This window comes from Camponotus floridanus, unplaced genomic scaffold (assembly GCF_003227725.1).
Source record: "Camponotus floridanus strain SB8 unplaced genomic scaffold, Cflo_v7.5 scaffold35, whole genome shotgun sequence".
NCBI lineage: Eukaryota > Metazoa > Arthropoda > Insecta > Hymenoptera > Formicidae > Camponotus > Camponotus floridanus.
The window spans coordinates 875826-977490 of NW_020229492.1; the positions used below are offsets into that span (position 1 = coordinate 875826).

General features: G+C 33.7%; 10 protein-coding genes across 15 annotated transcripts; 4 read left to right on the plus strand and 6 right to left on the minus strand.

Moving 5' to 3' along the window:
- Positions 1–10056: 10056 nt before the first annotated feature.
- LOC105257181 (U3 small nucleolar RNA-associated protein 14 homolog C) lies at positions 10057–13585 on the plus strand. Its single transcript, XM_011267638.3, has 6 exons — positions 10057–10274; positions 10363–10561; positions 10846–11160; positions 11266–11517; positions 11629–12612; positions 12822–13585. Exons 1-6 carry the CDS (start codon positions 10168–10170, stop codon positions 13416–13418), a joined length of 2454 nt encoding a protein of 817 aa, XP_011265940.2. The 5' UTR covers positions 10057–10167; the 3' UTR covers positions 13419–13585.
- A 1187-nt stretch (positions 13586–14772) lies between these two features.
- Positions 14773–27661, plus strand: LOC105257180 (S-adenosylmethionine decarboxylase proenzyme). The gene is made up of 6 exons (XM_011267637.3): positions 14773–15259; positions 17337–17423; positions 24557–24683; positions 25930–26032; positions 26508–26791; positions 27308–27661. Exons 1-6 carry the CDS (start codon positions 15129–15131, stop codon positions 27611–27613), a joined length of 1038 nt encoding a protein of 345 aa, XP_011265939.1. The 5' UTR covers positions 14773–15128; the 3' UTR covers positions 27614–27661.
- LOC112638680 (exocyst complex component 5-like) lies at positions 27614–30378 on the plus strand (the record flags this gene model as incomplete). The annotated part of the gene is made up of 1 exon (XM_025410796.1): positions 27614–30378. A coding segment is annotated over one exon (738 nt), but the record flags the coding sequence as incomplete, so codon positions are not given.
- Positions 30379–31246: 868 nt separating this feature from the next.
- On the minus strand, positions 31247–33020 carry LOC105257179. The gene is made up of 2 exons (XM_011267636.2): positions 32001–33020; positions 31247–31558 (listed from the first exon to the last, which is right to left on the minus strand). Exons 1-2 carry the CDS (start codon positions 32347–32349, stop codon positions 31377–31379), a joined length of 531 nt encoding a protein of 176 aa, XP_011265938.1. The 5' UTR covers positions 32350–33020; the 3' UTR covers positions 31247–31376.
- A 103-nt stretch (positions 33021–33123) lies between these two features.
- Positions 33124–35972, minus strand: LOC105257178 (probable actin-related protein 2/3 complex subunit 2). Its single transcript, XM_011267635.3, has 7 exons — positions 35758–35972; positions 35289–35382; positions 35079–35178; positions 34793–34994; positions 34490–34710; positions 33934–34135; positions 33124–33649 (listed from the first exon to the last, which is right to left on the minus strand). Exons 1-7 carry the CDS (start codon positions 35829–35831, stop codon positions 33622–33624), a joined length of 921 nt encoding a protein of 306 aa, XP_011265937.1. The 5' UTR covers positions 35832–35972; the 3' UTR covers positions 33124–33621.
- A 1861-nt stretch (positions 35973–37833) lies between these two features.
- Positions 37834–81800, plus strand: LOC105257177 (acetylcholinesterase). 3 transcript variants are annotated; one of them, XM_011267632.3, is made up of 11 exons: positions 37834–38051; positions 39142–39219; positions 51733–52556; positions 62762–62901; positions 68511–68914; positions 69538–69768; positions 70478–70769; positions 71402–72037; positions 72378–72539; positions 73004–73179; positions 78546–81800. In XM_011267632.3, exons 5-11 carry the CDS (start codon positions 68524–68526, stop codon positions 78692–78694), a joined length of 2037 nt encoding a protein of 678 aa, XP_011265934.2. In that variant the 5' UTR covers positions 37834–38051; positions 39142–39219; positions 51733–52556; positions 62762–62901; positions 68511–68523; the 3' UTR covers positions 78695–81800. The 3 variants fall into 3 exon arrangements, with proteins under 3 accessions (XP_011265934.2, XP_011265935.2, XP_011265936.2); XM_011267633.3 differs by lacking the exon at positions 37834–38051 and adding an exon at positions 38411–38473; XM_011267634.3 differs by lacking the exons at positions 37834–38051; positions 39142–39219; positions 51733–52556; positions 62762–62901 and adding an exon at positions 62916–63667.
- Positions 40466–43089, minus strand: LOC105257175. Its single transcript, XM_011267627.3, has 6 exons — positions 43004–43089; positions 42622–42695; positions 41932–42079; positions 41373–41567; positions 41022–41130; positions 40466–40853 (listed from the first exon to the last, which is right to left on the minus strand). The coding sequence occupies exons 2-6, from the start codon at positions 42689–42691 to the stop codon at positions 40644–40646; spliced, it is 732 nt and encodes a 243-aa protein (XP_011265929.1). The 5' UTR covers positions 42692–42695; positions 43004–43089; the 3' UTR covers positions 40466–40643.
- On the minus strand, positions 44837–50090 carry LOC105257176. 2 transcript variants are annotated; one of them, XM_011267628.3, is made up of 6 exons: positions 49738–50090; positions 48306–48419; positions 48073–48217; positions 47516–47704; positions 46376–46484; positions 44837–45283 (listed from the first exon to the last, which is right to left on the minus strand). In XM_011267628.3, exons 1-6 carry the CDS (start codon positions 49805–49807, stop codon positions 45086–45088), a joined length of 825 nt encoding a protein of 274 aa, XP_011265930.1. In that variant the 5' UTR covers positions 49808–50090; the 3' UTR covers positions 44837–45085. The 2 variants fall into 2 exon arrangements, with proteins under 2 accessions (XP_011265930.1, XP_011265933.1); XM_011267631.3 differs by lacking the exon at positions 48306–48419.
- Positions 81801–87155: 5355 nt separating the features above from the next.
- LOC105257174 (RCC1 and BTB domain-containing protein 1) lies at positions 87156–92294 on the minus strand. Its single transcript, XM_020029340.2, has 12 exons — positions 92023–92294; positions 91239–91513; positions 90960–91162; positions 90490–90663; positions 90159–90420; positions 89952–90079; positions 89607–89873; positions 88523–88647; positions 88329–88426; positions 88130–88260; positions 87964–88053; positions 87156–87892 (listed from the first exon to the last, which is right to left on the minus strand). The coding sequence occupies exons 2-12, from the start codon at positions 91324–91326 to the stop codon at positions 87797–87799; spliced, it is 1662 nt and encodes a 553-aa protein (XP_019884899.1). The 5' UTR covers positions 91327–91513; positions 92023–92294; the 3' UTR covers positions 87156–87796.
- A 4042-nt stretch (positions 92295–96336) lies between these two features.
- On the minus strand, positions 96337–98135 carry LOC112638695 (28S ribosomal protein S5, mitochondrial-like). 3 transcript variants are annotated; one of them, XM_025410820.1, is made up of 6 exons: positions 98115–98135; positions 97682–97848; positions 97453–97565; positions 97021–97360; positions 96647–96868; positions 96337–96571 (listed from the first exon to the last, which is right to left on the minus strand). In XM_025410820.1, the coding sequence occupies exons 4-6, from the start codon at positions 97247–97249 to the stop codon at positions 96504–96506; spliced, it is 519 nt and encodes a 172-aa protein (XP_025266605.1). In that variant the 5' UTR covers positions 97250–97360; positions 97453–97565; positions 97682–97848; positions 98115–98135; the 3' UTR covers positions 96337–96503. The 3 variants fall into 3 exon arrangements, with proteins under 3 accessions (XP_025266605.1, XP_025266606.1, XP_025266604.1); XM_025410821.1 differs by lacking the exon at positions 98115–98135 and having other exon boundaries at positions 97453–97520; positions 97682–97984; XM_025410819.1 differs by lacking the exon at positions 98115–98135 and having other exon boundaries at positions 97682–97984.
- Positions 98136–101665: the final 3530 nt, after the last annotated feature.

A 101665-nucleotide genomic window follows, 5' to 3' on the forward strand; every position in this document is an offset into this window, starting at 1 on the left:
TTGTATCTCTCTTAGTCTGACTCCTATTCTTCGACCTGTCCGGCATGGGTGACTCCTACCAGTACTACACCTAATATTCTTATAGTCCGGTTTTTATTCTTAAAATCATCTTAAAGTTTGAAAATGTTAATGGCCATTTCGTTGGCTAAATCTTAAGATACAATTTAATTTATATTTTAATCATATTTAAGATGATCTTAAATTATAAAAACTATAATGACTACATGAATATTTTTAGTCGATGTTACCCGCCCGGCAGTAGTTCTCAGATCATTAGAGTGCACAAACCTCTCACCCGGCAAAAGCCTTCGGTAAGGTGGAGATACTTGAGGAGGAATTTTTATTATTTTATTTTTTTAATTTATTACAAAGTTTATTACAAATTTATTACAAAATTTATTACAAATTTTTGTTTACAAATATACAAATGTATACAAAATTTACAAAATTTATTACAATGTTACAAATATGTGTGCATACATATAATGATACATAAGTTAATATAAAATATATAATTTAAAGCTAAAATAGTTCATTACATGAGATTACACGAAAATATCGAAAATATCCGTAAAATACAGAATTTATTAAAAATTTTCATATAATTTAGACAAGACTAATTAGCGATTATTAATTATATGATATTTATTATTAATAATCGATGTAATAATAGAGTTTTATAAGATTTATATAATGTAAACAATCGCGATTCAAAGAGTCATTAATAAATTATCAATGGTCTTTTAAATTGTAGGAAAAAATTGTTGCACAACAAACATATTTTGTACAATTTATACTATTTGTGCAATTTTGTACTATTAAAGACTATTTAAAGAATATTTAAAACGCGAAAAGAGATAGACAAAGCTTAGATGTAAATCAATGATTAAATTATAAGATAAATCACTACTTAAAATTCGCGAAAAAACGCGATAAATAAATAAATCGATGATATTCGGGACATTCAATTGCGGTATGTATAATTTTTATAATATTGAAACATAGACACGCGCGCGATATATGTAATATGTAATGTTTGCAAATATAAATTCAAGGTCCGATTTATTCGTGATTAACACGCGATTTTATACGAATGTCGCGATTGAGAATAATATATATATATATATATATATATATTATATATAATATATTGTATCTCGTACATGATAGCTAAATAATATAAAATGGGGATCATGAGTTTTAAAAAAATTGAAAAACCGCGTTATCGCCAAAGTTTCGATGTAAGTTAACGATTAAATTATAAGATTATAAATTGCGACTTAAAATTCGCAAGAAAACGCGACGAATAAATAAATTAATGATATTCGGAATATTCGATTGCAATACATATAATTTTTATAATAACTGAAGAATACCCGCAATAGACACGCGCGCGAGATAATTACTATAACTGTAATTACTATACACAAGACTAAAATACATTTCGCGCATCATTAAAGACTATTAAAGAAAATATTCAAAAACGCGAAAAAAGAAGAACTTCGATATAAACCGACGATTAAATTATAAGATAAATTGCTATTTAAAATTCGAAAAAACGCGATGAATAAATAAATCGATAATAAATATTTGGAATATTTAATTTCGATATGATAATATATAATTTTTCTAATATAATAATTAATATCCGGTTAATATTCGACAAAAAGGAGAGCGATCTTAAAGATGGAGAATAATTAACATCTTGTTTTTATATCAGATTTCGCAAGAACGATCTGCGAAGAAAAGTTAAATGACCCATTGAACGTCAGGGATTCCACTGTAGGAGAGAACGAATCCTGGATCTTCCAGACTACTCCCGACAATGATTTCAGTAATAAATCAACGACAATTACCCTCATTGGCATTTAATTCACGATTAAAATTTATGTCAGAAAATATGTTCTATCATTATTAAAAAATATATCTCTTTATTGAAAACTAAATGGATATAATGATTTTTATGTAAATATGATTACGAACGATTATATTTATAAATAATGAAATACATGCATCATTGGAACTTGTGTTAAATGTGCGAATACGTATAATAATTTTGGGGTACCAACTGTTCGCGCGCGCGAGACGAATCAAACCCTATAACAGCAAGATTTAAAAAATTTCAATTCGAATAATTTGTAAGATAAAATAAATCAAATAATTTCAAATAGTTAAATCTATGTACTACTTTTTTATTATTTTTAGTAGCATTTAAATTAATTTGCCGATATCTTACTGTTATCAAGGTACCCATTCGATTTGTCTCATAATTTTTGAGTACTCGCACATTTTATGTTACATTCATATATATAATTTCGTACGTAACATATGTAATATTAAGAAAAATTATAAAAATTTTTTGGATATGTTAATTTGTGCATGTATTTTATTATACATACATATATAGATATATATAAATTAATGTTCTCTAAAATGGTGGGCTGTCCAACATCTGCAAATAGTTTCTTAAAAGAAACTAAAAATTAATTAATATCCCCAATACCTAGAAATAATTTTTCAAAAAAGACAAATTATATTAATTAATAAAATATATTCGTTCGTAATCATTTTTATCAAAAAAGTCAATAAAATCTAATTGCAATTTGAAATTACTTGAAAAATAAAAATTTATATACAATAATTATATCCATATGTAATCTACTATTAAGATTTTTTAGTATTAAGACAATAATATGATTAGTAATAATGATAGCACATTTTTCAATGAAGAAAATATGTATTTTTTTCTTTTCTAAATGTATTATTTAAATTAATCCGGATTTAAAGAGGCGTATGGCGTTCGTCGTTGACGTTACTCCGAAATCATTGCTTTCAGGAATTGCCAGGAAAACCTGGGATTAATTACAATCCTACAATGAAAATTCCTAATTTTCAACAAGACATCGAACTAGACGTCGCAAATGAATCTTACAAGAATCGATAATAAATAATTCTCCAGGATGAAAATCGTTTCAACTCTTCACCGGTACGAGTCACGCAATTTTTACTAATGGTCACCTCACGAGAAGAACAGCGATAAGACTCCTTTATTAAAACGACAATCTCGTTTAATAAACGCGCAAAGAACGCGGGAAGAACAGTTTTTTCGCATTCTTAATTTATTAATATATTTTACGAATATTATCTGGTACACGAATAGTTCTGACATGAAATTTGTAAATGTATAAATCTGATTAAAAGGAAATTATTAAATTCAAAATTAATTCGCGATTCTATAATATCGAAGACGATTGTTAAATTTTGTTAAACTAATATTTAATCGTTAACTTAACATCAAATCTTCACACTTTTATATTCGACTTTTTTATTCGATATTTTTTTTATATTTAATTAGTAATATTTAGCAATATTACAGGGAGGTACAGTTATAAGATTTTTTAATTAAAACGGCAATCTCATCTAAGAGATTTATATACAAAACGCGAAAAAACCGCGGAAAAAATATGATATTTTCGTAATCGTAATTTATTAATTTACTTTACATTTAGTTCTATATAGAATTCGTAAATAGATCAAATGAATATATATCATTAAATTTATAATAAATGAAATGCGATTCTATAAAATAGAAGGTGTTCATTAAATTTTACTTAATCATTAATTTAACATCAAATTTTTGCATTTTATATTTTGCTCTTATATTTGATATTTTTTTATATTTAATATAAAAAAATTAGCAACATTTGTAAAATTTATAATCTAATATTTATAAAATTGAAATATATAAAATTATATGAATTTAAAATTTATATATAAAATTTCTCGAATTTATTAATGACTCTTTGATATAAAAACACAAACACAGTTAATTTTATGAATATTTTAAAAATATATACTATAGAAAAAAATATGTTTAATGAATTTCTGTTATATTATCATTATACGTATACTTTCGATAATTTTTCGTATAATTTACATAAGAATGCATTTCATATAATTTATAATCATAAATACAATTTAATATAATATAAATTACAGTCATAATTGTATTTCATATTCAATTATAATATCAATATTAAATCATAATTAAAATTAAAACAATTATAACTGCAGTACAATTTTAGTTATAAATTTGTTACAATTATTATAGTTACAAATTTATGATACTATCAATATCAAATAAATATATTCGATTTATTTAAATGTTTAAAAACATGAATAATTTGATATTAACAGCATTAACACTTGGATTTAATATTATGTAACTTTTATACATATATATATATATATATATATATATATATATAATATATATTTTTAATTTTAAAAATGAAATATAATATGTTAAACTATTTTTTAAATATTTAAAATTAGGCAATTTATTTAATTTTTTTGAAAATAATTTTGATAATTTAAATTTCATTTTTAAAATATTTTTAAAAATAAATTTAATTTAATTGTTTTATATAATTTTAATTTATCCCTAGAATTATTGGAATAATTGGAAGAATGTTTGTAATATTGAAAGAAATAATGACCTCAACAATCTTATGAACCCTAACAACCCTATCAATCCTATGATATCAACAACCCTATGAACAATCCCTAACAACCCTACTTCTTGATTAACTTATTACAACGAAACTTATTCGAGATTTAAGGAGTCTCTCTCTAATATATTTTAATCATTGCCCTAATTACATTCCCTAATCGTGTGCCCTAACCGCGTACCCTAACCGCGTACCCTAGCTGCGTGCTCTTCAGGCCAGTTAAACCTACCTTTTGTCCTGGCCATTATCTCGCTCGATCTCTAATCAGAGATCGAAAAAGGAGATAAACACTCCTTCTTTTGCCGGCTGATTACCAGCAAATGAGCGTAAATATTTCACGCTCATCGTAACAATTGTAAAATCGAACGATTGTTCGTTATATATTTGAATATAACTTTATTTTAACTAAAATAAAGCCAAATTACTATAAATTTTTATATATTATATTAGACTGCTAACACGACCATATCTCATGATAAAACAAGGATAACCGTTTATAACTGGGTAGAATTTATGTCGGGTATCACAGAATTTAACATAATTTCAACTGTTAGCAGTTTAGTATAATATATAGAGAATTCTTATAATATAAAAGTCTCTGTGCAGATTATCAATCAAAATTGATTGATATTATAATAATATATATAATTAGTAAATATTTATAGTAATATATAATTTATAATAAAATATAAAATTAAAGTGTGTATAACATTTATCATATTACAATTTATTTAATTAATGAATCATTTGGCTTTATCTTAAGTTAAAGTAAAGTTTAAAAATAATATCTACAAAATTTTCAATAATATCTTTTTCATAATATCTTTTCAATAATATCTTCAAAATTTTATCAAACAAATTTTACGATGGATGAGCTACGATGAATAAGAAATTAGAAGATAAGTACTCATTATAAGAATAAAGTAGCATTAAAAATTAATAAAATTGATAAAAATATTAATGTGTGTTCTTTATTTAATAAATTAGACAAAATCTTTATAAAAATAATCTTTTCTTGATTTTCTTTTTTTAATTAATATTTAAATATATTTTTGCAATAAATGCAAAGCATTTCGAAAGAATTTATAAAATATTTATTTAATTCAATCTATCTTAACTCATCCATTTTAAAGCAACGGATTTACCTACAATCTACAATCTACAATCTACATCTACATCTACATCTACAATCTCTACGAATCCGTTACTTTAAAGTAAAAAGTTTTTATTCACTCACCGGCACTGATGCGCAACAGCGGAGTTGTTATCGAAGCTCGTTGTCTGTAACATACAAATATAGAATTCATTTATAACAATGCTCAAAATCGATATTTCAAAAAAATATTATGCGGAATTTCATATCCAGTGTAAAATAATAAGCAGTTGTAAACATGTATGGAAAAATTTTATAAATTCTGAAACTATCTTTTAAATATACATATATAGAAACTTTAATATAATTTTTATAAAAATCTTTCTAATTTTTTTTAATTCATTTAAATAATAAAACCGTATTATTGTGTGTACGATTTTTAACAGTAGATATATAAATAATAAATATTCACCATCAGGTTGTTCCGCTGGTGCAGGATGCCTCTCCTAGGCCTGCTCCTCCTCTCAGATCATCAGGGTTGTTGCATCGATCTATAACATACACACAAAAGAAGATTCTAATGTAGTAGAGTTCAAAATAATTAATATTTCAAAAATTATTGTATACATTGAATTTTGTATTCGATGCATATAATAATAGTAGATTAATAAAATAATTCTATAAATTTTGAAGAACATTACTAATAATTCTTTTATAACTTTATAAAAGCTTACACCTTTACAAGATTATAGCTCTAATATAAAAATCTTTTTCTTTAATTCTTTCTTATTAAATATAAATAAAAAAATATAAATAAAAATATCAAATTAATTGTTGCGATCAATTATTTAATTGTTTAATTTAAATTATACTAAATATATTTAATATTTAATATATAATTACAAATAAATAAATTGCTTACCAGAAGGTTGCTGTGCCGGAGCCCGATGCCTTTCCTAGGCCTCCTCCTCCTCTCAGTCTTAAACGCGCGATACTTTTAGCGGCTCCCGCACTTACGTGCGATATTTTTATATCGCTACTTCCGCACTTTTACGCGCGATACTGAACGGCACTCCCGCACTATTCGATACGATTAAAAATTTTCTGTTTTGTCGCGCGATGTATATATTTAATATATATATACTTTAAACGGCACTCCCGGTTTCGGTACGAGCGAAAATCCAACGCGATGACGCGATGACGCGAAAAAGCTAAACGCGGTAACGAGACGCCGCCGTCCGCGACACGTTGACGGCACCGACGATGCGAAAGGGTACTTAGCTTCTTCTTCAGGCTCCTTGAGATTTATTCTAAATTAAAAAATTTTAAATAAACTTCAAGGCACCATCCAAGTACTAAGCCCTCCCACCGCGACAAGGTGTACCCCGTGGGAGGGTTATATTATATATAATATTTTATATATAATATATTTTGTGATATACTATATAAATTCTAATTCGCAAATAAACAATAAATAAAAATTGCTGTTTTCTCATAGCACTCATATTCACTCGCGAACAAACAATTAATTATATTTAGTCATATACTGTAGAAACGATCGCGAGACCTTTGCACGGCACTTCCGATCGCGAAATAATTACGAGAAATGCACATTAATATATTGTATAAGGGCTGAAGAAGTATGATTCGCTCTACAATAGTCATAGCGAATTATATTTCAATACTAATCGCGATCGCGTTTAGGAAAAGAATTCAATAATACGAAGCGTTTTGTATCACTACGTTGCCGTTGGAATGTGAATAATACAAGATCGTCTATGTATTTATAATTTTTGCCTCTTTTGTTTCAATTTTTATTTGGAATAACGAAGGATCGCGTTTCGATGGATGTATCATCGCCATATAGTTTCATGTTATTCATTAAGAGTGAATTAATTGTTAATTGTAATAATCGTAGCGAATTATATTTCGATATTAATCGCGATCGCACTGTTAGAAAAAGAATTCAATAATACGAAGTGTTCCGTATCACTACTTTACCACTGGAATGTCGCCGTGCGAATGATACAAGGTCTTCGTCTATGTAAACAATACAGCGCTACGTCATCAAGGCCGAACGTCGTGTTATTGACCTCGCTGCCGAAATATTTTACGCGTACTATGACGTACATATACGAAAATTGAATTTATATATAAGTATATTTTTAAAGTCACACACACATGTACACACAGATTAATTATTTATTAAATCGCGGAATAATTACGAGAAACGCACTTTAATTTCATTACAAATGTTGTTTTCATTGTTGAAATATATATGCAGTACATGTACATTAATACGAATTATAGAATCAAAAGTTTAATATAACTGAAAGTCATGATACAATAATCGTTTAATTAATAATTAATTTAAGAATATTATACGACGTATTTCGCACTACGATCTTTATTGCTCGAGTGTCGCCGTGTGAATGATACTAAGACCGTATGACTAGCGTGCTAATGTTTACATCGTTAAGGCCGAATACCGTGTTATTGTCCGTTCGTCATATCGAAGTATATTACATTATATTTTAACATTAAATTCTTGAATGTCGCCAGTAGATAAAATAAAAGACGTAATTAAAATCGACCACACTGGCAATTTTATTGATGGTAAAAAATCGCAACGTTTCGACCATAGATTTTGGTCCTTTTCGAGTGAAAGTAATTTAGTTAATTATTCTATCGTGAGAAATAAGGAAATCACTTTGTCAAGATTATCATGTCAACGATAGAATAATTAACTAAATTACTTTTACTCGAAAAGCACCAAAATCTATGGTCGAAACGTTGTGATTTTTTATCATCAATAAAATTGCCAGTATGGTCGATTTTAATTACGTCTTTTACATTATATTTTATTGTATTATATTATATTATATTTTATATTATAATATAATATAATATGAATATGTTAAAGTACGTAAAATATTTCGATAACGAACAGACAATAATACCTTGGCGTAAACAATGTATATTTATATTATATTATATTATATTATATTATATTATATCATATTATATTATATTTTACATATTTTAATACAGCAAATAATTGTTCGATATTGATCGCGATCGCGTCTAGAAAAGGATTTAACGGAGCGTCTTGTACCACTACTTTACTCTTTGAGTGCGTCGCGCGAATAATAATAGAGCCGAACAAATTGGTCTGAAAGACCGTTATTATTATTTTTTTACTGAAACGTTTTTCAAGACTATGGCGTATAAACATTAGCGCGCTATTGCTTACGCCGCCAAGATCGATGTTATTGTTTGTTCGTCATCGAAATATTTTACGTATTTTAACATATGTATACATATATACATGAAATATATTAAAGTATATAGAAGTATTTTAGATTGTATAGATTTTGTAATTATATGATTATATTTATTAAAAGATTGATGTATCATGGAGTCTTTCATTATATTAATTATTTAGATCCACGACTCAATTGTTTTATTGCGCGTTCTCACAATTCGAATTATATTTCAATAATTAAAAAATAAAGCGATAAAACGTTGCAGACATTGTATTCGATCTCTATAAATATTTATAAATATTAAAGAAATAATTTCTGCTCGTAAAAATGGATTTCATATGGAAATTATAATTTATTATTTTAGATTTCTGCAATATTAATCACGATCGAGTTGGAAAAAGAATTTGATAATATATGAAGCGTTTCCCACATTACTACTTTATTATTCGAATGTTACCGTGCGAATGATAACAAAGCCGTGACATGTATAGCTCGCTTGCTATATGTCAAGGCCAAACATGATATTATTAATAATTCTCTGCCGAAATATTTTATGTATTACATATACACGCGGAATTTTAAATTATAAATTTTAATTTTAAATTTTAAATTATAGAAGTATATTTTATTTTAAATCAATTAATTATAAACGATTGATGTATCATGGAACCTTTTGTTATGCTAATGATTTGAATTGCGAATGATTCGATTGTTTTATCGCGCTTTTCCAAACTCAAATCTGTAATAATAATATTTAGTTTTATAATATTTAGTTTTGCATTTTAAAAGACTGAGAGCAAACTAAATAAATAAATAAATAAATGATATTGAGAAAAAGAAAAAGAAGATTCATAAATAAATAAATATATAATATAAGTATATAATATAAATATATAATATAAATAATAGTATGAAAAGAAAGAACATACTAATATTTTATATAATAAATTATTATTAATTAAATTATTTATATTTTTATTTACATTATTTATATTATCAGGGACATATATGTTACCCTCTGAGAACATTCGTGGACATTGGTTTGGTAGTTCATGTCCACGTTTTTAATGTCCATAGAGGGAGCATCGCTTCCAGGAATCAACCTAAAAGCGCGCCATGACATCTCTCATATCTCTGGCACGTGTATCGATGCGATCTAAATTTTTCGTACTTTATGCCTCACAGCTCGGCCATAACTTAACCTAATAAGCAGAATTTGATGGAAGATGTATGGTAAGCACGTGGTTAGTTGAACGTTTTCGGCAAAGCTTGATTAGTAAAAAAAATTTGTGCGAAGATGAGTGACACCGAAATCAATCAGATTTTAGACGTCAACGATGATGACGTTTCCCAACATCATTCGAAACTTATCGAAACTGTGAGACAGCTCGATATACGTCGAAAGTAAGGACTAATGAGAGTGCAATTAAACGGGCCTTAAAATTCTGATTAAATTTGTGGTATTGACGTTTTTATCTTTTTCTTTTTACAGAGAGAAGGCGGAAAAAATCGAACCTATTATACAAGCGATAGAAAACTCTTTACCAAGAAGTGGAGTGATAGATAAGAATGTAAAAAAATTGATGGGAAGTCAAAAAAAAGATCAAAACATAAATAAATTGCACAAGAAAAGAAGAAAGAGAAAAGAGAGTGTGTTTCCTAAAGTATTGGAGAAACTATCCGCTGAAAGAGTTAGTTGACTTACGGAATCCTTTAATAAATTATCTTGTTTAAAAATAATTTAATTTCTCGTTAAAATTAATTTTATCTTGGTCTTGGTGACAATCTGAAATAATTAAATTACAATCGAGTAAAACTGCCTCTGGATTATAATATATTGTTATTTTAAAGTATTTTTTTAATAATATAAAAATTTGAAGTATATAATACTAATTTTCTTGAATTTTGACTATAAAAATATAATTATAAATAATACGAAAGCAAAACAAAAATTATAAAAATCTAAAATTTGCAGGTAAAAAGGACAGTTGGATACGATAATGTCAAAAAGGATTTGAACAAATGGAATGCCGTAGTTGCTAGGAATAGAACAGCGGATCGGCTGTTTTTCCCATTAAAACGAACAGAAGAAGTGAAAGATGCTTCAAAAATTCCTCAATTTTTGAGAGGATTCAAAACAAAATCTGAACTAATGAAAAAATTTGAGGAAGTAGATCCATCGTTACTATATCCTCCTGCCGAGGAAGAAAAAAAAGATAATGAATACAAAATGACAACAGAAGAAATGATAATAAGGAGGATGGAAGCTGCCAAGTTCAGAGCACAGCAGGTAGATACATAATATAAATAATATGCATTTTTTAGAAGATTAGTAATAAAAGATAAAAAAAAAGATACTGATGAGATATTGATTCTGATTTCTTTATATTTTTAGTCGTACCAAGAGGCAAAGGCGCGTCGACAGCGTAAAATAAAAAGCAAGAAATTTCATCGCATTCAAAAAAAAGATAAGATTAAGCAACAACTGAAGGAGTTTGAGAAATTGCAAAATACTGATCCAGAAGAAGCTTTGGCAAAGTTAGAACAGTTAGATAAGACTCGCGCAGAAGAGAGAATGTCGTTAAGACACAAGAACACAGGCCAATGGGCTAAGAATCAACAGATCAGAGCCAAATATAACAAAGAAGTAAGCATTATTAAAAAATTAAAATAAATTAATATAATAATATAAATATAATAAAAAATTAAAATAAATTAATATAATAATATTAATGTAATAATATATTCTTTTTTTTAGACTCGACAGGTACTTGCTAATCAATTGGCCATTAGCAAAGAATTGACACAAAAATTAAAGAGAATAGATAGTGATGAGGAGGAGGAAGAAAAGGAAGATGCAAATGAGATATTATTAAAAAATGACAATGAAAACAATGTGAAAACTGAGAATGAAGTTGATGACTTTATCAAGGAGTATCGAAGATTCTGGGATGAGAAGCATCAAAAAAAAGAAGAGGACAAAGAAGAAAAAAATATCGAAACTTCGAATGAAGTTACATCGGAAAAGAAAGAGGTGACATTATGTAATAATAAAGTACATCACAAAATAATAAATGTAGAGAAAAGTAATGATAATTTACAAGAAAATGCAAATGATGTGGAAAGCAAAAATACAAACGATGCGGAGAGCGAAAATCTATGCAACGCTATAGGTGCTACATCTGAATGGCAGATTGAAGAATGTAAAACAGAAGAAACAGAAAGTAAATTATGTAATAAGAAATACAGATCACAAGACATAAATGAAATCTTTGATTCCATGGAAGAAAAACTGAAACATAAAGTAGACTTAAGGTTGCAAAACGTAAAGAACAAATTTAAAATAAAGAATAACGTGGAAAAACAAAAGGAAGAGGAGAAAGAGAAACAGAACGAAGATGATTTATCGAAGCTCGAATTTAAAAATACCAAACAGAAACCTATCTTGGATTGTCCACTGGAGGAAACGACTTCTAGGGAAAACGCGCAGACGGATAAAGATTTAACGAGTTTGAAAACAGCGAGTGCAGAACAGGAACCGACTAATAATAGCCATGCAGTGGAAATAGACCCAACAAAATATTTAAATATGAAATCAAGATATTTAAGGACACAGATACCAGATATAGTTACAGGCGAAGAGGAGAATTGTGATCAAGAAGAGGAAATGCACAAAATAATGAGCGAGGCATTCGCGGACGACAATGTTGTCGAGGAATTTAGGAAGGAACAGGAGGAAGAGGTAAATAAAAATTTTTTAAAATTTATTCACGTAAAAATTCACATAAAAATGTTTATGTTATTTGCCACATAATGATATTGATTTTTCCTTCTTGGTAAAATCAATATTATTGTTTGCAATGGATCATAGATGTCAAATAAAATTGTATGTTTCTTTGAAAAATTGACAGAAGCTGTTTTAGCAATCTAACATTTGTAAAATGATTTTAGATAGAAAAGTCGCAGCCAAAGAGCATCGATCTGAGCTTGCCGGGATGGGGGAATTGGACGGGACCAAACATCAAGAAGAGTAAAATACGTCGTAAAAAGAAACGATTTATATTGAACATGCCTAAAGAAGCGCCGCGCAGACCCGAAAACCAGGGCAAAGTCATTATATTCGAGAACGATGATAAAAAATTGAAGAAACACCGCGTTAGCGAACTACCGTATCCATTCACCAGAATCAAGGACTACGAAGCGAACATCAGAGCTCCCATCAGTCGGACTTTCGTCCCGATGAATGCTCATTTGCAGATAATACAGCCGACAGTCAACACCAAGCTTGGGCAAGTGATTGAACCTATGGATGAGGATGTGCTGGTGAAGAAACCGTCATTGAAGAAATCACTAAAACGACGTATCGATAAAAAAACTACCACAAGGAATGTTAAAAGACATAAACCAAGTAAAGACACAAACCAAGTAAAAGATACAAACCGAGTAAAAGACACAAACCAAGTAAAAAACACAAACCAAGTAAAAAACACAAACCAAGTAAAAGATACAAATCAAGTAAAAGACACAAATCAAGAAACTGCACAATAAGATTAAATGTACTATTGTACATTTCATTAATTTATAGATAAAATTTGTATCTCCTATCTTATCAATTAATGAATCATTATTGATAACATAATATTTAACATTTGTTGATCATAAATTGACAGCATATGTGCAATTTATTCAATAAATTTTTAATCACCATATTCAAATTATTGTAAAAATTTTGTTGTTTCTCTCTCTCTTTCTTTGTGCCTCTCTCTCTTTCTTTTAAATAAAGATAATGCAATCTCTATACAATGCAAACAATTGGCACAAATTTCTTAGAAGCAACAAATTTGATAATAACATAAATCTTGCCATTTTGAAAATACATAGAAAAGTAGAGATAATCAATAACTTGTACACATTTCTTTCTTAATAATTTCTTAATAATTTTTAAAATGGCTTGACTTTATTTTTAAAAGAAGAATATAAGACAAATATTTTCTAAATTAACGAGAAGAAATTAAATTTGTATTTCCTTTTAATTGCAATAATCAAAGCGATTAAGAAATTTTTATAAGGATCTATTTTTTTTATAAAATAGATAAATATCATTATTGATTCGCTTACGTATTTTGTTTTATATTTTATTTATAAAAAACCTCATTTTTTATTTTATTTATTTACATTTTATTTATTGATTATATCTGACAATTTAATAAGAAAGTTACATTTTCTTAAGAATTTGTTGTATAATTGAAACAAAAAAATTCTCATTTTCTAAATGACTACATTTTAATTACGAACACGTGATATATCACTGACTATATAACCTACTAAATGTTTGATTTCATTGATACGAATTGATATGAATGAAAAAATTAAATATAAATCAAAATTTATTACTATCTGTTATCATTAGTCGAAATGATGAATCGCGCAACAGAAAAGCGTTTCTGTAAATATTATTAATTTATATTCTCTTCAAAAATTCATATCAATTATTAACAATATTTTATTGAATGTAAATCAATTAAAATTACACAGTTACAATTGTGTATTTTAATAATTTTATTCTTGCGAAATTTTCTCTCTTCAAAAGTATGTAATTCTAAAGCAACAATCGGAATCAGGTTGGCTCCGGAAGAATTTACGAAGGATTCATCCCGCGTCGCGCTCGTCCAATGAAAACCGCGAATTTCAGGCGACGACATTTTCGGCCCTAGGAAACGAGCTCTCCCATTGGCTCCGGACGTCACGTTCGAACGCCGGGCGCGGTGCGAGCTCTCCGTTACTCGCGGCCACGGTCGATCGCGCGCGCATGCGCGAGCGTCGGGCGCGGTTCGGCGCGGCGCCGCGCGCGGCGCGGGAGCGCGCGCAGAAGCGCGCGAACCGTGCAGCGCGGCGGTTGGTTGGTGACGGCGGCGGCGCAGCGGCGTGCTTTGGCAGCACCGGCGACCATCCCGTCCGTCAATCAGTCAATCAGTGTGTGCCTCTGGTGTGTGGTCAGTGTGTCAAGTCAGTCTACGAGCGCGCGTCACCGGGAGTAGAGTGCTTTTTTTGGTGGGTGTCCGCTCCGCGTATAATTTCATTCGAGCGGGTCGATCCGTGGGACCCATAGAAACGAGTGCGAGAGACACGGAAGGAGATCGCGAGGAGAAACAAGTGGGAGGGAGAAAGAGGGAGAATAATTGCGTGCCGATCCGCAATTTCGGGCACCGAGCGACGACGACGACGACAACGACGTCGACGACGACGACGACGACGAGGATGGCGGACACCAAGGACGACTGCGCCGACAACGTGCAGTTCTTCGAGGGCGTCGAGAAGCTCCTCGAGATCTGGTTCACCAGCTCCAAGGGCCTCAAGCAGCACCAGGGTGATCTCCGACAGATACCGCGGTAAGTACGCCGCCCGCCGGCGTCTCGCTCGTTCTCCTTCATCTCCTCCTCCTCCTCCTCCTCCTCCTTCTTCTGTTGCTGTGCTCTTCCTCCTTCTCCCCGCGAGAACGATGACAGTCGACGCCGGTCTCGGCCAGGATGAACGATGACGAGTCGCGCCGGCGTCGACGCCTGGCAGCTACCTGGTAAGCTAGGTTGGATCGTTCACGTCGTCCCGGTCGATGTCGCGTGTATACGCACTTTTTGATCCTGAATATGAGAATGACCCAGCCACCAGCGTCGTACTTGACAAGAGCAACCCCATACAGCACAGAACATTGCAGCAATATTGCAGGAATGTCGCAACAATATTACAACGTTACTGCAATATTGCTGCAATGTTCTGTGCTGTATGGGAACCGAGAAGTCTTCTATGACAGATGATGTGTAAAGCGATGTAAGGGGGTGGCAAATTTTTGAGAACCTTATACTCGCGTTTGCAAAGATCGCGAGAGATCCTGGGTCAGATCGCTGGAGAAGAAGAATCTTTCTCGGGTGTCAAAGATAGAGTTATCGCGTTGTCAAAATTTAAAAATAATTGGCGCATATATATTGTAATATTTCTTCTTTCTGTCCTGTTCTAACGTCATTTCCCGTCATCGGTAGCCAATTGTCTCATTAATAAGTATTGCAATGTTGCTGCAATATTGCTGCAATGTAACAACAATGGTCTATACTGCATGGGTATCGTCCCAGGATAGTTGAAGCCATACAGCACAGAATTACATTGCAGCAATATTGCGGTAATATTGCTGCAATATTACAACAATAATAATAATATTGCTGCAATGTTCTGTGCTGTATGGGTCTTGGACGATGAAAGAAATGTATGCGTCAAGAGAGCACTCTTGAAAACGTTTGACCGTGAAAGATGTATTCGAATGATGAGAGAGAGAGAGAGATGTAGAGTAATTAAAGTAATCGATAATGCGCGTGGATGACGAGGAATTGCTCAACTTCACATGTGGCGGTCACGTTGGCGACGTATTACGTAACCGCGGATTGATAGCGACGTAACCGATTCACGGGGCCGATTATTGTCGCGGTTGTTTACGTGCGACGTCGAGGGTGTCATTGAACCTCGCAAGGTGCGCCTTAGACGAGTAGGCCGGCAATGCCGACCACCGTCGTTTATTTCTGCATATCGCGGCGAGACAATAAATTTAGAAGCCCACCGTCGTCGTCGCCGGCTGATGAGAGGAGGAGAGCGCGAAATTCCGACGAGATTTTCGACGTTGTCGGGAGATCAGGTCGACGACGAGGTTCCCTTGATGTCGTCGCTTGAATGGCTCGCTGAGAAGAAAAAATGAATTATTTCAGTTTAGAGAGTCAAGGTCTTGCAAGTCAGATAAACAAACGTCGTGGAATATCCGATTTAGCGAGAATTCGGTTATAAATTAAATAGTAAAATAAAAAATCAAGCTTTGTGTATCTATTTTTTCTCCCCTATAAATTTTTTTGTATATTTATGATTATGCGAATCTCTCTTCAAAGATATATTTGAGGGAATTATAATAACGAAATTCGTAATAAGGGTTTCATTTATACAAAGATCGATCTAATTTACTTCTGGTAATATTAGTATTTTATTATTATTAAATATTAGTGAATATATTATTATTAAATATTATTAAATATATTATTATCAAATATCAATATTTTATTATTATTAAATATATTCTTTTATATATAACATTATTTTATTATTACTAAATATTATGAGTAATATTTTAAAAGTATTAGTATTAAATATTATGTAATATTAGAGTAGTATTTTATTAAATATTTGTCGAGTCATCAAATAAATCCAGTGTTTGCATCAACTTTTATCAATTTTTCGATACCATATATAGAGCACAGCTATTTATAAAAATAAATAAATTCCTCCAATTTATCGGAGAGAGAGATTGCGTATCTCTCTAATGTAATTTTTAAATAATTTTAAGAAATTCACGTGCGTGCAACAATGATAAGTCTAATCGTTTAAATAAACTTTACAATCCTATCCGGCTGATCGAGCTTCTTTTTCTGTTTTTAGACAAAAATGGGAATCATTGTTGAAGATGGTCCGTTGCGAGATCATCAGTTTCTGTCGCAGCGATCAAGTAGACGCTTATGTTCTCAGGTAAGTCCTTTTGTCTAAAAAGTTGACGAAATTCTTGTTCAGGTAATAAATTCGCTGCCGGATCCTCGTAAAGGAACCCATGAGAATCATTAGGGAATTTTTTTAAGGCCTGATTTTCGAGTCATAAATAACTCCGAGTGTTGTAAATAAAAATTATAACTCTCCTAATTTTATTCTAAATAAATAAATAATAAATATCATTTTCCTCGAAACTCCAGGGGATCATTGATAAGCAAGTGTTCTTACCCTAATCTAATCTCGAATGTGTATAGATCTTATCAAAGTTTCAACTGTATATCCAATATGAAATAACGACGGAGAATCCTTGGTAGAATAGCACTAATTAAGAAGGCTTCGAATTAATAATCCCCCTTTATTTTTTTTATTTATACACAGGAAGATAGATACGCGATTGTGTCTGACAATTAAGTTTTTCTTTGAAAAGGATATAAATTCTTCTCGATATAAATTCTTCCTTGAAGTCTTCTTCCTTGAAATGGAATATTCTTGAGAGTTTAACGTTCTTGCGTTTATTTACATACTTATTTCAGCGATGTTTTTTTCTAAAATCGATATATGCTCGTCGAAAATTACTTGAAAAGTTCGATAAAACTCGGCTTATATCACTTAAAATCCGTCACGTTTGTTCGTTTTATTAAATTTCTTATCATTTTTATTTTTCCGAATATTTTAACAAAAGAGGAACGTGTCAAAGTGCATTTTTATAAAATATTTTCGTGTTATTAATAATTAAAATAAAAATAAGACGTTTTCGGCAAGAAGAGAAAGTATGAATCATAATTTTATCTAAATCATAATTGAAGATAAATGAGTTTCATTTTATTCGTTTAAAACAAGATACCTGCATCAATATCGGGAGAAATTTTTCTTAAAAAAAAAATCCGTTAATAATTTTTCACTCTTGTGAAAAATCGTCGTCTGACAGGAAAGTTTCCGAAAGGAAATCACATTTTCGACGCTAGCAAAATTCAAGAAGCAAGAAATCTATTTGCGAATTTAATTCCGCGCTCGTTTGAATCTTATTGACTTTAATTTTTTTAGTAAATGTGATGTGCCTTGAATCGAAAGTTTACTCCTACTTTCAATCTCAATTTTTTCGTTTATATAACTTTGGGGAATTAATTTAATTTATTATATTAAATTATATTAATTTAAATTATATTAATTTAATTTAATTTAATTTATATAAAAATTGAGCTCTTTCTCTCCTGCTTTGAACCTTAAATAGCTGATAAACAGTTTCATTTAGAAGCTTAAAAGAAACTTTTGAAAATTATAAATTGAATAGTTTCAAAAGATTCTGACTGTGCTTAAAGTATATCATAATGAATATTAAATAAAAAATTTCAAAAAAGTAGGAGATAAGAATTCGCTCGGGGCTCTTTATTGAGACTCTGTTCGTTTAAAACAAGATACCTGCATCAATATCGGGAGAAATTTTTTTTAAAAAAAAATCCGTTAATAATTTTTCACTCTTGTGAAAAATCGTCGTCTGACATTTCCGAAAGGAAATCATATTTTCGACGCTAGCGAAATTCAAGAAGCTTTAATTTAGAGTTATCGACATCGAGATAGTCGGGCAATAAAATTTCGCTTTTCTGGTCGAAAAATGCGTCATTAGTCTAATGATGATACGCGAAATTTTCATTGGACCAACGACGGGGGATACACTGAGGAAAAAATTATCTTGAAATAAACAAATTTTAGTTAACTCAAGAAAGCTATTTATTTGGCGGGTATTAATCACGTATTTACTTGTATTCAAAACGTCTGTTTGCTTAAGTTAAGTATTTATTTACATATGTTTAAAAAAATATATATGCTTAAAAAAATATAATTTTCAATTAAATATCTTTATATTTTAATTTTACAAAATATTTATCAAAATGCATTTTTTATTCTCAAAAATTTTAAATTTTCTAAAAAAATAATATATTTAATTTAACAAATTATAGTATATATTTTACGAAGATAGTATTTAAATATAAAAAATATATAAATGAAAATAATGTACTTAATATAACATGCATATTTAATTAAAATTAAATGCTTTTGCTTAAATGAAATAAACAATTCCTTCCATTTAGAGGAAAAGTTTCAAGAAAGCAAATTTATTTGATTCAAACAAATTTTTCCCTCAGTGTATCGTCGAGGCACCTAGGGGTAGGAAGCGCGGGTGTGTTGGGGGTGCAACGGCGCAATTTTTCGTGACGCGCGAGGCAGGTCGAGAGCGGGTTGGCGCTTCGCGGGGCGTTCCGAGGAGGAGGGGGAGGGAGAGCGGGGGGAGAGACGCTCCGAGACTCACCCTCCGCGCGCTGTATAATCGATATATCGAATTGTTTTGATGGAGAAGAGAGATGCACCGTCCGGCCCGGCCGGCCGCGACGCCACGGGGTGGAACGGGGGGTGGGACGGGATGGGGTGCGACGTGCCCCGGTTCCAGAATATTCGAGGGTGCGCGGGTCGACCCAGTGCCGCTCTCCTCTCTGCTCCTGTCGCGATATCTACCCCGAGGAATAAATATAGTCAAGGTGACACTTTCGCGCGGATCAACCCTCGTGGCGCGGGTCCTCCGCCTCGAATCGCGCTCCCCGAGTCCATCGTTTCCTTCTCTTCTCGCTCGAAAAATTGTAATAGGAGTACTAGAGTTTATTTGGAATACGAATATACAGGGTGTCGGGGCAATCTCTTCCCCCGAAAAAGACCTCTTGCGGCTTATCTCGACAGCTTTTCGAAACGATATAATAATTTTTTTTTTTTTTTATCGAGTACTTTTCGAGTCGGGAGGCTTGAAATAATCTCTTAATTTTTACATAAACCATAAAATATCTAGCAAAATATTCTTTTTGCGATTATTTTATCTAAATACTTTTATCTAAATACTTTATGTACAAAAAAAATATGTAATTTGTAATTGACAATTACATTTTTTTTTTTTTTTTTTTCGAAACAATCATGTGTTTTTTTTACATCAATTGATTCCTTATTATTTTGTACATAAAAGTATTAAGATAATCGAAAAATGAATATTTTACTAGATATTTTATGGTTTATGTGAAAGTTAAGAAATTATTTCAAGCCTCTTACCTCGAAAAGTACTCGATGAAAATATACTTTATCATAGTGTTTTAAAAATCTCTTGAGCTGCAAGAGTTTTTTTTTTGGGAATAAATTGCTCTGACATCCTGTATATACATAGCAAAAAATAAACTAGCGTCAAGATTAGTTTATTTTGCTATGAATAGACTAGTGTCTCCTATCAAAATCAGTCAAGATTGATAAGAAAAACGTGATGTGAAAAAAATCTTGATAGTAAAAAGGGCACTGTGATAAAATGATGTAGTAAAACGAAGAGAAAGCAGAGAATATATTTGAAAGAAATAAATGAAACGAAAATATTAGGTTCTTTTCTTTTCTTTGAGTTTTCAATAGCACATCACATTCTTTCAAGAAAGAGAAAAATGTGATGTGCTATTGAATGCTTTTAAGTTATCTTTTTTTAATTTTCATCGGCTTCTTTTGACTTTTTGTAGAAATTTTTTTGAAATTCCTTCGAAACTTTCACCTTATATTATCTTTCATTATTTATGCAATAAAAGGAATAATTAATAATTAAACGTTATTAATGAAAAACGAAAAAGCTCTAATATACATTAAATATAAAAATTTTATATTGAATAAGATTTTATATATTAAGAATATATTTTATATTAAATATAACATATAATATATAAGATTTATAAGATAACATATAATTAAGAATATAACAGAATTTTATTTTCTATTAAATATAACACATAAGACTTTAATATATTAAATATAAAAATTCGAGTAGAAAGTGTGCTAATAAAAGCCAAGCGCAATAAATAGGCACAACTAAATTATGTAGAAATCTTCTCTTCTTATAAAGATTATATATCTTGACCTTTAGTTCTCATTTTTATCGACTTATTTGTCTTTGATAAATTTTAATTTATCAATAAATCTCCATCAATGGATATAAGCCTATAAGTTTCTATTAATAAATTTTAATTTACCATTAAATCTCTATTGATGGAGAATATAAGTTTCTATTTGAAGATTGTAAATTTCCAGAAGACCATTAACAAAAGACTGTAAATCTTCTGTCGGGTCTAACCGTTAAGATTTCAAAGACGAAAGTCGTTGACAATGAGAATTGAAATTCAAGCCATATGTTTTTGTTATTCTTTGAATTTGTTGAAAATGATCCAAAGAAAGAACTAAGAGACATTCATTGTAGTTAAAGATTTCTACTTGATTCAGTTACACTAATTTAAGTTGCGCTTTCTTAACTTGAATTTTTATGAAAAAATTAATTTGTTATTTAATTTAATATCGATATATCTATCAAATTTTCCGAGATAATTTAATTGCGAGAATTTTCATCAATTTAAACATTCGTTATATACTTTTTCTTTCATTCCGAGAAAAGTTGTTGAATTTTTTTTTTTAATTTATCTTTATCTCTCTGAAAAAATTCAGATTATTATCTTACATAAAACTTGAAGGAAAAACAGAAACATTTCGCATTCATATAATCACCGATCGTAAATCAATATATGTACTTATCATGTTTTACAATTGCAATATTAAAACTCATGATTCTTGGAGTTAAATGGAGGCAATATCGCGCATTACAAATTATAATGGGAACGAGGTCGAGAAGAATACGAAACTCGCTATGATTACTATCGTTAATTCTTTATCGACGTTTATTATCATTGTTTTATCTTTACACCGATTTTTATTGTCACTATTTCTAATCGTATAAGTGACGCTAATATCATATTCTAACATTTCTTTATCTTTGTATTACCAAGAAGGATTGTTGAAGATTTCCTGTTAAATTTTTTTAAAAATTGATAAATGAATACACTATCTTTGACAAGGGACGTAGGGTCTATTAGATCTCAGTCATCATAATTTTTTATGTAGACGCAAATGAAACTTTACTTACCTTATAATAAATAAAAAATAATATAATAAATAATAATAATAATAATAAAATAATATAATAATAAATAAATGATATAATAATAAAATAATATAATAATAATAATAAATAATATAATAATAAAATAATATAATAATAAATAATATAATAATAAATAAATAATAACATGTTCTGTATCCTATGAAATCCAACAAACCCCCTGTCCCTCATGTTACTCGTCGTGTAATTTTTTTTACGTCCCCTGTCGAAGATACATTCAAATAATAATAAACATTACTCGCACGTCTGAATCCTTTCAACCTTTGGTTTTTCCTCCATTCCTGGAATTTCTTCGTATCAATCCAATATACATACTACTATACAATTACGTTTGGTGTCCGTCTATCGTGTACATTCTTATTAAGACACTCGTAAGACAAGTTAAGATTTGCGGTACCGCTCTCGTTGTCTTTACCGAGAATCTTAGGGTCAACGTCTATCGCCGATAACCTTTGACGATCTATTTTTAAAACAATTTTTACGACGCTTCTTTCCGGCTTTCACTTGATCGCGAACAAATAAAAATTACAAATCGGAGCAAATATTGCAAATAAATATTCACCTACATCCAGGAGTTTAAAATTTGAAATAAATCGCTTGGAAAATTCGCGATATTAAAAAAAATAAAGAAAAAAAAGAACGATTAAAAAAAAACACTCTTTTACACTCTAATGATGCTAAATGTATAAATAGCACAAATGAAATAACATAGCTTAGATAGATTGCATAAATAAACTGATTGACAGATAATTAATTAATTTTATAAGTGAAAAAAAAACGTTTATAAATTAACATTTTAAATTTATCTCAAATGATTCTCGTTCGATCTATTTATTGAAAATTATAATAATATATATATATATATATATATATATATATATATATATATATAATCATAGAGATAAGTGGAATATCGCTTCTATTTTTCGCGGATCGGTGTAATTAATTCCAAACTGGAATAAACTATCGCGGATAAAGCAGATTTTTTTATCGTCCCTCGATTCGCGATAGCGTAATCAAGACGAACGCAATTATATCTCTGAATGAATGAATGAATTATCGCACGATAATATGTCGACAGCGATACTGACGTGGCTCTGACGTAATGGCAGGGATTCAGATTCACGTGTATCCACGATATTTCCACGAGTTGTCTTCAACATTCTAATAGTAAAGCAGAGATCCAAAAATAGCAACGGCAACGACAGCCAAGCAAATATCTTTTAATAACCTTCATTCTTTTTGATGACCTTCGTTTGATAGCCCATGCAATATTACTCCCGGATAATAAATAATTAATTATTGTAATTAGCGAAAATACAAAAGTAATTAAAATTAAAGAGAAACTAATTCATAGACTTGTTGAAGAGGAGCTTCCCTCTTCACTCTATTAAGTGTATGCGACTTTGCATAGTGTAACTCCAAGTATCGCGAACTCTGCTCCATCGCAACCACACAAGTCATTAGTGAAGGATGTTGGTTTATGATCCTGTAAAAATTGCGCTGTTAATTTACATACGTAAAATTTGGAATAGAAATTAAGCGAATTTTTAAATAAAATTGTCCAATCAAACAAGAGCTTTCGCCCTTAAAGAAAATCACCTCCCGAACCTTCTTTAATCCTAGAATAGTTTCTTTTCCTTTTGATTTCCTCTTCTTGACCGAAAAAAAAATTTTCCAAATTTATGCCTCAAATAAATATGGAATGACATTATTGCGTAGATTGTTAAAGGAATGCTGAAGATTAACAGAAGTCACGTACTTGAGAAAAATGGCTAATCGTGCAATTATTTAAAATCGTGCTGTTAATTTACGTACGTCAAATTTGGAATAAAAATTAAGCGAGTTTTTAAATAAAATTGTCCAGTCAAACAAGAGCTTTCGTCCTTAAAGAAAATCACCTCCCGAACCTTCTTTAATCCTAGAATAGTTTCTTTTCCTTTTGATTTCCTCTTCTTGACAGAAAATAAAATTTTCCAAATTTATGCCTCAAATATGGAATGACATTATTGCGTAGATTGTTAGAGGAATGCTGAAGATTAACAGAAGTCACATACTTGAGAAAAAATGTCTAATCGATTATTTATCTTATCCGCAGCGAGAGCAGCATGTTCGTATCCAAGCGCAGGCTCATCTTGAAGACCTGTGGTACCACGACGCCTCTGCAGTGTCTGGAGCCTCTCCTGGAGTTCGTCGAGGAGTACACAGGCTTCGACGATGTCGAGGTAAAGGATGCCCCTGAAAGCGAAGAATCGACGTAGATCTATCGGTTCTCTAAGCCACGAAATTATGAGGAGAGCTCAAAGAAAGGAGACGGATACCAGAGACACTTCGAAAAAGAATAGGATTTAATTTTTTCAATATTTCCGGGGACAAAAATTCTATCTATAACAGGCAAAAGCAAAGGGATTCATCCCTGAGGCCACGATGGTGTCTGTGAAAATTCGACACCAAACGCGCAGTAAAAGGGGATCAGCTCCTTCCTCTCCTCCTGTCAGGAGTGTGCTTAGCTATATAACTTGACCTAGTGCGCGCGGATAAGAAACGCGACATTATACGTGGTCCCTCCGCGAGACGCGTCTCTCTGCCGCCTCCTGGTTTATTGATCTCGCCTCTATCTCTCCTCGCGATATGCGCCTTTACTCGAAACGTGGTTTCCCCTCGCGCTATCTGTCGCTCGCACTGCGAATAAGCAGTCGGACGAGTAGAGATCTCTTTCTTCGTGGCTTCGTCGAGAATTTCGGGTTCCTCTCCCTCGGACGGCGATTTAAGGGGAGGCCTCCCTTCTAAAAAAAAAAAAAAAATTATCAATCTTCGGAAATTGTAGAATCGGAGAATGATCATTATAACGAGCAATATTTTGAATTCGTCCAGGAAAAAATTTCATTACATAGAAAAAAAAGAAGTGTCAAATCAAAACCTATATACTTAAACTAACGCGTTCATTGTTTCGTATATACGCAACAATTTCTAATCTTCTTCGAAGAATGTAATAATTTTAAATTTCAACAATATTATCATTTTATTTTAATATTGTAATTGTAACCTCAAGAATATATAATTATTTAATTCTACTTTAAGAAAATTATAATCTTTGATTTAAAAATGTTATTTTCTATCCAACATAGTTTCTTTTCCATTCAAGAAAATTAAATCTTAAGTCATAAGAATATATTTTTCTCGATTGAACTATATAAAATGGCTTCATTCGAGTTAGCAATTATTCAATCAATTATATTTTTCTTTAATTAATGCAGTATAATCTCATTTCAAGATTTCCATGTTAAAACTAAATATATTTTCAAAAGAAGAATGTCCCTCTTTCCGTATAGTCAAGTATAATGTATTTTTCAAGGAATAAGTAATTTTTTTTCATCTCGTTGCTTCTCGCTTTTGAATTTCGTTGACCACCTTCTTTCTTATTTTTTTATAAATATCATCGTTAATCGCATCCTTTCGCGTTTGTTGCAGAATGTTTTTTACTCCCGAAAGAATTACAAGAAGCCGGAGCTCCAGATATCTCCGCATCAGACGTTCGAGGAGGAAGTTGCTCTCTTGGATTCCCTCTTCCCTGGTAATCCTCGACTCGATTATATATGCGAGTTTTTAAATTTTCGTATATGTCATTTCGTTTGAATTCGAAATCGAAAACTTTGACAGATTTGAGACTCGAGAAATTTTAATTCTTGAATCTCATACTATAAAATAATATTCTCTTATTAATATTATTATAATAATAATATATAAATTATAATAATAATAATATATAAAAAATAATATATAATAATATTCTCTTATAGTAATATTTACTTAAAATAATATTCTCATTATTATTTTTTTTGTCAGGCATTTCCTTCAATTATTTCTAGAGAATCAGAGAAGAAAAAAAAGATAAAGATAAAAATAAAAATAAAAATGAGGATATACAAAGTTTTAAGTTCTCTCGAATTCTTGGACTCTCTTTTTATCTTATTTGACTATTGATAAGATGAGAATTTTTGGAAAAAATTTAAAAGCGTTCAATCATGTAGCTTCACCTCGTATTTTAGATGGTGAGGCTTATTGTATGGGCTCACCCGAGACGGACTGTTGGTATCTCTACACTCTTATCCGCGATAAGCCTCTGCAAGATCCGCCAGAGCCCGATCAGACCCTGGAGATACTCATGACCCAGCTGGATCCTGATGTAATGTCAATCTTTACTAGGGATGTTTGCTCGTCTGCTGACGAGGCGACAGTAAAGTCTGGGATCGATAAGCTCATTCCCAACATGATTATAGACGACTTCTTGTTCGAGCCATGCGGATACTCTATGAACGGCGTGTCTAAGAATGTAAGTCGAGCTTGAAAATAAATATAAATAAGGAAAAAAATGCCTCTTATAAAATATATATAAATAATGTTTTATATATAGCATCATTCCTTCTCTCTTGCTGTTCTAATTAAAGCTTCTTCCTTGCATGACATCACAAACGAAAAGTTTTATTTATTATGTATATTAAAATAATTAAATATTAAAAAATATTGAATATTAAAATATTATGTATATTAAAATAAATTAGTTTTTCCTTCATGCTATTATTTGCATTTGATGGTACAAATGTAAGATCTTTTTTCAATGATTTTTTCATCATTTTTTATACATTAATAATTAATCGAGATTTATTTTGACTCATGATTTATAAATAACTTTTTGAAAGAATCTCCTATAAATTTGCCTCATATTCAATATCAAATTGCAGAAAATTCATACAATCTAATGGTTCTAATGTCGCGATAAGGGAGCTTTAATTATCAATATTCATTAGGATACGCCAAAATAATACTAATCTTTTCGATTTCTCTTCAGGGCAGCTACATGACGATCCACATCACGCCGGAGCCCGAGTTCTCCTACGTGTCATTCGAGTGCAACGTCTCGGAGACGTCGTACGACGAGATAATTCGTCGCGTGCTGAATACCTTCAAGCCCGGGAAATTCGTCGTGACCATCTTCGCCAACAAGCAATCCGCGGCGGCCAATTGTCCGCGTGACCTCGAGGAGCGATCCGACTATCTAAACCGTTCTGGCGATTGGTTGCGCACAGGCGTGCAATATTGTCGCTTCCCGAATTACGATTTGACTTGCGCCTTCTTCTCGCGCTTCCCGAGCTGAGGGTTCAAGGACGCTTCATTCGTCCCGCAACCCGGGACCAATGAAGCGCGCGAAATCTCCGTTCCTCTTCGCCTCGCACCTTGCGATCGTCGTGACAGCGATGTGAGCGCGACGATCCCGAGGAGCGAAGGCGAAGAGTATTCCCCTCCCTCGCAGACATCCGCTTCTCCGGATCGCAACGTCTCCAGTACGATTCCGAGAGGTGGAAGTAGCGCAGATGCAGTTCGATCGGCATCGTTGCCGCAGCTGATGACAACGGCAACGACGCTGACGACGACGACGACGACGACCAAGACTTCGCGATCCAAGGTTTACCGTAAAACGTCCCTCAGGAACCCGTCTCTCAACTGCGAGATCATCGGTGGCAGCGTTTTCGAGAAGAAGGGCGTCGTGCGATACGCAAGCGCCGCTGCCCAGGAGAAGAAACAGAAGAGGAGGAGCCTCGCGGAGAGAGAGACGGACGCGAGGAGCGAGAACAAGTGGAATCTCGAGGACATCCATATCACGTGCAATCCGCTGTCGACCCCGTACCCCTATTCCACGCCAGCGGCGACGACCACGACGACGACTACCACCACCGTTCCCAGCAAAACGACGACGGAGAGCGACGAGGAGCCCAAGAGCCGCAGTTGCGGCAGCTTCCTACCGATATTCGCCCTGATCCCGCACTCGGTCATCAGTTTCCAGTATCTCAGCCCGAAGATGAAGTTCTCGTGGTGGCGGAACAAGATCTCGTGAAGGCACGCGTAGACGCCCACCGTCGTCGCCGCCGACGTTGTGCGTCGCGACATCACTCCGACTCGTTTTATCAAGAGACACGCCTCTCTTACCTCGTAGCGAGCTCTCTTTCTCTTTCTCTCTCTCTCTCTATCTTTCTTTGCTTGTATCTCTCTATCTCTATTTCTATATCACTTCGGGCCAATCTTCAGCGATTAAAGAAATCCCGAGGAAGTTATCATCTCGTAAATCCATCTATAGACATTCGCGCGCGCGCGCATTAGTTGTAACTTTCCGAAGGTCCTACTGTCGAAAAAGCAAAAAAAAAAAAATACATGCCACAGTAATAATGCATGATAAATAATGCATTTTTAAAATGGATGGCGTTTTTTTTGAGACGGCTTTCGGATGAGTTTTCGTTCACAAACTGTCACGAAGTTCGGCTTCGTGATGCTAAATGTTTAAAATGTGAATTGCATAGTGTATATTAAGATCTAAATTATTCAGTTTTGGGTTTTAAAATTTGCCTTTCCACAAGAGCGCTGTAACATTTGTAACAATATTCCAAATCTTTCGAATTTTTCTCCCGCGGAAGAAGAAAATATACCGACTTTGTGTGTTTATTATATTTTTGTATGAAACGTTTTTTTGTTGGCGTGTCGTTACAGATCCTCTAGTCGATCGAAGTTCCTCTCTTATACGACGCGCTTTTAAGATATCATACATTTTCTGCTTCTAAATTGAAATTTCACTTGATATTCATTTAAATACATATTGAAATATACGACTCAAGTATTGTATCAGCGCTCACACGTTTCTTTTTTTTTTCTACGAGAGATATACAAATATTCCAAGATTTTAGAATATCTATATAAGTGGCGCAAAAAAATTCAAGAATTTAAAGATCGTAGAACCTAAGAATCCACAGTTCCTAGAATCTAACACCTAACGATCCAAAGACCTTAGAATCTAAGATCCTAGAATGTAAGGATTCAAAGATCTTAAAGCTTAAGAAGAAAACACTTCGACACATCGTAGAGTGTAAGGATCCAGGCTATTTCGCAGAATGCGAGATTCTGAAAATTAAATCGAGCATTCGGAGATTCTAGAATGTAAGGATTTGAACGAAAGGAAATATAAAATTTAAGAATTTAACAATATCTCGAATATAATATAAATTGGATTCTTCTTCGGCAAAAGTGTAAAAGGCGAACATTGCTATTAATCTTTTAATTTTCGGGACATGTACTCGAGAGCGTGGAAAAAAAATGAGGAGTTTTCAAATGTGAGATTAAAGTCCATAGAGAGACAAGGAAATTTTTCAATATCTTGATTATCAATCCTCGAATTAAATTCTCTATTAAGACAAAGGAATCTATCGAGGTACCATTGAGAGGTCAGATTTTGTTGTCTACTTTGTTAAGATCATTAATATCGCGTTATAGAAAATTATACGCGAGAAGAGAGCGATGATCAGTCTTGTCAATCTTCCTTGGATCATACTTAGAAACAGTATTACATCGGCGTATCCATCGAAATTGTCGCGGAATATAAGATCGATTTAACATTATCAGTTATTGACGCGATAAAAATGGAAGATATCAGATTTTCTTTTTTTTTAGCACTTTTGTTCCTACTTTATGTTCAGTTAGTTAATATAGTGATTCCTTATTTATAAAATATATGAAAAGAGATGACAGGTTGCGCATACGCACGTACTTGTTTCGCTCCCTCGAGAATAATTTTTATGATAAACTAGCTCTCGCGATTGAGTTACTCCGACTGTTATAATTTACATCTGGATTAGCAATCTAATTCTTGCTGCGGTCCTTTGTTCGTCGAATCGATAAACTTGATTTCTTTTCTTTTTTCCTTTTTTCACACGAAATCGTACGCAAAAATATATTGCCGTTGCTGTGGAACCATCAAAATTATCGGTTCAAGCAACAATTCGGTTTCTTGTGTATGTTTTTTTCTGATTTTAATAAATCATTTTCATAAACGCATGCCATTGTCTTTTACTTTGTCAAATATTTTCTCTTCTCCTATCTTTAATATTAATATAAAAACTTATTACGTATCTTTTTAAGAAGAAGAGTCTCCTCTTGTTTTTTATCTTAATTAATCTTAATAAATAAATTTATGTGTAAAGTAATTATAAAATCATTATAATATTGTTTGAACAGATTTAAATAGATTTTTTTATTTACCTCGCTGACTTGATTATGACGTTAAAATCAAGAAGAAAATCAAGACTTGGATTATGACATTAAAATCAAGAAGAATGACTTGGATTATGACATTAAAATCAAGAAGAAAAAATCACATTTTTTGGTTTTAATATCATAATTCAATAAAGTCAATGAGAGACCAAAAATCTCAAGATTGATTTCACACTAATGTCAATTTTCGTTATACATTGTAATCTTCTTTATCATTTTTTGTTTTACTTTTTTCATTATATATTTTTTTTATATTTTTTAAAATTATGTTAATTTTATATTTTAATAATAATTTTCGTCTTTTATCTCATAAATTGTGATTAATCATTAAATTTATGTTTCAACAAGTTTTACTAAATATAGAAAATAAAAAAAAAAGATCAATCGATGTACGATAAGCGCGGTTAAAGAGAGTACAAATAATTAATCAATATAAAAAATTTAATTGATAGCAAAATGTTAACACGATAGAAAAAGAATATTATTATAACACACCGTGGAGTGCTTTCTGAAGCATTACTATTCGTTGCTACATAGATCACTGTTGCATGCTAAAGTAAATAAATTTGTGTAAAATATATCTATGAAATAAAGATTATATTTAGTCAATGAAAGTATTATATAAATTTATTAGCCCCCGTCGTGCTTTGATATGAGAAAAAAAAAGAAAAAGAAATTAAAAAAGGGTGTTTTATATAAATTAATTTGCTTTATATTTGTTATTTTTGTTATTCTTTTTCTCTCGATATCCCTAAAATTGTAAGTACCACAAGCAAATTGTAGAAATATACTTGTTAGGAGGAAGAGGAAATATTTTTTTATCACTAAAAAGCCATCGTGGCATTCAATTTGGTGTGCTCGGGTTGATTGAAACGCACACGGGCTCCACCGAATACGGCGTTGAATCTGGATCGAAAGCCATGGGTATTTCGCTGCGTCATTTCCACGCACTCCTTTGTTATCACAGACTCGTGACCCTCGAAATCACTTCGGATCCTTTCCAGAGCTGCAATATGAAAAGAGAACTTAGCTTTCCATTTCAAAATGTTTTCAAGATTCATCAAGATGAAAGAAAAAGGCGTGTATGAGTCAAATTACAGAGAGCATGCATTATTTTAAAATAAAATAAACTTCATCTCTTCATAGAAAAGTGTCCTGATAATAAATTAATCGATATCAAACAATTTTTAATTATAATTAATTAATTTCAAATATAATTTTTTATTTTTTTGTCTTAAATATATTTTTTCCCTGATTTTTTTCATATTTAACTTACACTTGAAAAAAATTAGATATTTAAATATTTAATTAAATTAGATATTTATTAAAATTTAGATATTTATTCTTTCTATACATGTACCTTCCCTTTTCTTTCCTCTTGATTAATTAAATCTCATACCGAGTCTTTGTATAATTATTTGCAATCCTTGTAACAGAAATTGTGCTACCTTTTTGCAGATCCATCTCGTCCATTTCTGTGTTGCTGATCTTTGAAAGCTCGTTGCGGAAATTCTTGGTGATTCTCTTGCGAATGTAATCTGCCTCGATCTCCTGCTTCGTTCTGGGCACGCGGAAACGAATGCAACAGCACAATCCGACGATGATGCTCAGTAGAATGGAGAGAATAATCCCGACGAGCTGCCAGACGCGAAATCCTAAAAAGTCGTTCTCCAGCCATTGTTCCACCCCATTTTCGACGCAGTCCCCCATCTTGGTAGAAATTTCGTTGGATGAACAGGGAGATACGGACGAGGTGCCCGAGAAGGGTAAAGTATTCGGTAACGTTGTCTCTTCCATTGCGCTTAAATCCGAGTTTCGAAGATTCCAAGTGAAATTTCGACCAAGTTCGGATCTAAGTATTCCTTCTAATATATCAGTATCGAAAAGTATACGACTTAGAAATTCGTAATCTGTAATTTTTATTTAATTACATGAAAAACATTAATTATTTTGTCGAGTGGATTGTCGAGCACGTGTCGACGCATATTCACTCTCAACAAGACAACCTCTGACTGAAGGAGAAATTCTCATGGCAGTGTCAGAAGGCTGAAGGTGTGGTTGCTTAATTAAATGACATGTTCCGACACTCCCTATTTTACGCCATTTACTGATTATAGATCAATACTTAGATGTGGAAGAACATTGTAGATTGTTAATGTCGTTTTATTATCTTTCACAATAATTCGAATGTATAGTCATAAGGTAGACGGTAAAAGTAGTATCGAAAAAAAGAAAATTAACAATATTTTTGTTTGCCCGACAACCGAGCTAAAACGCGCGAAATGTGAAAAGTAAGATTGTTAATTGTCATTTTTCTCTTACTAATTTTCTTAGTTTATAGTTTAAATCCTGACGAGTTAAATAATGTTGCCAAAAATTTCACGATAAATAAAGCACAAATTCAACAGATTGAAAATTTAAAACACATTATTTTACGTTTTTTTTTTTTTTTTTTTTTTTTCTTAAGGATACCTCATGATTTCATTTTTAAGAATCTCACTGTAACACTAATCTGTGCATTCATTGTATTCGTTGACAAAGAGCCAAATGCAGTTGAGAATGTAACATATAATAAATTGTTTCATGTAACAACCAGCTTAATATATAATGGAATCCAAATTTCTTCAAGTTTCAGCGGTATTGTATTCCAATCCTAGATCACACTGTAAAAATCGACAAAACGTTTTGCATAACGAGCAATATTCGTAATAGCATTAACTGTCATTAATCCACAGTACACAGATGTAACAATAGCGTCTTTGAATATTCTTTCTGGATAATTGAGGCGTCGTCGGCTTAACTAAGCCGACGTCAAACTGTGATTCTTCTTCCCTTCCATTTATTCACTTAACGCGACGCTACGTCTTTCCTAAATATAGGGCACTGTTCGTGATACAGAATAAAACTCAAAGGTCCGAAGCACTTTACTCGCCGATATCGCGCGAATCAAGGAATGCCTTCGCGGGAAATCTTGTTTGCAGGACCTTTCCGACCGCACTCTAACCACGCACTCTAATCTTTTGCTCTTTCCCCTTAAGAAGTATTAGCACTTTCGCTCCTCCGGAACACTCATTCTTTCCTGATAAATGTTCGTCCTCTGTAAAAAATGATAAGTTTATATAAATAAATTGCGAAGGATTTCTTTTATAATTTAAAGATGATTATAAACCAAGGAACAAATGTTTAATGTAATACATGTATCTTTAATTAGGAATGTTATGGATTTATTAAATATTTTAGAATATTTTTATGTAATATAAAAGATACTAAATCACTTATATATGTAATAATGTAATTAAATAATCCATGTTATAATCACATAACTGTGACTTTTATGTATTTTTACTTTTATTTTATAACATTGAATATTTAGTTACTCACGTGATAGTCTTCTTTTCAGTGTTCTTAGATTGAGCTCTCGCTCTGTTCAGCACCTTAAGGAAATCCGTCGTCTTAGTACGCATTCTTGAATGAATATAAACCTTACTGCACTTAATATGATAGTGCAAGTAATTCCTAAACATATGTATCAGATCAATGGTATTGTCGCGTGCTTCTCGATTAGTGTGACGTGGAAATAGCACTGCAAGATAAAATTTTATAAAAAATTTTACAAAAACCATACACATCAATCCTGAAATATCAGCATAGCAGAAAATTAGCAAAAAAAAGAACTTAAGGATCTAATAATTATTTAAAATAGAAACTATAAAGCTTCATATATGAAAATAATCTTTAAATTCTTAAAATTCTTGACATTTAAATTTATAAGTTTTAAATTTTAACAGTAGATTCTGTATGTCACTTATTTTTGTTTATAAATAAGAGAGAATTACATGCATTAGGATGAAATTGACAACTCGATAAATTGATTAAATATAAATAATATTAAGTGACTCAATAAAATGATTAAAAAATATAAATCAATCTTTGTTACCAAACGTGATATAGCCAATGCAATCCCCAACTGCTGCTTCAGAATCTTGTAATTCCAACGGCGGCTCGCGATGATTGAATAAAACTTGTGGAGCGGTATGACTTGCCCGTCTGCCCTCTTTCAATTCTTGAAGAAACAGTTTGCCAATGACCATGTCATCCTCATCCTTAAATATTGTGCTAAATACCACTGTCACTCTATCGCTTTTGGCTTCTACATACCTTGATTAGAATTAACAAGACAGTTAATAATGATGGTAACAATAAGAATCCTATAAATTCTTTAAAAAATCTTCTTTCTTACATTGTTTCCTCATCTCGATAGTGGATGACAGCCCTCTTCTGTAGTGGCCTACCCGGAGAATCGCAATATTCCTCCTGAAAATCAAAGTACTTCTCAAAGACACTGGCAAAGCAATGTCTCTTCAACAGGGCAACTTTCCTCACTAGTGCCTCCCAATCTTCTGGTAACTTTTCTAAATCTATGAACACCGATACATTGTAACCTGTAGAAACAATAGATGAATTCAATTATTTCATCCAACTCTCTTATTCCTAAGTGTAAAAGTTTGCACGAAACAGATATCTACCGCTCTCTGGCGCAATGAGATGGGATCCATACTCTCGTTTGAGCAACTCATCCGCGCCATACTCTTGCAACTGTTTATAAAATTTGAGCAGAATACTTATCTGTGGAAAAAAAGAGTCCGTAAAATTAAAAAATCCAATCGAATCCATAAAATAAATTCATAAATTAATAAAAATACTACAAGAAATGCTCGCAGAGAGCACTTGCTTACTCTAAGCTTCGATTTGTCTCCGCTGAGGTTTGAAATGTGAAACAAGACTCCGTCAAAGTCCGCTATGACAACATCCGTCGACTCTGGCTTGTGTCTGCAAACAAAACGCATAGTGTCACAAGAAGCTAATCGTAAGACCATTGACTAGGTGAAACCTCGACATCTCTAACGGGTGAAAATTACAATTAATTAAAGCTGAAAAAAGTTACATCCTGGGATGGGACTTGGAAGGAGAGAAGTGGGACAAGGCGTGATCCGACGTGATTAAAAAGTAATGCCACTAGAAGGGGCGGCGGTCTAGGTCCGACAAATTGCTCAGACACAAGGGGAGACGAATAACGGCGGAAGACACCGCCCTGGCGCCACATTTTCCAGAAGGAGGTTATACGAGGAGATAAGACGGATCCCTAAAGGATCTCCCCCAGGAGGGGAAAAGGAAGGGAATCGCGCTCGCACGCGAGGTCCTCACCCCGACAAGACGTGCTTGATTTTGTTCGTCAACGTTTCCTCGAGTATCCTGTTGTGTATCTCTAGCAGGATCATGATTGCTACGCCTGGCAGGAAGAGCCGCGTCCGATGCGTTGCGATAACGATAATCCGGAGCACCGTGGACAGATCGCGACAGATTTGTCATCCGCATTGACTGACTAATGCCCGCCCGATCGCTCACGCTCCGTCCTTAAAGAAGGGACCGACTGTCACTCGGCCGCCGTCGATAAGTCAGATTCCTATTTCGCGGAGAAATTCGATCGACTCTTTCATATTTATTTAATAATTTTATTTATTATATTATACAGGGTGTTTCAGACCATTTGTACCGCCAATTTAAAATTTAGAGAAGTGGTTATTTCAAAAAAGTAAAAACATTTTCTTTATAAATCGGCTGCGCTCTTTATAAATCGGCTGCGCTCTATCGAATGGTGATATTTTCAACTTCTGATTCCGGCCGGAAATAGGCGATTCAGACCGGAAGTGCATTTTTTTAAATGGAATCCCCTATTTCTCATTGCATATTCTTGTAGCTTACCTTGAGAGCTTTCCAAAATATTATAATAAATTATTTTTCCATGAAGTACTTTTCGAGTTATGAGACTTGAAATCATTTCTTAATTTTACATAAATCATAAAATATCTTGTAAAATATTCATTTTTCGATTATCTTACCTTAATACTTTTATGTAAAAATAATGAGAAAAATCAATTGATGTAAAGAAAACATACAGTTATTTTTAAGAAAAAATATGGAATTGTTAATTGCAAATTGGTGTAAAGAAAACACATAGTTGTTTCTAAGAAAAAATATGTAATTTTAATTCGATAGAGTACATCCGATTTATAAAGAAAATGTTTTTACTTTTTTGAAATAACCATTTCTCTAGTTTTTAAATGGGTGATACGGATGATCTGAAACACCCTGTATTTATTTAAAATTAATTTAAAATCTTTATATTTTTTATATTTTTTAATTGAAATCTTTGTATCTTTATATTAAATTAATTTAAAATCTTTATATTTCTTATATTAATTAAAATCTTTATATCTTTATGTTAATTTAATTAAAAATTTTATATTTATATAATTATTAGTTGTAATTTCCCAATCAATAATATAATTGTTACATGTTATGCAACAGTTATATAATTGTTATTTAACTACATAACAGTTATATAACTGTTATTTGGTGTTTGCTGGGATATTTTTATTATAGAAAATAAATTTTTATTATAGAAAATAAATTCCCAATAACTGATAATATATATAATAATATATTTCGACATGTTTTTTCGATATTTATTCACTCGCAAAATTAAGGAAATATGCTGTTGAAATGAGCGCGAGAGTTAATTATTGACTCGTCACTTCCGGTTCACCGCGCGGTGATCCGATTCCTTACATACTCGTGATTTAAATATGGCACTTCCGACTGTGGCACTGTACTGTTCTAAGCCACGAGTGAGTATAGGTTTGTGCGTGGAAACAATTTTATCAAACGCGTTATAATATTTAATATAAAATTGATAATATTATAGAATCGCGAAAAGATGGCTTTAACGATGACTCAAGTAATACAAAGCGAAAAAATATATCTCAAACTGCGAAATGCCATATTCAAGGTAAGAGAGAGAAAGAGAGAGAGGGAAAATACACAATCGAGTCTTATTGTTTACAATGTTTTATGAACAACTTTTCTCCTCAATCAGAATAATTTTTTATTACCAAAACTCGCGAATTCGATTTTGACAAATATTTAGAATGTCCAAAAATGAAGAGAAAATTAAAAATAAAATATATTAATCAAAGAATATAACGTGTATGGGAATTTCGGAACTCTAATACTCGCGATAATTGAAATAATATAAGGAGAAAATATACCTTGAAATACGCACCTTAAAACGCAAAGTAGAAGGGAGGGGGTAACGAGCCATCGTACAACGTTTTATAAACAAAGCGCGATCTCCCCCTCTTCCTTCTCGCGCGCGTGTCCTTCACATTCCTCAAAATAAATTTTCTCGCCTACAGTTAGTATCGTTTCGACGGTCGCGAGGATTAGACTCTTATAAGCAAGTGTCGTCTATCATATGTTATTCAAAGTGTCAAATTTAATACGCGTAGCGCAAGGAATCTCGTGAAATAATAATACTGTCTTGATTATTGTGACAGAATTGTGATTGAATTTTCGTGATTTTCACTGGCATCGAAATAATTTCTAAAAATATCGACGACGTCAAATATCAATCATCATCCGAATATAACTTTGTTTTGGTAAGTAAAAATTATTTAACATTTTAGATAATATTTGATATTCTTCCTTAATTTATCAGATTTATATTCGATAAAACTTTCGATTGATGGAAATATTTTCTTTATTATAAATTTGCTTTAAATATTTTCTTTATTATAAATTTGCTTTAAATTAAATTAAATACTTCTCTCGATTTGATTCAAAATGTCAAGTTTAGTAGAAATTTGGCGCTTCAAATAACTGACTCGCATGTCAAAGTTGGCACCAATGAGCGAGAGCCATATTTAATTCGTGACACAAGGAATCTCGGAATCGAATCGCGGTATTTTGACGTGACCGGAAGTGACGAAGATTTAATCGTTTCCTCGTTCTTTGTTAACGTAATTAAGCGCGGTTATTTGTGCTCAGGAAGCTTGTGCTGAAGATATATCCTGGACAGATTGTAAGTAATATATATCGAAGAAAAAACGAATCGATTAATCGGAAAGAATTGTAATCAACTTTGCAATCATAATTTATATCGTCGCACAATATTATTTTTTATTATATATCATAAGAATCGCGTCCGAGTTGATTTAAGGTTAACTGCGTAAGAATAAATAAAAAATATGTAGTTTGTTTTTAAGAGTAAACGTATAACATCTATTTATATTGATTTTCGTTATCATGTAAATACTTAAATATATCGATGATGCGATAATATTATGTCATCTTAGAACATATACATATTTTACATTAAATATTGGGAAAGAAAGCACATAAGAGACGATTAATTTAATAAAAATATTAATACTAATAGAAAATTAAATATTAAACATTAAATTAAATATTAATAATAAATTAATATTAATAATAATTTAATAATTTAAAATAAAATTAATAAATTAATATTAATAATAAATAATTAAATATCTAATATTAAATAAAATAAAATATTAAATTATAATATTAAATATTATACATTTAAAAATTTAGATTTATATATTTATTTTTTTTTACTCAAAGTATACAAAAATTTAATTGTAAATATGATTTTTCCTTTTTTAAAGAATATGTAGCAAAATTCTCTAATTTAATATGACATTAATAACGTTTTAATTTAATGTCCAGGAACTAGAAGTGGTTCAACGCGACAGAAATGCAACTGCAATCTACTGGCAATACAACAGCAGTACTACAGTTGTGTCGGTAAGTAAATTTACTGTTTATATTTGTTTGGTAAATATTATTGCTTACTTTAGTAAATTATTGCTTCTTCATTACTCATCGCGAGCAGTTCGATGAACTTATTGCTCCTATGAAAATTGTTGTAAAAGTAGAAAAAAATATAGAATGTCAGGAAAAAAATACAGAATATGATTACAAAAAAATATATTTGTGATGGAAAAATATATATATATTTTTTTTCGTTATTCCATACGTGTAAATTTATAATATTATAGGGTGTGTTTGGCCAATTAAACATTGAGTTACACGGATAATCGCGGACTAAACTGAATATTCATATAATCGCAACTATATTGCTCAACAGTTCTTTTATGTAGAGCTGTTTCTTTTTTTTTCTCGATTTATTTGCGGAAAAATCAAAAGAAATTATAGATACTTTCACTCGATGACTTTCTATCTAACAAAGATTTTCTATCTAACAAACATAAGTCGAGGATTGTGTCTTTACACTCATCCAGCCGTATTAATTATCTGTCAAATTTAATAAGTCATTTTAGCTCTTTGCGGTCGGCAAATAAAAATATTATAATGTTAAAAAATATTATGCTTTTTAGCATAAAAATTGCATTTGTTTGCAATAAATCTGCGCTTACAAACACTTGTTGCAGACGCGATAATAATTAATTATATCGTGGACAAAGATTTAATATGTTTAATAATGGGGAGCGCTATTATCGGGAGATTAACGTATCGGGTAATCGCAATTTATAATCTGTGAAATTAGCATCAAAAACGTATTGGCAGTGCGTTTATTCTTTTACAATAAAGCGGATAAGTTTTTTTTTTCGAATATTCAGCTATGAATTCTCGGAATTTCTTTTATAAGAATTAATTAAATTTTAGACTTTTAATAATAATCAATCTTTTATATCACATCTCATATCTAAAAATAAAGGAATTTGTACAGAAAGGATTACAAATATATACTTGAATGTTGAAGATTTATTTAGTTTAATTTATAAATCTCTAGAACTAGTATAACATAAATTTATTTATATAATATTGATATTAATATTTTATTACATATAAAATTTTATTAATTCCGAAATATCCGATGAAAAAATTGAACTTAATGACTTAATTTATTCTAAATTTATTTAAGCACAGCATTTTTTTCGATTTTTCGAACAAATTATGAGAGGCATTTAAAAGTGAATGCAAAATAATTAAAGATAGCAAAAAAATCGATTTAATAAGATAACTTTATAAATTATGCATTGATGTGAATCTCTCAAGTATGCTATGAACAAAATCTTTATTTCAAGAATCGAAGTGGACTAACTAATTTCTTAAAATTAATTATTGCATTGTATTATATAATTAATTCATCAAACTTTTTTAAATTTAAATACATAAATACAACACCGATGAGAAGACGCTATCCTTTATATTGTTTCTAAAAATTCCAATATTTCCGTGGCCGTTTTAATAGAGAGAAAAGCATCAATTTTTTTTATCGCAAAAAGTTTCAAATTGTCTATAAATGTCTCATCTTCTAACCACTCAGGTGCCATCTCAGATATCAATTCATTCACTAGGCCATTCGATAAAATGGCCTCGTAATTGTAAAATATCTGAAGGTCTGTTATACGAAACTGCGAATAATGAGAAAAATTAATTGAAAATAAGAAAAAAGCAAGTAAACGAAAGCATTAGTATCTATTAGCATTTGTAATTGTTGAATAAATTATTCATCAATAGTTTCTCGAATCATATCGCGTACAAAACGTCCAAGAGTTTGAATTTTATAGAATTATACTTACATCTAGCTTTTTCAGAGAAAGCTTCAATTCCATATTTTTCACTTTGAGATGTTTTTCGCTTACTGTGAAAGTAATTTCCGTTTCCAAAGTGAAATTCTGCGCAGACAGGCTGAAAATAGAATACATAAAATACATTTTTAGCTTCAAATTTTCATGGCCTTTATGTTTATTTTTGAATCAGAGAATTGATAGAAAGACTTATTAAAATACTAAATGTAAAAAATCGTTATATAAAAAAAGGAATAAATAAGATAAATAAAAAATGTATCTGTGAAAGAACGTATACTTAAATTGAATTTGCCGAAATTATGCATTCGATTCTCGAAAGAAAAAAAAAGAACAAATATTCACTTTATATCACTATCTCCGTAAAATGAATAAGCGTCGATATAGCCTGTTGTCTTGTAATTAGTGCTCCCGATTATCAACGGCCAAGTAAGATTTATATTGAACTTCAGGTCAGTTGGAATCAATTGGATATCTCCGTCCAAGACTTTGAACTCTGATAAACCAGACACGTTGACATTCGTCAAAAGCACATTCAAGCTGAAAAAGTATCGGAGAAACATAAAATATTGTAGATTACTATAATCAAAATTTGCTATTGTTTCAACGCGATCTTATTGAGATATTAAATTACTTTATGATAATTAGCAAAAAATATAGCGTAAAGAAAATACTCTTATTAGCAGCAAGATAAATGAGAATCGAAAATTCTAAGATTCTAATCTATGATAAACAGGAAAATTGATGACGATCTACGATTAGATCATTATAATGTATGTAAATATGATTTTATTTTTATTTATTTATTTGAGCCAAATTCCTAATTATTAATAAATATGATTTTATTTTTTTTACACCGAATGTATAAATATCATTTAATTGAAAAAATTAAATCAGCACGCACTTTATTTCTTTTTGTTCTATTTTGAACTGTGTTCGCTCCACGATAAATGGATCGACAACCGGAATTCCAAGTTGCTCGTTTCCAGTCTTTAATACATTCTTAACTTGTTCAACTAACTTCTCCAATGTAACATGTTTTGTAAATATATCTGTAAACACAAAAATAATAATTTTGTAGTTAAAAAAATATAATTTCCAAAAATATTTACGAAAAATGTTCTAGAAAAATATAATAAATTTCTTCAAAATTATCCAAAAATATTTTACACGAAATTACGCGAAAAATAAACTGAAAAATCTGTAGAATCGGTAATTGATATTAAAGAATAAATTAAAAATATTTATAAATATTTATAAAATATTTATAAATATTTATAAAATATTTATAAATAGAACTATTCAAAATTACTCTGTATGTATTTATTTAAAAAATTTATTAAAATTATTCAAAATTACTGAATGTCTTGTGAAGAAAATAAGTCAAAAAAAGATAACTAAAAATAAAATAATGAAGTCAAATAAAACCAAAGTCAACTTAAAGATATAAATTAAAGATAATAATGCAAAAAAAAATAAATGTAAAAGAATATGACGTATCTTTGGAAAGATACTATTCAATATATTTTTCGGGAAGAAAGATTTACTGGAACACAAAAGAGGAGTGAGAAAAGAAATATTGATATTCACTTACGATATCCATTCGTTTCAATTGCTTGAGCAAGACAACAGATCAGAATAAGCCCAAACGCTATGTACTTCATTTCTCTGCACAAATAGTAAAAGTAGAACACGCAAAATAGAAAATAGTCTCTTTCCCTCGAGATATTGCATTCTTAAAGTTAATGAATTTTCCGAGGACATCAAGATTAGGAATTTCCGAGTTTAATTAGAATTAAGAAAAATTTAATATTCGCAAGTGAGACGTAAATGCTTGAGAGAAAAATGAATAAATTTACTGTAAATTTATTGTGTCGCGTATATCGATGCATATTCGAGATATTTAATAATATCTATGGTACTTATGCTCGCGAACATTAAAATGATTTATGTATTATAATAATTATAATACGTACAAATCCTTGTTGAGCGTTGATGATACAAATCGGGCTGTGTGTTAATTAAGGAAATGATGCGAACGAAACTACGACTCGAAAAGAATGTGGACATATTTATAGGAATTGGTTTATATATCATTTCGATATCGGAATCCACCTAATATTAAGATCTCTTATCTATCACATACATTCGATTTTATCCTTCAATTCGACAAAGGGATCTGATCCCGGAAAATTAGATGGAGACACGCGCGGACGATTTATCCTTTCTCATTTTCGTGTAAAAAATTGTGACGGACTGATTGCGATTTTGAAACTGACTTGACAAAAGTCTCCTGATGACTTGATCACGATTTTACAGAGATTAATTGAGTGTAATAATATAATTTCAAGGAATTTTGTTTCGAAATTGTTTTGAAATCATTTTGTTTATTTGATGTTGTTTAGTGTCATCGCGAGTCCCGCATCTTATCGCAACAATCAGATTAGATTATAGGAGGACCTTGCATAACGCAATTAATTGGAGTAATGTAGAAATGTTGTAAGGTATAATAATTTAAGAATTTAATGTAGTCATAAATCGCGTATAATATATCCAGTAAAAAATATCTTATATCTTTGTTATATTATCATTGATTATTTTTTTATCTAGTAATGTTTTTAATAATTTTTGTATTTATCTAAGAGGGACAGAGAGAAAAAGAGAGATTTTTTAATATTTGACGCACTTGCATAGATTTAAAAAAAATCGGATTTTCGAGTCTTCGTAAAAAATTCAGAATTTTGATAATAAAAAATGACTCTTATCGAAAAAAAAAAAAATGGTGAAAGAGAAATCATTAGTTTATATATCGAGATTCATAAACGATTAATAAATTAGTAAAAAGATTAGTAAATTTAATTAATTTAATTTAATTTCATTAATAATTTAATTTAATTATATTTAATTAATAAATTAAAGATTAGTAAATTTATTTAGATTGACAATTTACTAATCGTCTTTTTATAATTATCTTTTTCTCTCTCTTTATTTCTTAATAAATAAAAATAAATAAATAAAAATAATAAAAAAAAATAAATAAAAATATATTCATAGATTTTATTTACAACATTATTTGTTTGCATAAAATAAACTAGATCAATCAATAATTTATAAGCTTTTTTAACTTTAATTTTAATAATTGAAATAATATAAAACTTTCATGGTAATAAAGTGAGAAAATATCTTGAAATACGTAAAACATCGTATATGCAACGTAAGAGACAGAGGATACACAAACGAGCCCTACTGTTTACAATATATTATAGACAAAGCGCGACCTCGCTCGCTAACCCCACTCTTCCTCTTCCCTTTACCGTATGATCTACATATTCTTCAAAATATTGTCTCGCTTGCAATTAGTATCATCTCGACTGTCGCGAGGATCTTATATGCAAACGCAGTTTATCATGTTATCAAGATTTTCAAAATTAATGCACGTAGAATGTACCTCAAAACTATCTAAAACTCATTCTTTAATATACGGTGAGTAAGAAAATATGTGCACATTCGTGTTTTCCTAGAATAATATTGTAAAAAATACGAAAATAAGAAAAATAAGAAAAATAAGAAAAAAATAGAATAATTTTGTAAAAAATAAGAAAAAATAGAATAATTTTGTAAAAAATAAAAAGAATTAAAATAATTTTGTGTAAAATTAGTGTACTATAGGTAATAAAAGTGTATATATAATATATACTTTTTTTCCACACTTTTTTTTATATATACATTACAAGACATGTTTTTTTTAAATTTCTAATAATATATCGTATGGCAAAGAGTGGAAAAAAAATTACAATAAAAGACAAAAATCTCTCACTAGGTTTTTTATTAACGATTACATTAATAATTATATTAACTTTATTAACAATTTTAATAATTATTCTCTTGTTTAAAAAAATATATAAATTTTCAAAATAAATATACATTTTTATTTCTTATTAAGGTATATACTATTTATACACATTATCATACATTTCACTGCCTAATCGATCAAGTAACGCGACTGTATAAATGATTGATCGAATGACGATTGGATCGATATACACATGACGAAAAGACTAAAGACCTAATAGTGCCATTAGCTCCGCTAATGTCTTAGTAGATAGAAACTCATTGCCTTTGTCCACGACGATAGGAATAATTGTGCTCACAATTGTGTCATGATAATTTTCGATCAACTCAGGCACCATGTCGGAGAGCAGGCTGCTTATAAGTTCGGACAGATCGTTATCATCGAAAAGTCCTGTCGCGTGAAACTGCAAATGAGAAAAGGGATTAATCTTCTTTAAAAAAATTAAAAGCAGCAAAAGTGAATAATAACAAAAAATTAATTTGAATCGAGAAAAATAATGGTTGAGAAATAGAAGAATTATTTAAAAATTATATAAATGACTTGAGTCGATTTTTCTATTGAATCGTTGCATACGAAACTTCATATTTTGATAGTTTTTACTCTGTGATGGAACATACACACACACATAGATATGTTTCAGACTTTGTGAAGTATTTGCAAATTGTCAATTACAATAAATTTCTCAAAGATGTTGATTCATGTTGATTCAATTGTATGATTTGAATCGTGTTGATCTCTCTCAATTCTTTTTGAAAAATCACGAAAAATTGCTTCTTTTCCTTTCCTATTTTATTTTTTATAGCATATATTATCTATTCTACTGCACTGCTTGTTTAGCATATAAAAATATAAATAATTAATTGCAATTTAAAAAGTGCTATTTTTTAAAAACCTGGTAATAATTATCTTTAATTATGAGGCTCCCTTTTTCTCGGGAATTTTTTGTAAATGTATTTGTGTAAATGAGATCAATATTTTTGAAAATATATTTTGCGAGGTGGTAATGAATCATGGTGACTGAATTTAAAAATAACTTTTTTCGTGACTTTTCAATAACAAATTCATGTAACATTATTCCATGATATTAAAATTGTAAAAAAATTTGTAATATACTCTTTATAGGATGATATCAATGCAAAAGAGAAGAAAATGAATATTTGCAGTATAGAAAAATTTAATATCTGGAATATGAAGTTGAAAAAATATTTTTGTGATTTTTATTCCTTTTTTCCATCCTTAACTTATATGTATATTTCCTCGAAACGAGAGAGTACAATATTTTTTTCATTTATACAAAATATGAAAAACATTGAAATTTGAAGATTTGTTTTTAATTGTGTATATTTTTTGTTTTTTTTCTTAATAATTATTAAAAAATTACTAACGCACGCGCGAAATCGATATTTCATGTGCAACGATTTAATATTTGCTCCATTTCCGAGTTTTGAGGATTAAAATCAAGAAAAGAGAAGGAAAAGAATTGACAGTTACTTACATCAAGCGCTCTCAAGAAAATGTTCAATTTCATGTCCTTTATTTTAAGATATTTGCCGTTCATTGTGAAACTAATTTCCGTGTCGAGAGAAAAGCCTTGTGGAGATATTCTGGAAATTGAATATATACATATATCCCTTAATCTCTCATGACCTGAATTTTTAAATCAATATTGATAAGACGTCTACTTATAATTAGGAAAATGGAAATTTAATTATTTTAAAAAATACAATATTTAACTATGAAATATTATTTATTTTAAGGTTTAGAAATATTTCTACCTTGACCAGTTCGTTCAATTTTGTTTCCTCCTTTTATGCGTGCAAAGAAAACGTGTTTAAATATAAATTTATCGTTTGTATTTTGATATGAAAATATAGATATTAATATTAAATGACATTGAGAGGTAGATTGTCTTAAATAGAAATGGATAATTTGCATTCCACAATTGGATTTCGCGTTTCCTAAAACCGATTTGACCACCGTAGGAAGAAAAAAAACGATGCGATTGCGTGTTTCACGTGAAGCATGTATAAATTCAGTTACGATTTAATAACGCGCTTTGTCGCAGTTGACATTATTTGATAACATCAGGAAAGCACTCAATGAAAAACAGCTGATTCATTATCAAACGTATTAGTTCTCGTTTTTTTTTTTGCTTCACGCGGATATGTTTCATGCATTGTATTTAAATATAAATGAAACAAAATGGAAGACATAAGGGTTCTCCACGAACGAGAAAGAATCAGCAATAATAGTAATAATGTCATATGGTAATAAATATTTGTGGAATAATAAATATGATTTTATGATTATAATAATATTATATATTAGTTATTATTCTAATAAAATATTATAGTTGCGAGATATAAATATGCATATATGATTAAAATTACTGCGATTAAAATTACTATAATTAATTAATAAATTACTATTAAAACTGGCATAATTTTGTTAAAATTCAGATTTAGTTTAAATAATCTTCCTATGTTTTTTATATACATGTTAATGTACATATTAATGAATACATAAACTTATAGGAGGGTGAAATCTTTTTCGTATGTGTTTAAATCGAAAACTAGATTTTTTTTTATTGCGTTGAAATGACATCGATTTCAAAGAAATATCCGTCGATACTCACTTCATCTCGCCATTGCCATAAATTTCAAAGTTCTCGACTTTACCCTTCATGGCGTAATTTGTACTTGCGGCTATCAATGGCCAAGAAACGTTTACAATGAGTTTCAGACCAATTATTTGGAGATCACCCTTGTTGACATCGTATCCAGACAGAGCATTTACTTGAACATTTGATAAAAGAGCGTCCAATCTAAAGGTGATATGCCGGAAACATAAGAAATTATCAGTCATTAAATGAATTTTGTAATTTCATTTATTATAATAGTTAATGATGAAATATCGTTGACCAACACGTTAAATTAATCTACTTATTATCTGATAAAATCGAAATATCTCTTAAGCAATATCTTTTTCCTTTCCTCTTTCTTGCTAGAAATTGTATATAATTTATGTATTATAATAACGCGACATTAAATTTAATAGCGATATATAAGATAAAATATATTAATTAAAAATCTGTAACTGCAAGAATATTTTTTTCTGGAGACGTATATTAATTTAAAGCATTGCCGGTCAACGTATCACTTAGATATAAAAAAAACTCAAATCAATATGCACTTCATTGTTTCTTCATCAATCGCGATCGGTAATTGATCCAAGGTGAATGGATCGAGGACTGGAAGTCCAAGCGTGTCGTTTCCGGTGCGCATTATGGTCTTGAATTTTTCGAGGAAATCTTCAAGTATATTTTTATATCCCTCGTCTATAAAAAAAAGTGAGTTCAAAAAAGTTTACGCGATATATGATTAGCGCAATAATTAAAATCAAACGTAAAACGATACTGAACTTACGATATGGGTAATGAACAATAACATAATAACAAATACATAAGCTGGGAAACGCATAATAAAGGAAATGCAACGACAGTAGTATCGGTATGACGTACGACCAACATGACTGCTCTGCTAAATCACAAAGACATAATAATGGTAAATACAATAGTAATAATGATAAAATATATAATAAAATATATTACATCTAATATTATATTTATATTCTAAATATATAACATGCCATATCTAGTAAGAGATATTTCTGTGTCTAATACTATATCTACATTTTATATTATAATTAGACTATATTTTAATTATAGCCTAAAATAAAAGAAATAATGTAAAGAGTATGAAAGAAGGCGATGTGTAATTTTGCGAAGTGATTTTATATTTTATTTTAAGAAGTAGAAGAGAATTTTGAAAGCAGATATCCAGTTGAGACAAAATTACAATGTAAACGATGACAGAATGCGGTATCCGGAATTAAAGACATTATAAACAAGACAACATAGATCTAATAGATCTCTACACATATTACTTTGTATATATAGGATGTTCCAAAATTAAACGATCAAATTTTACCAATATATTCTATAGGTACAAAACAAGAAAACAAATTTTAAATATTAATTTAAAATTAATTAAAAAATTTAATTTAAATTTTTAAATTAATTTAAAATTAATTTAAAAATTAATTTAAAAATTATAATAAAAATATTATACATGAAGGTATCATAATATTGATATATTTAATATATTTAATATTATTGATATATTGACTATTTAATAAAAATAAATTGACGCTACTTATTTATATAATGATATATTTTCATATGAAAATATTTTAGTTATCGCTTATCATAAATTGATTTTTACTTATAAGAAGCTGAAAAAAAGCTAAAGTATATGATTGACAAGAGTCAATTTGTGATAAGATTAAAAGAAGATTAGTTTGGTATTCATTCAGATTAAAGCAAAATGGACGTGAAATTCATAAAATGTTAGATTCAATTTTTCAACGATGTTAAGTTTGCAAAAAAAAAAGGACGATATTTTGAAAAATTAAACAAACATATTTTCTTTTTTTAATAAAACGTTCTCCTACCAATGTTTTGATATATAAATATATTTTTATACAAAATGTACTGGCATGTTTTTTTGATTATTTAACTTTGGAACACTCCGTAGCTCTCTCATCTAAATCATCTCTATCAAAAACACGTGCTCGAGAGCAGAGATAACTAAAGAATAAGATGATCAAAAATTAAAGTAGACTGAAAGGAGTATATCGTTGAAAGATAAATGGCACAAGGGTAAAGGATGGTATAAACGAGATATATTTCCAGAGATACAGCAAGAGAGAGAGAGAGAGAGAGAGAGAGAGAGAAAGAGAGAGAGAGAGATACTCCAGAGAGAGAACTGGAAGCGAAATACGTAGATATCAACTTACGATGACCGTCCATCTTAATTGACGAGGCAAGAGTACAGATCAAGATAAACCCGAGCACTACGAGCTTCATTTTTCTGCGGAAAATAGAAAATATAGTCGATTTAGTTAGCCTTCTCAGAAGGAGGTCAACAAGACCTCTGCCACTGTGTTGTTATCACTGGTCGCGAAAATTATTATCGATGCAAATAACACGAATGTCGATGGTGTTTCTGCAACGTCAACTCGTCTACTCGATACTCGCAGGTAATTTGCGTTCGCGAGGCTCTTATATATGTATATCGCACTAATTACAATTCATTTGACGTAAGTCGAGTTGTAGGTACGCAGATAAGGTAACCGCGCGAATTACTATTTAAAAAAATGACCGCAAGCATTATATATAAGTCGTCGGGCTATCGGATCCGTCTGGAGATCCCTTATCTTGACGATATCGGACTTTGTACGATATGATTATTGATCAGTTGACAGAAATCAAGCGTGCATACCTTTCTTATCCGCGGGAAATTATTCAGATCATCCTTGGATCTTGAAGATGATGACGTTAATGACGTAATTCAGCGATGATAGATTACTCTTCGTTTGTGCTCGAGGGGTGCGCAATGTTAATTATGATTTATCTTGTTCTGAGACGCACTTCTGCCTCCATTTCTCACGCGCGAAGAGTTCTTCGCTTATCAGGGTGATTGCAAATCAGTCTCTTCGTTCATCGAGATTAAACGTACGATTATGACGTCGAGCATGAAAACAGCGAATGCAGATTTTTTAATTTTTTTATTATAAAGATTAACGATATATAGCGCGTATCTTCTTTGTATTTAGAAAAGAAGAACGGCAGAGGGATTAAATGATCAGCGAATTAAGGGGGATTAAAAAAGAAAGCGTAGAGAATTCTTTGTCGACAGCTAGTTGTTCAGTCATATTTAGAAACGCAAACATATTAGTGAAAAGTACTGAGGAGAGTCGGATTCTGTCATTTAGCTAATTGGCATATTACATTATTAAGCTATCTTTTTCTTCTTTCCTATACATTTTTATTTAAATATGTAAAGCATCTATATATTTCAATATATTGTTACGTTCTAAATTATTATATTTTACATAGAATAATTATTATATATTTTATATAATAATTATATAATAATTATTATATGTTATATAATAATATGTTATATGTTATATAAAAAATGTATGTTATATAATAATTATATCTGTTATATAATAATTATATAACATATTAATTATATAACTAATTAATTATATATATTATATAATAATTATTACATATTATTGTATGTCATGTGCATAAAATTCCATCCTTTTTAATTTCTTCACATAATTTATACCTACGTAGCATCTAGATAATAGTTCCACGGTAAAACACATTTTGTATTTCTGTTAAAATTTTCTCGTGTAAAAATTTTTGTGTTAAATTTTTAACATACTCTTATGTTAATATAATATATTATCATTGCGTTATTTTGACATTTCTGCGTTGAGTTAATATTCCATTTCTAAGAGTTGAAACAACACAATTAATATGTAAATGCACGAATTTTTGATGAAATATATGTTACATGTTAAAATGAACAGATAAGTTGTGCTACTTTTCTCTCTATAACAGTTTCTATATGTTAAATCGACATATCTCTTCTGTTATTTATCATAAAAATAACATTTTCTTTTAATTAAATTTAACATTATAAATATGTTAATTTAACATAAACTTTATTTCTAGATAAAGTTTAAGTGTTACATTTTTGTGTTAATTTTTAAACATATTACTTGTGCTATTTATTTACATACTTGCCTTCTGTTAAAATAACATTAAAATTAGAGTGGATAAATTGGGACACGTGAAATATGTTAAATTTAACAGAAAATTTTTTACCGTGTGGTACAAGATCCATCCAACACTATGGTGCCATTATATAAGATATAACAGTTTGCACTATTACACTAGCATTGTGCTATAAACCATCCTGCTTTAAATTCCAGGCTCTCTTCGTCGTGCCAGCGGGTTGGAGTAGAGCGACGTAACGGGAGCGAGAGCGGGGCGGCCGACGGGGTGGCGAGAGGATCGAGGGTGTTCGTTGCCGGTGGCGGGGTGCGTATCGGGGATGCGAGAGGAGGGATGCCAGGCCGCCCGCCGGTTCACCCTCACTAACCCGCGGCTCGCTCGACTCTTCAGTGCGGCCTGAACGGTTAACCGGCCTACTTCTCTCTCTCTTCCTGCGCTCCGCCGTTTTGGTCCCGGCGCTGCCAGTTCTCGTCATCATCGTCGTCGTCGTCATCGCCGTCGTTGTTATCATCGTCGTCGTCGTCGTCGTCGTCGTAGCCGTCGTCGTCGTCGTCGTCGCCGTCTTCTGCGTCCTCGTCGCGACATCACCATCAACATCGGGACTGGCCGAGCGGTGTTGTATTCAACCTGGAGGTAACATCGCGAGAAGAAATGTGAGACAAGAGATCCTAGCAGAAGGAACTCCGTTTCTCTCTCCCTCCCTCTCTCTCTCTCTCTATCTCTCTCTTTCTGCCTCTCTTCCCGTCTGCGAGGAGCTCGCAGCCTCCGCGGCGGCTCGCCGCTGCGGACAGCCGGCCTAAAAGGAAGAGGAGGGTAGTTGTTCTCGCTCATGAGTGATTTTTTTCTCGCGCGGTGGTGTCGGAGACTGTGACCATCCCTCGCTGAAGAGAGTCGACGTATCGCGGGGAGAGCGTCAGGACACCCTCGGGGGAGATTGCTCTCCGTTTCCCTATCGTCCTCGCACGCGATCTCTCCTCCTCGTCGACGCCGACGACGACGAACGGACGCTACCTCCGCAACGGTAAGTGTCTATCTCTTTTTATCTCTCTCCCTCTCCCTCTTCTCTCCTGTACACTGTGTACCGAAGATCGATTCCCCTCTCTCTTTCCCTCCCTCTCTGTTTCTCTCGTTTTATTACGCGGCCTCCCGTAAAAAAAAAAAAAGCTCACGTCTCGCGCCTCGCCTCGCTTACTTCGGTTCTTCTCCTCTCTCGTTTGTTCCCTCTGTTCCTTATTATGTTGGATATCCTCTCCGCGCGGCCCCCGGCGAAACGCGACGCAGAAGGCCGTGAATGTCTGCGACGGCGGGTTGTAGCGTGGAGAGAGAGCTGCGTGGATCTGCGTGGGGCTGCGTAGATGACAGGCGGCAGGGGTGGCCTGTGACGGTTGACGGCTGACTCGGAGCATCCACGGCCGGATCGTTCGCTCGCGATCAAAATCAAAGTCCGAAAGGACAGAGCGAGTTTTTATTCCTAGCAACACCCCTCGAAACTTTCCCTCCACCTTAATCCCCCCACCCCCTCGAATTTTTCGCGAGTCTCTTTATTACTTTGGATTTAAATCTTTCTCTCTCTCCTTTTCTCTCTTTTTTTTTTGAACGATTGAATTTGCTTTAAACAAATCTATAATTCCCGCAACGAAATTGTTGTAGCAGAAAACATTTCGAGCACAAAAATCCAGGATACACGCAGACATGTATTATCTAAACACGGGGTGCACGAAATTACACGTTTGGTCACGAATTGCAGATCTGAATCTAAAATGAGTTTTGCAAGAAAAGCGATGAGCTTTCGAATAGGATATATACTTGGAAAAATATACGCTAAACCCCTTTCCGCGATCGTTGCTGCAAATTTTTCGACTTTCCTCAATGCGTTATTTATTCATTTTTGTTTTGCAAAAATACAACTGTAAATATTCTTTTCATCGAAATATCTCGATCCGTAGATTTTTGCGAGAGAAGGAGAGAGCTCCGCATAATATGATAAATAACGCGTCGATTTCGTGACTGCTCTTTTAAATTATAAATTTTTAGTAGACTGGCTCTTTCTTTCATCAAGTATATATATATTTTAAGTAGGTACAGGTTTTTCTTATCTAAAAAAAAACTCGGGTTCTTACTTTGCGGGTCTCCGATATAAAACGAGAGAGACGTCGATTTTTTTCCTCAAATTATAGGCTTTCAATACCCTACTCTGTCACTTTTTTTTTCTTTCCTTACCGAATACACTAAGTACGGCACACATCCTTCGCTTAAAAAAAAGGATTCGTACTTTGATAAATTTTTTACACGCGCAAGGCACACAGAAAAGACACTTTTGTTTTGAAAATATATTTAGTTTTAACATGAAAATCTTACAGTGAGATTATATTGCGTTAATTAAAGAAAAATATAATTGCTTGAATGAAGCCATTTTAGTTCAATCGAGAAAAATATATTCTTATGATTTAAGATTTAATATTCTCGAGTGGAAAAGAAACAATGTTAGATAGGAAATAACATTTTTAAATCGAAGATTATAATTTTCTTAAAGTAGAATTAAATAATTACGCATTCTTGAGGTGATAATTACAATATTAAAATAAGACTATGATATTGTTGAAATTTAAAATTATTAAATTTCTTCGAAGATTAGAAATTGTTGCGAAATATACGAAATAGTAAACGCGTTAGTGTAAGTATATAAGTTTTGATTTGACACTTATTTTTTTTCTCTACATATACCGGATAATGTGTCGATTAAAGGCCGCACCATTATTCACCCCCTCCGGCCATCCTCCCCTTCTCCCCGGTTTTACTCGTGGAATAATTAACCGCTATGCAGCAACGTACCGCGAAACGACACGATCGATTTTAGGTCACGATCGTTCGCCCGTAATCCGATTAGTTTCTGCAACAGAATGATAAGTAACGACGACAGCGATAAACAATGACGCCAGTACCGGGGAAACGAAGACGACAAAGGACAACCCTAGCGACGATGTCGTCCCGGCCTATTATTGAGCGAAAAAGTTAGGTGCCTTTTTTTTTTTTTCAGGCGTCCCAAGTGGAGCGAGAGTGATGTGCGTTTGGCGTTTTTTTTCTTTAAATATTTTTTACAAGTTATACCGTAATAATTAATTGCGCGCCAATAATGGCGCGCTTCAATTCAGCGTTTACTCGTGAATAATCTTGGAAGGTAAAGAGAGGAAGAGGATAAAAGAGAGCCATCTCTCCTTCTCTTCTTCCGTGCGATACTCTTTGATGATAAATATGACTCTCGACGCTTCGGGGGGTATTTTTCACAAATTAACGCTAGTCATTATGGGGTAAAAGCGAGCGGTACTTCTGTCTAGCGAAGACTCTTTCGCCATTAGGCCCGTTATTCGCCCTTTCTTAGTCGTAATGTCGACCGGGACGAGGTTTCGCCAATGTCGGAAGAAAAACATTTTACGTCAAAGAGCCTTTCCTTTCGCTCCATTGGCAGAATCGGGTCTAATTTCCTGTCCAATTTGCGCCACGGTGCTTTGTGCCACGATACGACACCGTCGTCGTCGTCGTCGTGATCCGTCACATCTGTCAAACCAGACCAGAAAGTTAGCTCTCCCCGGCCAGAAGCTAGAAGCGAAGAGAAACGCACGTTCGAAACAACGTCGGCGAAACAACGTCGCGAGCGTATCGCTCTTTTACCGTAGAGGCCTCCGTAAATACTTTAATACGTTACGTTCGATCGTGTCTTGCCATTATTTACTAACACACATTCGCTATATAAACGAGAAGCGATTCTCTATTTTTATCGAAAGTTATAACCGGGGATAATCGGGATAATTTATATCGCTTTCGTCGAGGTTTTTCACGGATTCGCGATCCATTAAGCGTGTCGCTCGACCTGGACCGAAGACGGTTCTCTCGATCTCGATCCGATTCCGTCTCGATCGATCGTGCCAGAAATTCCCGCGACGAGAAAGTCCATCCGTCGAGTTTCTTTTTTAATACTATTTTGGACAACTGGACGGATCCATCTCCAGCAAACACCAAATAACAGTTATATATAACTGTCAGTTGTAATTTCCCACTCAACAATATAACTGTTATGTTAATGTTACTTGGTGTTTGCTGGGATAATTCATCTTCCCCGCGAGTCGATTTTTTTTTTCACGATCGACACCGGGGGTTGGAATTGATACGATTGGATCGTGCGACGTGAAGGAACGTTGGTCGAAAGCTCAGTAAAGCGCGAAAATCAACCTAACTGCGAGAAGCGAGAAAAGTTCGAAAGCGACCGGAAGCCGAGAAGGGGGAGGCAGGAAGGAAGAAACGGAGCGTGAACGCGGAGAGCAAACGTTGGACGCGCAAACACGCGCGGGGGTTTGGCCTTTGCTTTCCGTTTGCACACCCAATCAGGATCGGACTAAAAATAGGAATGCCATGACCGGACCGGCTCTACGCTCGATTCCACAATTATACATTTCCTCGATTCGCCTCTCGCCGACTGTCACCGTTATTTTTTTCCAACAAGGACTGACGAGACGCGATGCGAGAAATTCGCCGTCGATCGCTCGCTTTCGTTAATTAATAGGGAGTCCGGCTCGAAGCTGGCGGCGCAAAAGATTCGAGCAAATCGCAGTGGCTCGAATTGTTCGACCAAGGACAGCTTCGTGCGAAAACAATGGCCACGATCTATTTTATTGAAGGGTTCGATCGACAATTCTAAACGATTTGAAGAGAACTCGAGCAAAAATAATTCGTGAAAAAAAGAAGATAAGCAGTTTCTATCTATTAATTATTTGTAATGCATATGTAGTCTAAAAACATTAATTCAAATAAATTTAATTATATATATATATATATATATATATATATATATATATTGTTTTCAGGCTCAAATAATTTAAAGTTTGATCTTGAAACTCTTTATTTTTCCGAGAATTAGAATCTAGACTTTAAAATAGAAGAGAGAGTTCTATTTTCATCCCTTTTTGATTCACATGAAATTGAAAAAATTTAAATAGATTTTTAGACAACTATTTTTTCGCTATTTTTTTGTTTAAAAATATTAATAATACTGATACATTTTTTTATAGACGAATCGTACGCATTATATCATCTATCGCATTGCCGTCGAATATATCCATTATTTCGTAGATTGGAATTTATAATTACTTCCATTTCGGTCACACAATCGAATTACTCGCATTTGCAGATAGGTAATGTCGCTGTAAATTGTTTTCGAAAAAATACGCGTTTTTTCCAGAGATTTATAAATATATATTAAATAGGTCAAAGAGTCGACCCACGTGTAATTATCGTCTGTCGACGATTCTTTTTTATAGATTTAAGAATATTAATAATATTAAAAAAAATACGATAATACGTACGCAAATATTTTTTTTCCTAAAGAAATAGCGTTACTTAAGAATATTGCATTTCGCTTTAAACACGAATAAATGTGTAGTTACTCGGAAATCTTTTGTAGATAAAGACCCGAGGCATCCTCGCGAGTGCAAAGTCACGTTTCAGCGTTGATGAAATCAGCGCTTAAGAGCAGCCGCGTTTCAAGAACGTACCTACGTAAGTCCTTACGTTGGCGTTGCCGTGAATGCGATTTCTTAAAGCGATAAACGATCGACGAAGCATGGAATTTTTCGAATAACAACCCTCGGCGAATCTCCCAATCTGCATTGTGTCTTATCGCTCGGCTTGTCTTTATGTGAAAAAAAATAATGATACAATTATATCGATCATAAATTTGTTATAATATTTTTTTTACTATGGAAATTTTTATTTTATCACAGATGGAGAAAGATCTCTCGATAATAATATTATTATTAATAAAAATAAAATTCATAAAAATTAATGAAAATTAATTAAATTAAATAACTAACAAAAATGTTATTAATAAAAAATTTCTCGACAATAATATTATTATTAATGAAAATAAAATTAATAAAAATTAATGAATAATTGATAAAAATATTATTATTAATAAAAGATCTCTCGATAATAATATTTTTAATTAATTTATACTAGTATTGACACGTAAAAATTGATACAAATGTGTTGTCTTGAAACTCGAATTTTTTGCTTTAAAAGAGTATTAGAATCTGAAAGAACTTTAAAATAAACGGGAGGGATTTTATTTCGTTGTCCTTTTGATTTACGTAAAGTCGAAAAAATGTCTAGAGTTCCATCTGTCGAATTTAAGAAATTCTTTTCCCATTGGAAGGGTATTTTTTATTAGGTTTGAGCGATCGTGCGAGGTCTCGATCGCGCTGACGGTCATCGCGGGAGCAACCGGTGCGAGGCGAGCGAATCGGGGGGAGGCGAGAGCCGCGAAAGGAAGTCAGGAAGGAAGGAAGGAAGGTACCGAGGGGTTTCGGCCGGCGAACGATTTTTCTTCGGCGGGTTGCATCGCGCTGCATTGCGGCTGCGACGCGGCGCGACGCGACGCGATGCGACGCAATGGCCGTGTCGTCGCTCGAGAAAATGCGGTACCGTCATCGTCAACCACCTGATCGCGCGAGGTTCGGGAAAGGGGGAAGGGCGAGAGACGCGCCCCCGCAAATCTAGCGATTTCGGCAAACTCGAGTCGAATAGAGACCCGGTGCAAGAGTCCGGATAAGAGACCGCTAAAAGGGAGAGGGGGAGAGAGAGAGAGAGAGAGAGGGTGGGCCTCTATTATTAAGAATTGTCTCATTGTCGTGTGTAATTCATAAGTATGTTGGCACCTTTTTATCGATTATATCGCGGTCTCCCACCCGATATGCATAACTCTCGTAATTTTATTCTCGTCTTTGCTCCGAAGAATTGATCCCGGGAATAAATACGCGCGAAACAGGGACGTGTTTGTGGTCCGATATCTGAAATCGTCGAGATTGTCCTCTCTCTTTTGCAATCAATTTTTTATTGTCAATTTTGTCTCTTACGTGCCCTCAGGTTCTGTGAAGAGCTCGAGATATATAAAAAGAATAAAAAACATCCCTCCTCGCGATTTCGAGATATTTCATCGAATTTTCATTTGCTACGATATATATATATATATATATATATATATATATATATATATATATATATCTGCGAGTTCGATTCACATTTATTCCTAATGTACTCCGATTTTTTTCAATCGTCGAGAGCCAGCTCTTTCTTCTTCATCCCCCGAATAAATACGCTCTCGGGGAAGGGGAGCAGGGGTCGAGCGTCGAAAAGGAAACCCTACGAAAATTCCATTCCGAGAGGGTAGATCCGTCCCGCGATTCGCCCGAAGGAGGAAAACCGGGTGGAAAGGTGAAGAAAGAGAGATGGGCAGAGAAAGAGAGAGAGAGCGAGTGAGAGCGAGGGGGTGGAACGTTGAGAAACGAGACCGAGAGAGCGAGAGAAAATAGGACTCGGTGTCTGGTTCGGTGCCTGGTACATTCTGGTGCCGCTGTTTTATCGCGCATGCCACACGAACGAGCAAATTTCCGATTGCCCGCCAAATATCAACCGGCCGATACCATCTGCTCTCTCCCTCCTCCTCCCCCGCTCTCTCTCTCTTTCTCTCTCTCTCTCAACCCCTTTCGCGAAAGATTCATTTACAGCTGTACACGCACCCCGCGACAAACCGAGAGAAATGGGGAAAAGGTCCTCGTATATAAAATTCATAAAACACACACACACACACACCAGGCTTATCGATGAATCTCGATTACTTTTCACGGAGTTGGCGCGTCGCCCGCTTCGCTTATTATCGTTAATGTATTCGAAATTGTCGAGAGAGAGAGAGAGAGAGAGAGAGAGAGAGAAGAGTTAACGAGGCGGGAGACCTTTAGTTTTAACGATGCGCACCCCCTGCCCCAACCCCCGGCTAGAAAAAACGCAGCAGGCTTCAGCGCGGCGAGTCGTTAGATTAGGTCAATATTTGGCTCGCTTACGCGGGTAACCGGGTCAAGGATTACCGCTCGTCGTCGCCGAATGCGTCCCTATCGCTTCGATAACGTGTATTATCAATGTACGTTGCCTCTTCTTTGCTCGTTTGCAATTTTCGAAACTCGTTCTTCGCTCACTGGCTGACTCGCGCTTCGCTTGATAAGCGTTCCACCCCCATCCAGGGTTCTATCTTATTATTCAAGCAAGGATCTTAATCTTGGGATCTAATATAAGCGTGCGAATTTCAACTTTAATATTGTTATTATTACTATGACCGATGAGGAGAAGTACACATTGGTGTATTTTACGTCCTCTTCGGGATATCGAGTTGACGCGAGTCCCGCCTATGGGTCCTAAAAAATGATATGGGTCCCTGGGACCGAGATGCCTGTTTCGGCCTCAATCGAAGTCTGATGATACGCGGTGGTGGTGGAGGATAGCGAGCGGTCGGGCTGACCTAGAGATGTCACTGGGTTAGCGTGTCCATGGGCCATCCATAACTCCTCCCCCGTTCATCCCTCTTCCCCGATGATACCCGGCGATACACGCTCGCTTTTACCCTGTCATAGAGACGAGACTGCGGGTCCGACTGACCCGCTCGCGTGTTTCCTATCCGCAATAGCGAAATATGCATGCCGACACTTGGGTGTCTTCGAGGAGAAGGAGAAAGACGAGGATGAAAGGGAGGAGGATGATGTATTTGAGAATAATTAGAGAAGGGTTGGCGATCATTGATTATTTTCGAAAAGTTTTAAAAAGGACACATCGCCCAACCGTCCATTATCGCGTTATTCCAGCGTGGACGCTTGAAGGGACGAGTACTTGGAGTACAAATCGTTCATCCGGATGAACGAGCCCGTAAACAATGGCCGCGGTCCCGATTCATCCTCGAGCGGACGCAATAGAAAATTTCGCGTCACCAGAGAAAAATGCTCGTTCGCGTTATTTTCGCAGAAATTCCCCGAGAAACGCCGGTGCCTCTCTACAGGGTGTCCCCGAAATCAGGAGTGGTTTCCCCTTATTACAGTGATCCCCAGAATGCTCGTCGCTTCGTACCCCTGTAATTTTTGCGTTCGTGTACGAGCATCAAGATGAATTTCTATCCAGGTAGATTGCCTAAATATCCCTAATTCCATCAATTTTCTCCCCTGGAACTTGGCAAAGTTCCTCCCGCAAAGTTTGCCCTCGCTAAAAAAAAGTTCTCGATAAGATCTTCGGTCCTGTTCTGTAGAATCATAATAAGGGTGATTTAAACGAGGGAAAATTCGATCTTTGCGGTGAAAAAAAGTTTCTTTCTTCGAAACACCCGATAGAGAAACTGTCGATGCATATTTCGTGGAGCGGCCGGTCCTCGTTGTTCACCCCCGCGCGCGCGGGGGATGATTTCCTAAATGTCCGCGTCGCAAAATTCAACGAGCCGCAGTGCAGCCAGCCAAGCCGAGGCAGTGACGCCCTGACCTTTCGTTTCTCGGTCAACGATCGTCCGTGTGTCTGCATCCTGTGCCCGTGTGTGTCCGCGTGCGCGCGCGTGTGTGTATGTGTGTGTGTGTGTGGGGGTAACGAAAATTCGCAGACGTTTCGTCCGATATCGTCGAACCGAGAGCGGCGGCGGCAAGCTGTCGCTCCTCGGTTATCCTTAAAGAGACAGTTCAATTTAACGGGGCGACCTTAACGGGGAGAGCGAATTTACGAGAATAGAACGGGGCACCTATTTCGAGTCTATCTCGGGCTAATCGAATCATTTTCAAGAACTTTCCAATTCTATAATTACCGAGCGTTTAATTATCGACTTATGGCGGCGGTTGTGGCTTTTGTAAAATTTCCCCCTCCCCCAAATGAACTTTAATTTCACTCGGTCTTTTCATCCCCCTGAGAAAGCGCGAGAAAAGATCCCCATATCTCGCCTTTCATTTCCCGTTTATATGCGAATTCCACGTCGCTCGTCGGAGGGGGGAGGGAGCGAATATACGGACGACTGGAATTTCTAATAAGCATACATATATATACAGGGTGTCCCAGACTTAACGAATCAGCCATTAATAGCAGATTCCTGAGATCATTTGGAGACGAAAATTCTAATGCCAAAATGTTGAGGAAGACTTCGTAAAAATGTTCAAACCGCTGACGCATCGAAGACACAATCGCGCAGAATCCTATTTTTTATTTTATATTGATCCCTCTATCGATTATCGATTATCGTGGGCCCCTTGATGCGCTATGTCCCTGCACAGAAAGAAAAGACATTCTTATTTTGAAAATATATTTAGTTTTAACGTGGAAATCTTGAAATGAGATTATATCGCGTTAATTTAAGAAAAATATAATTGCTTGAATAATTGCTTACTCGAATGAAGCCATTTTATATAGTTGAATCGAGAAAAATATATTCTCATGATTTAAGATTTAATTTTCTCGAATGGAAAAGAAACAATATTGGATAGGAAATAACATTTTTAAATCAAAGATTATAATTTTCTTAAAGTAGAATTAAATAATTATATATTCCTGAGGTGACAATTACAATATTAAAATAAGACGATAATATTGTTGAAATTTAAAAATTATTAAATTCTTCGAAGAAGATTAGAAATTGTTGCGTATATACGAAACAATGAACGCGTTAGTTTAAGTATATAAGTTTTGATTTGACACTTCTTTTTTTTCTGTGTGAGCGCAAGAGAACGTAACGCGCCGATTGGTAATCTTTAATATTTTGTAGCGCCGAGACTACACCTTCCTCAACATTTTGCTATTAAGACTTTCGTTTCCAAATGATCTCAGGAATCTAGCATTAACGGCTGATTGGTTAAGTCTGGGACACCCTGTATATGAACGCGTCACGCGCGCCTTTCGACATTCGCTCTTTCGCGAGCGACTTACGCGAAAATACGTGAAATAACGAAAAATCGTAGATCGCCCGCGGGTCGGAATGAGGTTGCCGGAAATATCAGGTTTGATACGTATAGGAGAAAACACGAAGACAAAGAATTTTCGCTACGCGAACAAACTCGGTAATCGAGCATTTTCGACTGAACCGGTCTTATCGCGAAAATGCAGCTTTATTCCTTTCCCTATTTATTCTCTTTTCTTTATCTCCTCTCTTTTTACTCTCATACACTTTCATACATTTATATCCGTGTATGCCTCTCTCCATTGCCATTAGGGTTAAACGATAAACGTGTTTCTCTCTCTCTCTCTCCTTCTTCCCCTCCTTCCAACGTAATAATCCCCAAATAATGAACCCTCGGCCCCCGGACGTTTGTCAGTGTGTCTCACCCCTTCGCTTCCGACACACCCTCGTTCAATTTCTCCGATCACTCAGTCTACATTGTGCTGTTACAGGGACGCACGATGCTTGACGAACGAAGAATGTAGACGAAGAGGAGCAGGGCAAGAGAGCGGATCTGCCTGTCGCGGATTCGGAGGAGGACATCGCCGCTGTCTGAAATCTAATCGAGCACCTTCCTCGCGTTTTCCTCGCTGTAAGTATCAGAGAAATAAAAAGAAGGGAGAGAGAAAGGGGAAAAGGCAAAGTCAGAAACGCAAACTGACAAGAGGTTTGAAAGAGAGCGAAGGTAAAAACCGGGGTTTCAAAAGGAATTCAATTTCCAGATGGATACGAGGGCAATTGTTACTTTATCAGGGATAGAGCGTGTGATTTAGAGGAGGAGCGACTTTTTATCCCTTTGTTTTATCACTCCGATCGAAAAACGATTCTTTAATCTAATTAAGTAAAGTGGTAAAGCGATAGAGTTCAACTCAAAGGGAATTAGTGTCGGTAAGGATTGGACGAAAAAATTAAAAATATCAAAAAATAGATGAAAAACCGACTCTTGTGGGGGAGAGACTCTCCGGCAGGTTCAACGAGCGAAGTTCGCTCGATCGATCTACGCACAGTTTCATCAGTTACGCTACTATGGATCACGACCCTATCCATCTATGCAACATCGAGCATCATGTATAATGCTGCCGCAGTGTGCCAAGGGAAGTAACTAGTCGGCTTCGTGACTCTAATGCGGCGACGGCCTCGCGCTGTCACTCTCGTGACTGTTTGCCAATCATCGCCGTCAGTGCTTCGTCGGCAGGGCGCCGAAATAGTCATTGTCATCGCGATAACCCTTCGCGACCCTCAACGCGATCGTGCGACTCTAATCGAACAACTAGGTATCACAAGTATCGATATTGAGTAGCAGGAGGACGTAGCCGGGAAAGTGTCGCGCGACAAATTTCCTTGGGCCAGATCTTGGGGTGAGTCTGAAGAAAAGACCCTAATCATGCGCTTCATCCCCTCTCTACCTCATTTTTCTCGTATTTTTTCTTTTTATCTTTAATTCACCAAGTCTACGCGAAGCTTTTAAATTGATCAAACTAGACGTTATTGGGATAAGTTGAATGATTGGGACACGAGGGGAAAGATGAAGCACATTAGACCGAATGTACATTAATTATTGGAGTAATTAAATGAAACATTGGGGCGAGATCGATCGCGAATTCGCGGTGGAAAATCGCCAAAGAATTGTTTCCGCCGCGCAATTTTCTCATGGATAGTCTCGTTACGAGCGACTACTACGCTGGGTAACGTGCTAAACTAATAAATTCCAATTTCTGACGACGCGTTAAAGCCGCGGCCTCGTGCGTAAACTTCCGCGTGCGACGACGTTCCCGTGGACGCGCTGCGTGTGACCGAACGCGCGTTCGGAACACGTAGAAGGAAGTTGCTAATCAACGTGGACCTTCGTGTGGTGTAACTAGAGACTACTATCATCCTACTAATCCCTCCTAACGTATGTGAGACGGGGAAAGGGAGAGAGAGAGGGACGAAATCGACGCGTGTTATCGGGCACAGCGTGTATGTCGTCGTCTCGGTGTGCGAAAGTGCATTTGGAAACTTGTTACATATGCGTTCTCTCTTGATGATATGCATATATATTTCTTTTTCTATATCGAAAACGCATCGAAGGTATTACACTTGTTGCGCGTTATTTTTTAACGATGCTCGGTTTGGCTAATTTCAAGTCGAAATTTTCTTGGCAAAAATCTCGAGGCACCGATAATATTTGAGTTACTGGCAAAGAAACTTTTCGATATCAATGTTGAAATTTAATTAAGTGATATTACAAAAGTTGCATATATTTTATTATCAGAATTGGCTTGAGAAAATTATATATGTTGTATATATGTTATGTTAAAAAGAATAGAAAGCTTTTTTCGAACATTCAAAACAATCTCGCAAAAATATTGATTTGAAAAAAATTACTTGTCGCAGGAAAATAATTAATAAAAATAATTATTTGCGTAAAAAATTTTCATGGCAAAAATCTCGAGGCATCGATAATATTTGGGTTACTGGCAAAGAAACTTTTCGATGTCAATGTTGAAATTTAATTAAGTGATATTACAAAAGTTGCATATATTTTATTATCAGAATTGGCTTGAGAAAATTATATATGTTGTATATATGTTATGTTAAAAAGAATAGAAAGCTTTTTTCGAACATTCAAAACAATCTCGCAAAAATATTGATTTGAAAAAAATTACTTGTCGCAGGAAAATAATTAATAAAAATAATTATTTGCGTAAAAAATTTTCATGGCAAAAATCTCGAGGCATCGATAATATTTGGGTTACTGGCAAAGAAACTTTTCGATGTCAATGTTGAAATTTAATTAAGTGATATTACAAAAGTTGCATATATTTTATTATCAGAATTGGCTTGAGAAAATTATATATGTTGTATATATGTTATGTTAAAAAGAATAGAAAGCTTTTTTCGAACATTCGAAACAATCTCGCAAAAATATTGATTTGAAAAAAATTACTTGTCGCAGGAAAATAATTAATAAAAATAATTATTTGCGTAAAAAATTTTCATGGCAAAAATCTCGAGGCATCGATAATATTTGAGTTACTGGCAAAGAAACTTTTCGATGTCAATGTTGAAATTTAATTAAGTGATATTACAAAAGTTGCATATATTTTATTATATCAGAATTGGCTTGAGAAAATTATATATGTTGTATATATGTTATGTTAAAAAGAATAGAAAGCTTTTTTCGAGCATTTGAAACAATCTCGCAAAAATATTGATTTGAAAAAAATTACTTAACGCAGAAAAATAATTAATAAAAATAATTATTTGCGTAGAAAAGTCGTAAAAATATTGAAATGTATAATTGCAATATTGCAAATATATTGTGTGCAATATTGCAGAATTGTAGAAATATCTGCAGTAGAAATATCATCAGCAGTGTTACGATGTAATATATACTTCTGGACAAAATTAACGCATTTTTTTCTACTTTTTCTTTAGCTAATATTTAAATTTTAAAGAAAAAGTGAAAAAATATGCGTTAATTTTGTCCAAGAGTATATTTATATTGATGCAGTGATGCTGTAAATATCTTCTCGTGTCACTTTTCAAATCTATTATTTGTTTTTATTAGATTAAAATCCATAATTAATTGCAAGATCCATCTTTCTAATTTTTTAATATCATTTTATATCCTTTTTTTAGAAGATTAGGTTCGATGTATAAAGGAAGAAGGTAATATTAAGCGCGATGTAAATTTCATTTTATTTTTAATACGCTACAAGTCAAAATTCTTTCTTTCAATATCTCGCCAATGTCTCCACAACATTGCATTACGATTTGCAAGATTGTAACATTGTTAGAGTATTTTGTCGAATGAATAATTCTGGTCACTATCGAAAATTTGCGTTTAAAGCGTTGTGGATTTTATTAAAACAGAATCCGCTTTTTAGTTTGTAATTCCGAGACACTCTGTGTATCACGACACTCGCTGTGCATTTCGATATATCGAGAATATCAACACGGTGCATGTAAAAAAGTTTTCAGCTCTATGGGAACATATATACAAACATGTAAAAGGTTACCAATTGATATTCAAAAATGAAAAATCGGCGAAAATTATCGCTCGAAAATTATTATTTCAAATTTTTAATGGAAAATCTAATGTTGCAAATAACACTTAAACAAAGTATAATAACATACATTTGGGAACTGTAATTATGCGCATAAGAATGATGGAGATTCAATGTTCATGTCAACTTACAAAAATATACTTTAAGGAGAATAAGTAAGGTCGCGTATCATCTGTCCGTCAATTACATAACGGCCTTACCACGACAATATCGTGAATGTTTGATGAACGAGTCGCAGCAGAATAGAAAGAAACATGTCTAAATATTATTCAAACGAAATCAATTGTAATATTTAGAAAAGCTGCCTTTATCCAAGGATACCAAAGTTTTTTTTAATCACGGAACAATAGCTTCGACGTGAATTTCTTTATACCATCTCTCTGATAAACAAAATTATCGATGCATCTTTATTTGCGATAAAAAACCGGTAAGAATAACGCATATATATATATCTTACATTATTATTTAAATATCTTTGGAGAGAGAAAGCAAAAATAAAAAATATGTTTTTGCTTTAAAATGTGTCAAACGTTTTTGCTTTCTCAACAGACACCTAAGTTAAATCGTTGGTATGTAAATTAATATTGAAAGGTGCCAATTTAACATTAATAATTAATAAATTATTTAAATATCTGTAATTAATATTGAATTAATATTTTGAATTAATTAGCAGAGTATAATAAACTTGTTTAATTCAAATTAATTTAAATTAAATATTAGTTAATTTTATCGTGGTTTCGGATGCTGAAAACCGCAGTGTCTCGTGTTTCACCACGAGGCAGCTTCAATTATCGCCTCGGATAGGGTTACTTTGTCTCTACGGAGAGATAACTTTGCACCAAAGGGAGTTTGCGGCGAAGGGAAGTACCAGAGAAGGGTAGATAGAGAAAGTGAATATCTAAGGAAGAAGATTAATCCAGTAATTTCTCGATGCTGGTCGATTATCCTGTCAAATGCTTTACGTGCGAACGCGATTCTAAAAACGCTTCTCGCCTTCTTAAAAAAAAAAAAAACCCCTTGAAAGTCACTTCTTCGTAAGGGCAGAATGTAAATTGACTCTATCATAACACTTGTACGAAGCCTTTGAAAACTATTCCCGGCCTCTCTTCCTTTAAATCGTCCGACAATATTTAAAAGATTTATTTCCCTCCATATCGTTTCGAAATTAATGCATTCGCAATTATGCACCGCCATTGATGCATTTCTCTCTAGTGCTTGCATCTTTCATGTCAACCGTGCTTGCGTCAACCGTGTGGATACATTTGGTTGAAAATAAGTTTTGCTCGGGATATTCGACATGTGTAAAATCCATTTTCATCAAGATGTTGAGCGAAACGTATATTTGTATCTGAAGACGCGATTTTCAAAAGAAAAATGTGCAAATATAACATATATATAACATATATATAACATATATATGAAAATATTATTTATATTTTTATCTAATATATTTTTTATCTCATATATTTTATCTAATATCTATATATGTTATATATAACATGTATATAACATATATATAACATATTTAAAACATATAAAAATATTATTTATATTTTTATCTTATATATTTGGATTACATGAGTATTAAAGTGTTAAAATATTAGAATATTAGAATAAAAAAATGTTATCATATAATTTGTATAATCCATATATGAGATAAAAATATAAATAATTTAAAAATATCACTTATATATTATATTAATAGAAAAATATTATTAATGTATAATTATGCGAGTAACATTTTTACCCTTAAAAATCGAGTCTCCCTATCATTCGTCAGATGAAAAATGAACAGTCTCCGATAGATTAATCCCTCGCACTCTTTCATCGCAACATTTCCGATCGTAAAACGGAAGCAACGTGACACGCAGAATTGTCCCTTCAAACATTTGTGTACCAAGTAATTTGTCCATTTTCATCGTACGTATGTAACAAACACATGAACCTATAAATACACCTTACACGAGGATTACGACTCAATGAAAAATAAATTAATTACATCTACATAATTAATAGTCTTGCAAAAGTAAACGCTCACAAATGTGTGTTTTATCATTAAATCGATGTATAAATGTGATTGTAATTTCGTACAACGTATTTATAATTAAATACGTGATCGATATTAACGATTTGCTTCTCTCTCTTGCAGCCGAGCAGGCAGGATGTCGAGAAATCCCAAAAGTTCCTGGCGAACCGGCCCCGGCAGACTGGAGGCCATCTTGGCGCTGAGTCTGATCCTGCTTCTCGTCCTGCAGCCGGATCCTTGCCGCGGTTCGCCGTCTCATCGTAGCAGGCACCACGAGCACGAGCTGCACGTCGCGCAAGAGGCATCGTCGTCGGCGTCGTTATCCTCGTCGTCGTCGTCGCGCGAAGAATTCGACATCAGGAATTCCAGGATCGCCGAAGAGCTACCGCGAGCGTCCGCTTTCACCGGCAACGATCCGCTGATCGTACGCACCAGAAAGGGTATGATCCGCGGCAAAACTCTGACCGCCACCACCGGCAAAGAGGTCGACGCCTGGTTCGGCATACCTTACGCCCAGAAACCCCTCGGTAAGTTTTGCGAAGGAAAAAATTAAATCGATTGAATATCTTGCGAGGAAGGATAAAAAAATCCTTTCCTCCATTTTCTTCCTCGCAGACAGTTAATCCCAATCGTCGTCGTCAATCTACAAATTATTGTAATAATTCACCATCAATTTAATTAATCACATATTATTGATATCGCAATGTTATAAATATAATAGAGTCGTTAAAAATTAACTTAGCATTAATTAAATATTCTCCTCAAAAGTATTATTTTGTCAGTCATTTTCTTTTTCCTTATTTTTTTATAAATTACACCCTTGAATTTGGTGTCGAGAAATAATTAAATATTAATTATATAATTATTTTTCCTTAATTTTTTATAAATTACACACTTGAATTTGGTGTCGAGAAATAATTAAATATTAATTATATAATTATTTTTTCTTATTTTTTTATAAATTACACCCTTGAATTTGGTGTCGAGAAATAATTAAATATTAATTATATAATTATTTTTTGACACCAAATTCAAGGGTGTAATTTATAAAAAATTGAGGAAAAAGAAAATGATTGACAAAATAATATTTTTGAGGAGAAGGGTTAATTTCAAGTAGGCATTCTTTGACGAGATCCTGGTTGTCCTGCAGGTCCTCTGAGGTTTCGTCATCCGCGACCGGTCGAACGCTGGTCGGGCGTGTTAAACGCGACCGCTTTGCCGAACAGCTGCGTCCAGATCCTCGACACGGTGTTCGGCGACTTCTCCGGCGCCACCATGTGGAACCCGAACACGCCACTGAGCGAGGACTGCCTGTACGTGAACGTGGTGGTGCCGCGGCCCAGGCCTACGAACGCCGCTGTCATGGTATGGATATTCGGTGGTGAGTTCCCAGTGACGATCCATCATCAGTCTACCGTCTTTGTTCCTGGTGCAGTCGTAGCTTTGTTCTTTGTACGCGGTAGCTTCAAAGAGAAGCCTCTGAAGAAGCGACTTATATAATATGCAATCATTCAAGATGCCTTCTCTTCGGAGTAGTCTTCTGTACCAACGACTATAAAGCTGTCGGAGGTGTTATTGAAATTGCCTAAGCTTTACAGTCGCATTTCGAATGACGTCAGCAACGTCATACTACCTTTATGCCAGTCATAAAGAGATTTTTTTATTGCCTTGTTACATTATGTATATTCTTGCCGTGTTAACGTTTCAATTAGATTTTTGTTGAATTTCAAGTTGTTTGATTGTAGATATTTTCCATTGTGACGTGGAGATAATTGCTATTATGCTGTTAGAGGAAACTATTTGCATTGTGGAGGTATGAGTGATGCCGCAAAATATTCGAGGGAATTTTCGTAAATTGTATCAATCAACCCTGGCAACTTTTTGAAGCTACTATTACGCTAGAAAATTAATAAAACGCGATCGATTAATGTTATGAAAAAAAAAATATTATATAAAGTTTTATTATCAATTATTAACAATATAATTCTGCTTTTTTAATTTATATGTATAAGAAATTTTAATATTATATATAAATAATATAAAAAAATGTATATTAGTAAACCCAAGGACCTCTGCGACCTCTCTTTCAGGTGGCTTCTATTCCGGCTCGGCCACCCTCGACGTGTACGATCACAAAACCCTGGTCTCAGAGGAGAACGTGATCGTGGTGTCGATGCAATATCGCGTAGCCAGTCTCGGCTTTCTGTACTTTGGCACGTCCGACGTGCCCGGTAACGCCGGTCTCTTTGACCAGATGATGGCTCTGCAGTGGGTGCGCGACAACATCGCTGCTTTTGGTGGCAACCCCGAGAACGTCACTCTCTTCGGCGAGAGCGCGGGCGCGGTCTCCGTCTCCATGCACCTCCTTTCACCGCTTTCCAGGTCAGTTTTAATCAGGCAGCAAACAGGAATTAAAAGTTGGGAAGAAGTGCAAAAATAAAATTATCTTTAATTCCTTCCTGTTCAATATTTTATATCTGTGTCCTACTTTTTATACATTTTTATTTATTAATTTTGTACAAATTGGAAAATTTAATATACACGTAAAAAATGTACAAGATTTTTAATATTCTTTATTATAGTAATATAATAATATATTTAATATAATAATATAATAATATTTATTTAATATAATAATATATTTTTTCGTAGGATATTTCTTCTCTTTTCTCAATTGACGCTAAAAAAAACCCGTTCGATTTTTGATTCCAGGCACCTGTTCAATTCCTTCTTGTTCAATATTTTATATTTGTGTCCTACTTTTTGCACATTTTTATATATTAATTTTGTATATATTAATTTTTATTATATTAATATTTGTTATATATTAATTTTTATATATTAATTTTGTACAAATTGTAAAATTGAATATACACATAAAAAATGTACAAGATTTTTCAGATTCTTTATTATAATAATATAATAATATTTATTTAATATATTTTTTCGTAGGATATCTCTTCTCTTTTCTCGCTAATTGACACTAAAGAGAGCCATTCGATTTTTGATTCCAGGCACCTGTTCAATCAGGCCATCATGCAGTCGGGCTCGCCGACCACGCCGTGGGCGATAATCTCGCGCGAAGAGTCGATCGTGCGCGGCATCCGGTTGGCGGAGGCGGTCGGTTGTCCGCACGATCGCAACAATCTGCGCGAGGTGATCGACTGCCTGCTGAAGAAGGACGCGGACGAGCTGGTGAAGAACGAGTGGGGCACCCTCGGGATCTGCGAGTTCCCATTCGTGCCGGTGATCGACGGCGCGTTCCTCGACGAAACCCCCCAACGCTCCCTCGCCACGACGTCCTTCAAGAAGGCCAACATCCTGATGGGCTCCAACACCGAGGAGGGTTTCTACTTCATAATCTACTATCTCACGGAGCTGTTTCGCATCGACGGCACCGAGGACGTGAAGGTTACGCGCGATCAGTTCGTCAGCGCCGTGTCCGAGCTGAATCCCTACGTGAATCAGATCGGTCGACACGCCATCATCTACGAGTACACAAACTGGCTGTACCCGGACGATCCCAACGCGAATCGCGACGCCCTCGACAAGATCGTCGGCGATTACCAGTTCACCTGTAACGTCAACGAGTTCGCCGGCCGTTACGCTGACACCGGCAACACCGTCTACATGTACTACTTCAAACACAGGTAAAAAGATCGATTCGCAACTCCATTCGCAAGGCATCGGCTATGCGTGGTCGCTTTGAAAAGTTCCAGAAATTATTTTATTTAACACGAGACGCGCAATTATTTAATAAATATATTTTTTTAATACGATAATCCAATTTTTTAACATGAAATTGAATCGCGTTATGCGTTTACGTAAATCAAATCAAAAACGATATAAATTGAGGGGATAAAAGGTTGAAAATTTTTCTCCAATAAAAAAATAAGAATAAATATTTTTTAAAAATGTATTCAATTGGCAAAGATTTAGCTACTTCTTTAATCGCATACGTGTAATTGAAAAATGTACAATTTTAATCAGATCTAGGAACAATCCGTGGCCACGGTGGACTGGAGTTATGCACGCCGACGAGATAAGTTATGTCTTCGGGGAACCTCTGGATCCAACCAAACACTTCACGCAAGAGGAGATACATCTCTCAAAGAGGATGATGAGATACTGGGCAAACTTTGCAAAGACGGGGTAACATTTTCAAACGCGTAATATAATATTTCATCTGATTTTCATTCTTAGCTCTTTATTTTTTTTTTAATAAAAGAAATGTATCCTAATTTAGGAAAAATAACATTGTATAAAATCAGTATAAAATTAAACTATATAATACGTCATAAATAATTGTATTTAAAAAATATATTTATATTGAAAATTTGAAGCTGGATACATTTAATCGGATTGATTAGAGAATTATTGTTTTTTTTTTTCCTATTAACCAGAGTCATACGGATAAAATACGAGCAAATATTCTCTGATCAATCTAATAACGAGGGACAGATTAATTTCATTATTGTCAACAACGTGGATTAATTAGCCATTCGTCGATTCATACATGTTATCGAAATATCTCGAAATTTCCATTATTCGGAGATATTTCGGCGCCGCGTCAGAATCGCGATATATTTAGACGTGTGATTTGTGTGATCGACCAGGGATCCGAATGTGGGCGACGCCGGGGGATGGTCGTCGGCTTACTGGCCCCAGCACACCGTCGCTAATAAAGAGTACCTGACCTTGGACATCAATAACACGGAGATCGGCAGCGGGCCCAGGGTGAGACAGTGCGCCTTCTGGAAGAAGTACCTGCCGCAGCTGCTCGGCGCTACGTGTGAGTACCATACATGAGCAATCATCTCTGACAACCTGTATCAATTTAGAAAAAATTTAGGCCGTTGAAGGCGATTGGTCTCTTGGAAAATAAATAACGTAGAGAGAATTATTCGTACCAATCATGCCAGGCGACCGACAGTTGCGTCTCTCAAACGCAACCGGTGATCTCTTCCGGATCGAATAATCGATCACGTGCGCGCGCGAGACCCTACCTATCGCAGATGCAAGCGGGAATGACAGGGGTTGAGATTCATCGAACCATCGAGGCCCTCGACTGCGTTACTTACCGCGCGGATTGTCTTGTGTATGACACCTGTTGAGCGCCAAGTACGTTTGATTGTTCTCGCACGCTTGAGAATTGCTTCGGAGAAATCGCATTCCTCGACGTAGGACTGGGTAATTCACGTCGAACACGAGCACACCCTGCTCCCTTCTCTCTCCTCTCGAAACGAGCGGCCAAAGAGAGTGGCTTCCGTCGTCGTCGCGATGCGAGAGATCGCTAATCAGCTCTCGTGCGACGTAAATAAGGGTCCACGTTGCTAAAGAAGCGCGAGGAGAGGAAAGATTCCGCGTGTTCCAGTCTTGAACAAGAGTTCGAGAGTGGGTGAAACATCGCGTAAAGGCACACTATTGTGTGTATGAAGCGACGCACACTAGGACGCGAGCCAACGCTCGAGTTTGCATCATTTATTCAGAACTGCTATCAAGTGCGCTTCGCCAAGTGTCCCACTTAAGGACGGCACTCGCGCTTCGTTGCGGCTTCGACGACGGGAGATCTCGCGAGGAAATCTTACGAGACGCATACGCAGTTCATCCCTTCGTCAGTTTCTTTTTCTGTTTTTGACAGCTGAAGGAGGGGTAGCCGATATTCGACAGATAATAAAATAATTAATAATTTATAAAAAAATAAAATAATTAATAAAATAATTTATAAATAATTTATAATTTACAATAAAATAATAAAATAATAAAATAATTTATAAATAATTTATAATTTATAATAAAATAAATAATAAAATAATAAAATTCGCGATATCTCACGTATGATTATATCGCGATTATATCGAAGCTGCAAGATGTGATCGCGAGAAATTTTAACGAACGAAGACGGATTATCTCCTCTTTTCGAAGATACAATTCAGTTATTTGTTATTGTAGATCAAAATGGAGAAAGAATTCTAACGTGTGCGAGAAGAAAGAATTTTCTTAATTAAAAATACGATTAAAAGGGGAGAGGAAAGAGGGACTCCTCGAGATAAGAGTTCTGAATGAAATGCAAACACGAGGGTTTCTTAATAATTAATTTCAAATAAAAGGAGAAAGTATAAAGAGAGGAGGATCTCTTGTATAAATCTCGATGATGCACTTCGGAATCCGAGGGCCTCGCGAATTAATTAATTCGCGTATGTTTGTAGCGCAAGGTAATCGTTTTCGCGGGCAGATTCATTAACCGATTTTTATCGCCGGCTCGCGCGTGGGTCGCGATAACAGCCTGAAATTTGTACCTGCTCGAGCAAAACGACGTCGCTTTATATGATAATTATTACGATTACGGTATAAAGCCCCGATCTCTCGCACGCCAGTCTGGGATTAAATAGCGTGGCGTGTCATCGCGGTCACGAAAGAAATGTCGCCCGCCGTTTTTATACGACGAATGTATTACAGAGACCACAGAGAGAAAGAGAAAGAATGTATATACTGGGTGTCCTAGACTTAACGAATCAGCCGTTATAGATTCCTGAGGTCATTTGGAGACGAAAAACCTTCATTCCAAAATGTTGAGAAAGATGTAATTTCGGCGCTACAAAAGATTAAAGATTACCAATCAGCGCGTTACGTTTTCCTGTGCTCAGGGACAAAGCACATCAAAGGGCTCATACAGTGCCATAATATCAATATCGATAGAGGGATCGATATAAAATAAAAAATATGACATGTCAGTAGTTTGAAGATTTTTATGAAATCTTCCTCAACATTTTGAATTTTCGTCTCCAAATGATCTCAGGAATCTGCTATTAATCGGCTGATTCGTTAAGTCTGGGACACCCTCTATAAGTATGTACATATCCGGAAAGTTTCTTTTTCTCTCGCGCGCTCGAAAATCGTTCTCGTCGGGGAATTTCATCGTTTCCTCGACACACACCGTGACAGAAAGATGGGGAAGGCGAGGGAGCATCGCGATAACGAACTCTCGTAAATTTCTACTGTACGTATAACTTGGAAATAAGCTCCGTAAGCGCCCGTTAAGACGAAGGAAAGTACCCTCGCGCGAGAAATGTCAAGAAATGCGTCACTGACGCTACGAAATGTTAAATTTGTCATTCCGAGGGAAAAAGAGAGAAACGTATTTGCTCGCAAACATAATTAATTTCATTTACACAGAACGTCTACAGCCTAGTCCGGGGTATGAAATATATTTGCTAATAAATTAAAGAATAAAGGTTCGACGATATAAATCAAATTATGGAGAGAAGAGAGATCAAAAAAAGGGGCGAGTAAAAAAAAAGCTGTTAGTGTGAGTGCGTGGAATGGAATTTACAAGCGAGAAAAATAGAAAGATTCATAATTTGTTGGTTCGTATGTTACATTATGCATTCACGTTGACAACTGTGTTTTTATTCGCTTCGTGTTTTGCCCTTCCCTTTCTCTTCAATTTAATTTACATTTGTTTATTCATTATTGACTTCTATTTTTGCGCGTGCAACATAGAGAGAGACGAACAAAATGTTATTTTTCCGAAACATTGTGTAAACTGCAAACGCTATTCTGTAGATAAAATTTTAAAGCGGTAAATCAATGAAATTTAATTCCTTCGAGTATCTTCTTTTACGTTAATTTCGTTAATAATAAATAACCGCATGAACACTCGCTGTATGCATTTGTATAAAGTAAATCTATTTTCACTCGCATATTAGTTTCAGACCACGAGAATCATTCGTTTCCGCTGGTTATCAAAGAGAGAAAAAAAAACAGAGTGCAAGTACAAATTAAATGCATAAAAAGTACATATATTCTCTATACGAATTAATTATAAAATTCATTATAAAATTAATTATAAAAAGCCTACCTACACGAATTAATTATAAAACACCATTGTGTATTCCATGTAATTAGAACAGGAAGAAAAAGATATACGTTAGATATAAATAAAGAGGAAAACTAAAGGAAAATTTCTTGAACAAGCTTTCCTCCTTCTAAAAAAATAAAGAAGATATCTAAAATTTAACATAAAATTTAATATTTTTAAATATATAAATATTTTATATTTATTTTTATTATATCTTTATTTTTATTAAATATTTTATATTTAAACATTTAATAAATATATTTTATATTTATTTTTATTAAATATTTTATATTTAAATATATATTTTTTTAAATAAAAAACATTTTCTATTTTTAAATATAAATATATAAAATATCCCACGAGGACGATTTCTTTTAAGATTCTCATATTTACAATAATATATTATATATTGTCAAGTAATAAAATATGAGAATTTAAAAAAAATCCATTTACAGGCTGTCGATGTACAAAATTGGGGATCGAAAACGAGATTTTCCGGGCCGCTAAAGTGTTTCTACGAGTTGATACCTTTCGTTAATCAGTTGGCGGTTTCGCGGTCTGGCGTCTCGAAGATGGAAGGAGGAAACCAGAGAGAGAGAAAGAGAGAGAGAGAGAGAGAAGAGAGAGGGGGATGTGTGTGGGATAAGGGGGTTAAACGCCCGGCGCGTTCTCGCGACCCGGTGTTGAGAAGTTTGTTCGGCGACGTGTGCGAGCTCGTCGCACGTGCAAACTCGCGCGGATTCGCGACGACGCGGTTTAGACGCGCCGCGAGTTACTTACCCGCGGCATCGATCCGCGCCCTGCCTGGCCACCACCACCACCACCACCACCGGCACCAGCACCACCATCATCACCGCCGCTACCACCACTACGATCCACCCCCCCAACGCCACCCTCGGCAAGTGTGCTGCTGGTCCGATATACTACCCCCGTTTACTCGGCTCCGCGCTTGTTCGTTTTGTTCCGCTGCGCCAAGAACGCGCGCGCGATCGAGAAGCTCCCCCGCCTCCCCTCCACCCTCCACCCCCCCTCGGCGCGTCGATCTTGCGACGCACAATGCGAAAATTTGCCTATCACGTCGATCCGAGAGAGGAAAGGATCTTCGAGGGCTACCAATGTATCCCCCCGCGGACTCCGTTTTTCGAGATCCCGCGATCCGAAGATCAATGTGAAATTTGGGCTTGTGTTTTGAGAAGGGAGGGGGTATTTATTTTTGCAAATATTGTAGAAATATTATGTAAAACGAGGCGTTGAATCGATTAAACTTGTAAAGAACTCGAGCAGCTGTTGGTGAGATTGATTCTTTGCCCTGTCGTTGCACGTGACTATCATGTCTCTTGATAATTAAGAAAAATATTGATAAAGAGTGTAATAATGTACACTGCTTTTTAATATCGGAAAAATATATTTCGATTTAAATTGATAATTTTATATTTATTGTTAAAAAAATGCCTCGAACTAAAAATTTATTATATAATTGTTATATTATTATATAATTGTTATATTATTATATAATTATTAAAAAATTGTTATATTATATAATTATTATATAATTGTTATATTATTATATAATTATTATATAAATATTATATAATTCGACAGATTAATGCCCCCATCTCTCATATTTGGCAGCAAAATTTCGCTTCTCTCTATTAAAAAAAAATGTTAAAAAACATTACACTTGCTCATAATTAAGTACACTGAGGAAAAAATTATCTTGAAATAAAAAAATTTTAGTTAACTCAAGAAAGCAATTTATTCGGTGGGTACTAATCACGTATTTACTTGTATTCAAAACGTCACGTCTGTTTGCTTAAGTTAAGTATTTATTTACATATGTTTAAAAATATATATATGCTTGAAAAAATATAATTTTTAATTAAATATTTTAATTTTAATTTTACAAAATATTTATTAGAATGCATTTTTTATTCTCAAAAATTTTAAATTTTTTAATTTAAAAAAATAATACATTTAATTTAATAAATTATAGTATATATTTTACGAAAATAGTATTTAAATATAAAAAATATATAAATGAAAATAATGTACTTAATATAACATGCATATTTAATTAAAATTAAATGATTTTGCTTAAATGAAATAAACGATAAAAAATTTTTCCCTCAGTGTACCATTCACTCGCGATTATTTATAGACTCTAGACGAAAAAAGGATGCTCGAGCTATCGGAATACAACTTGAATATCGAAATTTGAGTTTGCGTAGTTTAAGCGCGCGATATGTAGAAGTCTGAGATCGGCAGTGATGATTCTAAGACGGAGACGTTTGTTGCAGCGAAACTGGACGTCGGGTCCAAGGAGACCTGCAGCGGCACCAGCCTCGCCGACTCCGGCGCGACCCGGATACTCCTGATCTTGAGCCTGTTATTGACCGGCCTCACTACTCTGCCTCACATCCAACACGACGTCAGAGGCATCGTTTAGCTCCCGACCATCGCCGCCGCCGGATCGGTGGTCGGCCGTCGAGCCGCCGTCCTAGCCCCGTCGAGCAGCAGCAGCAGCGTCAGCATCAGCATCAGCAGCAGCATCAGCAGCATCAACAGCGGCGGCCCGTTTTCTCCCTGAGGAAGAGGACGAACGGACGGATGGACGGAAGGAAGGCGAGCAAACACACAGACGAAACAAACGAACGAACGAACGATCGGGAAGACGACGGCACCGCGCGAGAAACAGACATATCAATAGTAGACGAGTGCTCGATCGCCGGGGGATCGACGATGAATAAAGCAAAATAAACACGCTCGCGTCTGTGAAAGAGAAAAGGAAGGGAGAGATAGATCAGGAAAACTATGGGGAGAGACCCCTGGGGAACCCAGTGGAATCCGGAGCTCGACTTTTCTTGGCGCGGATCAGTGAAGAGAGAAAGGGGAGGATCGACAGATCCGAGAAAGCTAAACGATAGGGTGAGAGAAGGAGAATAGCGCAAGGTATCGATTCGATATAGCGACGTGGAAATGATAACGCGAAACTATTGGCGAAACGCTACGCGGTTAATTGCGCTCATTAAAGTTCCCGCGAGTCACCCCCAAGACTTGACACTCAAATAGAGCGAGGGAAGTTTCGGAGATGCGCGTAAATTGGAGAATTCAGAGGCTTTAAGGTTCGCGAAAATGAAAGAGCTTGAAAAAATTGAAAGATTGGAGAGAATTCGAGAGGACGTTGAGGATTCACGAGAACTCGAGGTGCGAAGACTCGAGTTACCGGAAGTTATATCGCGCTGGGAATTCTCGTGGCGTCGTAAAACTATCGTTACGACCGACATATCATGCCTCCGTCGATCCCGGTCTCGCCTTATCCAGGATGCCGAGAGAGATGAGCTTTTTTCCCTTCACACTACCCCCGTCGTATATCGTTATGTGGGTCACCCTGGTCATACGGGGATTTTATGAACAAGAATCGCCGCATCGCGTCGCGTTTATTGGGACATTATCCCGTGGAACAGGGATGTACGAGGTGTTTCATACAGATAAGAGGGATACAGACCAGTATTTCCCTTATAAAAAAAATTAGCATCTTTGGCAAAATTTCCGAAAACGAATTGCATTTGAGGCATTTTATTTTTCACATTCTTGTCGCAAAGAGATTCAATCGCTAATAAAAGTTACCATTTATTTTCTTTTTTATTAAACAACATTTTACGATGTTTAGCGTCGAATAATTTAATAATATAAAGAATCTTTGTTGGAAATGTTCTTCGCCGGAAAGCACACTTTGCTGACGTAAGGGAATTTATTTATATCGACTTGAAAATAAATGTCTCCAGGCATTTTATTGTAAAGATCAGATTTTTTTTTATTGAAATAGAATTATCAAAAATTTATTTTTCACAAAGAAAAAAAGATGCTCATGTCTATATATATTTTATGTGATACCCATCTATAGGGGACACCTCGCATATATCGGATACAGACCTGGATTGAAATGAGAGTCGTCCGCAGAGAGACTTTTGCAATTTCGCCTGGAGTCTCGCTGGACCTGCAGAGCTTCCCTCGCAATATAACGAGATCTGCATTGAAATATCTTTGAAAAAAAAAAAAAAACTCTGTTCTCTTATCGATGCATCTAATTCTGTTCGAAAAGGGTATCAGTTTCTCCCCGATGAGGGATCGGCTCAAATCGATATAAAGCGAATCGCATTTCTGCTTCGTAAATATCACATATCTAATCTGACATGACAATGTTATATTATCCTGCACCTCGTATCGGCATCAATCTCGATCTCAATTTTGCATTGTTTCGTTATCGATCGATGTCTGAGATAACAATCGATCTATTCTTATCGCGAAATCGCGGATTTCAATCCCCGATGCAGAGATTGCGGATGTGAAAAATCTGCAAAACTGTCCATTAAAGGATTTATCTAACGGAGTAAGAATTATCTCCCCTCGTTTGTCACGACGTGCACCGATGCACCGCGTGTCGCTTATCGCGATTCATACTCAACAGCCGACGAAGATGAGCGCGACGTCGCGTGAAATTGCCGTTGCTCCCTCTTCCCTCCCCCCCGGATCGACAGACTCAGCATTTTCGCGCTCGCATCTATCATGTACCTATACATGTACGTACGCAGAAAAGTGGCAATAGGGTGAGCAATTCGATCTGTACGACCCGATACTCTCCCATATGTCGCATCGCTTTCGTAAAAGGAACGAGAGGAAAAAAATAATTCCATCCATCTCTCGCGTTATATCCTTCTCCTTTCGCACAAATTCGTTCGTATCGTGTCCTAAAGCCATGGGAACTCGAATCGAATGATGCAGATCTAGTTTCCATCCTCGTGTACGAGAGAAAAAAAAAGGGAAATTAGAGGAGGAGAGGAAACGATGTTTTTTATTTTTCAACCCCGACGCTAAAAGCTCGGATTTTGGCGCGTTGGAGGCAAGATGGACGAGGGATTAAACGGCAATGATAATTAATCCTCGTCCCAGGAAGGTGTCCAATGTATACCTGATGAGCAGCTGCAGTATTTCCAGGAAGCTCGCTCTCTCCTATTGATTTTTATTTCCACTTTTGCCGGAGACCGACGCGCATCAGAGTGTCGCTGTGTTGTGATAGGAAATTTTAAATCCTCGCTCCCACATCATCCGATTTTGTCCTTTCGAATAAATTCACGCGCAATCGTTGACGTAAGAGACTCGAGCTTCAAATATTCCGCTTTTAGAATTAAATTATTCCTTTTACGCACTCGAACATTAATTTAGGCCATCGCGAAGGTCTCGTATAAATCATCTCTCGCGTTAATCGCTCCGAGGGTCGCCCTCGATCGTCGGTCCCGAGTCGAATTCTCGTCGACAGATTTGACATTCCCCTGAAAATTCTAGAGATTCCAAGACGCGAAAGAGAGCCGGATTCCATCGTGATTCCCGGGGACCCCTTGGGCCCACATCTAGCTAACTTAGCAGTACAACAAGAACCCGTTACAACGTAAGTAGACATGTAAAAAAGAGAGAGAGAGAGGGAGAGAGAGAGAGAGAGAGAGGAGAGAGTACTCGCTAGTTCGCAGTAAGAGATAAGAAAAAAAAAGTTATTACACATAAGACAAATGGCAAAAAAAAAAAGAAATTATAGAACGATTTATCAAGAAGTCTGTACAAAGGACTCTAAACGATTATAATCCCACGCGCGACGATGAGCACCGGCGCCATGCGCGTTGTCCACGACAAACTCGAGCTTCGACGGACCCGAGGATCGTCGAGATCGATCGAACATTATAGCGAAAGTGAGAGAGTGTGTATGTATGCGTGAGAGAGAGAAAGAGAGAGAGAGAGAAAGGGAGAGGCTAAAATATATCAATTGAAAAGGAAATAAAAATTAAAAAAAAATAATAATAAAATAAAAAGGATAGGAAAGAGATCGCCTTGATTGTGGTTCTGTGTGCGTAATTTAAGATGTGTATAATAAAACGAGAGGATTACACTCTTTCGCCGGTTCTCCATGAAATATCGATAATTCATTAGGCGTCATTTTTACTCGTCTTTTGTCCTACGAAAAACCAAAAATACGCGCTGCGGAGACCACACGTTATTGACAGACGCGGAGAATTATTGATATACATATATATATATATATATATATATATATATATATATATCACGCTAATAATAATGATAATATAAGAATAATTAAGAATTACAAAATATAACATAGTGATAACAAACAAGACGAGATGATATCAACAATGATAATAACAACGGTGGAAAGCGACGATAATGAGATGGTGATAACGTATAATAATAATTATTATTATTATGATAATAAATGTAAAGCTAACAAGATAATGTTAACGATAATTTTAATGAATAAACAGTAGCGCGATAACGGTACTAGATATATATAATAGTGACGAGAAATTATAAAAATAAATCAAACAATCGATTTCGAGGTCGAAAGGAGGTATCAAAAAAAAAAATGGGACTTTGAGATCGATCTTTCTTCGGTTTTCGCGTCGATACCTTCGAAATTTTCCATCTCGGTATCGTCGTGTTAAGGCTGCACAAATATATCGGCGAAGAAAGGAGATAAAAAATTTAATATATTAAATATTTAAAAAAATATATAACGATCGCACACATTTTCACGCGATATTCTGAGGAAAAAATCCGGACCCAGTCACCGAACAATCAAAAAATCGAGTGCAAAATCTTCCCAAATCTTCGAATCGGGAAAAACTCGGACGGAAAAGTCCTCGCGAAAAATACGCAATACACGCCAAGCTATACTTATCTCTATTATTCTAAAAGAATCGGATATCCTGTCGGTAAAGGTCGAAAATATCTGGTTAATTTAATATCCGAAACTAATTGCACGCTATATCCAATTATTACGAATCCCGACATCCGGATTATCGGAATCTAATATCCGAAAAGTCGGATCTATCCGCGAAAAATTCACTCGGATCATTAATAAGTCAATTTGCAAAAATCCTATACTAATTATTCGCTACATTATGGCAAATCGGACAAAATGGTCGGATTGCGGAGCACGGTGCGTAAAAGTTGAGAAATTTATTTAAAAAAGTAAAAATTGAAAAATTAATTAATAAAAAATTAAATAATTAACAAATAAAATTAACTAAAAATTAATTAATTAAAAATTATAAATAATTAAATCAACGATAAAGAGACGCGAGAAAGATGAAAATAAATTAAAAGGAGAACGCTCTCTCTCTCTGTATTATTTATATTTTCGCGTGTTTCGCGTATTATAGTGAAATCAGAATATCAGCAAATTCGTATTTTTAGCGTCCTAATGGCATCATACGAGAATTCGCGTCGATGTTGTATGTGTTATATATGTGCGTATGTTGTCTGCGTTCTCTCTCTCTTGCGTTGTCTACGCGTGTGCATATCAACGGCATCGATAAAAAAAATAATGTAACTGTATCCTCGAGATTACAATCACTTTTCAATACTTTCTTTTATCAGTGATAAGCCTTCGAAAAATCTCGTCGTGATAATCTAATCCACGCAAGTTTACGTTTAACATTCTATAGATGTATAATTATAATTATACATATTTTAATTACATATAAATTAAAATCTATATAATTTTATATATATATATATATATATATATATATATATAATAAATATATTAATTATAAATATTATGAATAAATTGTGACTAATATTGCAAAGTGATTTCTTCCATAAGAAAAATATGAATGATATAAATAGTGGATATAAATATGAATGATATAACAAAATGATATAAATATGAATGATCTAAACAGAAAAATGATGTAACAGTTTTTCTGTAAAGTTAGTTGCACAGTATTTTTTGTCGATGCCGTTGAACGTGCGCGTGTCGAACGACGGATAATCTATCGGCGCAACTTGGAAAAGAAAGTGAGAGTAACAAGAGGAACTTTGCGAGAAAAGTATCGGGATAGCGATTATCGCGAGAACGGCGAAGTTGAAAGTGTCGAAGCGATCCATTTAGATAAGTCAGCTGTCATATAAGAAGCTTACTCTTTCCGAGGAAAAAGCAAAAATCTCGCTGCTTGTATAAATTTCTTAGCCTACGATATAATACATATTATATATATAATCTTGCGTAGCGCGAGAGAGGAGATAAAGATGAGTGTGTCGACAACAGAGGGGGAGAAGGAAGAGAGCGAAAGGCGAGAAACGCCGCGGACAATCCACCCTTGGTTCTGTGAAAAAAAAAAGAGAAAAATCGACACGTTAAAGCGAACAGACGCGAGAGGACGAGGTCTTCTGCATCCAATCGGGTTCTAAGCACCGAGAAGAAACGGTTGATTTGGACGCTGAAGGCTTCAGGAGGACCCGAAACCTTGGATAAGTAGACGGATAAATCTCTATATAATGCATACACCCCAGCAAACGCCAAATAGCAGTTATATAACTGTCAGTTATAATTTTTCACTCAACAATATAACTGTTATACAGGGTGTTTCAGACCACCCGTACCACCCATTTAAAAACTAGAGAGGTGGTTATTTCAAAAAAGTAAAAACATTTTCTTTATAAATCGGGTGCGCTCTATCGAAACGTGATATTTTCAACTTCTAGTTCTGGCCGGAAATAGAAGATTCAGACCGGAAGTTTTTTTTTAAATGGAACCCCTTATTTTCATTGCATATTCTTGTAGCTTATCTCGAGAGCTTTCCAAAACACTATAATAAATTATTTTTCCATGAAGTACTTTTCGAGTTATGAGGATTGAAATCATTTCTTAATTTTACATAAACCATAAAATATCTTGTAAAATATTCATTTTTCGATTATCTTATCTTAATACTTTTATGTAAAAATAATGAGAAAAATCAATTGGTGTAAAGAAAACATACAGTTGTTTCTAAAAAAAAAAAATGTAATTTGCAATTAACAATTCCATATTTTTTTTCTTAGAAACAACTATGTGTTTTCTTTACACCAATTGATTCCTCTCATTATTTTGTACATAAAAGTATTAAGGTAAGATAAAAATGAATATTTTACAAGGTATTTTATGGTTTATGTAAAATTAAAAAATGATTTCAAGCCTCATAACTCGAAAAGTACTTCATGGAAAAATAATTTATTATAGTGTTTTGGAAAGCTCTCGAGGTAAGCTACAAGAATATGCAATGAAAATAGGGATTTCCATTAAAAAAAATACACTTCCGGTCGCTTCTAAATCGCCTATTTCCGGCCGGAATCAGAAATTGAAAATATCACCATTCGATAGAGTGCACCCGATTTATAAAGAAAATGTTTTTACTTTTTTGAAATAACCACTTCTCTAGTTTTTAAATGAGTGGTACGGGTGGTCTGAAACACCCTGTATAACAGTTATATTGTATATAACATGTTATGTAACAGTTACGTAACATGTTGTTGAGTGAGAAATTATAACTAACAATTATATAAATGTTGCTTGCTGGGAGGTAGAGTCGCCCTCCCTTTTTTCTCTCTCCGTTTTCAAAGTGCTTCGAGAAAGGATGGAGAGCCGGTCGGGACGAAAGGCTCTCGGGAGAGAAGTCTCGCTTTTGTCGTCGATGGGACTCGCAGCGCGTTGCTGAAGAAAAGTAGCCCGCAGGCCTAAATATGCTCTAATTAATTCCAAGATACAGAAGAGGAGAACGATTAACTATTATAAATGAACTAATGAAACGATGAATCGTTGTCTCTAGCTGTCAACGGCCGGTCGTGCTTCGATAGGGCGCCTCCTTATTCACCAGGGGGGAGAAAACGCATCATCTTCCCCGGGGGGGAGGGGGGTGCGTCGTATCGAGGATCGGATCAGCGATGTGCAACCACCGCGTGCAACCGCTCGCTAAATACGTCTTGCTACTCGCAAATTCCTTTCGAAAAAGAAAAAAGCTAAAAAAAAAAAAATATAACTAACGCAAAGTGTAAGATAATATCTATTTACATTTCCTCTTATATCGATAATAGGAAGTATAATTTATTATCTACTCTCTACGACGATCTATTTATATTTATTACAACACATATACACACACACAGAGACACACACACAAGTACACATTCTTGTCATCTATTTTATATTACAATCTATTCATTATCTCGAGTAGGTGACGCGATAAAAAAATTCGACACTTGACGCTTCACGTAAGATATAATCCAATTGCCTGCTCGTTATTGTCGATCGGAATAGCTTGTATTAATCAAACCGAATGAAAAGCTGACGTTGAACTATCTCGCGGTAATATTGTAGATCTTTTAAACGAGAGTCGCGATCGAGGGAGAGAGAGTTGCACGCGTGGGTTGCGACGAATGAGTCTCTGGTCGCGGCGAATGACCGATCACCTAATTTAATAATAATTATAATTACTTATACATATATAAATATATTTAAATATAAAATTAATGGGAAGGAGAGAGACGTATATATACAGAGCGCCCGTTTTGCGGTGGCCGCTGTAAGATAGACACTCCGTATATATGTATATCTTGTGTGTATACTTCTATATACGAGATTGGAATAAGAACGATCTCCCGACGACGTTTCGCGACTCGGAATCTCGAGGAGGCGAGGGAAAGGAAAAGGGAGCCGCACAGATTGTACAGATTTATCAGAGATTTATCCCTCTCCGACTCGCGAAACATAAACACCGATCGTTCCCGTTTCAAAAGGTATATATGTATGTATATTAAACATATGATGATTATTATAATCAAGTAGAATACGTACGTATTATACGAACGACAAAATCTATCGCTTGTATATACTGAGAATATCATAATAAAATGATGTACGAACGACGAGATCTGTGTCCCCTCCCCCCCCCTCTCTCTCTTTCTCTCTCAAAGATTATTTTCTTCCAATCCGAGTCTCCAGTTCTCTCATTCCTCATTTTTGCTATTATTATTTAGAGCGACAGATGTGATATTGACGGATAACATGGTAAAATGTTCTGTTGGCGGTGTTGAAAATGTTTATTACTATCCAGATACATATAACTAGATGTGAGATTAAAAATCGCATCTGATAAAAAAACAGAAAATTTATGTAGAATCGTTGTAAAATGGAACGATCACGCTATATCAGGAACAAATAAAATCGTGTTTTCAATCTTTGGACACAGATTTGACACGATTTAACCGATTCGCGAGATTAATTATTAATTACTGCAACAGCGAATAATATTGTCTTGCTTCCAATATAATAATCTCAAATATCTTATAAAAAATCACCTGCTTTATAATAAATAAAATTGAATTTTCATTGGGCACAGATTTGACACGCGATTAATCAATTGGCGAGATTAATTTTTAATTGTACGAAAACACTGTCTTGTCTCTTTATTCAAACAAACAGATTCCAATAAAATAATCTAAAGTATCTTATAAAAAAATCGCCTTTATTATCCAAGTAGGTATCACGAAAAAAATCTCATGTGAGATAAATGGCATTGTTTTTTGCGACTTATTGTCGGAATGCGCCGACTAGAGTGCACGGCTAAAAAGTGCGCAATTTATTTCTATTACTTACGCGAGAAATGCTACGAGATAAATGCGAGAGGAAGCGAGTCGCTAAAACGCGACTTCGCGTTCGTCAGTCTATGCGACTATTAGGAATCGTGTCGCAAATACTCGTGCAACAACAGACAGATTTGGCGATTTCCGTCCATTTCCGTCGAAACGTATAATCCTTGAGGCAAATTAGACGAATTACGTCCTAAAAGCGCCGGCTTTGCCCGCTTTAATGATAAAAGTCTTTACCGTGTTCTCGTCCAGCTTGGCAAAATTCTCCGTCTGCGTCACGGCTGTCATGTGATTCAAGGCGAACTTGAAGCAGAACTCCTCGAGTTCCTACAAAAATCACTCGCCGCATTTATCGAATATCACGATTGACGTAATTCAATGGCAAGTTAAAGGCGATAGCTACCTTTGCGTTGTACTCGATCGCGACGCTGTACAGATATGCCGCATTGGATATGCTGATCCCTTGCTTTATCATCTGGATGCAATGCCTTTTAAGATTGTTCTCGCAGTACGCGTTCGCCAAATCAAGGAGCTCTGTAATGTGGTTGCTTTAATCGATTGCGAGGTGATATGCGGATTGCATATTTATGACTCGAGCTCACCTAACGCCTTTTCTGTAGGTAGATCGATCAAGTCGGTGTACAAGTATTTCAGAAAGGCTTTATACACGACGTAGGAAAATTGATCGTGCTCGATGATACTGTCGGGAAAAACACGCGATATGATGTAATAAGCTTGAGATTTATATTGGTTATATGAGAAATAACAGGAATGAGAAATACAAATAAATAATTACCTCTGATTGTTTTCCGCCCAATTATGCTGGAACATGGTCCTGAAGTACGAAGAACGAATCTTCAGAATAGCCTTGTGGACGTGGATGGCTTGCCCGTTCACTTGTATCGTGAGATCGCTCGTCGACTGTGGGAGAGAAGAGAATTAGAGACAAATACATATAATTAGATTTAATAATTAGAGATAGATATAATTCCTAGATTAATACCTAAAAGGGATTTGTCATATTTATCGACTAAAATCTACGAAAAAAAATATATATGTGCAATTTTTTAAATAATTTCACATTAAAGCACACGCACGTGTACTCATTTTCTTTTATCATATATCTTTCTTTCATCTAGAGAGAAATTTTTCCACTTTACAATAAAATACAAATCAGTCAACTATATTTTAAAATAGAATTCAATAAGAAAATAAGTCTTAAAGCGCGCAATAAGTCTTATAAACAAATATAATAAGCGTAAAATATTATCATATATATATATATATATACAGGGTGTCCCAGTTATCTTCCGTCATATTTCAAAGACAGATTCCTGGGATCATTTGAAGACGATTTTTCCTCAGCAAAATGTCAATGAAAGCCATCATTTTTTGCATGTTCTCGATTTTTGTCATCATATATCTTTGCAATTAAGTCTTAAATTAAAACTCAACTAAAGTAAACTCTATTTAAAATTAATCAAAGAATGTGGTTTTGTTAATATTTTATTTCTACAAAGCTTAGTTTATGAAAAACCCCTTATTTCCAATCACTTATAATTCGAAAATTATTAGTGCCTCGACATTTTCGTTGAGGAAAAATCGTCTTCAGATGATCCCAGGAATCTGTCTTTGAAAGATGACGGAAGATAATTGGGACACCCTGCATATATAATTGAATATAACTATAATATAAAATAAAATATAAATATAAAAATATAAAAAATATATAAAAAAAAGATATTGTCACCTTTTAGGTTCTCCTCTCTGTTATGCCTTCTGAATTGTTTCTTTTCTCTCTCTCATGTTCCTTATTATATTCATTTAATTTTCAGAATGCAAAGAAGCGCAAAACAGATAGGAGAAAAAACATAACGTACGGAATCGTCAAACGCAGTTCCCAGACACTCCAATATACTCGAATCCTCGTTCTCATGCAAAATCAATGGTTTGTACATGACGCTGGGCCACCCGTAGCACGCGAATGTGTCGTGCATATCCGTAAACGGAGTGGGAGTCGGAGTCGAGATGCTCTGCCCGCGACAGTTACCCCACATGTAGACCCGTCCACCTACGCCAACGGCTGTGCTTATGTGATTGTAGTGCAGGGCAGCAATGTCGGAGATCCTTCCCATTTCGTGCGTGACCTGACAATTCAATTTTGTCGATTACAAAATCGCACACTTTTTCTCTTTCTCTATTTATTACGCTGATGTACAGCTCACCAAGACTGGGTTACAGGCGTTCGTTTTATTGCCGATGCCTAATTGACCATAACTATTCCCACCCCAGACGTAGAGTTTCCCCTCATCTGAGAGCGCCAACGTATGCGCGTATCCACAAGCCACCTTGACTGAAATGTTAACGTCAATTGCTCGCTGATGTCATCTTTATTCTAAGAAATAAATTGAAAGAATAAAACGTATGATTACTTATTACAACGCCTATCAACGAGCCAACTCGACTCGGGGTCATCTGGTTTACATAGTTGCCTATTCCCAGCTGGCCGACTCCATTGTAGCCCCAACCATATACCTCGCCGTTGTCGGTTACCACCATGCTGGAGGTCTGACCGCAGGAGATATGAACAATCTTCTTCCCGGCCAAATTGGAGGTCACTTGTCGCGGCGAGCCCTGATTCGTGCTGATATTGCTACCCACTTGTCCACAATTATTTTGTCCCCAGGCATACACCTAGATTAAACGATCCTCCAGTTTGTAACTATGATAGATTCCAGTTGTTCTGTCTTTGATATCGCTCACCTCTCCCTCTTCAGTGAGAGCGAGAGAATGATGGCTCCCACACGCAACATCCACAATGCATTTCATATTCAATCCAGCTCCTAAAGTGGGTATATTCACTAGAATTGGTGTGAGACCCTGATTGCATGTTCCGTTTCCTAATTCGCAGTAACTGTTGTGTCCCCAGGAATATACCTGTCAAAAATATTAATTCAATTGATATCTCACATTTTATATGTATTTAATATTTGATAATTTCGTATAACTTTTGCAATTCTATCTAGAATCACTGCAGATGTTGACAAATGTTTTTGCACATGTATAAAATATTACACAAGATATTATAATTATATTACAAGTGTGTACAAAATAGGAATATTAATATTATGCTTTACTTCTAAAATCGTCAAGAAACATATAGTTAGTTTGAATTTACATTTTACAATCTGCATTGTATTCAGTTTAACGAATATGCAATTTTCCAATTATACCTCTCCCTTCTCTGTGAGCGCCAAAACGTGAGGTCCACTGCCACAGGCAAACGTCTTTATATCTTTGTCGCACAAGACTTCTATTTTCTTTGGATACAATGTGCTATGGGCATCGCTGATTCCCAAACATCCAGCAATGTTGTTGCCTAAGCCATACACAGACTTGTCTTTCATCACAAGTAGAGCCTCATTGCCTAAAGTACCTACATCAAAGGTAACAAAATAATGATACTGCAAAGCAATAATATAGTAGGATGCAAAAAAAATGCTGTATATTACCATATACCATGACCATATGAATTTGTGAAATAGTATCTCGCTCCAGCAAGCTGAAGATTGGCCAGTTTCGCAGATACGAGGAATTCATATTGCATGCAAGATTGTTTCACTTTTCCTTCTTCTTTGAATTTATAATGGCCTATACTGACCCAATTAGAAATAAGGGTCAAATTAATTTGGCCATCAACTGATACAGATTGTTTTACAAAAGTGTTTTGTTTTGTCTCTCTCTCTCTTTCTCTCTCCCTCCCTCTCACTCTTCTTTTTCAATATCTCTGAAAAGCCAATAGAAAGATTTCTTACATCTTTTATATCTTGCAATACAACTTAAATGTTGTAAATTATACAATATAAATTATATTAATATAGTTTATATATATTTAATTATACAACAATATTTAATATATACTATATGATATATATTATTATATAATATAGTTTATATATATTTAATTATACAATTAAACAATGTATTATGAAAATAGAAAATTTTTGAAAATAAATAATAATTGAAAATTTTGTCATAAACTAACCCTGCTGAAACTGACAATTAGATATTTGCGATTGCAAGACAAATTGATATATTCATTAAAAAAAGATGAAGAAGACATGATTTAATATTTATTTGAAATGTGCAAAAAACCCACGAAAATTTCACGATTTTCATCGATTTTTATCGAGATTTTTATAGAGAAAAAAAAATTAATGTTACAATATTATCGATCTTATTTCTGATAGAGATTTTTTCTATTTAAAGATATACAAAGTCTCCTTATTTACTCACTGATAACACTTGACGTATTAATGCTATCTCACGTAAACGCTTTTCATTCTAGCAAAATTTCGGAGCATTCACAATTATTTCCACTTTACAGCTGTTCAACAGCTGTAAAGTTTGACACTAATATATTCAAATGCAATGTATTCATATTTTTTACATTTATCATGCACGCTATGAATCTTTTCTTTTCCTCGTTAAATTTCCCTTCGTCCGCTGACAGAATCAAGCACCACATGTCAACCAGCGTCGACAGAGATCAACAAGCAATTAATCTTGTTGGGGTGAAGGGGGATTCTATCTATGAAAGTGCTAGAATCTAGACTAGAAACCTCGAGCTGAAAGGTTGACTAAAAATAAAAATACTAATTTGTCATTTTTTGATCACATGATGTCTATAGATGCAATTTTATTGTCGCTAAAAAGTAGCGTCAATGAAATTGCATTTTATTGACGCTAAAAATGAGCGTCAAATAAAAATAGAAACCCACCCTAAAATCCTGGACACTATTCAAGTCGACTCGTTGCCGATTGGCTACGACAAAAAATGGCAGAACCAATGAAAGAAATTAAAAATTTTATAACTATATTCGGTAGCATTAAAAATCCAGATTTTTAGTCAATCAGAATCTATCACGTGACGAAGCGGCTCAAGTGGACAGCTTTAAATAAATAAATAAGTCGATATAATTTGCGCATATTATTTTCTCACTTTACGTTAATTAATTAACGTATTTAACGTTTAATTGACTTCTTAAAAATTTGAAAATAATCTTTTAAAATTATTAAATGAGGGAAAATTACGCAGGACATCTTGGTACCTTTAAAATGAAATATGGATATTTAAATATTTAAATATTTAACCAGAGAGAAGACTGAGAGATGTCATGGCCCGCTTTTATAGTTGTTCCCTGGAAGAAATACTCCCTCTGTAAACATTAAAAACGTGAACATGAACTACAAAATCAATGTTTACGAATGTTCTCAGAGAGTAACATATATGTCTCTCTGATAATATAAATAATATAAATAATTTAATTAATAATAATTTATTATATAAAAATATTAATATCTATTATATTATTTAAAAATATTAATATCTATTATATTATATAAAAATATTAGTTCTCTCTTTTCACACTATTATTTATTTATTTATTTATGTGTCTTCTTTTTCTTCTTAACATCATTTATTTATTTATTTATTTAGTTCGCCCTCAGTCCTTTAAAATGCAAAAGTAAATATTATAAGATTTGACTTTGGAAAAGCGCGATAAAACAATCGAATCATTCGTAATTCATATCATTAGCATAATATACTATGAATTTTCTACGTTATATATTGAATCGAAATTGCGCGAAAGAGGAAAAAAAGAACAAGCCTATGAATAGACATTTCCATCGTTTACTAAAAGAAAAAGAAATTAAAAATATCTCTCAATTTTTTTCTCTATTTCTTCGGGCAAGTCTACATATATGACCAATATGATTAATTGATTCCATCTTTATATATTTATCATTATGTGCTATTAATTAAAGCCGTAGACAATATTCAGAAATCAAAGTTGCGCGAACGTTGAGCACAGGTATGGCCATGCGCAGAAACGAATGCGCAGTGGTTCGGCCGCCATGTTGGCACGTGACTGCTACGTCACTGCTACGTCAAACGCGTCATACGGCCGCCATGTTAGCGCGTGAATCGGAGTCATACGCAGTTACACGGATCGTCGTACATCCGCATTTTTCGCATCTTTTAAACGTTTTTAAACGAATATCGCGAGTGAACGAGTGTCGAGAGTGTCCAAGGATGATCGCGCGACTTTCATAATGTGTCGATGGAAACGCGCGACAGCGATTTTTGACGATATTCAGTGATGGCGTCATCGCGAAGATGGAGCGAAGTTGCGTCGCGTTATTCGCGCCCTTGATGATGATTATCGGATGCGAGCGAGTATCGGGAGTGCCGAATAAAGTGTCGCGCGTTCGCGTTGATGATATCGTGTGAGTTTGTGTGCATCAAGATCGGAATGGGACGTCCCGAGGCGAGCGAACTGTCCCGAGGAGAAGCGGCCTGTGGAACAGCCGGTGAGTAGATTTGATTTATCATATTTGCGTGACAATTCGTGCTCATTCGACGCTTATACAGCATCGCGATGTCCCGAATTACATTCGGACAAATCGGCGCCGCATCATAATTCGATTCGGTGCAATTCAAATAAAGTCGATCGCGTGAAGATGGTTATGCTAGGAGCGATTTCAAATTTATTTTGTACGCGCGCGCAGTGCTGCACAGCCTATCTCGTAGGGCTGCCAACTGTTAAACGATAAATTTGTTTGATCTAACCTAACCTAATCTAACCTAACCCTCAGTGTCTTTGGATATCGAATGTAAACACAAGCGTATGCTGCCTGGATTTTATCATGCTTTCAAAAATAATATTTAATTATTTCATTAGTGCATTACATTTTATTACGTAGTATATTAATCGTATTAAATGTGCGACGTACAGTTTTACACATTTTAATGAGGAGCATATAATATAATTGGTTAGGTTAGATTAAATTAAAACAAGCTGCTGTGATTCATTTAACGTAATAGGATTAATTTGACGAATGTGCAGCTATTGAAGTTACATGATATTTGTGGACACATTTCTAAAGTAATCATGAGTGTCTTATCTCATCTCGATTACATAAAATTAAAATATAAAATATTTATGTATTCCACATTAACGTTATTCATTACAAGTACTATATTATTTTTCTTATATCTCAATTGTATTATCACATTATTTCATCGATGAAGCTTTTCATATACCGCAGACAATATGACACTGTGTGTGGAATTTTACACAGGTAATACGTAGCACAAAAATAATTTGCTCTCAAGTATTGTGCGCATTTCTTAAAAATAAATCAAATTAAATTATTGTCAGAATCCAAACATCGCTACATTGCCAGGATTGTATCTTATTATAACTGCGATATTATCACCTTTTAATATGTGTGCGCAGTATTACATACATAAAATATATAAATTTATTTGAAACGTACTGAAATCTTTATCTTATTTATAATATTCATGATATTATAAAAGAAAATTGCAACCCTAATGAAACAGAGCAGTGGAATAATTGGTTGATACTTATGCTGGTCTACAATATTTACCCTTTTTTTACCATTAGACTTTTGGTACTTTTTTTATTATACAGATGTTATCTGTAAATATAGTACTCGTAATATTGTTTCTGTATCACTGTAAGCATACAAAAATAATAGCATTTGCAGGTAATTATGTTATACTTTTATATCGTAAGAAAGAGAAAATAAAATTAAAGTTGAATACTGAATGTGCTCTAAAGTAAATCTCATCTAAATAAATAAATGCATAAATGTGCGCTCCACATTCCTCATGAAAAAAATACATAATATTAATCTTTATGTATTATTTTTAGATTTGGTTTTTATTCTTTTAAATTCTCTAGATGCACTTTTCATTTCTGCTCTCTTTCTTTCCAACTACTAAATATACTACTAATCTATCATTTTTAATATAGATCTATCATTTTTAGTGTACATTATTGCAGTAAGTATAAAGAATAAAGAGCAAATCTTTTGACACATTTAAAATGTACAGAAAAGTCAGTTTTATCTGATGCTTTTTATTCAATAGAAATATGTAAAAAAATCTGAAAAAATTCATACGTCTTTTTAAATCTTATTCTTTCTAAATAAAAATTAGAATAAATTTGCAAAATAATTTGCTTTAATATATTTTTATTGCAAATATATGAAGTAAAATCCTCAAGGTGAAACTCACTATGAAAACATCGATAGAGAATAAAAAATAGATCGTATACGAAAAAATTATAAAAAATAGATCGTATACGAAAAAATTAAAATATTTACATTACATATTTGATATATTGATTTGTTTCATGATATATTGCAATAATTAAAGTATGATTACTGATATAATCTGCCATGAGACTACAGAGAAAGCCAGCTTTAATTCTTTATTTTGTTCAATATTTTTAATAATATAATAATTAAATTAAAGTTCTATGAAAATATGCTTGAAATATTAAATAAAAAAGATTGTTTCTTATGTACAACCTTATAAAGTTTAAGTAAACAAAAAATCATTGTTAATAATATACATATATAAATTGATAATTAAATAAAACAATTAATTAATTAATCGACACAATCCACGTTTTTTTTAGCTTTATGTCTAACATATATATATATATATATATATATATATATATATATATATATATGTATATATATTTTTATAATTAAAAAATGTTTCTTTCTAATATAAATTAAATAAAAAGTATAATATGCCTTTAAATACTTTATATTCACACTTATTGCAATAAACCAATAAAGAATGCTTTTACATTCCTCCTTGAACTTTGGCATACATATCCTTTATGCCAATTATCTCACATGCTTTTATTGCATGATGACAAACAAGCCCATTATCCTTCATGAATTTTCTTTACAAATATTTTTATATTCTCAAACTGTGTAAAGAAATCATGTAACACTGAAAAATACAAAGTTATATTAAAAGAGAAGAAATAAATTTTATATTATATAGTATTGACAAGTATTTTCTTACCAGTGTGTTCCTTATATGTAGGAATATACATTAATCTTTGACCAGTCTTATTTTTAATCGTCTTTAGGGATGCTTTGGCTTTTGATAACGCAAATCCAGCCAATCCATTTCCATTCCCAGTTACTATATATGAATTGATTCTAGTCTTACGTGCTAAATTACTGGTCATACAAGTTATCATTTTGTTTCCCAAAATCCAGGTTTCAAAACTTTCAAATGTATCTGCAGAAAACAAAGATATTAATTATATAAGATTCTAATATTTAGAACTGAAACATCAAAAAAAAAAAAAATTGATAATAGACATCGTATCACATGATTTTTGTATGTATGTAATTTAACCATTATAATCCAATAATAGCATAAATATTAACCTTTTCCAATAAGATCTAATTCAATGCTTCTGCCATCCATTGTAACACTCCTCCAACCACATTTCAATGGCGATAATTTTATTTGCATTGGCCTGGTCTGACTTTGTGGTAATTCCATTAGTTTTTGCTTTCTTTCAAGATTTACAAGCAGTTTTAGCTGTTGAATTAATTCTTTTCCTCTAAACACAGAAGTGTTCAGACCAGGAAATTGTATCGGAATTTTTCCCATGCCAATTATTTGCCCCTTAGGTCTCTCTTTTCACTACTCTTCTTGCTCTACCTCTGCGTCTTCCTGCATTACTGATACTTGTCACACCCTTTCATAATTCATCTTCAGGTTCTATAGAACAAAAGCACAGTGAAATACAAACTATTTTCTATTATAAATATAAACTATTATCAAAATGCTATATCCATAAAAGTTCTACTTACTATTCCCAAAGAACATAGAGTTTCTCACATTATTTAATAAAGTGACTATTTTTAACAAATGTGAATGACTGACAAACAATAAATTAAACAATATTAAATACAATAATATATACCTGAAAAAATTTTCATAATTTTATTAGAATTAAATTGATAAATTAATTTTAAATACATATTATATGTTAATTACATATAATGATTTAGAGACAATAATATATTTCATTTGCGTTACCATTGTTTACAGATTGAACATTTTTATCAAATTATTTACAACTCTACAAATATGTAGCATACGAAAAGCCATTTTAAAAATCTATAAAACAAACAACAAAATTGTTCATAGTTTTCACTCTGTTTTGTCATAGTCTGCTTTTAGGCGATCTCTGAAAGCAATGCATCCTATAAACAAAATAATATAAACATGAACTACGTAGTCAAATCTACGAATGTTTTCAATGGGTAACATAATTTCGGATTATATTCCATGCCTCGTACACGAAATGTCGATAACATAAGTATTGCAAAACGTTTGTATATATTAAATAAATTTGTAATATAAATAAGTTTTGTCATCTCTCTCTCTCTATCTATCTATCTATCTATCTATCTATCTATCTATCTATCTATCTATCTATCTATCAAGTATAATTATTAAAATATATTACCCGATATTATATTATATTATATATTAATCACACATTATCTATCACCACCATCGCCATTATTATATGTAATTTAATATATACTACCGTTTAATTAAAAAAATATTTGCCTCAATTAATTTCAATCAGAAAGAAGAATAAGAAACATCATAGATCACTTGGATAATTTCTAAAGACAATACGCCCTCTGAAATAAAAACGTGGACATGAACTACGAAGCTAAATCCTAAATGTTTTCAGTAGGTAACATTATTATGTATTGTTCCGTCCGTAACACAAGTATCGATAATGCAAAACGCTAAATTTTTAATACAAATCTAAAGTTTTAGGTGGTCTTTCTCTCCCTGTATTAATAATATAATTAATTATTAATATATTCCTTGATACAATATATTAATCACACATCATCCATCATCACCATCGCCACCGCCATTTTTACGTGATTTTTATCACAACGGTTCATCATTGAAAATAAATTATAACACAAAAAATATTCTAGTTTATTTTTAAATATTATTTTTAAATATTAAATAATATAAATATTAAAATTAAAATAAAAAATTGGCTCAAATAATAATAATTAAAAATTAACTAAACAATTGATAATTAAGAGCCAATAAAAAGCGCGATAACTGGAGCACAAGAAAAATCCTTTCTCTTTTAATTATTATTATATTTCAAATTATTAGTATATTTTAAATTACTCGTCACAATACATACAATAAATACGAACGTTTCGGATTATCTTTTAATCTACCTTCAACGTGACATTAATATTATTACACATTCGAAAATATTAGACAATGACATATGAAAAATTATATAAATCAGATGCAGATAGCATTTGTAATATCTGCATGCCGATTATGAAACGATTTATATAATTTCATATTTATTCATATTTATATAATTTTATATGTTATTGTCTAATATTTTTTATGAGTAATATAATGATACGCCTTTAAATTTCTTTTCTAGATGCGATCACGATCAACACCGAAAATTATTTATTATAACTATATGATTAATTAATTTTTATAAATAACACATAATTAATATCTATATACAAATCGCGACAAAAATTCTCTATCGCATTTAATCGTAATTTATTCATTTAATCAACTAAGAATTATAGTAACAGAAATCTAAAATAATAAATTATTATTTCGATATGAAATCGATTTTTACGAGCAGAAATTATTTCTTTAGTATTATAGATTTATAGATATTTATAGAGTCAAATACAATATATCTGCGATGCTTTATTTTTCAATTATTGAAATATTTTGAATTGTGAGAACGCACAATAAAATAATTGAATCATGAATCTAAACATAATGAAAGACTCCATACATCAATCTTTTAATAAATAATCCTATAATTAAAAAATCTATGTAATATAAAATACTTTTATATACTTAAATATATTCCATATATACATATACGTATATATTAAAATACGTAAAATATTTCGATGACGAACAAACAATAACCGACCTTGGTACCGTAATAGCGCGCTAATGTTTATATGCTATAGAGTCTTGAAAAATGTTTCGATAAAAAAATAATAATAACACGGTCTTTCGGACTAACTTTTTCGATTCTATTATTATTCGCGTGTCGACACTCAAAGAGTAAAGTAGTGGTATACAAGACGCTCCGTTAAATCCTTTTCTAGACGCGATCGCGATCAATATCGAAAAATTATTTGCTGTATTTATTATATTTATATTATAATATAAAATATAATATAATATAATACAATATATTTCGATATGACGAACGAACAATAACATGGCGTTCGATCTTGACGTAAACAATAGCGCGCTAGTCATACGGTCTTAGTATCATTCACAAAGCGACACTCAAGCAGTAAAGATCGTAGTGCGAAATATGTCGTATATTCTTATATGTTTATATGCCATAGTCTTGAAAAATGTTTCGGTACAAAAATAATAATAACACGGTCTTTTGGATTAATTTGTTCGGTTCTATTATCATTCGCGATGACACTCAAAGAGTAAAGTAGTAGTACAAGACGCTCCGTTAAATTCTTTTCTAGACGCGATCGCGATCAGTATCGAAAAATTATTTGCTGCTATTAAAATATATAAAACATAATATAATATAATATAATATAATATAATATAATATGATAGAATATAATAAAAATACGTATTGCTTACGCCAAGATTGATATTATTATCTGTTTGTCATCGAAATATTCTACGTACGTTAACATATTTATATTGCCTTATATTGTAATATAAAATATAATACAATATATTTCGATATGAACGAACAATAACACGACATTCGATCTTGACGTAAACAATAGCGCGCTAGTCGTACAACGTATGGCCTTCGTATCATTCATAAAGCGACACTCGAGCAATAAAGATCGTAGTGCGAAATACGTCGTTTATTCTTAAATTAATTATTAATTAAACGATTATTGTATCATAACTTTCAATTATATTAAACTTTCGACTATAATCGTATTAATAAACATGTATTGCATATATATATATATCAATAATGAAAATAACAAATTCATTACGCGTAATAATTAGTTTTACAAATGAATTATTTTGAGTTTTATAAAGAAGATTTATAATTATATATCTATTAATTATATATTTATTATTTATAAAATTATATATAATATAACCCTCCCACGGGGTACACCTTGTCGCGGTGGGAGGGCTTAGTACTTGGATGGTGCCTTGAAGTTTATTTTAAACTTTTTAATTTAGAATAAATCTCAAGGAGTCTGAAGAGGAAGCTAAGTACCCTTTCGCGTCGTCGGTGCCGTCAACGTGTCGGGGATGGCGGCGTCTCGTTACCGCGTTTTCGCGTTTAGCTTTTTCGCGTCATCGCGTCATCGCGTTTTCGCGTTGGACTTTCTCGCAATCCCAATTTCATTTATATGCATCGAGTTGTCATCTTCCGACGTCAATAACTGGGATGTTCATTGAGTGTTGCTGCAACGATCTTTGTCTCACGCCGGTGCAACGCGGCCTTAGGTGATGCCGGCGCGCATGCGGATGCCAGTACTGTGGTATTGGGCGCGCGATTTTGAGCCTTTTGCTCAAAGTCCGGCTGATTGAGGTCACGTTCTGCTTCTGGCTCCAGTTCGGTACGGATCGGTTAGGATTCGATCGATGCTTGAATCGTCGTTTAATGGATCCCTTCTCTTGTTCCGTCTGAGATAGGATATTAGGCGCGGACAAGAGTCGAGTGAACTCCATTCGCGTTGATTCCATCAATCGATAGTTTTCTTCCGTTCGGACTTAACTTTGTCGGAGGTAAGATGCGTTGAATTCCCGACCTGTTGACTCGAAGATGACTCTTGTAAAAGTGAAAACGGATTTTCGCTCGTACCGAAACCGGGAGTGCCGTTAAAGTATATATATATTAAATATATACATCGCGCGACAAAACAGAAAATTTTTAATCGTTCGGAATGAGTGCGGGAGTGCCGTTCAGTATCGCGCGTAAAAAGTGGAAAATAGCGATATAAAAATATCGCTCGTGATGCGGGAGTGCCGTTA

Bases quoted from the DNA above. Each gene is read 5' to 3' on its own strand.
- LOC105257181 (XM_011267638.3), top strand. From the start codon at position 10,168: ATGAGTGACACCGAAATCAATCAGATTTTAGACGTCAACGATGATGAC. The intron at 10,275-10,362 runs GTAAGGACTAAT...TTCTTTTTACAG, and splicing joins CAGCTCGATATACGTCGAAA to AGAGAAGGCGGAAAAAATCG. The intron at 11,161-11,265 runs GTAGATACATAA...TTATATTTTTAG, and splicing joins CCAAGTTCAGAGCACAGCAG to TCGTACCAAGAGGCAAAGGC.
- LOC105257180 (XM_011267637.3), top strand. From the start codon at position 15,129: ATGGCGGACACCAAGGACGACTGCGCCGACAACGTGCAGTTCTTCGAG. The intron at 17,424-24,556 runs GTAAGTCCTTTT...TCTTATCCGCAG, and splicing joins GTAGACGCTTATGTTCTCAG to CGAGAGCAGCATGTTCGTAT. The intron at 26,033-26,507 runs GTAATCCTCGAC...CTCGTATTTTAG, and splicing joins CTTGGATTCCCTCTTCCCTG to ATGGTGAGGCTTATTGTATG.
- LOC105257179 (XM_011267636.2), bottom strand. From the start codon at position 32,349: ATGGAAGAGACAACGTTACCGAATACTTTACCCTTCTCGGGCACCTCG. The intron at 31,559-32,000 runs GTAGCACAATTT...TTCATATTGCAG, and splicing joins CGAGATGGATCTGCAAAAAG to CTCTGGAAAGGATCCGAAGT.
- LOC105257178 (XM_011267635.3), bottom strand. From the start codon at position 35,831: ATGATCCTGCTAGAGATACACAACAGGATACTCGAGGAAACGTTGACG. The intron at 35,383-35,757 runs GTGAGGACCTCG...TTTTGTTTGCAG, and splicing joins ATCAAGCACGTCTTGTCGGG to ACACAAGCCAGAGTCGACGG. The intron at 34,995-35,078 runs GTAGATATCTGT...TTGTTTCTACAG, and splicing joins TCTCATTGCGCCAGAGAGCG to GTTACAATGTATCGGTGTTC.
- LOC105257175 (XM_011267627.3), bottom strand. From the start codon at position 42,691: ATGAAGTACATAGCGTTTGGGCTTATTCTGATCTGTTGTCTTGCTCAA. The intron at 42,080-42,621 runs GTAAGTGAATAT...TTGTGTTTACAG, and splicing joins AATTGAAACGAATGGATATC to ATATATTTACAAAACATGTT. The intron at 41,131-41,372 runs GTGAATATTTGT...TTCTATTTTCAG, and splicing joins TACGGAGATAGTGATATAAA to CCTGTCTGCGCAGAATTTCA.
- LOC105257176 (XM_011267628.3), bottom strand. From the start codon at position 49,807: ATGAAGCTCGTAGTGCTCGGGTTTATCTTGATCTGTACTCTTGCCTCG. The intron at 48,218-48,305 runs GTAAGTTCAGTA...TTTTTTTTATAG, and splicing joins TATTGTTCATTACCCATATC to ACGAGGGATATAAAAATATA. The intron at 47,705-48,072 runs GTGCATATTGAT...TATCACCTTTAG, and splicing joins ATTGATGAAGAAACAATGAA to ATTGGACGCTCTTTTATCAA.
- LOC105257177 (XM_011267632.3), top strand. From the start codon at position 68,524: ATGTCGAGAAATCCCAAAAGTTCCTGGCGAACCGGCCCCGGCAGACTG. The intron at 68,915-69,537 runs GTAAGTTTTGCG...GTTGTCCTGCAG, and splicing joins TTACGCCCAGAAACCCCTCG to GTCCTCTGAGGTTTCGTCAT. The intron at 72,038-72,377 runs GTAAAAAGATCG...AATTTTAATCAG, and splicing joins ATGTACTACTTCAAACACAG to ATCTAGGAACAATCCGTGGC.
- LOC105257174 (XM_020029340.2), bottom strand. From the start codon at position 91,326: ATGAATTCCTCGTATCTGCGAAACTGGCCAATCTTCAGCTTGCTGGAG. The intron at 91,163-91,238 runs GTAATATACAGC...CCTTTGATGTAG, and splicing joins TCATATGGTCATGGTATATG to GTACTTTAGGCAATGAGGCT. The intron at 90,664-90,959 runs GTATAATTGGAA...TATTTTTGACAG, and splicing joins CGCTCACAGAGAAGGGAGAG to GTATATTCCTGGGGACACAA.
- LOC112638695 (XM_025410820.1), bottom strand. From the start codon at position 97,249: ATGGGAAAAATTCCGATACAATTTCCTGGTCTGAACACTTCTGTGTTT. The intron at 96,869-97,020 runs GTTAATATTTAT...TGTTTTCTGCAG, and splicing joins ATTAGATCTTATTGGAAAAG to ATACATTTGAAAGTTTTGAA. The intron at 96,572-96,646 runs GTAAGAAAATAC...TGTATTTTTCAG, and splicing joins TACATATAAGGAACACACTG to TGTTACATGATTTCTTTACA.